Below are 144,179 nucleotides of genomic sequence, written 5' to 3'. Positions count from 1 at the left end.
ATAAAATACCATCAGCAAATGAATTACAAAAGACTGACTATTGTAAATGGCATGACTCTCGGTGACATTCCACTAACAAGTGTATTGTTTTCAAGAACGTAATCCAATACCTTATTGACCATGGCCCACTGAAGTTCCCTGAGAAGGACAAAGAGGCAATGTTGATCGATACAGATCCATTCCCAGCCAACATGGAAGTAAACAAGGTCACAACTGATTTGAGGAGTCATCCAAGGCCGAAGATCGATCTTAATTTAAGTAATTCATGAGAAAAGGCTGGTCGACAGGGGCAGAGATACCACTAGGCTCCTCATCCTCATAATGATCAACCGACCATTGCAAGTGATAGGCAACAAAATTCTCAAAATTGTGACCGATGCCATGAGAAATCATGTCACAATCAGGGAACCCTCTCGATAGGAGAAGGAAATACTATAATGGCAATTGTGATCGCCAATGACTAACGAATTTAGCTTATGATTGCCACTCACGTTGGGGACCACCCTTGATGAGGATGGTCAGGCCTCCTAACACGTGGGAAGGGGTATGGAAATGAATTATTCACCAAAATTTTTCAACAGTAATGAAAACTCAAAAGCATCAATGGCAAAGATAGAAGCTGCGGTAAAGAGAGAAATAGAAAGGGAAGGACCATTCCCCCAGCCAAGTGTTAGACTTCCTCATCCATTTAGGAAAGCTCCCATGATAGATGTACAAGTGGCAATGAATGCAGTCGAGGCCATCATACCAGCTGAACCACAGGACATTGTCGATCCACCAAACGATATGGCATGATTGAAAGATTTTAAAGATGAAGACAATGCCAAAAATCTGTCTGATTATTTGAGCGAAGATTATTTCTCAGTAGAAGAGTGGCTTGTTAACGAACTCTCATCGATTGCGGATGCAGAAAAACATGTGCCAACGATCGAATTCTCGACCGAACCTACAACCGAGGAACCCCCTAGCCAGATTGTTGGAATCAGATCTAAAACACTTAGTGGGCAAGGTTTAATAGTGAAATTGTGTTTGGTTCATTATCTCCCATAATGTTCCACTGTAATATGGTCTTAACGTTGTCGAATAGCTTAAACACAATGCCCGGGAATATAGAAGAACATTCCCTTCCAATAATCATATAGCACGCTTCCTTCCTATTTAAGGAAGGAGAGCGAAGTGAAGCCAGGGTTGAAAAGACACTGTATGTTAATACGTCATTGCAGCAGCCGATGGTGCGTCTATAAAAAGTAATTATTGATAAACTTACTAGCTATATGACGCAACACCTTAAACCATTGTATATATCGGCCCATTTAGATGGGTGCCCTGTGACAAGGATTTTAATAGACAACAGGGCCGCAGTCAATCTGTTACCGAAGAGGATGATGGCTAAATTGGGTAAGACCACGGCCGGCTAAATTGGGTAAGACCACGGCCGATCTAATCCTGCCAGAGGTAACCATTAGAAATTTTACTAGCCACATCACAAATACACACGGTGTCTTATTGGTCGACCTAACTGTGGGCACTAAGACGTTTTTAGTATCGTTCTTTGTGGTGGATACTTCATCGAGTTACAATGCACTATTAAGGAGGGATTGGATCCATTCTTTTGCATGTATCCCATCCTCCCTCCACCAATTCGTTATTTTCTGGAATCAAAAAAAGGTAAAACTAGTTCTGGCCGATAATAAACCATTCCTGGTCACATAAAATGCCAACGAAGTATATTATTGTCATGAAGAGGTAGGAACCATCAATTTTACCGAAAGAAATAAACTTAAGTCTCCCTACTAGAATTATGTTCACAACCCCAAGTGTAGGGTCGCGATGTAGTAATAATCTCGGTGAGACCAAGGTCGAATCCACAGGGACTAATCTCTTGCGTATTCTGAAAGCAACTAGAAGAAGAACTAGAAAATGATGAAAACCTAAATCTAGAAGTATAGAGATTAATTATGAGAGATTTAATGAAAAACTTAAGAAATTCAAAGGTGGAAAACTAGGATTTCCAAGGATCCACTTGTAGAGATCAGGGAGATCTATGCTTGATTCACGAACACAACTAGAATTAGAGTCTCATCTTATCCAATTGGAAGATGTCTTAGTAAAATCAAATCTGAACTTCCTTTGACCTAATTCTCAATGGAAGAGCGGTGTGAGAACTGGAAGTGATTCCATCACAAAACCATGCCCAAAAGAGAAGGAAAACAATAGGATTTACCAATCCCACAACCAATTATAAGAGAATTAAGAAGATTAGGTAGGATTCCATCACCCAACCATGCCCATGGGATGATGGTGAATAACAGAATTGCCTAATTTCACAATCTCAATATATGGAAAGAACATACTAAAAGCTATTGCAGATCTATTGTAATTTGAGTCACAACAAACCATTAAAAGCTAAAAGTATTCCTTAAATATCAAACTAGAATCAAAGATAGTTCAACTTAAACATGAATCAAAGTAATAGAAAACATCTCATCATGCTATAAGCTTCACCTCTTAACCCTAGTTAAGAGGTTTAGCCAACCATAAGCATGATTGAACTAAAATCTCTTAAGAAAAACATAAAAACAACTAAGGAAAAGGAAGAAAAACTCTTGGCGACGGCTTCTCTACACTCTTGCTACACTCTACAAACCCTAGAAGATGCCTAGGAACATCCTAGAGAGTCTTATTTATAGTTCTGGAACTCCAACTTTCACACCTAGTTAGAAAACTCTAAAAATCACCTCAAATTTACGCAGTTTCTCAAAATAAGCTTCACTCTGCACAATTTCATAGAATGCCCCAGCATTTTAGAATATGCTTCTTCAGGACACTTTCAAGAATATATTTATTTTCAAGACAATTTCAGGATTCCTTTTCTTCACATCAAGTCTTCAATGCTCTTCATTCCTCACTTGGTTTTCTTAGATCTTTAGCATGCGAATTCTTCAATCTTGGCCTTCTAAGATCCATCCTTGGCCTTGGTAATTCTTGAGCATCAAATCCATGCTTTTAACACCCTTTTCAATCCAAGCTCTTAAATTCACCTTGTAACACAAACATGATTAAAATAGAACATTAAGTATTATCATGTTCATAAAACTAAGTAATAAATTGGGGATAATATGCAATATTTGACCCTCAACACAATCCCTAACCAGTATTTTGTTAGTCCCGAGCAAAGTATGTAAAAAATATTTCAAGAACCATAAGACAATTTCTATAAGCTCAAGTGGCTTTAAAACAATCCAAATAATAGAGTTTCAAAATACATCAATGTTGAGCATTATTTTCTCCTAAACTGTAGCACTCGATAAATTTCATAGTCAAGTTCAAAGTATTAATCTAGAAATTAGAATAATTCTAAACATTGAGTTCCATGGGTGCATAGTGAAATCTGGACTTATCGCAATTAAGGGTATAATTCTTAATTTTCATGATAATCAAAAGAGCATTGAGGACAACCAAAACTTGCCTTACAGTTCATCTTTTCATTCTTCCAGCTTTTGATTTTTCCATCGATGGCTTTCATGCTATGTCAACCTTTTTAAAGATCTTTAATAGGTAGCCGTTTTCGACAATAACTATTTTTTTACCTGGGTATTTATTTATTATTATTATTATTATTATTCAATTCTTCTCATTGAACATGATGGACAAATTTCCTAGGTTGGTTCCTTCCATGCTTAATAATCACCAAGTTAATAATTCAATATCAAACTGACACCTTAATGTGTAAGCTAGATGTGACATGTGAAATCATGACTCAATCAATGTTTAAAACTTCTAATCATGGATTAATAATTTAAACTTAATTGTGAAATCTAACAAGTAACTGAACCCAAGAGTCATAAATCACCAACATTAAGTATCTTATACTTATAAATTATGGATGAACTTCAAAATTGCTTGAATTTATAAAAAAATTTGAAAAACTTTCACAAATTTTGCTCACAGACTAAGAAAACACTGATTAGCTTGCCTAATCCACACCCCCAACCTAAAATCTACATTGTCCTCAATGTAAAAGATATAAGCATGTAATGCACTTGAGACAACGAAAATAAAGGAGAAGTGATGGAAAGGTAGTACCTGAAGAAGGAATCTAGAGGCTTTTCCAATGGTCTTAGTGTGAAGATGGGTTAGCACAAGAGTTAAACCAACAAAAAGCAAACTATCCTAAACAACATAAAGCCGACTATTCTAGACATAACATGAAACTAATAAACTAATTCTAAACTAGGAAAGCAAGGGAAAAGCTACTTAGTCATGCCGCAAGGTTCCTCCTCCGACCAATATCTTGATAAATTTCTCAATAGTTTTCTCAACAAGATCATCCAAAAGCCCTTTTTGCAATAAGCTTGTATGCCCTGGAGCATGAATTTTTACAGAAATTTATGGACCTCAGCAAAAAATTGTCGTTGAATCGCTTGAGATATCCAAAGTGTATATGATTCACCTGTGACTGAAAAAGTTTCAATGTTAGTATTCTATGGTGAATCAGAGACTATAGGTAGATAAAATTTTTAAAAAAAATCTTAGCAGATGATGTAGTCTCAACTCATTCAGAAGTTTCAGTCTTTAGTTCAATTGTCAGCTCTCCCTCCTATGATAATAAACATTCAGGATCTGTGGAGGGAAAGGTTTCAAAATAAGGGTTCTCTCAATCAGTAACAACTAATGAGGTGTTGTCATGCAAGGTATTCACTATGTCTTGTATCATGGGATCATTTGAATCTACAAAGTGTGCCAAGCAATCGTCCGAAGAGTTGGGAAATTTAGCTGAGAATGACTCATTTTCCTCATTGAAATTTGTGATAATCTGCCTAAGGATTCCATCATCTCTGGAAGTGGATGGAAGCATGATCTCTTGCTCTTCATCACGGTGAGAATAAATCGTCACTGGATGTATCTTGTCTTACCTTTCATAGGTGGATTGAGAATCAACAAGTGAAGAATTGATGTGAAGACTTTGTTTATCAGTACTACTCAGTAAAGGCATTGTATTATAAAAAATGTACAACTCAGATGGTGGCCTCAATTGGGTGGTTTCAACTTCCAGAGTCATATCGACCAACTCGTCCATCTCCTAAATCATATCATCATTCAAATAAGGGGAGTGGTCTAAACATGTCTCACAAGAGTTAGAAGGGTCAGTTGAAAGGGGCTCATCCTCCACATTTAAATCAGTCATGTTAGATGAGTGGAGTAGCTCATTATGACCGATCACTTTGTGTACTTCTTGATCATTAACCTGGACCAAACTTGAGATTGATTCCAGGGGAATTTAGGCTGCACATTCATAATCGTCATCCCAATACTCATCATTTTCTAATTCAGTGCAGTACACACTTGGGATGGGATCGCTTTCCTCACATTCTATTCCTAAATTGGGTTGAGGTTCGAATAAACTAACCTCTCCCTCATCATTGGAAATAAGTGTGTCATGTGAGTGAAGTGTGTCATTATCATTATATTTGAAAGACACCCACGTCTCTTGATCATTCCTTTAGAACGTCATCGAGATCGACTCTTCAGAAAATTGAATCATATGCTCATTAACACAATCCAACTCTTCATTCTCAATTTCATTATTCTCCATAATCGCATCACGTGAACCCCATTGTTATATATCTTTTATAAGTTCTTGAAATCTCTAGAGTGTGTTTTGCTGACTAAGCTTTAGAGTTTGTATGGAATTCTGAAGTGAATTCTCTTGAATTGTTTCTTGTTGGATCTCAGAGGTATAGGACCCAAGAGAATTGTCACTATGTTGCATTGTTGATTCAGCTTCCTAATCTTGATGTTTCCACTGATCATAAGTAGGGAGTTGGGAATGAAGAATTGGGTTGGGTTGAGACTGGGGTGAATTAGCCTCCATTAACTTATTGAGGCACGATTCAAGAGCTTCTGTCGTTCTTTTGATGCCAGCAAAATTGTCTATGTAACCTTGAAGTGACTCCTCTTGGATCGTTTCTGATTGGGTTTTAAAGGTAGAGGACCCAAGAGAATGTTCACTATGATGTCTTGCTAGTTCATCTTCCCAACATTGATTTTTCCACTGATTATAGTCATACAGGTCATAGGTGGGAGAATCTGATGGTTGTTGATACACATTATCACCCATAATATAATCTCTCATTATTTTCTTCTTGTCTGATGGGTGATAATAATTCTCACTCCCATAGTTATGATAACCCCAACACTCACATACTGTTTTCTTAATCCGTGGGGTGTAATTGTTCTCCCGCATATGATATCGTAAGGATTTCTTAACTAGTGGAGCATTGTATTCCATTCGGTTCTCGATGATGATTTCAGAAAAATTTTGAGACATGAGTTGTTTCCTCACATAATCATCTGACAGCCCTTCACAATTTCTCACATTCTCTAAAACTAGCTCAGCATATTGATGTTCCCACTCTTGCATAGTGAAACCCTATCTCTGAATCTAATCTTTTTAAAAAAAAAAAAAAGGAATAAAAGAAAAATCCTACAACAATATGGAAAGTAAGTAGAGGAAAAGTTAGAAGGAAGTTACCAGATTAGAGGAGATCTGTGTTAGGATCCTGTAAAAGAAAAAAGAAAGTGAATTAGTTTCTAAAAAAGAAATAAGAAAGTTTCTAAAAATAAAAATAGAAAGATGAGTTAGTCTCGAAAAAAAAAAAGCCTAGTTTCTAAAAACGAAAAAGAAAAGTTTCTAAACCTAGAAAGCTAAGTTAGTTTCTAAAAACAAATTAGAAATAACCCTTATCTTATTTTATCTTATCTTATCTTATCTTATCTTATCCTATCTTATCTTATCTAATCATATCTTATCTTATCTTATCTTATCCTATCATATCCTATCTTATCTAATCTTATCTTATCTAATCCTATCTTATCTTATTGTATCTTATCCTATCCTATCCTATCCTATCCTATCTTATCTAATCTTATCTTATCTTATCTTATCTTATCCTATCTTATCTTATCATATCCTATAATGAGAAAATAAATTAGTTTCTAAAAACAGAAAAGGAAAGTTTCTATATAAAAAAAAAAAATTGATTAGGAAAGTTCTAAACCTATAATTAAAAAGTTTCTAAAAATAAAAAATAAACCCTAAAAATAGAAAATATAAAAACCATAATCTTAACCTAATTCTAAAACTAGTTAATCTCAAAAAAATGCAATTGTTAATCCTCGGCAATGGCACCAAAAATCGTTAATCCCCGGCAACGACAAGTCTTCAATGCTCTTCATTCCTCACTTAGTTTTCTTGGATCTTTAGCATGTGAATTCTTCAATCTTGGCCTTTTAAGATCCATCCCTTGCCTTGGTGATTCTTGAGCATCAAATCCATGCTTTTAGCACCCTTTTCAATCCAAGCTCTTAAATTCACCTTGTAACACAAACATGATTAAAATAAAACATTAAGAATTATCATGTTCATAAAACCAAGTAATAAATGGGGGATAATATGCAATATTTGACCATCAACAAATTAAGTGAAAAAGAACCCGGAAAGTATCGTGCAAGCCATCTTGGAAGTGACTCGAAATAATATGCCTAACTGAAGGACATTGTCGTTTATCGGCCAGTCTCTCGCTATGTTGTTGAGAAAATCCAATGACTGGAGCACCAAAGAAGGAAACAGTTGGGGCCAAGTTCACGGGAAATATAAAAAGGCTCAAAGAAAGTTTGAAGGAGGCCAATGAAGGTCTATTTGTGAATTTGGCCGAAATAAATGAACCGAGAGAAGACGATGATTTAAAATTTGAAGATCTCCGTAAAGAAAAAGAGGATGGTCGACCAAAAGTCCATGACCCACTTGTCAAAGTTAATTTGGAGATAAATCATGACCCAAAGACAATGTTTATAAGCAACTTATTGCGTCTACTTGAAAAAGAGATGTTAACAAGCTTGCTTTCAGATTTTTCTGATTGCTTCGCATGGGACTATCACGACATGACATGACTTGATAGATCCTTGGTTGAACATAAATTACCCATGAAGGAAGGGTGTAGGCTGTATAAACAACTACCAACACAGATGATGGCCGAGGTCACTATCAAGATTAAAGAAGAGATCTAACAACTCTTAAAAGTTGGTTTCATCCAACCAATTAAATATGCAGAATGGATGTCAAATATAGTCCCCGTAATGAAGAAAAATGGTAAGTTAAAAATATGTATCAACTTGTGAAATTTGAACCTGGCTACACCGAAGGATAAATATCCCATGCCAGTGGCCGATCAGCTTATTGACCAAGCCGTGAGGCACAGGATTGTGTCTTTCCTAGATGGACATTCTATGTATAATTAAATATTCATAGCATTGGATGATGTTCCCATGACGGCGTTTAGATGTCCAGGACCCTTATGAATGTATTATTGGGTTGTGATGCCTTTTGGTTTAAAGAACGTAGGTGCCACATACCAAAGGACAATGAACACCATTTTTCATGAAATGATTGATAGCTTTATGGAGGTCTATAGACGATGTGGTGGTCAAGTCGACCAATGTGAGTGAGCATCTAACGCATTTGCGCAAATCCTTCGAATGGATGAGATGCCACGGGTTAGTGTATTTTTGACGTCTCGGCTAGTAATTTCTTAGGCTTCCTGGTACATCAAAGGCAATCAAAATTGATCAAAACAAGGCCTAAGCCATGATTAAAGCATGGCCTCCAGGAAACAAGGTTGAGCTACAGAGATTCCTGAGTCATGTAAATTTTTTGAGATGATTTATATCTAACTGCACAGGTAAGACTAAAGTCTTTTCTCCTTTACCTAAATTAAAACAGGGGACCGATTTTGTGTGGGAGAAAGAGGACCAACTAGCTTTTGACAAAATTAAAGAATATTTAATGAAGCTGCCTATGTTGATGCCCTTATACAGAATCGTCTGCTTAAGCTATATATCGCAGCCTCAACAGGGTTGGTCGGAGATCTCCTAGCACAAGATGGCAATATACGAAAAGAAAGGGAAATTTATTATTTGAGTCAGACGTTGCTCGATGTGGATAAAAGATATTCAGCCCTAGAAAAGTTATGCTTGTCATTGTACTTCATGGCTACTAAATTGAGGCATTATTCGTTAGCTGAGAGAGTAAATATAATAGCTATGACTGATTTAGTGAAGTATATGTTAAATCAGCTGATTCTTAGCACCCGAATTGGTAAATGGGTGTTGGCTTTATCTGAGTTTGATTTGCATTACGTACTACAGAAAGCAGTAAAAAGTCGAACTATAGAAGATTTTCTGGCCGATCACCCTTTGGACCTTAAGAAATAGATTCCTCAAGATGTACTAGATCTATACTATGTGTAACTCATGCCATGGAAATTAATTTTTGATGGGTCAAAGACACATGAGATATCCGGGGCCGGGATCATATTGATAGCTCCCAATGGGAATTGGCAGGAATTTGTATTTTAGTTGGAATTTGAATATACTAACAATTAGGCTGAATATGAAGCTATGATAATCGGCCTTGAATTATTGTTGGAATTAAGAGCAAGAAATGTGAGGATTATTGGAGAATTACAGCTGGTGATAAATCAGATGGAAGGATCGTTTAAGTGCAGCAGTCCATCTTTCTTACCATATTATGTTGTTGCAATCCAGCTACTCAAACAATTTGAGAAGGTCGAATTAATGAACATCACTGGGGAGCGTAATGCAGACGCCAATAAAATGAAACAGTTAACCACAAGTCTGGAAGATTGGAAAGGATTGGGCAGTCGGTCGATTATAGTCCAGAAAAGGTCTTTACCTTCTGTATTCTAGGGGGAAGGCATAATGGGAATATTCCTAACAACGGTGGAGGAGGATGAGTAGAGAGCTCCTCTTATGGGCTATTTACAAAGTCCACGTACCAAGACCGATAGGAGCATATAGAGGTTGGCCAAAAATTATGTGATGGTAAATAACGAATTATACTGAAAAGGGGCCGATGGAGTCTTACTCTAATGCTTGTCTAAGAAAGAAGCTATGTCAGTCATGAAGGAATTTGTGGGGCCCACAGGCAGGAAGGAAAATGAGGCTTATGCTTCGATGTTATGGGTTTTTCTAGCCAGAAATGATAGCCGATTGCATCTAATACGCGAAAGGCTATGAAGCTTGCCAAAGAAATGGGCCAGTCCAACATGTGCCTGCGACCGAATTACATCCCATTATAAAGCCCTAGCCATTCCAAGGATGGGCAATTAATCTAATCGAGTAGATCCACCCACCCTCGACCCGACTGGACACATTCATCATAGTAACGACCAATTACTATACTAAATGGGTCGAGGTAAAACCCATGAGAAAGGTCCGTCATGAAGAAATTATCGGTTTCATCGAAACCAACATCATCCACATTTTTGGAGTGCAATAATCCATTACCATGGATCGAGGTGTTGCCTTTTCAGCCAAGGAAATGCCTGCCATGGTCAAACGATATGACATAAATATTTTAAGAAATATTATGCCCACGCCAATGGTCAGGCTACAGCTAGCAACAAGGTGATCAAAAATATTTTAAGAAATATGATACGAGGCAATCCACAAGAGTAACATCTCAAGTTATTTGAGGCTTTGTGGGCCTACAGAGTGTCACTTCGCACAAGTATAGGGGTCAGTTCGTTTACATTAACTTATGGGCACGAGGCGGTATTGCCTTTAGAAATCATAGGCCCGTCATTACAAGTCGTGAATCAATACCATCTGACTCCTCCAGAGTTCACAGAAGCAATGTTGGTCGAGCTCCAATAATTGGATGAGGCTCGTATCAGGACTCTAAATTCGATTATGGCCAACAAAGAGGCCGTGACATGAGTATATAACAAAAGGTTTAAAGGAAAGTCCTTCAGAGAAGGGTATACGGTATGCCCATCACCTAGAAAGACTGAGCATTAGGCAAGCCTCAAGACTCAAATATTGCATATTTTCCCCCATTTATATCTTGGTTTTATGAACATGATAAGGCTTAATGGTATATTTTATACATGTTTGTGTTGCAAGGTGATTTTAAGAGCTTGTATTGAAAAGAATGCTAAAAGCATGGATTTAATGCTCAAGAATTGTTAAGGCATGGAATGGACTTTGGAGACTAAGATTGAAGATTTTAAGACCCCAAGATCCAAGAAAACCAAGTGGAGAAGGACAAAAGTCGAAAGAACAAAGTGCTGAAAATCGCTTCATTTTCTGAGTCATTGACCACTATTCGATGACATCGAAGCCAGCGTTCGATGACATCGAACATAGCTTGATGACATCAAAATTTTCATGAAAATCAAGTTAGTCACTGGACATATTAGGTGTCGTTCTTGATTACTCGACGACTCTATCGATGACATCGAGGAGTTGCTCGATAACATTGAGTATAGCTCAATAACGTCGAATTTTCTGAAGAATTATGAAGCAACTCGCTAGACTATTTTGGACACTTTTTTTGATTGCTCGAAGATCTGTTCGATGACTACAATATTCGCTTGATAACATCGAAGGAAGGTTCGATGACACAGAGACTTACACAGTGTGAAAGGAGAAAAGGCGTAACTTAAGGATTCAAAACCCTTCGATGACATTGAAGGCTGTTCGATGACATCGAAGGCGTTACACAGAGTTACATGGACTACATAAATTTGATACGATCTTGTGATTTTGTGAAAACTAGCCTATAAATATGGGTTTTCTAAGTTTTTTTTAAGATATCTAGGGTTTTGAGGAGCAGAGCAAAGGAGTGGAGCCATCATTTAAGAGTTTCTTCTTCCTTTCTTCCTAGTTTTTAATGCTTTCTTCTAGGGTTATAAGTCCAATCATGTTTATGGTTGGCTGAATCCCTTAGCTAAGGCTAAGGGGTGAAACTTGTAGCATGATTGGGATGTTTGCTTTGCTTTAATTCCTGTTTTTATTGAACCTCATGGATTCTAGTTCTTTATTAAGGAATATTTTCAGTTTTTAATGGTTTGTTGTGACAAATTATAATAGATCTGCAATAGCTTTGAGTATCTTCTTTTTCTGAATTGAGATTGTGAAATTAGAAAATCCTGTTATTCACCATCATCCCTTGGACATGGTTAGGTGATAGAATCCCTTCTAATCTTTAGAATTCTCTTATGATTGGTTGTAGGCTTGGTATATCCTGTTGTTTGCCATTGTCTCTTGGACATGGTACTTCCAATCCTCATAACTCTCATCCATTAAGGCTAGGTCCATAAGAAAGTTCAGATATTTGATCATCTCCCCTACTAATTGGATAAGATAGTACTCTGATTCCAATTGTGTTCTTGAATCAAGCAAGGTAGCATCTCAATTGCCACAAGTGGATCCTTAGCACCCTAGTTCCCACCTTTAAATTGATAGTTTTCACAATTATTCACAATTACTCTCTTTAATTATTCAGATTTAGGTTTAAATCTTCTTCTAGTTATTTTTAGAAGACACACGAGTTTAGTCCCTGTGGATTCGACCTCGATCTTATCAAGATTATTACTACATTGCGACCCTACACTTGGGGTTGTGAACAAGCTTTTGGCACCACTGCTGGGGACTAACAGTTGTGTTTTTCTCAATTTAATTAGTATTAGAATTAGGATAAGATTAGGACTAACTTTTGGTTTTGTTTTTAGGATAAGATTTTTTCTAGATTTTTTTTAGGAACTAACATTGTTTTCAACTCTTCAATCCGATAACCTCCTTCTAACTTCTCTTCTACTTACTCTCCATATCGATGTGGGATTTTCTTTTAGAATTAGATTCAGAATTACGGTTTCACCGTGTATATGCAAGATGGGAATGTCAGTATGCTGAGCTAGTTCTAGAGAATGCGAGATATTGTGAAGGGCTGTCAGATAATTATGTTAGGAAACAACCTATGTCTCAAAATTTTTCTGAAACCATCATTGAGAACCGACTGAAATATAACGCTCCGCCGGTTAAGAAGTCCTTCGGTGATTATGGTGGGAGAATAATCACACTCCATCGATTAAGAGAACAGTACACGATTATTAGGGTCTTCGTGCTTATTAGGATGAGTATTATTATCACCCATCAGATAAGAAGAAAACAATGTAAGATTACATTATGGGTAATAATGCATAACAACAAACATCCAACTTTCCCACCTATGACCCGTATGACTATGATCAGTGGAAACAACAATATAGTGAATATTTTCTTGGATCCCCTACCTTTGAAATCCAACTAGAAATGATCCAAGAGGATTCACTTCAGAAACTCATTGATGCATAAGAGCAATTCAATCAATATCTCATGCAATCATTCGTAACCATTAAAAAATCTATCAAATCGATTAAATCAACCAGGCTAGAATGTCAGTCACATCTCAATGAGGAGGAAGTGGCTAGGTTATCCTAGCCTCAACCCAATCCAGAAACACAATGTGAGGAAAGTGATCCTAACTCGCTTGTGGAAGATAATGAAATTGGGAATGAGGAGTTGGATTGTGCTGATGAGTATATGATTCAATTTTTCAAATAGTCAATCTCAATGACTGTCCAAAGTAAAGATCAAGAGACATGAGTATCTTTTAGATATAATGATACTGACACACTTCACTCACATGACACACTTGACTTTAATGATGAGGAAGAGGCTAGTTTATTCGAGCCTCAACCCAACCTAGAAACAGAATGTGAGGCTAGTTTTCATTCAAATAAAGTCTTGGATAAGGGTCAATTAGTTACAATATATGTGCATTCCAATAAAGCCTTGAGAAAAGGGCTATTAATTACAGGATAATTGTAAACAAAGTGAAAGATGGAGGAGAAGAGGGGTGGGAGAAAAGTCTTTGAGAGAACTACAAGTGGGCCTGCTTGAGTTCTTCAAATCTCTTCGTGGCCGTAGCTTTTGCCTCCTTCACCACGTGTCGCCTCTCTATCCATGAGGCGTACTGGCCCATGAATGTTGCATCAGAGTGTTTAACATAGGCAAGACAATGGCCGAGAGCTTCATGCTCCTGCTCGGCCAATCTTTTGCCAACTTCATTGGCTACAAGTGGGCCTACTTGAGTTCTTCAAATCTCTTCGTGGTCGTAGCTTTTGCCTCCCTTACCGCGTGTCGCCTCTCTATCCGTGAGGCGTATTGGCCCATGAATGCTACATCGGAGTGTTCAACATAGGAGAGAAAATACACGAGAGCTTTGTGCTCCTGCTCAGCCGATCTCTTCTCAGCTTCATTGGATTTGATGCAGCCTCGATAGAATGTTATTTGAGACTCGATGAATATGTCCAGTTCCTCGCCCTTGGGCCGACTCCAGTCTGGGTAAAGTCGAGCCAAGTCAGCGGCTAAATTGTTACATGCGAGCTTCATCGTTCGCAATATCTCCTTGTTGAAATTGAGTTTGCAAGTCCAACATAATTTTTTTTTGCCAAGCCGTCTCCTAACGAGCTAGCAGAGCTCTACATCTAGCACTAAGGGATGACAGGCGTGATAAAAAAAAAAGGAGCACAACGATCGAGCTCTAGATTGGCTGTTGCATATTCCTCCACAAGTCGTTGGAGTTCAAAAAGAATTTCTAAAATTTCTTGAGGAGGCTGACAACCTATACGAAGCTCAATATTGTCCTGAAGGAAAGGAGAAAGGTCATGCAAGGGAGAGCGTGAGGAGTCTATCCCTTCTGAAAATATTTCCTCCATGATTTTGATATGTGGAGACAAGGGATCCATTAGAGACTTAAGCGATAGCAACAAAGGTCATGGTTTAAGTTAGTTCGTGGTAGAGTTTGAAACCCAAGTATTATTTTTATAAAAGAGATACAGCAGTTAATGCACGTAAAGAGCGATGTGAAGGTTGGGTTCTCAAGACTAAACAAGCCATTCTTAGGATTTTTGGGAGGCAGTGGAGTAAATGGGATTTTTCCTGAGAAACGAGGCACCGCCATCGCAGCCTGGATGTGACAATTATGGCCAAAATGACTAAAGTACCAAACATGTATACTATAATGTACGGACCAAGCCAGTTGTTGAAATGCTACTTAATTCACGACTGATCTAAAACTCCCCTGGGTTGTTCAAGTTTTATTCATGATTGAAATTTACTCATTGCCTTGCTAGCCATCGACCACACGGCTACAAAAAAAATGAAAATAAAGAGTCTAAGAGCAGTCACGGTCGATTGAACGAATGAAGCTATTAGTTACAAGATGATGCAAATGAAGAAGAAGAAGAACAGGACGAGGAAGAAGAAGAGGGGCAGGATGGGGATTATAAGTGGGCCGACTTGAGGTCTTCAAAGCATTTGATAGCATTAACTTTCACTTCTCTCTCCATGTTGCACCTCTCGGTCAACGAAGCCTGCTGGCTCACAAGCTTGGCTGAAGTGTGCTTAATGTAGGCGAGGCGCTGGTCAATGGCCACTTGCTCCAAGTCGGCAGCTCTCTTCCCAGCCTTGTTAGTGTCATCACAGTCCCGATAGAATACTATCTGGGACTTAATGAACGTGACTAGCTCAGAATTTTTTGGCTGATCATGGCCTGGGTAAATAAATCGATTTAAGCCAAATCTGCATTTAGATGGTTGCGCGCATGTCTGAGCAAACATAACATCATTTTATTGAACTTGTGCTCAAGAGTCCAATGCAACTTGTTCTTCCAAGTTGCTTTAGAGCAGGCTAGCAGAGCCCTGCACTTGGTACTAAGGGCCAACAGGTGATTCAAGGCAGCAGTACAATGTCCAATCTCTCTGTCTACCTCAAAATATTCATCTCCGAGTTGCCAGAGTTCAAAAATAATGTTCAGAATCTCCTGAGGAGGCAATTGATTCTTAGAAAGGTCATCAACATCCCTAAGGAAAGGGAAGGGATCGCCTGTAAAGGGAGAATGTGAGAAGGATTCTATGCCCTCCTCAAAAATCTCCTCCATTATCTTGATGGACAAGCAAAGAAGTCTATGGATGCTGAAGCTTCTACAACATGAATTTTGGTCTGATTTGGTTCGTGGGATATTTTGAAGCCTAAGTACCATTTTTATGTATTAGAATGCAGCAGTTGATGTGTGTAGAGTGTGGAGCGACGGTTAGGCATCCAAGGCTAAATGAACCATTCCCAAGATCGTGGGAATATAGTGGAATAAATGGAGATTTTTTAGGGAAGGAGATGTTGTTTACATGGCTAAGGTACGGTTTTGATAGGAAAATGGCTAACTATTGAATGTACATGCTAAAAGGTAAGGGCTAACTGCTAAGATCACCATTTAAACCAGATAATACGACTGAAACAAAAGTACGTTCGACAGTTCAAATATTATTCATCATTAAAATTTATTCATTGCCTTAATTGCCATTGACTGCATGGCTATGAAGGAAAAAGAGAAATAAAAGCCTAAGTACAGTCGATTGAATTAAATCTTCATCTGCTTGAACTCTTCAAGAAGAGCTTGCATCTCTATTTCGATCTTTTCCTTAGACGGAGCCCAGCTAGTCCCTTCTTCTATAATGTGTAGTAAGAGATGAAGTAGTTGGTCGACATGAGTCTCAGTCGAAGAAACTTCACGTTCAGCTACCTTTCGAACATTATAAGTTGCTCTCGACTGTGTTTGGTGTAGGAGGATCTATTTGTCCAAGAATGATAAATCCTCTAAGTCGGCCACCTCTTTTGTAAAAAAAAAAAAAACACTGCCTTGCTCTTCTTTCTATCAGTCCAATCTTGTAGGATTTCAACATCCGGACCATGGTTCGTTTGAACTGATGTGCTTGGGCATATCGCAACCATTCATACCAGGCCAATTCATGCTTGCCAATCATTTTGACCGAGCCTTCTTTAACCACATATTGTTATTGCAAGTAGCATGAATTTACCTGGTGGGAATAATTCAAGTCGCAGTAATGTGTCCCCATGGCGGTTAAATGTTTCAGCTTTAGGAGTAGCTCTTTAAACCGTTCATTTAGTTCAGTCGAGGGGTTAGCGTCTATTGCAAAGGAAGCATCAGTGACTAACCTATTGGCATCAGATAACAAACTGTAGAAGGGATAATCTTTTAAACGGAATTTGAGAATTTCTTTCTGATAGGATTCAGCACCTGCAATGAGAGATAGGGGATTGGAGGCCATTGGAAAAGATTAAGACCGTGTGAAATGAAAATGAAGTAAGGGACAACAAGCCATTTAAATAGTTGGTTGTTCGCTTGTACCCCAAGTGAAGGGTTGTGATGTAGTAATAATCTCGGTGAGACCAAGGTCGAACCCACAGGTACTAGATATGTGTAGATTTCTGAATTAATTAAGAATTAGAACTAGAAACTAAACTAAATTCTGAAAATTGAAAGTAATTGTTGTAGAGTGAAATTATTAATAAAAGAAACACTAGAGCACCAAGGATCCGCTTGTAGCCATCTTAACGCATCCTTACTTGATTCAGTTAATACTTCAACTGGAATCGAAGTCATAATCTATCCATTTGGATGATAGAGCAGTTAAAACATCATTAAAAATTTCAAAATAGATTACGAACCTTCATAACATTGGTTCCACATATAACCATCTATTGCATTGATTGTAGAGGGTTCAAAGCATCTACCATGCCCGTAGCCAATGTTAGATCAATGAATTCTATAGATCAAACCATCACAGATAGAGAAGAAAGCATTTATGGAGTTCCTAAGCATCTACCGTGCCCGGAGTCGACAATAAATCAAAGTAATAACCAATATAGTTCTTAAATTCAAACCTTAAGCTAAAAATTTTAAAGAAAATTATGAAAAGCTAACTAGAGAAGAAGAAATAACTCCTTGGAAGTTGCTACACCCCTTACTCTACTCTTCTAACCCTATTTCATACTTAGAATGCCTCAAAGAATCCCTTTAAATAGGCTTTGTTCGGCCGATTTGCAAACTGCCTTAAATTTACACACTGTGCAGCTTTGATGTTACCATCGATGGGACTTCAATGTCATCGAAGGTGCGAAGTCCTGTTGGAATTGAATTCAAAAACTGCACTCCCTTTTGCACTATGTAAGTCTTCGATGTCATCAAAGGAGTCTTCAATGTCATCGGAAATTGCCCAAAAGTGTCCAGCAAGTTGAGTATGGAAATCCTAAAAATCTTAATGCCATCGAACTGGCTTAGATGACATTGAACTACTCTTCGATTGAATCGACGGAACTTTCATGAAACTGAGAATTCCTCCTTTATGTCTAGCAACCAAACTTGAATTTCCTCTGAAATTTTGATGTGATCGAGCCTCCTTCAATGACATCGAACACTTACTTTGATGGCATCGAAGTGCATTCAATGTTATCGAACTATCAAGTTCACCGGCTCATGAATTATGCACTTTGTAAACTCGATTTTCTTCCTTCTTCACTTGGTTTTCTTGGATCTTGGACTCTTGAAATCTTCAATCTTAGTCACCAAAGATCCATCCTTGCCTTGGTAATTCTTGAGCATCAATTTCCATACTTTTAACATCTTTTTTACCTTAAGCTCTCAAGATCACCTCGCAAGACAAAACATGTATAAAATAGATCGATTAAGCATTATCATGTTCATAAAACCAATGTATAAATAGGAGAAATATACAATATTTCACACTCAACATAGGCATCTTGTACCCACGATCTAAAGGAGACATGGCGCGGATATCGCTGCATGTTCTTATTCATTAGAAGCGTGAGATGGTTAATTTGGAAATGATACATGATCTACCGAATTCTCAGGCAACAATCCATCATACATAACAAAAGTCAGGAAAATAAGAATGGGTCAACGGCCACATATATTAAAGGGCAATGATATGGTTATGTAACGCCCCATACTTCTCAATACTCCGGTGTTATCGTGTAATCTAACACCTAATTACTTCTTAGGGTTCCTAGGGCTATTAATAACTAAAGATTAGTCAATTCAACTAGGGATCTTCATCTAGACAAACCTTAGACCCTTAGGACCGCTAGAAGAGATCTCCATCCTTAAATCAAATGATTCGTCCGCTAGCTTTAAAGATGGACCATCACACCAACATGAAATCGATGCCAAACCTCAAAAGGCCTAGTTATGGGAATGTGATCGCGATGAAATTTCACTTACTACTCTATTAGAACAATTGAACCATGCATCATTAATTTCGGGACCCAACTCAGTAAATCCACCATTCGTCGGATCCACAAATCTAATTTAATGGTTTATCACCTAAGTGCCACATTTAGGTGATCAGTTCATTAATCCAACCTCTTGATTTCATATAGGTAGACCCTAGGGTCCTTGTAGCCACTGATGATTAGATCGAACATGATATGGCTGTAGGATCATGGCGAGGCTACACATAAAGGATATAAATCTAAATGTACAACCCAATTGGGCTTTCACCCAGCATGATCTATGGTCAGGGGTCCTACATGGACCCATGAAATCTAATGAACGGAGTGCATTTCATCTGGACAACTCTTGTGGACCCCACCTAGTTACTCGTGTGTATACCAGCGTGTGCACCTGATGTGCACCGAGCTAAGAAGCTCAGTTAACTGGCTTTGACCCGACGTTTGCCAAAAATGGGAGATGTTTCCCGGCCGCAGCCATTCAAAAACAGATCGTTTGTGTTTTCTCTCCCTTGTTTAATCCATGTGTTGCCCACCATCTCATCCTAGTTAAAAGATCCAAACCGCCCATTTGATAGAGTGTCCACGCTTGACCAAAACCCCACCTGCTTCACATGATGACAAGCACACGCTTGGGCACAAACTCCGGCGTAAACTGACCATGAGCAGTAGGTTCCTTCCAAAAATGGGAAATTTCTATTTCTCCTTTGGTTTGCTAGGATGGTGATCTGAGTGAGGTGGAATCCCTCAATCCTAGCCATCCGTATGGTGTTATCTCAGCTGTCCATTTACTTAGGGTTTTCCAAACAAAACCATGTCCGATTTCGGTTCCTACCCACCAAAATTTGGAGACGGTTTTGGCCAAAGAAAATTTAGACCATTTATTACTGATCTGACGGGTCTGGGATCATTAGGGTGATGCTATTAGAGGGAGCAGATCAACCCTTAACGCCGCTTCTCTTATCCTTGGGGCCGCACTCGAAAAACGGTATCCATCTTCCTCCCTTTGAGCCCACCACCTAAACCTTCCTTAAGCATTGAAAAAGTTTGTCTGGGAGCTTTCTAGGACCCATACGGACTGTCCAAAAGAAGCAGATTTGAAGGAGTATCATTTTCAATGACATCATTAATGGCTGCCTCCTTCCTCGACCAAACAGCACTGAGTTCGGTTCAAGATGGGACGAATCCAACCGTCCAATGGTTCCGTTGGACTTGCAGCAAATGAAAGAAAGGAAGAAGAGAGAAGCATGGAGGAAAGAAAGGAAAGAAAGAAGAAAGAAGAAGATGATGTGATGTGGCTGTTACACTGCACCACGGTGACCAACCCGACCGAGTAACGGGCTAGGTCGATGGGACCATTTGAACCCAGACTTAGATGGGTCGAGTCGGGCTTGGGACTGGTCTAGGTATGGCTGGGTATTCTAACAAAAAGAAAGAAAGGAGATAGGAAGAAGAATGGAGCATGAAGGAGGGGGGAGAGAGAGAGAGAGAGAGAGAGAGAGAGAGAGAGAGAGAGAGAGAGAGAGAGAATGCATGCCCATGCCATGCTGGTTCACACCGAGTCCGAACCAAGTTTAGTCTCAGCTGGGCGAGCCAGGGCACTTGACTTGTTGATGAGTTTGAGGCCGGTCGTCCAAGGATGCTGCTGGACCTCCAACATATGGAAAGAAAGAGAGAGAAGGAGAAATGAACGTGGGGGGTGAGCTACTCACTGCCATGCACACCAGTTGGACCCAGCTGAGTCACGGTCCAAGTTAGGCCTGGTTTGGTCCAGCAAGCCTGCTGGTGCGTAGGTTTGAGTGAAGAAAAAGGTGAGAGAAAGAAGAGAAAGAAGAAAAGAAAGAAAAGAAGAGAAACTAGTGGGAGAAGGGACAGAGTTAACTCGGTTCGAACTCAAACCGAGTTTGGTTCAAGTCATGAGGTGAAGTTCGCATCTAAGCCACGTTAAAATTTCGTAGAGTGGAGCGGCCAAACTGACTAATGTAAGTCAACTCTTCTCCCTAAAGTATATTGTTTTAAGTCATTGTTATTAATAGTATGTCGATGATAATTGTGATTATTAAGTAGGATTTACCACTAATAGATTATCCATGCTAATAGTAGTTATTGCAAACAAAGTTACCATTATTAAATATTAGTCATTTATTTATCATTCTTAGGCACAATCATTAATAGTAGATCATAGCATTTATTAGCATCATAATGATTATCATTACTAAGTTAGCTAATATTAATTATAACACTAATGTTAATAATTATTTTTTAATTATTAAATTAATATTGTAATTTATCATATGACAACTATAATTCAAATCTTAAAATTTATCGTAAACCTAAACTCAAGGATGAAACCCTAAACCTAGGTAATCCAAACCCTGGGTTAGGACTTTAACCATAAACAGGGTACTAAGCAGGATTAACCATTGGCTGATTCTTCATATTAGCATCAATATTATAAACAAAACTATGATAATTAGTGTAATGTCTCAGAGAAATTCGTACAAAGATCCGAGTACCACCTCTGGCAGAAAGACCTAGGACCGTATTCTGTAGTAATTTAAATGGAAATTAATTAAGTACAAACTAATTTAATCATGGATTTACCTCAAACCACCATCTACGCAATGGTAAGACCTAAAACCATCAATATCGCTAACTCAACACTACTTAAAAACCTAAGAGAAATCCCATGAGCCTGTCGCTCTTGGGAGTACATTGAAACTCCGTATCGGATCTGGACCACACGTCGAGAATCCGATGAACGTGAAACTATAGGGTTATGTCTGCCTTGCTGGGCTTGACAACCATCGTGGGAATTGAGCTCAGACTGTGTCCAGAAATGTACAACTTGAGCCTTGAGTAAAGTGTGTGAGAAACGCGAATATCTTTAGAAAATGTATGGAAACTTAAGTGAATTGGGCCGTTCGCTTACGCGCAAAATTAAGGATTTTGGATCGTCAGTTTCTAACCAAACTTCACCCATGGGAAAAGAAAATTTCCCTACATATATCCGTATACTTGTAGCCCTGATCGAGAAAGTACGACCATTGATCTGACACGGGTCCTCCACGGTTGATCGGCCTATCCAATCGCATTGAAATTACATCCTGGCATAGATCCATTGTCAGGGAACTTGCCCCATAACATGAATAGTGGACCTCCATATGAGCCCCATTTGCCGAAACATGCACCCTTTGGTTATAAATTAAGTATACCATGGCCCTAGGGCCATTTACATCAGTTTTGAGCCTATATAAAGCCCTTAAACCACCCCATCTCTCCCTCATACGAATTTCCTAAAAACTCTAAGGGGGAGAGAGAGAGAGAGAGAGAGAGAGAGAGAAAAGGAGAGAAGAAGAAAGAGAGAAGAAGGTAAGTGTGAGATCGTTGTAGTGGTTCTCTCCCACGACTCCACGCACTAAATTACCTTCCTGTTTCGCTACACAATCATTTTTGGTTGCGATTTGGGTAAGGAATACTAACCTTAATCTTGATATGGAGATCCAAATAGAGTAATCGACGAAATAGCTAACCTATTTCATTGCTTAGGTGTCCGACGTTCCGTTTTCAGGAACGTAGTGTTTGAACCGAGTACAAGTCAAATATTCCAACGAAAGGTGTGGACTATAAACGTTTAGGTTATGGTTTTCAATGCTTTCAATGTCAGCTAATGATTTGTGTCTGACTTGATTGCTACCATATTAACTTAGATACGATGTTTTCGATATATTGACCATGTGTGAACTATGTTGAATACAAGATGCATCCCATGTGTTTGTTGAAATGTTTGAATGAATATGAAATTTTGATTTATGCTTGTCATGACTATTAAATTAGGATTCATGTTTGTCGTATGTATGATGATCCTTTTGTATAAGGAATTGCCATAATATACGTTATAACTAATCTAGTCTAATCTAGTCTATGCATTTGGTAATGTGTAGTCTAAGTGTTTGAAAAATTGTCTGAATGAGAAATTGTTGATGACTTGTATTTAATAAGGGTATTGAGATAGGATTCTCAATTACCTTATCCATACGTATAGTTTCCTTCAAGAAATCTTGATTTCGTCTATGCGATTTATGGAAAAAAATGCAATTGCTAGGTAATGTGATTAATGTGTTTGATGAAATGCTCAAATGAGTAATTTATTTGGATTGGTTGTTGAATGTTGACATGATTATCACATGTGTTTACCCATTGCATCCGAGTAAGATTGGGGCTACAACATAGTCTAGGCAATCGGTAATAATCCCCGCTTGAGTGGCCGAACTAGTCGCACCACATTGGATACGTTCGATGAATCCGGGTCACATGACGACTGTCGACAGTGGTTAGACCACAAGGAATGCTTACACGCTCCATGTCGATTAAGTTAGCGTGTGCTCGTACCAATCGAACTTGTCTAACAAACTGATTAACTTATTATGTGTTTACCATTTATGGACATCATTGCTTGAATCTAAGGTACCACTTACCAATGTAAAAGCCCATTTTAATCATGATACCATGATTCGCTAAGACTCATGAGCCAGACATGGTGATATGGGACACCATGGTCGAGCTATCGGCCTACGCTGGGGTGACAAGCCTCCCCGTAGTGACCAGTGAGCAACCCAAACTCATGAGCCAGGCACGGTGGTATGGGACACCGTGTTTGAGCTGTCGGCCTACGCTGAGGTGACGAGCCTCCTCGTTGTGACCGTGAGTATAAACAATGAATTTGCCTATCGACTGCTTTTCATTAGGGGTGATGCCCTACAAATTACCTATCGTATGTGATTAACTAGGATTGACGACCCTAGATGGATCCTTCGGTTGGGTCAATGATATAAAGGGAGGTACCTTAGCTTCCCAAATTTGCTGTATGAATGAGCCTAATTAATTACTCGGCTAACACGACCATGCACCGCATTACATGTGCATTGGCGAGGAAGATGCACTTTAGGGAGGTTATCATACACGGACTTGGTTGTCGGAGTCACTTGTGAGGGAGCTTCGTGTGAGGGCATGCATCATTATTGCATACCACCCCTGCATTAATAAGAGTAGTTAGGAAATGATTGCTGTATTGCTTTATCATTACTACTTAATTGACTTAATAATATGTTAACCTTTGCCTTATGGTACCATTGAGTTGAGTACTCACTCCCACCCTGGGACAGTATTTTAAAACACCAACCAAACTCTGTTGTAGATGTAGGTGATGAAGAAGCCTATGTAACGGAGTTGGACTTCATAAATGAGGAGGAAGAATTCTCCTACGTTCAGCTCTTAGGCGAGTCTATGTAGACCTCGTGCTGATTCGTCGAGACTACAGGGACATATGGATTAGTTGAACACTTCACATTTTAATATTCTGTCTATTTTAAAACAATACATGTATAATTTTAGCCCGGTTACATGATCATACTCCAGAGGTTGTAAAACAATTACCTGTTCATATACATATGCTTTAGTCTTCCGCTTACTTGATTTAAACGTATCTGGAGTATGATATGTTGTTTTGGTATAATCCTACTCATGTTTAACTCACTAATATGGACGAAATCAGAACATCATTATCCATGTTGTATAAGTGATGTGCTGAATCTCGGGAGTGGAGCTTTGCTCGACCCTTGAAATCCAGGGCGTTGCAATTAAACACTTACATTTTATTTACTATCCTTAAGTATTATCATGAGAAGATAATGGATTTTTAGTTATTATAAGAACATTAGGCATTGTTGGTATATTTAAGTACCTACTTGTGAACCACCATTATTAATATGATGGATTAATACTCCCATTATGAATATTATTTGATCCACTGTACAATAATAATAATAATAATAATAATAATAATAATGATAATTTAGGATTTAAATCCTAGAATCTAAGCATTAAACTAAATCCTAGGATGAAAATACTAATTCTACATTAAAACCCTAAAGATAATTAATTCAAATCCTAGGCTATGATCTTAAACCTAGGTAGTGCGTAGAACTTGGATCTAATTGTACAAGTTCATGATTGTAATAGGATTCAATTCTAAGGGCGCAAGCACTTAACGACACTAGAAGGTGATTCGGTTCATCAGGTGATGATTTCTTCCTCTTAAGCTTTCCAATTTCCCATTAACTTAAGCGATAGTTTGTATTTTAATTTTGATTGATAATTGATATCTTCATTTTATAATCACATGTGTTGATGATAGGAATTGAACTGCTAGATTACATACTCTATATTTATCCTGCATAATATCTCATGTTGTGGTTACTTATGGATTGCATATGGAACTTAAACTAGTACATCAGAGGGAAACCCCCACTTATTAATGAACACCCATACTTGGGATGTAACTCGACGAGTTGTGATTGTAATGGACCTTCGACTTAGTGGTTATTCAGTGGTGGTTTAAATTGATTATTGATGTGGGCCTACCATCCAGGTATTACTGTGTCTAAGTGGCTTTTAAGGATGACCTTTTATTGCATTGTTTTTTATATTCGCCCTATGTGTCTCAGTTTTGATATTCACCCTATATGGCTAAGTTTTGATATTCGCACTATGTGACTTTGTTTTGGTATTTTCCCTATATGGGTTTGATGTTTTATTTGGAGCAACCATACGATGGCAAGCTCCATATACTAAATATGATTGGCCACTAGTTGATGAGTTCCATTAAACATCTTAAGGTGGTAGACTCATGGGCCGAGGATGGTTGTCATGGGACACTATGCTCGAGCCGTCAGCTTACGCTGGGTGACATGCCCCCCGTAGTGACCTTGAGATTTATTAAACCGATTGATTATAATTGGACTAATAATGTCTTGACTAATCATATATACATGGCATATTTACGATGATGGGTGGATATTTTTGAATGTTGTAACACGTGCCTCCAAGTTATTGGGGTATCGTTTCACTAGCTGTCAGACCATCAACTATCGATTTACATATGTGATGTACGATAGACAATCATTATGGGTTACGTGATGTACGCACATGATATGCTTCACTAATAGCCAGCCTTTGCATGGGTGACGAGCCCAACTGCCGAACAGATGAGCATCCTCGGGTCGATGATGCATTCATGCATCCATACATCTAATAAGACTGCATCATGTATTGTTTTGCATGCCTTGTTATGTTTTTATAACTATGCTTACCTAATGCGGTAGTGTGAAATCTTGAGGGAAATTCACACTAAGCTGGCCACTCATTCATCGAATATATAACCGTACAGGTAGCACAGGTGGTCCAGTTGATATTCATGCTCATATTGATGAGGAGCAGGGTGCAATTATCGAAGATGCATGATTGTATTGCTAAGAGTTGCTACGTGATTTTACAGTTCAAGATTTGTTGTGATGTATTTGTTTCACATGCGATGTTATCTCATTTGTAATTGTAAGTATTAGGACATTGGTTTGTATAAGTCATTATGGGAAGCCTTTTGTATATCCTAAATATAAATGCAAAATTTTCCTTTATGTCGATTTATCCATTCTACACTAAACTGCTAACTCTGAAAGATAAAGAAAAGAATATATATATATATATATATATATATATATATATATATATATATATATATATATATATAGAATTTGGCTCTCCATAGGTTAACACTCGGGTTTTTGGGAAACAAGTCATATACTTGGGTCCTGAAAACACGGGGCGTTACAGGTTACAAGTTCGAATTTAGAAGATAGAAGATGTTATAGTGTTGCTTTTATGACACTCAGCTGACCCCTTCATGTTTGTAACATGGACTCCTTCCTGGCTACCGATCGAGAAAGTTAGCTGATATTTGATGTTTGAGAATGAATAGCAGGTGTCAACCAAATGACTTTCTCCTTACACTGAAGATGTTCTTTGTCATCATTTACAAATTTCTTCCTTAATGCTGTTAATTCTGTCTTCAGAGATATGATTCAAAGCTCAAGACTATCCAGTTTTTCCTGAGACGCCATCAGCTTGGCATGTTCAGTCTCAAGCTCTTGAGCAATGGCATCTGTAGAGTCTCTTGGACTCGGCCGCAACTCGTTCTGTGCCAAAACAGTTGATGACATTACTAATTTGGAAGCAAGTTTTGAGTAACCCTATAAGTTCTTACACAATGGGTACGTTGTAATTAGCGAGGGTTGGGTCTGACCAATAGAAAATGTAGTAAGCCTTAACCAAGTGGTCGAGTCTTTCGATCACCTCAGCATCAAGAGACTCCTCTATACCCCTCTGTAGTAGAACTTGGAGCCCGAACCTTACATCTTGAAGTGTGTTGTAAGAAGATGGAGACTTGGCTATTATGCTCTCTCCAGCTAAAGCCCTTTGGAAGGGAGAGATAATATGCACCACTGGAGGAAGATCTCCGCTAATAGAGGCAGAAGTAGTCTTGGTTAAAACAAGTCTAGCGGAAACTAGTGTGTAAGTCTCGACTACAGTGGATTCTTCAATGATGGCAGGAGTACTCTCAGTCATCTCTACCCTGTTAGCAATCTCGACCAAAGTTGCCTCGATGGTCGCGATCAAAATGGTAGTAGGTTCCTCAATTTCGACCACATTTGACTCACCGACTTCAGTCAGGTTTGGCTCAACGTCTTCAATTGGACCAGCTTCAATTCTCTCTTCATTGTCCATCGTCCATGCCATCTCAATCATCTCCTTGACCATCTCGACTGCAACCATGGTTTCAGACTTGATTGGAATCGAAATCTTCATGACCACATCCTCTGTAGCTTCAGGCTTAGCTGGAGTCAGAATCTTCTCAACTGTTGCAAGTGGTTAGAGGAGCAACAAGGGAGGAGAAAATTTTACAACGAAGGGTTGAGGAGAAGAAACCTCAATCGCACTTTAAATAGTTTGTGCAAGGCTAGGGGGAACTTGTATCATATACTATGAATCTTCAGGAAGATTGCTGCTGAAGGAAACATCCTCGTCACCGACTGTTGTTTCTGAATCAATGGTCATGGCCTTAGTAATCACAAGGTCTGGCACCTTGGGGATTGTTGAAGTTACTACTGTTGTTGGTGTAGCTGATACTTTTGAAATCACCACTTTTGCTGAAGGAACAACAGATATTAGGACCACTGTTATTGCAGTGGTTGGTTGTTGTTACGTCTGCACTATGGTCGTCTACTTCTTGGCCACTGTCAATTCTCGACTAACTATAAGAAAAATAAGAAAAGAGTTAATAAATGCAAAGGAGAAAGAATCAAAGTAAAAGACATATGGTCTAGCGATCTCCACATAAGTCAGATCGAACTTCTTACACAACTGGTTGATTCTGAATAGCTTGAGGATTTTTTATTATCGTTGCCAACGACCCAGTGGAAGTGGGGAATGATGGTAGATTAGGGCAACAAGGTGTGAGATATTTATTGAATGGGAGATCAAGATTATTCAATCTTTCTCTATCCCCCAACTATTTATTCCAGCATTTATTGAAGTGAGCTTCCTTGTGGCATTTTAAACCCTCATCGATTTCTTACGAATAATCCGGGACAGTAAGGTTAGGCCAGTACTTCATCTTGAAGTATTTTTCGATAGCAGATATAACTTTTGCAAGGAAATATTCAATGATCGACTGGATCTGGATAACGGGTGATCTCCTACTATTAGATGAGGTTTAAGGGGATCCGTGCATTGAAAAGAAAGGATAGGAATTTATGAAGGATGGCTGAGAATACCTCCCAGGTCTGAAATCTTCTTCGAAGCCATTCGTTGTAGTGGAGCGAGTGAAAGAACCTTTAACTATTCCTTTGAAAGCTCCTAGCTTGATGGGAGAGGATCTTCAGCTATCAAGGATGGGGTAGAAGAAACAGTGACCGATCTCATCCTCGACCAACTTATCAATCTCCTAGCAGCAAGAGTAGGTGGTAATGTGGCAGTCATCTTTTTGCCCTTTACTGTACCTAGTTGGGAACAGAATCGGGAAGCGAGCTCTGTTGCATCCCTACCACCTAAGAATTTGCTATGATGATGATGCCACCATATTGTGAAACTATTTATCGCCAGAGAAGAGTCAGGATGGCTTGGAATCTTCAAAATAAGTGCTTCGTTGCGATACGAATTATTAAGAGATACGTAGAGGTTGGAACTGGTTATTTTCAAGTGGTCGTAGGGAGGTTGATTGTAAGTTTTGTGAGTGAGGGGGCATGGGATGCATTAGACTAGGCCGAGTTGTCAAGCAAACAACGCTGGATTGTATTGCTTGAGGCCAGCCTTGGCATTTTTTCATGTTTCAATCCTCCCACCATAAGGAAGGTTGCGGCCATGACGTAGTTGGCCCCGACTTGGTGCAAGCGACCAGCCGAGTATTCATCATTGGGCTCGAATCGTCCCATAAGCCAATTCGGACCATAAACTTCTCCCTCTAAAAAGGGCATGAAGGATTGTTCTTCCTTGAATTTGTCAAGGGAAAATAATCCTCTGAGATCATCTTCGACCATGGCCTTCTCTAGATGGATGTGGAGAAGTCGGTTGCCAATGGAAGAATATATTTTATTGACTTGCGTTTCATTGAAGAAAGAAGGTTGAAAGTATGAGAACAACCACATTTGTAGGAGCCAAAGTGGTCCTCCTACGGAGTGTAGGACTATGTGAATGACCTTGTTTAGACCCTAGTATAAGTGACTGAGGACATATGGTGTCAAGGCTATTTGATGGTTTTGCGTAAGGTATTCAACCAAGACAACATATTTGGAGGTGACTTGTTGGGCACTGACACATAGCAAATGACGGCAAATGCAGAGAAGAATGAAGGTGACATGCTCATCTTCTTTGACCAGACCCTCAAATCTACACTGGGCCCTCATGAAGTTGGTGTAACCCTTATGTGCCTTGCTCAGGTAGTCTTTGAGCCACTTCATGACAGCACCCGCATAATATGTCATCTTGAAGGGCAACAACTCGATCAGATGGCATATGTCTTTGATGGTGATACTCATTAGACCACAACAAAAAAAAGAAAGTGTTAGTGAAGGTGCTAAAGAATGTCAAAAGTGTAAGCATAAGAGATGTAATGGCTTCATAATCAAAGAGAGAGAGAGAGAGAGCTTTACACACTCAAAGATTCCCATATTTCTCCATGATTCTTCACATTGAGATGATACTTGGGTGAACCGGGCTTCCCATTCTGGGAGAGGTTTCGACTACGTCCTTCGCATTTTTAACGCATTTTCTATATTTGGGATGGATCTAAATTGGATCAATATCTCTTCTCCAGGACAAATTGGGAAGAATGGATCCAAAGGTTGAACTTCATTGACCGAAACATCCGGAAAGAAAACTGGACCAATGCAAAGAAAATTGTAACACCCGGCACAATCAGATCAGTGTCCTAAGGCATCCACGTGTGAATTGCCACATGACCACATGATTGGATCTCACTGCGTGGCTTACCACTGATAAATTGACCCGGGTTAAGCCACTAATGCGATCGAGCCTGATTATGTTCGGGATAATCAGGCTCATTGCGGGCCGTAAAGCAGGTCTGCCCACTTGAATTTGGCAACCGTCTGTATGAGCCGTACAATGCCCAAGGAAAGGCGGAAAGCTCCGAAACTTTGAGAGGCCAAGGGACTCACTGGGCTTGTAGTCCTTCGCAGACAACGGACTCAGATGACGCCTAGAAGCAGACCATCCGTGCCATCCAGTCGGCACTTGTAAATGCAGCTCACCCTAACCATGGCCTAAAATTTGAAATTTTAAAGCAAATGATCCTCTCGCTTAGGATAGTAAATTGGGCATTTCAACCATCAAATCTCACCCAACTTTTCACCAAGGGTTGAGGGCATTTACTTGCCCTCATCTGCCAAATCTGATCCCTAATCGAGTAACAGTAACTGTTGATTGCAAATCGGACCCTTACAATAAAACCCTTCATCTGTTTGCCGTCAAACTTTGCATAGCCCTTCATCAGGCCATAAGGCACCTATCCCATAAATTAGATGGGCCAGGGGGCCATTAGGACAGCCCCAACGGCCAGAAATGGGTCCCGCAAGGCCATTCGAAGAGATTAATAGAACCCAGGGCCAACTATCCTAAAACCAGGGTATAAAACCCTTAAACTCTCTCTCTCTCTCTCACTCACTCCCATAGCAAATCCCAGCAGTAGGAGAGAGAAAGAGAGAAAGAGAGTGTAGAAGGAGGAGGGGCCCAAGGGAGTTGAAACCTTGAGGAATCTCCTTCCCTTTCTCACAACCACTCGCTTGGGACCACGCCTCCACAGCCATAGAAGCGGTTTGTCACTGATTGAAAGGTAATCACCCAAATTCCCACCAAATTTTGGTAAGCTAGGCCCATGCATGTATCCTAATATGCAGATTCAATTGACTCAGGACCTCGCCGCATCAACCCATGAGTTTAGCACCCCTAGGACAACTCCGCCAGTCCTCAACGACCCTTAGGTGCGGACCATTATCTTTAGGTGGCCAATTATCAAACCTAGGCTAAAGTTAAGGATTGTGGTTGTTGAAATTGCTGCGCATGAGTGATTTGTAGGAAATTCGTTATTGAATTCTCCTTGCTTAAACATGCATAGGGAAATTAATGCTTAACCCCAAGTCAAATAGACTAGGCTGAACTAAACATTGCCTTCCTCCCCTAATTTTTCCTTCTTATCACGAAGGATTGAAGTGGAATATTCCCAAATTTGAATGAACTTGGAAATTATGTTGCATGTTTATTCATACATCTAATTTTACTCAAATGTCTATCATTTATTACATGCATGACTGAATTTCCTGCAACTAAGAGTAACATGTAATCCTTTCTTCATTATTAGGAAATCTAACCTTGTATGCATGAATGTCTAGTTACTACCATTAGGAATTGTTCACAACTTCTGTTATGTACCTTGCAGCCTAAGCCATGACTATATGCAATGCTTTAAATTCTTCTTTAAATGAGAATAATTTATAATTTGTCTTTAAATGTTAAGAAATATAGCCCCTTTCTCTAGGTTGGCCAATGAAACCACAAGACCATGTGGGTGGCCCTGCCGGTTGGGACATCCCTTAGCCAAGCTAAACAATTTGGGGTGAACACCAATGGACGACAGTAGTAGGACTACGCAGGATGCTCGCACCCAATGTCGTGCGTTTCGTGCTCGCCTGAATTGGATGGATTGGTCCATTAATTAACCAACCATGTTTGTTAACCATGATTGATCACGCCTGTTTGGAACTTGAATCACCCCACGCCCATGGACGCCCACTGGCAATAATTAGAAATGATCTACAAGCCTCGTGAGCTAGGCATGGTGGAATGAGACACTATGCCTGAGTTGTCGGCCTACGCTGGGGTGACGAGCCTCCTCATAGTGACTGCGAGTGAACCCACCTTCCTTGCACTCATGAGCATTCGTTGGGAGTGAGGAACCCGATGGGATCAAGGACTGCAGGGCCTAGACCTCACAAATGGATAAAGGCATTGACTTCGTCGGGGTGTTCTAGTTTCCTCAATTTGTTGGATGAATGAACATAACTAAACAGTCGGCTAACACGTACATGATCGCTTCACATTAGCTAGGTTAGTGACTCGATGGTTGAGGTCGCAATGAGGGAGTGTTTTTCATATGCGAACGTTAAACGAAGTCGCTCAAGGGAGTGTTTTGGTGAAAGCATGCATCATTCCATAATACATGCATACGCATTAACAACAGTAGATAGGAATTTGTGTTTATATATTTTTCATTAATCTCGCCTATGGAATCGATATCTTGTGTAACTCATAGCTAATGTCGCCCACTGAGTTGATCACACACTCCCACTCTGGGACGGTATTTTATAACACCAACCAGACACTTCTTTAGATGCAGGTGTCACAGAGCTCGACGTGTTGAATGGGGTGAGCATAGACAAGGAAGAGGAGCTTTCCTACTTCCACCTTTCAGGTGGATCTCCCTAGACCGCTTAGGATAGGCAATGGGCCGTTGGACGAGTGGACAGTTGCACACCATTTTTGGACTTATATTTTGTATATTTTGTTGGGACGATGCCTCATGCATCCCGTATGATATTCCCTTTGTTGGGTCTACACCGACTTAGCCATGTTTTATTTCAGTAGCATAGCTGTGGTTTGTGTTTCATGATTCATTTGATCCCTCTATTGCTCATTTCGTTTGATTATACCCGAAATTTCTAATCCTTAAGATATAAGTGACACCCAGGAACTTCGGAGTCGAGTATTGCTTGACACCCAAATTTCATGGCATTACAAGTTGGTATCAAAGCAATGATTTGGAATTAAATTGGGTCATGGACCGTAAATTCGCTATAACGCATCCATTGACGTAGGAGAGAGCGCACAAACTCAGTGACGATGAAATATTAGCACCCACCCTCAGTCATTCCAAACAATCAAGTCTTAGATAAAAAATCAAACTTCTGAGAGGCTTAGACTAAGGAGAGGAGAATTATGATGATATTAGAAATTAGATCTGGGAGCCTTTGTAACACCCCGTACTTTCTAGTACTCAGGTGTTATCGTATATCAAAATTTAAAAATAAATGCGAGTCTAGCCTAAGCAAACGGCCACGTGCATTTCAGTCTAAATCCAACCATTGAAAGCAATCCCTACCCACACATTAAACTATCCATTTGAATGATTCTCAAAATGGTCCATCAAAACCTCAGGGGCACCTACTCTGATGCTTCAATCACTCGGATAGACCAATCGAACCGTCCATCATGCCCATAACGTCCCATAAAGCAATCTGCCACTTGATTGATGATCTAAGTGGTAAATCAAGCATCAAATCCCCTTTTCAATGGCTTGTAGGACTACCAGGACCGTTGATCAGTGGTTTTGGATCAATCCACCCATTAGATTATAGAATAAACACCGCAGAAGATACGTGTTTGTCTAAAATAGCTTAATTGAATAGGTTGATCAGATAATTGTGAACTGAGCGACTTAAGAATCATGTGGGGTCATTCAGATTAACACCTGAACTAGTTTAGGATCTTTTGGATAAGGGTGAACCCACAAATTATAGAGGAATGGAAGAAATGACATAAATTATTAATAATAATAAAAGTGATAAATCATAATAAGGTTAGTAGGGTATACTAGGATATCCAATCCCTAAATAACCGTAAATTTCTCCTAGGATCAACTAAGGACCACTAGGAACCATGAAGGTCAGATCTGAAGATGATCTAACCGTCAGATCTTCATAAACTGTAAAATAACCTATGTACTTAGAAGGTATGACTCAATTAAAATTTAAAATAATCTAATTAAGCCCTACAAGCGACTAATTGAGTAATGAATGACATGGATCGAGATGCAAACCACGATAAACAACTTAGAATAATAATAATACTAATAATAATAATAATAATAACAACGATAATAATATTAATGATATTAAAAGCATTGAAAATAAATAGCTCCTACTATAAGCGTGTATTAGGCCATATGATTCATAGACCAGCCACTAAATTCTAGCTTAAATGGTCCCTAAGACTCTTTTGGCCATTAACGTCCAAATTCAAGATAATCCAACTAGCAGATCAACAAGGATCCATACTTAAGGCCAAGAATCACTTAGTATGGCCCACCTAGGCTTTAGATCCACCTCATCTTTAGCCAAGGGTCCTAATTGGACCCGTGAAACCAAATGAACAAAAAGGATTTTATCAAATCATCATGATGGGTCCCACACTTATTGTGTGTGTGCACCAAGAGTGGTGCACCACAGGTGCACCAGACCAAGGATCTGGTCAAATCAGGTCTAACTGGATACCAGCTCGAAAAAGGGAGTTTCTCTCTCCCTTCCTATCCCTGCTTCTTTTCAAAACAGACGAATGACGTCCGTTTGCACCGATGGGCGCCCACCATCTGGTCCCATCCTCACAATCTAGACCATCAATCTTGGAGAATAGGAGATCTAGACCAAAACCTTAGATTTTCACCCATTGGCACGCACGTACGGCTGCACAAGCATGGGTGCAAGTGGGCCGAGTACAACCACCCCCTTTCCAAAAACAGAAAGATTTTGGTTTTCTTGCCTTTCTAGCTGGCACGATCCATGTACGCTCCTCACCCTCAATCTTAGGCGTTCAATCCCGAGCAATCCCAGCCCTTGATACTACGTCATTAGGGCTTTGTAAGCAAAATATTGAAAGAGCTAGCCGTCTCTCCCTCCCATCGAACCCACCAACTTACCTACTTAAAGCTTCAATAAAGCTCGTTTACAAGCTTCCTAAGGTCCATACAGACCATCTGCAAGAGGCAGATCGAAAGAGGAAACCTTTGCTCGATATTCGCCATTAATGGCAGATCATCTTCCTCGGCCAAGCGCACCAGGTCTGTCCGAATTTGACGCCACTACTGGACGTTTTTAGCAACAGGAAGAGGAAAGAAGAAGAAAGAAAGAAGAAAAATGAAGAGAAGACAGAGAGAGAGAGGGTCTACCCTATTCGGCAACGGCTTAACCGAGTCGAGTTGGGCTGAGTTGCTGCCCAGCAAACCGGACCAGGCCACGTTTGAGTCAAACTCAAATGTCACAGGCCATGTTCTGCTATAGCTGTGGTCAAGTCTAGACTTCATGGAAGTTTAGAGAGAGAAGCAGAGAAGTGAGAAGTGGAAGAAGAAAAATAGAGAGAGAGTGAGTGAGCGTGCTGCACCAAACTCGGCCCAACCGAGTCACTGGTGCAACTGTCCGAGTTGCTGGGTATGATCAGCCATGTTGGGTTTTGTAACGCCCTAAAATTCGAGGGTCGAGCATAACTCAGCTCCCGAGTTTCAAAACATCACTTATGCAACATAATTAATGATGGATGTATGTTGTCTGTATGAGTGCATAAAACATGAAATAGATTATGCCAAACTGCAACATAATTCAGGGATAAGTGAAAGATGCAAGCGGAAGACTTAAAGAAATATATGTGTACATGTGCAAGTCCCTGTGATATGTATGCCCCGCCAGGTCATAATTACAAGTGTTTAGCTTCAAAATACAAGTATCAAAATGAAATTATCTATTCCAAAAGAAAATTCAGAATCCCCATCAATTAGGACACGGCTCATATGAACCCGCCTGAGAACTGCATAAAAGAAAACGCGTCCTAAGTACTCTTGTTAATGCAAGGATATATGAAGAAATTATGCATGCCCTCACCTGCACTCCCTCAGCGTCTTCATCTTACGGTACGCATGACAACCTCCTGCAGTGCCAACGACTCTTACGCACATGCAATGCGGTGCTTGAACATGATTACCAAGTTGTTATTATTCCTTTTCATACAGCAAGATTGGAAAGCTAAGGTACCTTACTCATATCAATTTCCACACAGTGATCCATTCTAGGGTCTTCAGTCCTAGACAATCTCATACGATCATATGGTTCTAGGTCGCTGCAATGGACTCGTCACCAATCAATGCACGCCTATCATACCTTAGTTACTACTCTAAGGCTCGTCGCCTTAATGCAGTATCAAGGTATGCTCGAGGTCACTGCAAAGGGCTCGTCACCAATCAATGTAGGCCGATAGCGCGAATATAGTGTCCCATACCACCATAATCGACTCACGAGTCTGGTGTGCTCACTGGTCATTACGGGGAGGCTCGTCACCCCAACGTAGGCCGACAGCTCGACCACGGTGTCCCATACCACCATGCCCGGCTCATGAGTCTTAGCGGATCAAGGTACAATGGTTAACGGAATTTCATCGGTAAGTTTGGTACCCTAGATTCAAACAATAGCGTCCATACATGGTGAACATACATCGGGACAATCGTGTTACTTGACGAACTCGAGTAGCACGAGAGCACGTTGAGTTGAACGACATAGAGTGCGCAAACACTCCGTGCGGCCAAACCACTGCTGACAACCCTAATACGACTCGGGTTCGTCAAACACGTCCTACGTGACGAAAATAACCTCGGCCACAAACTCAAGGTTTGTTACTGATTTCCTGGACTATTCATAGTCCCAAACATATTCAATTATAACAAATATTCATATCAACAATTTAGAACAATAATGGAACAACAATTCAAATCATACAGTATGTGAGCATTTGAAGAATATCAACTTAACATGGATTTCAGCATAAGTAGTGCTTGAACTTAAATAACAAAGAATGTAAATTGAATGTAGGAAATCATACACACCAATAGGAGAGTTGAGGATCTCTTCTCAACACCCGTAAATAGGATAATATATTACACATTAGATCATTCAGACATTTCTACAAACACTTAGACTACATATTCCAACATACATAACATATGTTGGTGATACACACATTTGGACAATTCCTTTTGCCAAGGAGTTGACACACATACAACTAGCACAAGTACACGGCAATTAATCATGGCAAACACATGTTCATATTTCGTACGTATACGATTCTTTCTACATACTTAAGGAATACACAAATCTCAATATAACTCAATTATATCAGGAACACAATATAAACATCGCATTTGACATGTGAAATTACACCCACAACAATAATAAACCATTATCTGACATTGAAAGCCTTGAAAACCATAACCTATACGAATATAGTCTGTACCTTAAACCAGAAAAAGTGCACCGATCTGATTCAGACGATAAGTCTTCGTCAACGGCAACTAGATAACCTAAGGCATGAATAGAAATGAGCTCCATCAACACATAGACTATTCTAAGCTCTAAAACAGATTAGGGTTTGATTGACTTACCCAAGAATGAACTTAGAATCGCCGGAATAACGATTCAGAAGTGACGGTTTAAGGATGCAGAGTAACAAGGAAGGATATCACGATAATTCACCAACTTCACTCTCACTTTCTCTCTCTTTTCTTCTCTCTCTCTTAGCTAGGGATTAGGAAATTCGTATGGAATAGAGAGTGAGGGTTTTAAGGTCTTTATATAGGCCTAACATTGATGAAAATAGCCCCAGGGCCAAGGTATACTTAGGTTATAACCAAATCAGGCCTCTCTCGATCCAACGGAGCGCTTTCGATGGTCTTTTTTCCACGTGCGGTCGGACTTAAGCTCGCTGACCATGGATCTAGGTCAAATTGAGTTTTTGTACCGATCGAATTTACAGATCAGCCGTGGTGGACCAAACTCAATTCAACGGTCACCGAAACTCGATCAGGTCCACAAGCACTACAACATGCCTAGGCCATCTTCCCTGATCCGAGGGTGAAATTGGGTCAAAATCCAACGGTCAGATTGCTTAAAATTGTCGCACAAGCGACACGACTCAGATTTCATAAATCATATTTAATTTCTCACTGTTCTCACACTCTTTACTCTGGACTCAAATAAATCGACCCAGGACATCATCTGGACTTGATTTTTGAGGTGATAGTCAAGCCCAACAAGATGACCATAACTACCTAAGATCATCGCTATCGAACTTTCGATGCACGGTCCAGGTCCGATCCAAAGATTCTAAGTACTCCCGAGAGCAACTGGATATAGCGTTGAATCCCAGATTTCAGAGTAACATAGCGCTAACGATTCTACAGGTTTTGAGTCCTGCAGATCAAATTTAAAGTGATTGATGCTAATTTCACAAGTAATCAAGTTTAGCGCTAATTAACCCACAATTAACTTCTAAGAAATTTGAGGTAGTACTCGGGTCTTAGCATGAAATTTTCTGGGTCATTACAATCTACCCCCCTTAAAGAAAAATTTTTTCCTCGAAATTCATACCTTCTCATACTCCTCAAGGATCTGAGGGTTGCTCTTTCTGACCTCAGCTTCAGTCTCCCAAGTAGCCTCTTCTTCACTATGATGCGTCTACAAAACTTTCACAAGAGGGATGACCTTACTACGCAATACCTCCTCCTTCCTGTCTAGGATACGCATCGGTCGCAGTACATATGTGGCATCCTCGCTCAACTGCACCTGCTCCTAACTGATAATATGCAAAGGATCAAGAATGTACTTCTTCAGCATAGAAACATGAAATACGTTATGCACGCCCGCAAGAGGTGTGGGCAAAGCAAGGCGGTATGCTACCACTCCCACTCAATCCAGTATTTGAAATGGACCAATAAATCTCGGCGTGAGCTTTCCCTTCTTACCGAACTACAGAACTCCCTTCATAGGGGAAACCTTAAGAAACACATGGTCTCCAACCTCAAACTCAAGCAGTCGCCGCCTCGTATCAGCGTAACTCTTCTGCCTGCTCTGGGCTGTCAACAGTCGACGTCGAATAATGTTAACTTTCTTTGAAGTCGCTTGCACCAACTCTGGGCCAATCAAACTACGCTCACCAACTTCTGCCCAGCAATGAGATGCTCTACACGGACGACCATACAACGGCTCATAGGGAGCCATGCCGATACTCTTCTGGAAACTGTTGTTATATGCGAACTCTGCATAAGGGAGACAATCATCCCAACTGTCCTTGAAATCCAAAACACAAGCTCGCAACATGTCTTCCAGAACCTGATTCACACGTTCCATCTGCCCATCTGTCTGTGGATGAAACGCGGTGCTGAACTTCAATTTCACACCCATCACTTCCTGGATACGAGTCCAGAAGATAGATGTGAATCGCGTGTCTCTGTCAGACACAATCTCCAAGGGAACTCCGTGCAGACGTACAATCTCCTTGATGTATAACCTAGCCAACTCGTCTGCAGAGTTTGTGACTCTGATCGGTAAGAAATGAGTCGACTTCGTCAATCGGTCGACGATCACCCACATAGAATCATGTCCCTTCTTTATTCTCAGCAGCCCTGAAATAAAATCCATAGAGATGAAGTCTCACTTCCATTCTACTATGGGCATGGGCTGAAGCAGTCTAGGAGGTCGGCGATGCTCTGCCTTGACCTGCTGGCACGTGAGACAACGAGATACAAACTCAGCAATGTGAACCTTTATGTTGTCCCACTAATAAGATCTTCTCATATCTTGATACATCTTCGTGCTACCTGGATGCATCGCAAGCTTAGAATTATGGGCTGACTCGAAAACCTCCCATCTCAAGTCAGGAATGTCTGGGACATATAACCGGCCACGATATCATAGGACCCCATCTAAACAAATACTCCACTTAGAGTCCTTATCTGTACCAACTTGCTCTCTCATCTTCGCCAAAAGCTCATCATCTGCCTGAGCTGCAACGATCCGCTGGTCAATGAGGGGCTATACACGAATGTGTACGATAACCTCATATGGCTCTTCCACCGTAAGTTTCTTCTTAAAGTCTCGCACAAATTCCATCATGTCCCATTCTGCTATCATTAGCAGAGCCGCAGACTCTATAGCCTTCTTACGACTCAACGCGTCTGCCACAAGGTTTACCCTGCCAGGATGGTAAGGGATATCGAACTTAAAGTCTTTCAATGTTTCCATCCATCAGCGTTGCCTCATATTCAAGTCACGTTGTGTGAAAATATACTTAAGGCTCTTGTGGTCATAAAAGAGCTTGAACTCATCTCCATAGAGGTAATGTCTCCAGAGCTTTAGTGCGAATATGACAGCTGCTAACTCCAGGTCGTGCGTAGGGTAATTCTCTTCATGTTTCCTCAACTATCTCGAGGCATATGCAATCACCCTGTCCTTCTGCATAAGGACACAACCCAGACCAACGCGAGAGGCATCAGTATATATCGTATACTTAACCCCTTGCTCTGGCAATACTAGCATAGGGGTAGTGTCACGCCCCAAACCCGGAAATCGGATTCACAGGAATCCCGATCACCAAATCCGGTGCCGACAGCCTCCGTAGTATCCCATTCTCGGCTCCTAGTGTCCAAACGCTAGATTTCCGATCCTGGGATCCTAAAAGGAGGATTTTTTATTTTTTATTTTTTTAAAGTACATTTAACTCATAATAAGCATAACCATAAAATTACCCAAATCACAAAGGCAACATTATCATCACATATCCACTAATATAATCATTTCAGTACATTGCTAAAAGGAAATACATAAATCGAAAATCAAGCTCCAGAAGGTCGCTGCACGCTTCCAAGCTCAACACTGCGGCAACCTAACATCACCTGCACGCATCTATCGTGCATAAGCTTATAGAAAGCTTAGAGGGTGGTGTAAGTGTGTGCATAAGGTAAATGCTAAGTAAGCAATATCAAAGTAATCAGAGTAAGTGAAAATACTGATAAACCCATAATCATACTATATCAGAAACACTAGCAAGATCATAAATCATACAAAATCAGAGGAATGCGAAAACATGCTGATAGGCCCATGAATACCATCAGTCTTATCCAGGCTATACGACGCAGAAATATAATAAAAATAATATCATATACTGATGAAGCAATGTAGATCAACTATGTAATGCGGAGACAACAAGCCAAATATCAGATGTCGCTGATGCAATGCAATATACAAATCCTGATTAGTCCACGAATACCGTCAGTTGTATCTAGGTCATATAATGTATAAACATAGTAACCCGAAATGCCATATGCGTCGGATGTAATGCGATATGTGGTGCGAATGGAATGACCATGCTGGAGTGTGAAGTCGGGATGATAGTACGTAGTATCGCAGGTCACGGGATCCATCACAAGGGACTTCTATCCAAACCAGTCCCATACCTAAATTTGGATAGTCAGACTCAATGTGATAAACTCCTGATCTCAGGTTAGTCGCGCGCCCAACCGAAATCCTGGTCATGCGAATGTACACGTAACAAATGGTTGCGCACCATCCGTCCGAGTGGATAGTGAATGAATGAATGAATGAGTATGCAATGCCTGCTCAATAAGTCCACATATCAGTACGGTTCCTCTCTGGAAAATCACCGGGGTCTATTACACTCCAAACCAGATTGCCGCCCCATCGCGCGCAACAAGGTGAGTGGAAGAGACCTCACTATCCGCCTGCCAATATCGGGCCCGGCTCGTCGATAGCGGACCCATTCCTCGAGCTGGTCAGACTCAGCCTAGCATTGCCCCCTCCTCTCGGGCAGGTAAGGCCGTACCCCATTCCAACCGACCACGACACAGTGGGAGACGCAGCCTAACGGTATACGGCCCTCATGCGCTCATGCATCCACTCGGTATAGACGTTGGAGCAACCTCTGGAACCAAGAGGGTTTAGGGACTTTCACCCAGGGATATCTATAGCACCCCATGTAGAACAGATTTCCGGTGTCCCGTCTAGCCATCCACGATATGCCTGTGCAGGCTACAACCCTGATGTCGCTAGGGCTCACAATGCAAGATGCATGAGTCATACAATCCAGTCATGCATCAACTCTGCGCATACCGTGCACTCATGTGAGATAACCTCTGCCTATCAGGGAGTCTCATAACAATCTGCCTAATGAAATATGCAATGGTCAACCACATCTCATAACAAACATGCAGATGATGCGTATGGGCATGTATCATGATGCTATGCAGTCACATATTCATAATCGGTATCAATGACCGGCATTGACAATCGACCTCGATAATGTGGACATTTAACCAACATTGCCCCTGAGGAATGGCCCTCATAGATCCTAACACATAATGGACCCATGACCTCTCATAAGGGTTAAATATACAACACCATGGGCCTCACTTAAGAGCCATATATACACAACAGGTGGGCCCTGCTCATGGGTTTCAAATACATGACCTCTGGGCCCTACACATGGGTCACGAATACATCAAATGCGTCATACATTCTGGGCCTAATACATATCCCAATGGCCTTGCCCATAGGCCACGAATACACCACAACGGGCCTTGCCCATGGGCCATGAATATATCACATTAGACCTCAACTACGATTCACATATATATCATAAAGGTCTCGACAATCGGAATCGGCTTTGATACTCGATCTCAACAATCGGGATCGATCGATAATCAGAATCGGTAAATCAGTCACGATAATCGGCCTCGATCGCTAATCAGAATCGGCAAATCGGTCACAACAATCGGATAGATCGATATTCAGGATCGGTAAATCGGTCACGACAATCGGATCAATCGATAATCAAAATCGGCAAATCGGTCACAACAATTAGATAGATCGATAATCAGAATCGGTAAATCGGTCACGATAACTGAGATCGATCGATAATCAAAGTCAGTAAATCGGTCACAATAATCAGCCTCGATCGCCAATCAGAATCGGTAAATCGGTTACGACAATCGGATCGATCGATAATCAAAATCGGCAAATCGGTCACGACAACCGGATCAATCGATAATCAGAATCGGTAAATCGGTCACAACAATTAGATATATCGGTAATCAGAATCGGTAAATCGGTCACAATAACTAGGATCGATCGATAATCAAAGTCAGTAAATCGGTCACGATAATCAGCCTCGATCGCTAATCAGAATCGGTAAATCGGTCACAACAATCGGATAGATCGATAATCAGAAACGGTAAATCGGTCACGATAACTAGGATCGATCGATAATCAAAGTCAGTAAATCGGTCACGATAATCAGCCTCGATTGCTAATCAGAATCGGTAAATCGGTCACAACAATCGGATAGATCGATAATCAGGATCGGTAAATCGGTCACAACAATCAGATCAATCGATAATCAGAATCGGCAAATCGGTCACAACAATCAGATAGATCGATAATCAGAATCGGTAAATCGGTCACGATAACTAGGATCGATCGATAATCAAAGTCAGTAAATCGGTCACGATAATCAGCCTCGATCGCTAATCAGAATCGGTAAATCGGTCACGATAACTAGGATCGATCGGTAATCAGAATCGGTAAACAAGACCTAAGGGAAGGTCACAATGTGGACATCCAACCATCATTGCCCATTAATGTGGTCATTTAACCAACATTGCTCCCAAGGAGTGGCCCACATAGAGCCATACGCATAGTGGGCCCATGACCTTACATAAGGGCCTAATATACATCGCCATGGGCCTCACTCATGGGCCACAAGTGTATCACAATGGGCCACGCCCATGGGCCTCAAGTACATCACAATGGGCTGGAAAATACATGTCATTGGGCCTTACTAAATGGGCCGAAAATACATTAAAATAGGTCACGACTTATAGCTTAAATACATCTCTATGGGCCATGACCCATGGGCCTTAGTACATCGTGATGGGTCGCAACCCATGGGCCTCAAATACATCAAGTGGGCCGCATTGACGGACCGCACCAACGGGCCTCATATACACAAAGGTGGGCCCTGCACATGGGCCTTAAATATATAACATGTGGACCTCCACATGGGCCTTATATACATCAAGTGGGCTGCAACAACGGACCATAAATAAATCAAAGGTGGGTCTCACAGATGGGCCACAAACATATCAAAGGTGGGCCTCACAGATGGGCCACAAACATATCAAAGGTGGGCCTCACAGATGGGCCATAACTACATCAAGATGGGCCTCATACACATACTAAGGTGGGCCTCAATGGACGGCCATAAATAAATCAAAATGGACCCCATACATATACCAAGGTGGGCCTCAACAACGGGCCTGATACACATCAAGGTGGGCCTCAATAACGAGCCTTGAATACATCACAATGGGTCTCAACCCAAGGGCCCTAAATACATCACAATGGGCCTCAACCCATGGGCCCTAATACATCACAATGGGCCACATCACATGGGCTTTATATATCTCAAATGGACCACACCAATTGGGCCCCATGCATACCAAATGGGCCACACCCAAATATAAGTGGAGATAGTGATTTTTTTTCCACCATTAAGGTTCCCAGAGCCCACACTAACATTTATTTTTTTTATCCAATCCGGTCATAAGGTCACGCAAACTTGGATTAAGAGGAAAACACATTTCCTACTAATCCAAACTTTTGTGAGAACAAAGGATTTCAATGGCAGGGACTCAATCCCCACTATTATTTGCAATGTGGTCCACTTGGTCCTAAATCTGCCTCATTCTTCAGCTCATGCCCAAAAATGAGCTTTCCAAATGGTTGGAAGGCTTGGATGCAACACATGCATCATGATGGATCCCATATATGGATGGATCTGGCTCATTCTCTAGCTCATACCCAATAATGAGCTTGTAAAATGGATTGATGGTTTGGATGCAACACATGCATCATGGTGGGGTCCAATACCCATCCAGCAGCAGCAAAATGGCCGGACGGTTTGAATAAAATGCATACGTTACTGTGGGATCAACCGTCTGCCTGGACGGTGGCAGTAAACTACATGTATCATTGTGGTTCCCACTTGGGGCCCACCATAATGTTCAATTGCAATCCAACCCATTGGTAAGGTCAGGCGGACCTGGATGAAAACGAAAGACAAATTTCATCTTGATCCAAGACTTCTGTGGACCCAAAAATAGGTTTCAATGGCAAACAATTCAACCCACTGTTTCTTCTGATGTGGGTCACCTGAGTCTTGAGTGTTGCTGAAATTTGGAGGGGGCCCACTGATGGGGGTGGCCCACCATATGAACGGGTTGGATGGAAAATATACATCAGGGTGGGGCCCACGGCTGGGACCGTGGGTCCCTGCCGAGCGACCACCCGCCCGCTGGCGCAGGCGCTGTCAGCGCGTCTGACAGCAGCATGCTGCTGCTGTATATTTTGATTAATATATTTTTTTGAAATCACGATAAACCGTGGTTTTACATGTGTGGGACCCGCATCAGTGGAATCTGACCCTGCTGTTGGGTCCCATGGCTTAATACAAGGCAAACGAGCCCAATATTGAATATATTTTGGTGAATAGACATAGCAGTTGATTTTTCAACGGTAACCACTACAGTTTCTCATGCTATGGCCCACCAGGTACTCAGATCAGCTTCATTTTTCGGCTCAATGCCTAAAATGAACTCGAGAATAGAATGGACGGTTTGGATTAGGTCCATACATCAACGTGGGGCCTGCATAAGCTGCCCACCCCAAAGCTTGAACCAAGCTGATATCTTTGTGCTGTCTTGACAGCAGCCACTCCATTCCATGCTTCACTGACGTCCAGCGTCCCGGACGGTTTTGGATGCAACACATGTTCAGGTGGGCCCCACCTTCACAGGTACGGTTTAGGTGGGCCACCATATGCATGGATGGTGTGGATAAAATATTCATCAAGGTGGGGTCCATCCAAGTGGGCCACACTTCACATAAAAAATGAAAAGAGAGAGAGAGAGAGATGGGCCATACATCCCATAAAAATGAAAAGAGAGAGAGAGAGAAGCACCCACCTCTAGATCGACTCATTCTTTAATCCTTCAGGTCTTCAAGCCTTCTAGGATCCTTTTCAACGGTGGAGATGGGCTTCTAATGGCAGGATTGAAGGGGATCTAAGGTGTAAGAGGGCTAGCCATGGAGATGGGTTGGGACGTCCATGGCTCTAGCAAAGGTTGGAGAATAAGGAAGAAAGAGGGAGGGAGAGAGAGATAAGAGAGAGAGAGGTTATTATGGCTTGTCATAATGGCATAAGGCCATCATTAATGCCTAGGTAAGGGTAGATGTTGACTTTTGGGAAAAGGTGAGGGAATGATTACCTAACACATCACCCCATAAAGGCATAGAAAATTATGTCATTGCAATAGGTGGGTCCCGCAACGTGCAGTCAACAGTCATTACAATGCGTGGGCCATCACTAGTCATCCGAGCGTTGCATTGACGCATGAGACGCGGCATTGAAACCGTGGCGATAATGCGGTCATGACGGTACAAGTTTCAACTCGAGCCGACTCAGATATACTCGACACAACTCAAGATCGCGCGCATATGCCAATAACAGATCGCAGGTAGCTGGAATTCGACCGGAAGGACCGCGGAAGCCTACGGAACGATACAGTCTAGGACACGGGCCTTACAGGTGGACGTCAACTTGTCCTTCAGCTCCTGAAAAGCTATTTTTGCCTTCTCATTCCAAGTAAACTTCAAGTCTTTCTGTGTCAACTGAGACAACGGTCTGGCAATCTTCAAGAAGTCGCGTATGAAACGCCGATAATAGCCTGTTAGACCCAAAAAGCTTCTCACTCAGTAACCGAACCAGGCTGCTTCCAGTCCTGAACTGCAACTACCTTAGCAAGATCGACAGCTATCCCTTCCTTGGACACCACATGTCCTAGGAACTTGACTTCCTCCTTCCAGAAATCACATTTCTTGAGCTGCGTAAAAAGTTGATTCTTCCTGTGAGTATCCAAAACTTCTCTTAAGTGCTCCTCGTGCTCTTCCTGACTCCCAGAGTATATCAAAATGTCATCAATAAAGACAATGACGAATCGGAATAAGAATGGCCGAAACACCCTATTCATCAGATCCATGAACACGGCCGGTGCGTTCGTAAGACTGAACAACATCACAAGGAACTCATAATGGCCAAAACTGAAAGCGATCTTCTGCACGTCCTCATTCTTGACGCGCAACTGATGATACCCTGACTGCAGATCAACCTTCGAAAAGTACCGTGCCCCCTTCAATTGATCAAATAGATCATCGATCCTGGGCAAAGGATACTTATTCTTCACAGTCACCTGATTCAACCTGCGATAATCTATACATAATCGCAAGGAACCATTCTTCTTCTTAACAAATAGAACAGGTGCTCCCCAAGGAGACACACTAGGTCGAATAAAACCCAAATTCAACAAGCTATCTATCTGCTTCCTCAATTCCTCCATTTCACTCGGAGGCATTCGTAGGTGGGCAAAGAAATGGCTGTCGCACCAGGCACGAGATCGATAGTAAAATCAATCTCGCGCTGAGGGGGTAATCCAGGAATCGACTCAAACACATCTTCAAAATCCCGAACTACAGGCGTGCTTTCAAACGCCGAACCAGTAATACTCTCCAACAGAGAAGTATAATAACTAAGACGAAAAGGGTAACTGACCTGAACTGGGAAAGTAACTGTCTCGACCTCAGGTCCATGGATTGTCACCAACCTAGCTTCACAATCAATCTCTGCTCGCATCTTCGTGAGCCAATCCATACCCAAAATGACATCGTAATGGCATAGAGGTGTGACAAAAAGGTCAACCAGAATCGATCTACTCCCAAGATCAATCAAACAACCCATACAACGCTTGGTAATATCAGAGGAGGTCCCTGTAGTGGTAGTGAGCGTCACTCCCTTCATATAAACAATGCCCAAACTCAGGCGCTTAACTGCCGCATACAATATAAGAGAGGTAGTGGACCCTGTATCCACCAACAAAGAAATGGGAATACCTTGGATGTGAGTTGTAACCTCAAAGGATCTCGGTGCCAAGTCAGTCCCAGGCACTTCAACTGTAAGCGCGTGAACTCGAGCCTGCTGTGGACGATTCGGCGGAGGAACCATGGGCCACTAAGGTGGCCTGAAATGAGGTACAGAAGATCTGAAGGATGGGTGAGCTGGCACTGACCAAAGAGGTGGAGGTGATATAACCTGAGGCATCGGACAGCTGATCCTCTACGGTGGAGTAAATCCACTGTCCCGCATTTGCGAAAAGAAATTACGATCTTCCCACAGTACGAACAGTGAAAGTCAGATCGCACCTGCTGAGTGGGCGGCGCTGGACGCCTCGGAGGAGAATCTGCCCGTGGCCTCTTGTCGAGAAATGGTGCACTCAAAAAGTCAGGTCGCAGTCTGGGAATCGTAGGTGCTCGCATATGGGATGACCTGTCCCCATCCTGCTCAGCTTGCAGGGACATGCTCACCAACTCCGCATAAGAAGATATGCTAGCACAGCACATCTTCGATCGGATCTCAGGCCTCAACCCCTCAGAAAAATGCTGCATCTGCATCGGCTAATCACTCAGAAGCAAAGGAGCATAACGACCTAGCTCAGTAAACTGGTTCTCATACTCAGTCACCGACATCCCTCCCTGACGAAGGCGAAGGAACTCACTCTCTTTCTCGTGTCGGTAAGTGACCGGGAAATACTTCTCATGGAAGCGTGCCTCAAACGCCTGCCACGTCCAGTCAAACCCCTCCGCAACTGTGCGGATAACATTGTCCCACCATAAACTGGCCTCCTTCTCAAACATGAAGGAGGCAAGCTCTACCTGCTCAGCCTCAAAACAATGAAGCGACCTCAGTATCTTAGAGATGCGGTCAATCCAGTACTCGACCTCCTCGGGTCTATGAGAACCAGTAAATGTGGGAGGTCGTAAGCATTGGAATCGCTTGAATGTGCTGTTAGCACTAGCATTCCCAGATGGGTGCATAGGTGAAGCAGGTGGAGTCGCCCCCATCGACTGAGTAAAGATGCCAGCCATGGATGACAGAAACTGCTGCTGCTGCTACTACTACTACTAGTGGTACTGCTGCTGCTGCTGCATCAACAACATCATCTGCTCAAACCTATCAGGAGGCGGAGCGGATGAAGATGCATAAGGCATCGACGCATATGCACGGTTCGGCTTAAGAACTGAAGGCGTGACTGGAGGAGCCATAGGTGGAATCATAGGAGTCGGCCCAGCAGCGGGGCCAGTAGCTGGCTGAGAGTCTGGCCCAACACCAAAATGAGATGGGCCCAACTGTGGATCTGTCTGGCTATCGCCTAGGGGAGAAACCCCGACAAGCGACTCGCACAAAGAGAGATGGGCCGAAGTCTTCGATCCCTTAGGAGGCATACCCTACATTCAACAGAGGATGCAACCTGTGAGATCCAACATTCACATAATCCACCCACGCAGCATTAACATCACAACTCAAAGATAAACATGTATTTCATTTAATAAAATTATCGCAATACAAGAAGTGCAGCATTACATGAATTGCGACAGAGAAAGCATGTGAGCTAAAACATCTAAAGCTTCAAACAACAAACAACTTTCAAACTACTACGCCAACAACGGCTACACATAAAAACAAACAACAAAACAGAGCAAAGGATGACTATAACTGCAACTACTCATCAGAATCAAGAGATGAAGGCGGGGCACCCTTATCCTGCAGACAACACAGGATAGACTTTAGAGTTCGAGACATCTTCTTAAACTTATGCTTCACGAGGCCTCTAAGATCCATAATATCCTGGCGTAGGACAGCTTGACCCTCCTCAAGCTGAGCTATACGAGCATCCCTGGCGGTCTGATCTGCACCCTGCTCTGGTGTCACAGGAGGAGAACTCTCACTCGTGTCCTGGGCCTCCACTTCTTCCTCGTCCTGCTCTTCTTCTTCTTCTATCTCTGCTCCACCTTTGCCATAACTCTCTTCCTCATCGCTCTCGGTCTCATCCTCACTTTCTTCAAGTGAGGCTTGTCATCGACGAGGCCCAATGTCCATCTGATTAAGGGTCGTCTCATTAATGTAACGAACAGGTACCGACTTTTTCACCCCAAGCCTGTAGCCAAACTCATATGCAAGCTTACAAATGAGTCAGCCAAATGGGAGCGATTCGGTCCTCCTATTCGAACGAGTGATAAGGACAATTTGACGCAAGATGTACATTGGTACACAAAGCTTCTCTCCTTGCCCCACCTGATACAGGAAATCTACCATCAAGCGCGTACACTCACTGCGGTTACTCCACCTTGGATAAACATTGAATGTGCACATGTGGTGAAGCAAGTGGAAGTCGTCCGTCAGGTTGTTAGCTAGAAGGCTTCTATTAGGCTGCCATTCGACTGGACAACCACATAGGAACCACATGTGGCGATCCCTCTTACGCGCACTACTCAGATTCTTCTCACTAGCATGCACCTCACCAAGCGGCACATTCAGGAGTCGGGATATCAAAGCGACGTTGATCGTGGCCTCCCGATCTCTTCCGCAAGGGATCTTGAACTGCAAAGGCTCCAGCGAGGGATCTCGAATGTGAGCATAAAAAGCTCAGACAGTACTCACATTGGCGCGATATTCACCCTCAAACAGGGGACACCAACCGGCCCCTTCTAGGTTCTCCAACAAGAGAAATTTGTCAAATAGCTGCGGATCTACATGAGCTTCAAAAAGAACCCTGCGGCCTTCATAAACTCCATGAGATAGCTCCGCCAACAAGGTTCTTCCAACAGGAGCTTGAGGATTGAGGTCCCGCTTGGTCTGAAACTCTCGAGTGGTGGCCGTGGTACGACGGTACCTCTCGGCCTCCGTGCACGGGTTGGGCGGCTAGGCCCGGCTTCATCAGCAGGCGCTATCTTCTTCCCCATCAAAGAGAGAATGGAGGAGATGGAAAATATGGCCGTAACAAACTCAAATAGGGCCATGGAAAATGAGAGAAAAGAGAAAAATGGGAAGAATGGTGAGGCTTCAATAAATTTGAAACTCAAAGGAAGGATTTAAGTGCTCAAATAAAGAGGAAAGAGAGGGAAAATAGCAATGAAGATGGGGTTTTGAGATGGTAGGACGGGGATGCACGAAAATGGAAGAGAGAAAGGTTTGAAAAGAAGTTTTTGTGGAGTTTTGAGAGAGATTTCAAGAAAAGGAAAGCTCGGAGGGTGAGTTTGTGAAGGAATAAAGGTTTAGGAGGTGATAAAAATGAGTAACCCTGGATAAGTGGGCCACACTAGACCCCACATGCGTCTGCCCGAGCTGGCCCGCCCGGCTTGACCCGCTGGGCGGCGAGGTCATCACTGGTCTCTGGACCTTTCGGTGATGACTTGCCATTTGGGCAAGGTCCTCCTAGCCCCTACACTAGAAAATGATGTGGGTCCCCCCCGGGTCCCCCTGGAATTGCGACAATTGGGACCTTAGTTCGATTCGATGCATATCGGGCCACTAGGAGAAGAAACTGATACAGATGCAGGTTTACAGACATTTTAATGGTTGGGATGGGATGATACACCATCTAAACTCGTCAATGGATGGTCTAGAAGAGATTTAGGGTCGCCGTGTGTGATCAGGAGTGTATACACACTCGATCTTGGCGACCGTTTTCAATAAACTTTCGCCGATAAAAGCAACGGGCAAACGATACAAATTCTAGATTAATCTCGCACCATCCTACACTAAGGTGGTTACAGCGTGCGGTGTGTGACCATAACACATGTCCGGTTTAATCCAAATCATGCTCTGATACCAACTTGTAACGCCTTAAAATTTGGGGGTCGAGCATAACTCAGCTCCCAAGTTTCAAAACATCACTTATGCAACATAATTAATGATGGATGTATGTTGTCTGTATGAGTGCATAAAACATGAAATAGATTAAGCCAAACTGCAACATAATTCAGGGATAAGTGAAAGATGCAAGCGGAAGACTTAAAGAAATATATGTGTACATGTGCATGTAACGCCCTGAAATTCGGGGGTCGAGCATAACTCAGCTCCCGAGTTCCAAAACATCACTTATGCAACATATTTAATGATGGATGTATGTTGTCTGTATTAGTGCATAAAACATAAAATAGATTAAGTCAAAACACAGATATGATTCAGGGATAAGTGAAGAAAGCAAGCGGAAGACTTAAAGAAAAATATGTGTATACATGTGCGAATCCCTGAAATACATACACATACCAGGTCGTAATGTAAGTGTTACTATCAAAATTTACAAGTATCAAATTACATCATTTAATTCCCAAAAGAAATCCCAGCATCCCGCGCATCAGAACAAGGCTCACTAGAACCCGTCTGAAAACTGCATAAAGGAGAAAGTATCCTCATCATCATCCATCTCCCGCTCTGCCTCAGAAGTCGCATCAACATCTGCAACATCAGCAACTAAGACAGAGTCTAGTGGGTGTTTAACACCGCCCCAGAACGTGGGAGTGAGTGATCAACTCAGTGGAACAATAAAGCACAGGTTAACATGTTATCAATTCAATCAAGCAGTAATGATAAAGCAGAACAATCAAACATGTCCTAAGTACTCTTGTTAATGCAAGGATGTATGAAGAATGATGCGTGCCCTCGTGCGTACATGTAATGACCTTGGAAATTTTTGTGCTAATCTTTCCTTAAGTAGTTGTTTTTGGGGTAATTAGCGCTATACTCGATTGCTTGTGAAATTCGCATCAATCACTTTAAATTGTATCTGCATGGCTTAAAACTTATAGATTAGTTAGCGCTATGTTACTCTGAAATATGGGATCCATCGCTAAATTCAGTTGTTCTGGGGAAGTTTTGGAAGATCTGAATCGGACCTGGACCGCGCGTCGAAAGTCCGATGGCGATGATCTTAGGCTGTTGCGGTCACTGAGTTGGGCTTGACCATCACCTCGAAAATCAAGTCCATCTGATGTTCTGGGTCGATTTTCTTGAGCTCGGAGTGAAGAGTGTGAGAACGGTTGGAATTTATTAAGCTTTTTATGAAATCTGAGTCGTGTCGCTTGCGCGATGATTTTAAGCTATCTGACCGTTGGATTCTGACCCAATTTCACCCTCTGATCAGGATAGTTGGCCAAGGCATATCCAAGTGCTTGTGGACCTGATCGAGTTTCCGTGACCGTTGAATTGAGTGTGGTCCGCCACGGCTGATCTGAAGAGCCGGTCGGTATGAAAACTCAGCTTGACCTAGATCCATGGTCAAGGAGCTTAAGTCCGACCCTTCGTGGTTATAGGCCCACCAGAAGTGCTTCGTTGGATCGAGAAAGGCTTACTTTGGTTATAACCTAAGTATACCTTGACCCTGGGGTTATTTTCATCAAGAATAGGCCTATTTATAGTCCTTAAACCCTAGCTCTCTTTTCCATACGATTTTCTCTAACCCTAGCTTGGAAAGAGAGTGGAAAAGAGAGAGGAAGTGAGAGAGATAAGTTGGTGAATCATCTTGGTTTCTTCCTTGTTCTTCTTCATCTTTGAACCTTCACCTTCAATCGTTCTTCTGACGGTTCTGAGTCTTTTGGGCTAAGTTAACCTAACCCTAACCTATGTTAGAGCTTAGATTAGTTTTGGAGTTGTTGTATCTCATTTCTGTCCTTGTTTTAGGGTATTCTAACGCCGTTGACGAAGACAACTCGTCTAAATCAGTTCGGTGGTTCTTTCTTTGCTTAAGGTGCGGACTTTGAGTGTATAGGTTATGGTTTTCAAGGCTTTCAATCCCAGTTAGTGATTTATTCTTGTTATGGATGAGATTTCACATGCCAAATGTTGTATTTACGTTGCTTTCCTGATATGCATGTGCTATATTGAGATTTGTATATTCTATGTGTATTTATAAAATACCGTATACGTATAAAATATGCACTTGTGTTTGCCATGATTATTTGTCATGTATGTATGCTAGATGCATGTATGACGACTCCTTGGTAAAAGGAATTGTCTAAATGCATGTATTTCAACATACGTCATGAATGTTGTTCCATGTATGCTAAGTGTTTGTAGAAATGCATGAATGATCTAAGTGTAACTTATTACACTAATTGTGGGCATTGAGAAGTGATTCTCAATACTCCTATTGATGCGCATGATTTCCTTTATGCAGTTACATTCCAAGTTATTTAAATTCAAGCATCTCCTATGCTTACATTTATGTTAAGTTGACATTCTTCAGATGTGTATGTACCATGATTTGAGTTGTTGTTCCATTACTGTTTTACATTCCATATGAATATCTGTAGTAGTGCAAGATGTTTGGGACTATGCCTTAGTCCAAGAAATCGGTAATTGACCCTATGTTCGTGGTTGAGGTTGCTTTCGCCACGTAGGACGTATTAGACGAACCCGAGCCATATTAGAGTTGTCGGCAGTGGTTTGGCCACGCGGAGTGTTTGTGCACTCTATGTCGTTCAATTCAACGTGCGCTCGTGCTAGTCGAGTTCGTCAAGTAACCCAATTGTCCGATGTATGTTTACCATGTATGGACGCTACTGCTTGAATCTAGGGTACCGAACTTACCAGTGAAATTCTATTAACTATGGTACTTGATCCGCTAAGACTCATGAGCCGGACATGGTGGTATGGGACACCGTGGTCGAGCTGTCGGCCTACGCTGGGGTGACGAGCCTCCCTGTAGTTACCAGTGAGCAATTAAACTCGTGAGCCGATTATGGTGGTATGGGACACTATATTCGTGCTGTCGGCCTACATTGATTGGTGACGAGCCCTTTGTAGTGACCTTGAGCATACCTGGATACCGCAAGGAGGTGACGAGCCGAATTGTGGTAGTAAAGGCATGAAAGGCGTGCATTGATTGGTGACGAGCCCTTTGTTACGACCTCAAACATATGATCGTATGAGATGTCCAGGATTGACGACCCTAGTATGGATCTCTGTTTGGATGGTGACATGAGGAAGGTATCTTAGCTTTCCAATCCTGCTATGTGAAATGGACTAATAACAACTTGGTAATCATATCCATGCACCGCATTTGCATGTGCTTTGTAGATGTGGCGCACTTTGAGGCGATGTCATGCGTAACGTAAGATGAAGACGTCGAGGGTGTACGCGTGAGGGCACGCATCATATTGCATACATCCTTGCATTAACAAGAGTACTTAGGATTTATTTAATTGTTCTGCTTTATCATTACTGTTTGATTGAACTGATAACATGTTAACCAATGCCTTATTGTTCCACTGAGTTAATCACTCACTCCCACATTTCTGGGGCAGTGTTAAACACCCACCAGACTCTGTCTTAGGCTCTGATGTTGCAGATGTGGATGAGACTTCTGAGGCAGAGCGGGGGCTGGATGATGACGAGGCTGCCTTCTCCTATATGCAGTTTTCAGACGAGTTCTAGAGAGCCTCGGTCTGATGTGCGGGATTATGGGATATCTTTTGAGAATTTAAATGATGTAATTTGATACTTATAATTTTGTTAAATAACACTTTCATACGATCTGGCTTGTATATGTAATTCAGGGGTTTACGCTTGTACACATATTTTACTATAAGTCTTCCGCTTGCTTTATTCACTTATCCCTGAATCATATCTGTGTTTTGGCTTAATCTATTCCATGTTTTATGCACTAATACAGTCAACATACATCCTTCATTAAATATGTTGCATAAGTGATGTTTTGGAACTCGGGAGCTGAGTTATGCTCGACCCCCGAATTTCAGGGCGTTACAGTACACCCTCAGTGTCTTCATCTTACGTTACGCATGACACCACCTCAAAGTGCGCCACGTCTACAAAGAACATGCAAATGTGGTGCATGAACATGATTACCAAGTTGTTATTAGTCCTTTTCATACAGCAGGATTGGGAAGCTAAAGTACTTTCCTCATATCACCATCCAAACAGTGATCCATACTAGGGTCGTCAGTCCTAGATCATCTCATACGATCATATAGTTTTAGGTCGTTGCAAAGGGCTCGTCACCAATCAATGCACGCCTATCATACCGTCGTTACCACAACAAGGCTCGTCACCTTAATGCGGTATCCAGGCATGCTCGAGGTCACTACAAAGGGCTCGTCACCAATCAATGCAGGCCGACAGCACGAATATAGTGTCCCATACCACCATAATCGGCTCACGAGTTTGGTTGCTCACTGGTCACTACAGGGAGGCTCGTCACCCCAGCGTAGGCCGACAGCTCAACCACGGTGTCCCATACCACCATGTCCGGCTCATGAGTCTTAGCGGATCAAGGTACCAAGGTTAATAGGGTTTCACTGGTAAGTTCGATATCCTAGATTCAAACAGTAGCGTCCATACATGGTGAACATACATCGGACAATTGGGTTACTTGACGAACTCGACTAGCACGAGCGCACGTTGGGTTGAACGACATAGAGTGCGCAAACACTCCGCGTGGCCAAACCACTGCCGACAAGTCTAATACGACTCGGGTTCGTCTAATCACGTCCTACGTGGCGAAAGCAACCTCAACCACGAACTTAAGGCCGATTACCGATTTCCTGGACTATTCATAGTCCCAAACACATTCCATTATAACAGGTATTGATATCAACAATTTAGAATAGTAATGGAACAACAACTCAAATCATATGGTATGTAAGCATCTGAAGAATATCAACTTAACATGGATTTAAGCATAAGTAAGACTTGAAATTTAAACAACAAGGAATGTAACTTACATGAAGGAAATTATACACACTAGTGGGAGAGTTGAGAATCGCTTCTCAACGCCCATAAATAGTATAATATATTGCACTTTAAATCATTCAGGCATTTCTACATCTAACATTTGGACAATTCCTTTTACTGAGGAGTTGTCGCACATACATCTAACATAAGTACACGACAAATAATCATGGCAACCACATGTTCATATTTTATACGCATACGGTACTTTATACATACACATAGAATACACAAATCTCAATATAACACATGCATATCAGGAACGCAAAGTAAACATGACATTTGGCATGTGAAATCTCATCCATAGTAAGAATAAACCATTCACTGGCATTGAAAGCCTTGAAAACCATAACCTATACACTTAAAGTCCGCACCTTAAGCCAGAAAAGAACACCGAATTGATTTCAGACGATATGTCTTCGTCAACGGCGACAGAACAACCTAAGGCAAGAAAAGAAATGAGATACAACATCACAAAGACTATTCTAAGCTACAACACAGATTAGGGTTAGGTTAACTTACCCAAAGATGAACTTAGAATCGCCGGAATAACGATTCCAAAGAGAAGGTTTAAGGATGAAGAAGAACAGGAAAGAATCTAAGATGATTCACCAACTTCTCTCTCACTTTCTCTCTCTTTTCCTCTCTCTCACTTAGCTAGGGTTAGGAAATTCATATGGAAAAAGAGAGCTAGGGTTTTAAGGTCTATAAATAGGCCTAATATTGATGAAAATAACCCTAGGGCCAAGGTATACTTAGGGTATAACCAAAACCGGCCTCTTACGATCCAACAAAGCACTTCCGGTGGACCTATTACCACGAAAGGTTGGACTTAAGCTCACTGACCATGGATCTTGGTCAGGCTGAGTTTTCGTACCGACTGGATCTTCAGATCAGCCGTGGCGGACCACACATAATTCAACGGTCACTAAATCTCGATCAGGTCCACAACCACAAGGACATGCCTGGGCCACCTTCCCTGATCAGAGGATGAAATTGGGTCAGATTCCAACGGTCAGATTGCTTAAAATCATCGCGCAAGTGACACGACTCAGATTTCATAAAATCTTACTTAATTTCCAACCGTTCTCACACTCTTCACTCCGAACTCAATCAAATCGACCCAAAACATCATCTGGACTTAATTTTTGAGGTGATGGTCAAGTCCAACATGGTGACCGCAACAGCCTAAGTTCATCGCTATCGGACTTTCGACGCGCAGTCCAGGTCCGATCCAGAACTTCCAAAAATTCCACAGAACAACTGGATTTAGCGATGGATCCCAGATTTCAGAGTAACATAGCGCTAGCTAATCTACAAGTTTTAAGTCATGCAGATACAATTTAAAGTGATTGATGCGAATTTCACAAGCAATCAAGATTAGCACTAATTACCCCAAAAACAACTACTAGGGAAAGAATAGCACAAAATTTTCAGGGTCATTACAATCTACCCCCATTAAAGAAAATTTCATCCTCGAAATTCATACCTTCTCATATTCCTCAAGGATCTGAGGGTAGCTCTTCCTGACCTCAGCTTCAGTTTCCCAAGTAGCCTCTTTTTCACTATAATGTGTCCATAGCACCTTCACAAGAGGGATAACCTTGCTACGCAATACCTGCTCCTTCCTGTCGAGAATACGCGTCGGTCGTAGTACATAAGTGGCATCCTCACTCAACTGCACTTGCTCCCAATTGATAATATGCAAAGGATCAGGAACGTACTTCTTCAGCATAGAAACATGAAATACATTATACACGCCCGCAAGAAGGGTGGGCAAAGCAAGGCGGTATGCTACCGCTCCCACTCGATCCAGAACTTGAAATGGACCAATAAATCTCAGCGTCAGCTTCCCCTTCTTACCGAACCACAGAACTCCCTTCATAGGAGAGACCTTCAGAAAAACATGGTCTCCAACCTCAAACTCAAGCGGTCGACGCCTCGTATCAGTGTAACTCTTCTACCTACTCTGGGCTGTCAGAAGTCGACGTCGAATGATGTCAACTTTCCTTGAAGTCACCTGCACCAACTCAGGGCCAAGCAAACTACGCTCGCCAATTTCTGCCCAGCAATGCGGTGCTCTGCATGGGTGACCATACAACGCCTCATAGGGAGCCATGCCGATACTCGCCTGGAAACTGTTATTATACACCAACTCTACATATTGAAGACAATCATCCCAACTGTCCTTGAAATCCAAAACACAAGCTCGCAACATGTCTTCCAAGACCTGATTCACACGTTCCGTCTGCACATCTGTTTGCGGATGAAACGCGGTGCTGAACTTTAGTTTCACACCCATCGCTTCTTGAATATGAGTCCAGAAGATAGAAGTGAAACGCGTGTCTCTGTCAAACACAATCTCTAGGGGAACTCCATGCAAACGCACTATCTCCTTGATATATAGCCTAGCCAACTCGTCTACAGAGTTAGTGACTTTGATCGGTAAGAAATGCACCGACTTCGTCAATCGGTCGATGATCACCCAAATAGAGTCATATCCCTTCCTCGTTCTCGGCAACCCAGAAATAAAATCCATAGAGATGAAGTCTCACTTCCATTCTGCTATGGGCATGGGCTGCAGCAACCCAGGAGGTCGGCGATGCTTTACCTTAACCTGCTGGCACGTGAGACAATGAGATACAAACTCAGCAATATGGACCTTCATATTGTCCTACCAATAAGATTTCCTCATATCCTGATACATCTTCGTGCTACCTGGATGCATCGCAAGCTTAGAACTATGGGCTAACTCAAGAACCTCCCGTCTCAAGTCAGGGATGTCAGGAACACATAACCGGCCACGAAATCATAGGCCCCCATCAGAACTAATACTCCAGTCAGAGTTCTCATCTGTACCAACCCACTTTCTCATCTTCACCAAAAGCTCATCATCTGCCTGAGCTGCAACAATCATCTCGTCGATAAGGGGCTGTACACGAATGTGTGCGATAACCTCATACGGCTCAAGCACCGTAAGCTTCTGCTCAAAATCTCACACAAACTCCAACATATCCCACTCTACTATCATAAGCGGAGCCGTAAACTCAATAGCCTTCTTGCGACTCAACGCATCTGTCATAAGGTTCACTTTTCCCGGATGGTAGGAAACGTCGAACTTAAAGTCCTTTAATGTTTCCATCCATCTGCGCTGCCTCATATTCAAATCACGCTGCGTGAAAATATACTTAAGGCTCTTGTGGTCGCAAAAGAGCTCGAACTCCTCACCATAGAGCTAATGTCTCCAAAGCTTTAATGCGAAAATGACAGCTGCTAACTCCAGGTCATGCGTAGGGTAATTCTCTTCATGTTTCCTCAACTGACGCGAAGCATAAGCAATCACCTTGTCCTTCTGCATAAGGACATAACCCAGGCCAACGCGAGAGGCGTCAGTATATGTAATATACTTAACCCCCTTGCTCTAGCAATACTAACACTGGGGCGGACATCAACTTGTCCTTCAACTCCTGAAAAGCTAACTCTGCCTTCTCATTCCAAGCAAACTTTAAATCTTTCCGTGTCAGCTGCGACAACGGTCTGACAATCTTCGAGAAGTCTTGAATGAAGCGTCGATAGAAGCCCGCAAGACCTAGAAAGCTCCTTACCTCAGTAACTGAATCAAGCTGCTTCCAGTCCTGCACTGCAGCTACCTTGGCAAGATCGACAGCTATCCCTTCCTTGAACACCACATGTCCCAGGAACTTGACTTCCTCTTTTCAGAAATCATACTTCTTGAACTGCGCAAAGAGATGATTCTTCCTAAGAGTATCCAAAATCACTCTTAAGTTCTCCTTGTGTTCTTCCCGACTCGCAGAATATATCAAGATGTCATCGATAAAGACAGTGATGAATCGGAACAGGAATGACCGAAACACCCTGTTTATCAGATCCATGAATACAGCCGGTGCGTTCGTAAGACCGAACGACATCACAAGGAACTCATAGTGACCGAAGCTAGTCCTGAAAGCGGTCTTCTGCACGTCCCCATCCTTGACGCACAACTGATGATACCCTGACTGCAGATCAATCTTCAAAAAGTACCGTGCCCCCTTTAATTGATCAAACAGATCATCAATCCTAGGCAAATGGTACTTATTCTTCACAGTTACCAAATTCAGCCTGCGATAATCAATACACAATCACAAGGAACCATCCTTCTTCTTCACAAACAAGACAGGTGCTCCCCAAGGAGACACACTAGGTCGAATAAAACCCAAATTCAGCAAATCATCTATCTGCTTCCTCAACTCCTCCATTTCACTCGGAGGCATACGATAGGTGGGCAATGAAATGGGCGCCGCACCAGGCATGAGGTCGATAGCAAAATCAATCTCATGCTGAGGAGGTAATCCAGGAATCGACTCAAACACATCTTCAAACTCCCGAACTACCAGCGTGCTAACTAACGCCGATTCAACCATACTCTCCAACAGAGAAGTATAATAATCAAAATGAAAAGGGTAGCTGACCTGAACTGGGAAAGTAACTGTCTCGCCCTCAGGTCCATGGATAGTCACTGACCTTGCTTCACAATCAATCTCAGCTCGCATCCTCGTGAGCCAATCCATACCCATAATAACATCGTAATGATAAAGAGGTGCGACAAAGAAATCAACACGGATCGATCCACTTCCCAAATCGACCAAACAATCCATACAACGCTTGTTCATAGTAAAGAAAATCCCCGTTGCGGTAGTAAGTGTCACTCCTTGCATAGAAGCAGTGCTCAAACCCAAACGCCTAACTGCCACATAAGATATAAGAGAAGTAGTGGACCCTATATCCACCAACATAGAAACGGGAATACCTTCAATGTGCGCTGTCACCTCGAAGGACCTCGGCACCAAATCAGACATGGGCGCTTCAGCTGAGAGCACATGAACACGAGCCTGCTGCTGAAGATTCGGCGGAGGAACGATGGGCCGCTGAGGTGGCCTGAAGCTAGGTACTGCAGGTCTGAAGGATGGATGAGCTGGCGTTGAACGAAGAGGTGGAGGAGAGATAACCTGAGGCATCGGACGACTAATCCTCTACGGTGGAGTAAAACCACTGGCCCACATACGCGAAAAGCAAAAACGATCCAAATGCCCCGTCTTCCCACAATACGAACAGCGAAGATCAGCTCTCATCTGCTGAGCGGGCGGCGCTGAACACCTAGGAGGAGAATCTGCCCGCGGCCTGTTGCGGAGAAAAGGTACACCCTGAAAGTCTGGTCGCGGCCTAGGAACCATCGGTGCTCGCATGCGGGACGACCTGTCCCCGTCCTACTTTGCTCGCAAGGACATGCTCACCAATTCCGCATAAGAAGAAATGCTAGCACAACAAATCTTCGATCGGATCTCAGGCCTCAATCCCTCAGAGAAACGCCGCATTCTCATCGGCTGATCGCCCAGAATCAAAGGCACATACCGACCCAGCTCAGTGAACCGGTTCTCATACTCCGTCACCGACAGCCCTCCATGGCGGTGGCGAAGGAACTCACTCTCCTTCTTATGTCGGTACGTAACCGGGAAATACTTCTCGTGGAAGCGTGCCTCAAACGCCTGCCACGACCACTCAAAACCTTCCTCGATAGTGCGAAGCACACTGTCCCACCATAGACTGGCCTCCTTCTCAAACATGAAGGAGGCAAGCTCAACCTGCTCAACCTCAGAACAATGCAGCGGTCTCAGCATCTTAGAGATGCGATCGATCCAATACTCGGCCTCCTCGGGTCTATGAGAACCCGCAAATGTGGGAGGTCGTAAGCGCTGGAATTGCTCAAAAGTGCCGCTCGCACTGGCGCTTCCAGATGGAGGCATAGGTGAAACAGGTGGAATCGCCCCTACTGACTGAGCAAAGATGCCAGCCATGGAAGATAGGAACTCCTGCTGCTGGTGGTGCTGCTGCTGGTGAATCTGCTGCTGCTGCATCAACAGCATCATCTGCTCAAACTTATCAGATGGTGGAGCAGACGAAGATGCACGGCTCGGCTCAGGAACCGAAGGCGTGACTGGAGGAGCCATAGGTGTCGGCCCAACACCGGCATGAGACGGGCCTGTCTGAGGATCCGTCTGGCTATCACTCAAGGGAGGAACCCCCTCAAGCGACTCAACCAAAGAGAGACGGGCCGAAGACTTCGAACCCTTAGGAGGCATTCCCTACATTCAACAGAGGATGCAACCTGTAAGATTCTACGTCCACATAATCCATCCACACAGCATTCACAGCACAACTCCAAAGATAAACAACATGCATTCCATTAAATAAAATTATCGCAATATAAGTAGTGCAGCATTACATGAATCACGACTAGGAAAGCATGTGAACTACAACATCTAAAACTTCAAATAACCACAAACAACTACAAATAATTCCAATTACAAAGCCAACAACGGCTACACACAGAAAGAAATAACAAACAAAGCAAAGGACGACTACAACGACAACTACTCGTCGAAATCAGGAGATGGAGGTGGGGCACCCTTATCCTACAAACAACACAGGATAGACTTCAGAGTTCGAGTCACCTTCTTAAACTTATGCTTCACAAGGGCTCGAAGATCCACAATATCCTGGCGTAAAACAGCCTGCCCTTCTTCAAGCCGTGTGAGACGGACATCCCTGGCAGCCTGATCTGAGCTCTGCTCTAGTGCCACAGGAGGAGAGCTCTCGCTCGTATCCTATGCCTCAACCTCTTCCTCGTCCTGCTCTGTTTCTTCCTCAATCTCAGCACCACCTTCAGCATAACTCTCTTCATCATCGCTCTCTGACTCATCCTCACTCTCTGAGGCGTGTCGACCAGAACCAATCTCCATCTGCTTAAGAGTCGTCAGATTAATATGACGAACAGGAACCGGCTTCTCTGCTCCCAGCCTATAGCCAAACTCATGTGCAAGCTTGCAAATGAGGTGGCCAAATGGAAGCGACTCGGTTCTCCTAGTCGAACGAGCGATGAGAATAATCTGACGCAAGATGTACGTCGGCACACACAACTTCGCTTCTTGCCCTACCTGATACAGGAAATCTACCATCAAGCGCGTACACTCGCTGTGGTTGCTCCACCTTGGATATACATTGAACGTACACATGTGGTGAAGCAAGCGGAAGTCATCCGTCATATTGGTAACCAGAAGACTCCTATTAGGCTGCCATTCGACCAGACGACCATACAAGGATCGGGTGCGACGATCCCTCTCGCGCATACTGTTCAAATTCTTCGCGCTGGCATGCACCTCACTAAGTGGCACATTCAGGAGTCGGGATATCAAAGCGACATTGACTATAGCCTCCCGACCGCTACCACAAGGAATCTTGAACTGCAGAGGCTCCAGCGAAGGATCACGAATATTGGCATAAAAGGCTCGAACAGTACTTGCATTCGCACGATACTCGCCTTCAAACAAGGGACACCAACCAGCCCCTTCCAGGCGCTCTAACAATAAAAACTCACCATACAGCTGCGGATCAACATGAGCCTCAAAAAGGACTCCACGGCCTTCATAGACTCCATGCGACAACTCCGCCAACAAGGTTCTACCAATGGGAGCTCGAGGATCGAGGTCCCACTTGGTCTGAAATTCATGAGTGGTGGACGTGCTCGTGGAGGCACCTCTCGGCCTCCGTGCACGGGTTGGGCGGCTAGGCCCGGCTTCATCCACGGGCGCTCTCTTCTTCCCCATTAAAGAAAGAAGGGAGGAAATGGAAAAGATGGCCGTGATAAACTCAAAGAGGGCCATGAGAAATGAGAGAAAGAGAGAAATAGGAAGGATGAAAAGTTTTCGCACACTTAAGATCCTAAAAGAGGACTTGAGAGCCCAAATGAGAAGAAAAGGAAAGGGAAACAGCAAAGGGAGGTGAAGTTTTGAGATGGGTGGATAGGGTTTGCACGAAAATGGAACAAGAAGAAGATTTGGAAGGGATTTGGAGAAGTTTAGAGAGAAACTTGAAAGAAAAGAGAGCTTGAGAGGGAAGTTTAAGAAGGAAGTAGGGTATAGAAGGAGTTTAAATCAACGACCCGTGGAGGGGTGGGCCACACTAGGCCAAATACTCGTCGGCCCGAGCTGGCCAGCCGGGCCTGGCCCTCTGATCGGCGAGGCCTCGCCGAGCCAGCGATGCCTCGCCGTTTGGGCGAGGTCCTCCTGGTCCCCCATTCTCAAATTGATGTGGGTCCCCCCTGGGCCCCACTGGAAATGCCCCGATCGGCCCCTTTGCATGATTCGACGCCTATCGGGCCATTCGGGCAGAAATCTGATTCAAATAGAGATTTCTTGAAGATTAAAGGGTTAAAAAGGGAAGATAGGCCACCTAAACTCATTACTAGATGGTCTAGGAAAGGTTTCGGGTAGCTGTGTGCGATCAGGAGAGTGCACAGACTCGATCTCAGCGATCGTTTTCAGTAAACTTTTGCCGATAGAAGCTATGGAACACAAATACACAATCTATGATAGACTCGCACCCAAATACACTAAAGTGGCAATAGCGTGTGGTGTGTAACCATAACCCAGGTCCGGTTTAATCCAAAACATGCTCTGATACCAACTTATAACGCCCTGAAATTCGGGGGTCGAGCATAACTCAGCTCCCGAGTTCCAAAAGATCACTTATGCAACATATTTAATGATGGATGTATGTTGTCTATATTAGTGCATAAAACATGGAATAGATTAAACCAAAACACAGATATGATTCAGGGATAAGTGAAGAAATCAAGCGGAAGACTTGAAGAAAAATATGTGTATACATGTGCGAATCCCTGAAATACATACACATACCAGGTCGTAATGTAAGTGTTACTATCAAAATTTACAAGTATCAAATTACATCATTTAATTCCCAAAAGAAATCCCAGCATCCCGCGCATCAGAACAAGGCTCACTAGAACCCGTCTAAAAACTGCATAAAAGAGAAAGCAGCCTCATCATCATCCATCTCCCGCTCTGCCTCAGAAGTCGCATCAACATCTACAACATCAGCAACTAAGACAGAGTCTGGTGGGTGTTTAACACCGCCCCAGAACGTGGGAGTGAGTGATCAACTCAGTGGAACAATAAAGCACAGGTTAACATGTTATCAATTCAATCAAGCAGTAATGATAAAGCAGAACAATCAAACATGTCCTAAGCACTCTTGTTAATGCAAGGATATATGAAGAATGATGCGTGCCCTCGTGCGTACACCCTCAGCGTCTTCATCTTACGTTACGCATGACACCACCTCAAAGTGCGCCACGTCTACAAAGCACATGCAAATGCGGTGTATGAACATGATTACCAAGTTGTTATTAGTCATTTTCATACAGCAGGATTGTGAAGCTAAAGTACCTTCCTCATATCACCATCCAAACAGTGATCCATACTAGGGTCGTCAGTCCTAGATCATCTCATACGATCATATAGTTTTAGGTCGTTGCAAAGGGCTCGTCACCAATCAATGCACGCCTATCATACCATCGTTACCACAACAAGGCTCGTCACCTCAATGCGGTATCCAGGCATGCTCGAGGTCACTACAAAGGGCTCGTCACCAATCAATGCAGGTCGACAGCACGAATATAGTGTCCTATACCACCATAATCGGCTCACGAGTTTGGTTGCTCACTGGTTACAACGGGGAGGCTTATCACCCCAGCGTAGACCGACAGCTCGACCACGTGTCTCATACCACCATGTCCGGCTCATGAGTCTTAGCGGATCAAGGTACCAAGGTTAATAAGATTTCACTGGTAAGTTCGGTACCCTAGATTCAAACAGTAACGTCCATACATGGTGAACATACATCGGACAATCGGGTTACTTGATGAACTCGACTAGTACGAGCGCACGTTGGGTTGAACGACATAGAGTGCACAAATACTCCGCGTGGCCAAACCACTGTTGACAAGTCTAATACGACTCGGGTTCGTCATCGATATGAGGTTGCTTTCGCCACGTACAATCCAATGATTCAATAACTATCTTTGCAGCTTCAAAATGTTTCAGCATTCAGACAATCTTTCATGTATACCTTTAATATTTTTATGACTCAATAAAATACAACAAAATTATGTACAATCATTGTACAAATCAGAATTATAAACATTAAGATGTTTATACAAAAAAAATGAGGAGAGAGTCCTCAGATGTATCATTAGAAGCTTATTAAAAGATGCATCATTTCATCAAATATCCAAATCTTTATGCATGATCTGGACTTATTCTCTCTATGCTCAGTATTTCTAGGCATAGGAATCATCTTTTTCTATTCCTTTGATGACATAGAAGTGGTTATTTGTGCAATAACCCTTCATTACTGATTTTCCTGAGAGGTTCAGGATTTCGCATTTCTCCTTGTAGAATGCAACCATATGCTTATCGTCACAAATTTGAGAAATGCTGAAAAGATTGTGCGCTAATCCTTTTATGCAAAAGGCATTCTCATTTTTGAACAACTAGATTCCCTTAATGATTCCCTGTCCAATTACCTTAGCGGTGCTTCTGTCTCCATAGGTGACTATCTCATGATTAAGATTTGAATAGTTTGTAAGGAGGGATTTGTCACCCGTGACGTGTCTTGAACACCCGCTATCCAGATACCACTTGGTTTCATTACCTGACATATGGTTTGAATGAGTAACTAGACAATTCTTTTCTTTTGGAACCCATTTTGTGACAAGATTTTTAATAGTGGTAGATATTGTTTTCTTGTTTACCACTTGATTTAGTTGCTCTTTGTTAGTCATTTTAGGTGGTGGTGGGTGTGAATCTCTTTTAATCATATTTCTAGGCTGTCTTAAGACATTTCGCACTTCTTTGGTAGGTTTGAATTTTCCAATATAATTCTGACCAGAGCTATGTTGAGTCTTCCCAGGAGACAAGCATCTTATCTTATAATGACCCGAATCACCACATAAATGACACACTAGAGTAATTCTTTTATTACTACCTAAAGCAGCAGTTCTTCCAGTTGTTAGAGCTATAGTTCTAGTCTTTGTTTCATATCCTAAGTCGTTCTTATCCTTCCCAGATTTTCCCATACCTAATAGTTTTTCTAACTTCTCACCACTCTGGGAAAACTTATAGTGTAGCTTAACGGTTTTTCTGGATTCCTCTAAATCAAATAGAAGTGTATGATTTTCATTTTGTAGGAGCATATTTTTGTCTTTTAATTACTCAACCTGTTTGCTTAGTTTTTCAGATTCTGATTTAAGGAAGGTGTTAATTCTTTCAAGTCTATCATTATAAGAGTGATGTTGCTATAAATCATTGATTAGGCGTGTATTAATTTCAAGAGTTTTATCCAAATCTTTTTGCAGCAATTCCTTTTTATTCTCAGATATTCCAAGTCTTTTAACAACTTTGATGCTATGAATGTATAGTTGATTGTAAGCATCTTGTAGTTTATCCTGTTTCTCTTCTTCCTTCTCTGTTTCCTCATTATCAGATGGAAATGATTCAGTGGCTTGCTGTTTTTCCTTGCTTTCAGATTCCGTGGGAATGATTGGAGCAGTGGAGACCATAAGAATTTTCAATGATTTCTGATCTCCATCACTCTCTGAGTCACTAGATTCTGAATTTGACTCTTCTGTATCATCCCATGTGGCGGCCATTGCCTTACCCTTCATTTTTCTGTTTGGGCATTCGGTAGATAGGTGTCCATATTTCTGACAGGCATAGTATTGTAGTTCTTTGGTCCTTTTACCAAATTTGCCTGCAGAAGGTTTATTGTCCACTTTTCTACCTCTGGAAGGACGGTCATGATTCTTCTGAAAGAATTTTCTGAATCTTTGTGCCAGCAAAGCCACTTCCTCATCTTCATCTTCCTTTTCACTTCCACTGTCCTCATTTGTTACTTTCTTTGAAATTTTTAGGACAGTTGTTTTGGATTTTTGGGTTTGTTTGAAGTGTAGTTCAAAAGTTTGTAGGGAACCTACCAGTTCTTCTACTTTCATTTCATCAATATTCCTACACTCTTCAATAGTTGTTACTTTAGGATTAAACCGTTCCGACAGTGATCTTAGTATTTTCCTACAGATTTTAGGAACTGAAACTTTTTCTCCCAAACCACCCATGGAGTTGCAAATGATATTCAACTTTGTGAAAAACTCCATAAAGGTCTCATGCTCTTCCATTCTGAGACTTTCGAACTGCAAAGTCAGGAATTGTAGTTTGGATCTCTTCACAGTACTTGTGCCTTCATGGGTTGTTTCCAATAGATCCCATGCTTCTTTAGATGTCCCACACATGCTTATTTGATTGAAAATATCTTGAGACACAGCATAGTAGATGGCGTTCATAGCTTTAGCTTCAGCAGTTTGTCTTTCTTTATCGAATGTCATCCACTTCTCTTTGGGTTTGGATTTTGTAATAGTTGTGCCACTGTCAAGTACAACTTGTTCAGATGGTGACACATATCCACTTTCAACTATATCCCAAACATCATGATCCAAAGATCTCAGAAAGTAGTGCATCCTAGCCTTCCAGTATGTATAATTTGAGCCATCAAATACTGGAGGCTTAGTGATTGATGAGCCCTCTCCTTTGGCCATATTCCTAACTTCAGTCAAGATCACTCTCTAGGCGGTGAAGCCCTTAAAGAGAAACCCGCTCTGATACCAATTGAAATTACGGTGAAGACCGCTTTAGTTGAAGTAGGAATATGTCAATATGTCCTAGAGGGGGGTGAGTAGGACTTTTTAAAGCTTTATGGTTTATTTAAAATACTATTACACTAATCCTAATAATAAACACATATTAAGATTACTCAAAAGTAACTCTACTGGCTTCCAAGCCCGGTAGAGGATCCAATCACAAACTATTTAAGAAGTAAACAATATTCAAACTAGTTTATAATGGATATGACTGTGTAAGTGTGTGAGGTGTGATCACAGATATTCAGATATAAAAATATTAAAATAAATCACATAAACAAAAGAATAGCATCTCAAACACAGTCATTTTTATAGTGGTTCAACTACTTGTCTACTCCACTCCTGGTAACCGCACTTAACCCTTGAGTATACTAGATTTCACTAAGGAGGTTTCACAGCGGTTCACCTTAAACCTAAGGTTTTAAATCAGGTTCACCTTCAACCTTTACAACCTACACTAAGGTTGACTGTTTATGCTCTCACAAGCAAGGGTCAATACGACGCACCCACTTTTAGGCACACTGGCCAAGGATCTTCCACAAGACCCTGAGGTTTCCCTCAGTTCACCTCTAACCTAAGGTTTTAGATAGGTTAACCTTCAACCAGATGTTTATGCTCTCCACAGAGCAAGGGTCCACACAACGCACCCACCACGTACACTCCCACCGGAGGCCTCCTAGAGGACTTGTAATGGTGAGAAACACCTTAGACCCAATCCTACAAAGGAATGATCACAAGTGTCCTCTGGACTCTAGTTACTTACAAATAAGTGGATGAGTCTCATTCAACGCATCGACGAAGATCCCCTCCTTGTTGATGAAGAATCTTCGACTTCCTTGATCCGCAACATAAATGATGTACCAATACGAGGCTTCGGGTTGGGTCAAGGTTGAGATGAAATCCTACTCTATAAAATGTTTTGCTATAAGGAAGATAAAGTTATTCCAGTTATGCATTCAAGGCATCCCAGCTTAATGATTTGCCATTAAGGTAGTAGATGGAGGATCCTTGAATGTAGAAGTTCATTCCCCGATCCACTCTATTGAATATCAATGATGAGGGTGGATTGGAGGATGAACTTCCTTGAGAGAAAGGGCTTTGGGTATATGATATGAGGTAAAACACTCAAAAGCACTCTCTTCTTTCTCTCCCCCAGCATCAATAAACAAGCTCTCTTTATATAGGCAAAAGGTTCGAACGGATATAAAACGATCACATTTATGACAGAGTTCGATATCATTGAGCAGGGTCGATATCATCGAGCGTATACTCTCGATAGCATCGACTGGCCGCTCGATGACACAAACTCAAATGTTATACGCTTTTGAAACCAATTGCCAGCTGAGTGAGGGAATCGGGACTCGTATCGATATCGTCGGATTTTGAACTCCGACCCCATCAATGCAAGGATTGATTCCTCGACATTTGAAAAATGAGAAAGACTTGCTTTGAAATATTTCAGGTTTACAAGAATGATCGAGGGAACATCGAGATCATCGAAATTTGAATGTCAATGATATCGATAGAGTGTCAATGCATCGATAAATCCAGAGGATTTTCATTTAATCTTGTAGGACAATTTTTGTCCCTGTTCGATGCCATCGAAACTGTACCTAGATCAACGACATTTGAATATTGATTCTATCAAGGGACCCCCGATTATAGATAAACATCCTAAAATATTTTACTGGAAGACTAGGCGCCCATGACCAATAATATCGAGAGCCCTCCGATATCATCAAGATTTGAACTTCGATGGTATCGAGAACGGCTTCAATTATATCGATACACATGTGATTTTCTCAAGCAAAAACCACGGCGCCGGAGATCTATCTATTGATATTATCTAGTCACTTTCGATAGACTCGAGATTTAAATATCGATGATATCAATGGGTAGATCGATATATCGATAAATCAGTCCAGAGATATATGTGGTTGCTGGACACTTTTGTCCTCATTTCGATGATATCGTTTAGGCATCAAGGACATCAACAGAGCAGGTCAATTCTATCGAGATGTGTATCGATAAAATCGATAAAGCAAGAAAAACTTAGAGATTTTCTATTTTCAAAAAAGTTTTCTCACTTATAAACCATATAAAGTTCTAACTTGTTTTAAGGGTTTTATTTACCTGGTGTTTTAAGATATGGGATGTGAGGCTTATATTTACCTGTGGCGAGCTTACACACATCCGGTTGAGGTAGACGCTTTGAATTGATCTTCCTATGTGGCTCTACAGTCCGACTGACTCAACACTCACGCTAATTGACAAACTAAGGCACTTTCAAATACATGCATACGCACTAACAATAGTAGCTAGGAATTTGTGTTTATATGTTTTTAATTAATCTCACCTATGGAATTGATTTCTTGTGTAACTCATAGCTAATGGTGCCCACTGTGTTGATCACTCACTCCCAATCTGGGATGGTGTCACGCCCTAAGCTCGGAAACCAGGTTCACGTAATTCCCGATTGCCGAATCCGGCGCTAACAGCCTCCGTAGTACCCCATTCTCGGTTCCAGACACTCATACATCAGTTTCCGATCCTGGAATCCCACAAGGAGGATTTTCAACATGAATTTGATTCGTAGTAAGCATAACCATAAGCATAACCCACAAACAAAAACCAACAACATCATCACAAATTCACTATGATCAAAAACTTTAAGTACAATGCACATAAAGGGAAATACAGTGATAATAAAGCCAAAACTCTAGAAGCTCTGCAGCATACTCCTGCTCCTGAACAGCTACTACCTAGTGTCACCTGCACGCAATGGTCATGCATAAGCTTATAGAAAGCTTAAAGGGTGGTGTAAGTGTGTGTACGTAATATGAACGTGCTCAGAATGCAATATCAGAGTAATACGGAATCATGCTGATGAGTGCATGAATGCAATCAGCCGTATCAAGGCTATGTGATGCAAGGCAAGAATACTATCAGCCACATCAAGGTCATACGATGCAAGATGCAACTCAAGCATGCCAATCGTCATCCAAATCCACATATGAATGTAGCTCATCACTAGAGCATCAAATATCAGTACATTTCTCTCCCAGGATGATCACGGGGCTTTAGCACACTCCAAATGACATTGTTCCTTTCTCAGGAGCCCAGTCCAAGTGAGCATGAGAAACCTCACTATCCGCCTGGCCAATAGTCTGCCAATACCTATCCGACACGTCGATAGTGGACCCATTCATGAGCTGGTCATACTCAGCCTAACAATGCCCCCTAGCCTAGGGTGGCTAAGGCCACACCCACTTCTAACTGACCATGACACAGAGGGAGACATGGCCTCCTAGTATTCGTCCCTCGTGCACTCATGTATCCACTCGGTCTTGACGTTGGAATATCCTCTGGTACCATCAAGTTTAGAGATTTTCACCCAGGGACATCTATGGCACCCCGATGCTAGTAACAGTATTTTCGGTGTCCGATCCTACCATCCACGATGTGCCTGTAGAGGCCACAACCCTGATATCGTAAAGGCGTACAGTAATCATGTCATACAAATGTGAAGTGCATGAATCACACTATCAGTCATGCAGCAATCCTACGCGTACCGTGAGCTCATGTGGGGCAACTCCGCCTATCAGGGAGCCCATAAACAATCTATCCGAAGGCATATGCTATGATCAGTCAATCCTTATATCAAGCATACATATGATGCATATGAGCATGAATCATGGAACTATACTAAACATGTTATATGGTGATGGATTCTGTTCATAACGAAGATGGGCTTAGACGGCCTACACACTCCAAGTATGGGTATGGGCCTAATAATGGGCCCTAGGGAGAGTTACAATGTGGACGTCAAACCATCATTGCTCTCAAGGCATTACCGCCATAAACATCGTTACATACATCATGGTGGAATCTCACATCGCAATAGGCCTCTTATACATCACATTTGGCCCACACAAAGGCCTCACATACGCCGTATTGGGCCTCACTCATGGTCCTTATATACATTACATTGGGCCTCAACCTATGGGCCTTAAATACATCAAGTGCGCTGCATCACATGGGCCACACCAATGGGCCTTATATACATCAAGTGGGCTACACCAATGGGCCTCATATACATCAAATGGGTCGTATCAACAGGCCGCACCAATGGGCCTCATATACATCAAATGGGCCGCATCAACGGGCCACACTAATGGGCCACAAATACATCAAATCGGGCTGCAATACATCACATCATCAAGGTAGGGCCCACCACAACGTTATTTTCCATCCAATTTGTTCATAATGTGATATGGACCTAACCTAAGAGGAAAAACAAATTTCATATTGATCCAAACTTTTATGACCCCAAAAAAGGTTTCAATGGTGGACGTTCACTCAAAACTATTTTTCTGCGTTGTGGTCCACTTGATCATCAGATCTGCTTCATTTTTAGTCTCAAGCCTTAGAACGAGCTCACCAAATGAATGGACGGTTTAGATATAACACATACATCTGGGAGGTGGGTCCCACGAAACTAACAGACATCAAACCAGCTATACAGCTGCTATGAGCTGGTGTGACGTACTCCAGCCAATCTGCCTCACGGTGGGGCCCACAGACGTCACTACAACAGCTATATCTGCTGGTGTGACCAGTAGATGGTAAACACACATCAAGGTGGGCCACTGCACGGACGGTGCAGGTACAACACATAACATGGTGGGGCCGTACATGGCACCGTCCAGATGGACGGTGAAATGAAATACATATAATTATGGTGGGTCCCACCAGATAGACGGACGATGTGGATTTCTCCAGATCACAACAGCTGCATAGCTACTATGCAGGAGGTCAGCCAAGATGGGTGGGTCCCACGTGGTGCTCACCTCCAGATCACCGATATTACATATATGTGTGTGTGTGTGTATATACATATATATATATATATATATATATATATATATATATGCATGTATGTATGTATGTACGTATATAAACAACCACTGCATCCAGTGTCCCTGTCCATGCCTGGACGAATGGCTGGATGTACACATACATCATGGTGGGCTTTCCACCGTCCAGACAGTGGACAGCATGGGATCAGCTACATCAGATCAGGGCCCCATCGTCCTGGACGGTTGGATGGTATATACATCAAGGTGGGTCCACGTGTGGCCCACCAAGGTTGGATCAGCCGATGTTTATATTTTCCTTCATCCAAGCCTGTTCGAATTGGACAACAAGGTGGGCTCCACCAAGTGGATGGTGGATGTCCCATAAATGCATCATCAGGTGGGCCATCAAAAAAAAGAGAGGGAGAGAGAGAGAGGGAGAGAGAAAGAGAGGGAGGGAGATCGGTGTATTGGAGGGACCCCACCACTATGGGCACCTCTAGATTACATTACATACATCAAAATGGGTCTCACATACAAGTGATCCCTCAAATGGAAATCAACGGTAGATCACCCACCAATTGATAATCTTCTTGGTCCCTTGGCTTCCTTGGCTCTAAGGCTTCTTATTTAAGGGTAGATGATGAGGGTTGGATGGTGGAGATGAGGGGTTTTGGGGTAGGGAAGTGGGCCACACCTAGCTTCGACTTGGGAGGCTTCAACGTTGGATCTCTTGGTTGCTTGGAAAATTGTTTGAGAAATGAGGGAGAGAGCAAAGTGATGGGATGATAAGGGATGGGTGGAATGGATGTTGTAAGGAAGGGATGGTTAGGGTATGGGCTTGGTTAAAATTTGGGTGAAAGGGGGATGGGTGGAGAGAGAGAGAGAGTTGATTTGTGAGGGGTGAGGTGGCATAGGGTATGGGTGGTGTAATTGACTTATGATTGATGTATACTTGATTGATTGATGGGATAGGTTGTAGAGATTCTCTCGAAATTCGCATGCATGGCGTTTTCCTCGAAATGAACCCGGGCCCACATCTTTTGGCATGGGTATCGGATCGGTGTGTGAGTCGCGGCGTTGGAACCGCAGCGATGGCACGGTCGCTAGGATACAATTTTCAAGTCAAGATGACTTATATCTATGGGTTGCAACTTAGGATTGCGTGCAAGTACCAATTTTAGGTTGAGGGTCACCGAAATTTGACCGAGAGGACCGCGGAAGCTTACGGAACGGTACAAACTATGATACAGGTCTTATAACTCTCCCCTCCTAATAAAAATTATCCTCAAAATTTACATAATCATCACTATTAAACATAACTCATAAAAGAAGAGGAAACAAAGCATCATCATATAAAATTGCAGACTTCATACAAGATATAGTATATAATCAATCATCAAAGTAATAGGGATAGCGCTCTCGAATCTCGGCCTCACACTCCCAAGATGCCTCATCAATAGAATGGTGACCCCACCGAACCTTCACTAAGGGAATGACCTTGGTCCGGAGGACTTACTCCTTCTGATTAAGGATACGAACTGGCTGCTCAATGAAAGAAGCATCCTCACAAACCTCTAGCGGTTGCCAATCAATAACATGAGTTATGTCTGACCCACACTTCCTCAGCATAGAGACATGGAACACGTTGTGGATGCTAGACAACTGAGATGGCAAGACAAGCCGATAGGTCACGGCGCCAACGCGCTTAGTGATCTCGAAAGGTCCAATGAATCTCAAGGCAAGCTTGCCCTTCGCTCCAAATTGAACTACACCCTTCATGGGTGAGACCTTGAGATACACTATCCCCAATAGCGAACTCCGAGGGACAGTGCCAACGATCAGCAAAACTCTTCTGCTGGCTCTAAACTGTGTGCATCCTCTGCCTGATGATATCGATAGCCTCTAATGTCTACTACACAAGCTTGGGACCTATGAGGCGCCACTCTCCGACCTCGGTCCAACAACTCGGAGATCTGCATGGTCTGCCATATAATGACTCAAAAGGAGTCATGCTAATAGTCGCCTAATAGCTATTGTTGTATGCAAACTCAGCCAATCACAGATGCTCATCTCAGCTACCCACGTAGTCAATCACGCAAGCCCGAAGTATATCCTCAAGGATCTGGTTGACCCTCTCAGTCTAGTCATCAGTTTGCGGATGATAGCGGTGCTGAGCTACAAAATAGACCTCATCGCTCTCTAAAAGCTCCCCCAAAACTAAGATGAGAACCTCGGGTCTTGGTCAGAAATGATCGAGACTGAATGTCATGCAGTCTCACAATCTCCTCGATGAATAACGTCGCAAGTCGGTCCATAGACCAAATCACACGAATCGCAAGAAAATGTGTCGACTTCGTCAGACGATCCATAACAACCCAGATGGCATCATGACCGCACTGAGTCCTCGGTAAGCCCATAATGAAATCTGTCAACACGTGCTCCCACTTCCATATCGGGACACTCAACGACTGCAATGGACTAAGGAGTCTCCGATGATCAGCCTTGACACGCTGGCATATGTCACACTCGACCACAAAACTGGCTATCTGGTGCTTTATCCTCACCCAAAAATACTGTCACCTCATGTCACAGTACATCTTCGTCGAGTAGGATGGATAGAAAATCGTGATCGATGTGCCTCGGCCATAAGATCTCTGCGCAGCTCAGGAATATCTGTGATACATAATCGACCTTTGAAGTGAAGTCCACCATCAGAACCAATCTGCTAATCTGACTGACCCTCAGATGCTGCCTTAGCTCTATAACTCTACAATGACTCATCAGCCTACTGAGCCTCGATCACCCTTGTGACAAGAGAGGGTTGAATCGATAGGCTCGGTAATTGTACGATTGAAGACTGTAAACTGAACTTAAAATCATATGCTGCCACATCCTCAAGCATCCTCCACTCCTGAATCATCAAGTGTGCCACCAAGCCTCGTGGCTGATGGCTGAGGGCATCCGCCACCATGTTTGCCTTGCCTGGGTGGTCCTGAAGATCAAAATCATAATCCTTCAGGAGCTCCATCCAACGCCTCCGCCTCGTGTTCAGCTCAGACTAAGAGAATAGGTACATCAATCTCTTGTGGTCAGAGAAGAGCTCGAACTTGACCCCATAGAGATAGTGCCTCCACACCTTTAGTGTGAAGATGACTACTATTAACTCCAAATCATGCGTGAGGTAGTTCAGCTCATAGACCTTGAGTTAGCGAGATGCATAAGCCATTGGTCTCCCATGCTACATCAAGACAGCACTCAAGCCAATACACGAAGTATCGGAAAATACAAAGAATCCATCACTCCCAGAGGGAAGAGTAAGGATAGGAGCAGACGTGAGGTGATCCTTCAGCTCCATAAATGCTTGCTTACAGGCATCGCTCCAAACAAATTCTGCGCCCTTCTGAGTTAACTTGGTCAACGGGGCTGTGATACTGGAGAAGCCCTTAATGAAACGCTGGTAGTAGCCTGCCAAACCAAGAAAAATGCAGATCTTAGATGTGCTCGTGGGCTAGTCCCATTGACGCACTGTCTTCACCTTCGATGGGTCCACAATGACACCCTCCCTCGTCCCCACGTGACCGAGGAACTTCACCTCCTCCTTCCAAAACTCGCACTTCTCCATCTTTTCATACAGTTGGTGGGCACAGAGGGCCTTCAATGCAATCTCCAGATGTTGCACATGCTCCTCACGGGTCCTCGAATACATCAAAATGTCATTGATGAATACCACAACAAACTGATCGAGATACGGATGGAAGACCTCGTTCATCAACTGCATGAATTCTGCAGGGGCATTGGTCAGTCCGAAGGACATGACTTGAAACTCAAAATGATCATAACGCGTCCTAAAAGCGGTCTTCGAGATATCCTCCTCTCGGACCCGAATCTGATGATAACCAGAATGCAGGTCAATCTTTGAAAAGAACTGTGCACCCTGCAACTAATCAAATAAGTCGTCAATCCTTGGAAGTGAATACTTGTTCTTGATCGTGACCCAGTTAAGCTCGCGGTAATCCACATAGAGCCTCAACGAGTCATCTTTCTTCCTAACGAAGAGTACCGGCACTCCCCAAGGTGAATTACTCGAATGAATGAATCCCAACTCACGCAACTCGTCCAACTGAGGCTGTAACTCCCTCAACTCCATCGGTGTCATACAATACGGGGCCTTCAAAATAGGCATGGTACCGGGCACGAGATCAATCTAGAACTCAATATGACGGCGTGACAACAGTTCTGAAATCTCTTGAAACACGTCAAAAAAATCACAAACAACCAGCAACTGGTCGATACACAAGGCAACGGGCTCCTAAACTGCGTAGGACATGAGATAAGACAACAACTCTCCTCAGGGCTTGGCAACGAATTGAAACTGAGGCAAGCCGGGTATACAGAACATGATTGTCCTCGTGGAACAGTTCAAGATAGCATGATACTCGACAAGCCAATCCATACCTAGGATAATGTCAAAATCTGACATCGGCACCACAAACAAGTCAGCAGGCAAGAAAATCTCTCCCACCAACATGGGGCAAGACGAACAGTAACAGCCCAACACTGTAGTCTTCTCCAAGGGTGTTCATACAGTCAATCCCTCACAGCAGACTTTATCGATAATCCAGGCGATCGATAAAAATCCTTAGACAAGAATAAGTGTGAAGCACCGAAATTAAATAATACTCAGGTAATGCATGTAGAGACTAAGAGTATACCCTCAATGACTCCTTCGAAGGACTGCAGATCCTGCTGAGCTATGTAGAACTGAGCTTGAGCTGGCTAGGGAGGTGCCTATCCCCTTTGAGGTCTCTACTATTATTGTTACCTCCACGGCGGCCTGTACTACTGTCTTTACTGTTGTTGGGGCCTCGGCGACTGAGGTGGCTGCGGTGGCTACTGATGAGGTCGCTGTTGTGGTGGAGGCTGTTGTGGTCCTCTCGGCTACTACTGCTGAGGGCGGGGGCACTCATATATGCAATGCCCTGTCCCACCACATCCATAACAAGTCCCTGTAAACAGCTGCTGGAGTGGCACTGGTGCTGCCGGTGCTCTGGCAAATGGGTCGCTCCTATGCCTCTGTGGCCGTCGATGTTGTTAGGAGCTACCGGAGGGGGCCTGCCTCTTTCGATCACTCCTCTAATCTCGATTGCTCTGTGTGTCAGCCCACTTAGTCTCATAAATCTGAGCCCTCCATACTACCATCTGAAAAGTCGGGAGCTCAAGCCTAATAACACAGCCTTGAAGACCGTAATGCAAGCTGTTCTCGAAACGGCAGGCCTTCTGCCCCTCATCATCAACCAAATACAGCGCGAACCTCGATACACCACAAAACGAGCTATGTACTGTGCCACAGACATGTCTCCCTGCATTAAGGTCTCGAACTCTAACGCGCATTACCGACGAATGTGGTTGGGGAAGTACTGCTACTCGAATCGCTCTACAAAATCCTCCCATGTCTAGACGAAATCAGGCCCTACACATAAGTAACGGAGGTCCACCAGTGCTCGACCTTACCCTGGAGAAGGAATATAGCTAACCGGACCCACTGTTGGGTCATATATGTTATCATGTCAAAAATCTTCTCCACATCAGAGTGCCACCTCTCGGCTACTGTCGGATCTAGCTCACCTTGGAAACATGGGAGATCAAGCTGTCGAAATACTCGAAGAAGGGCACTCGTGCACTCCTGCTCTTCCTGGGCTATCGAAACAACGGGGTGCCTGCCCTATCCCTGAAGGGCGGTCGTCACAACCTGTAACATCTGCTATAACTGGGAGGCACTCATGGGTACGATTGGATCCACACCAGTCTCAGGTAGAGGGACGACATCTCAGGTAGGGGAGCAGGGATCTCTAGTGGTGGAGTGGGGGTCATAGGTGGTAAAGCGGGAGCCCCAAGTCATGGAACGGGAGTCACTCGAGTCACTCTCCTGGGCAGCATGTCCTATAGTAAAGAACAAGAACACTAATCAACCTTGAGAATCCCTCGAATGCACGCATGTTAGGGGACTAAATCGAGACATTACGCACTTGGGACCTGATTGTCCTAAACTCATAGCAAACATGTGATGTTGTTCTCTATTATTCCCAAGTTATGCTCTGATACCAACTTTTGTCATGATCTAAACTCAGAAACTAGGCTCACATAATTTTCGATCACCAGATCCAGCGCTGACAGCCTCCATAGTAACCCATTCTCGGCTCCTGGTGCCCATACACCAGTTTCTGATCTTGGGATCCCACAAGGAGGATTTTCAACGTGAATTTGATTCGTAGTAAGCGTAACCATAAGCATAACCCACAAACAACAACCAACAACATCATTATAAATCCACTATGATAAAAAAACTTTGAGTACAATATGCATAAAGGAAAATACAGTGATAATAAAGCTAAAACTCTAGAAGCTCTATAGCATGCTCATGCTCCTGAACAGCTACTGCTTAGCGTCACCTATGCACAACGGTCGTGCATAAGCTTATAGAAAGCTTAGAGGGTGGTGTAAGTGTGTGTGCATAATATGAACATGCTTAGAATGCAATATCAGAGTAATATGGAATCATGCTGATGAGTGCATGAATGCAATCAGTTGTACCAAGGCTATGCGATGCAAGGCATGAATACTATCGGCCACATCAAGGCCATACAATGTAAGATGTAACTCAAGCATGCCAATCCTCATCCAAATCCACATATGAATACAACTCATTACTAGAGCATCAAATATCAGTAAATTCTCACTTAGGATGATCACCGGGGTTTAGTAGACTCCAAATGACACTGCCCCTTTCTCAGGCACATAGTTCAAGTGAGCGTAAGAAACCTCACTATCACCTAGTCAATAGTATGCCAATACCTATCTGGTACGTCGATAGTGGACCCATTCACAAGTTGGTCATACTTAGCCTAGCAATGTCCCTTACCCTCGAGTGGGTAAGGCCACACCCCCTTCCAATAAACCACGACACAGTGGGAGACATGACCTCTTGGTATTCGGCCCTCATGCACTCATGTATCCACTTGGTCTCGATGTTAGAGTCATCCTCTGGTACCATCGAGTTTAGAGCTTTTCACCCAAGGAGATCTATAGCACTCCGATCCTGCCATCCACGATATGCCTGTGGAGGCCACAACCCTGATATCACTAGGGCATACAGTAATCATGTCATAGAAATGCGAAGTGCATGAATCACACTACCAGTCATGCAGCAATCATGTGCGTACCGTGCGCTCATGTGGGGCAACTCCGCCTATCAGGGAGCCCATAAATAATTTGCCTGAAGGCATATGCTATGATCAGTCACTCCTTATATCAAGCATACATATGATGCGTATGAACATGAATCATGGAACTATACTAAACATATTATATGGTGATGGATTCTGTTCATAACGAAGATGGGCATAGATGCCCTACACACTATGAGTATGGGCCTAACAATGGGCCCTAAGGAGACTTACAATGCAGACATTTAACCATTATTGCTCTTACAATGTGGACGTCAAACCATCATTGCTCCCAAGGCATGGCCGCCATAAACATCATTACATACATCATGGTGGAATCTCACATGCAATGGGCCTCATATACATCACATTTGGCCCACACAAAGGCCTTACATACGTCTCATTGGGCCTCACTCATGGTCCTTATATACATTACATTGGGCCTCAACCCATGGGCCTCAAATACATCAAGTGGGCCGCATCACATGGGCTGCACCAATGGGCTTTATATACATCAAGTGGGTTATATCATGGGTCGCACCAATGGGCCTCATATACATCAAATGATTCATATCAACGGGCTGCACCAATGGGCCTCATATACATCAAATGGGCCGCATCAACATGCCACACCAATGGGCCTCATATACATTAAATGGGCCGCATCAACGGGCCGCACCAATGGGCCACAAATACGTTAAATCGGGCCACAATACAACACATCATCAAGGTAGGGCCCACCACAATGTTATTTTTCATCTAATCTGTTCATAAGGTCACATGGACCTGACCTAAGAGGAAAAATAAATTTTATATTAATCCAAACTTTTGTGACCCCAAAAAGGGTTTCAATGGTGGACGTTCACTCAACACTATTTTTTTGCGGTGTGCTCCACTTGATCATCAAATCTGCTTCATTTTTAGTCTCAAGCCTTTGAACGAGCTCACCAAATTAATGGACAGTTTGGATATAACACCTACATCTGGGAGGTGGGTCCCAAGGAACTGACTGACGTCAAACCAGCTATATAGCTGGTGTGAGCTGGTGTGACGTACTCCAACCAATCTGCCTCATGGTGGGGCCCACAAATGTCACTACAGCAGCTATATCTGCTGGTGTGACCAGCAGATGGACGGTGTAGCAAACACACATCAAGGTGGGCCACTGCACGGATGGTGTAGGTACAACACATACCATGGTGGGGCCATACATAACACGGTCCAAATGGACGGTGCAAATGAAACACATACAATTATGGTGGGTCCCACCAGATAGATGGACAATGTGGATTTCTCTAGGTCACAGCAGCTGCATAGTTGTTGTGCAGGAGGTCAGCCAAGATGGGTGGGTCCCATGTGGTGCCCACCTCCAGATCACCTATATTGCATATATGTATATATATATATATAAACAACCACCACATCCAGCGTCCCTGTCCATGCCTGGACGGACGGCTGGATGTACACATACATCAGGGTGGGCTTTCCACCGTCCAAACAGTGGATGGTGTGGGACGGTGTGGGATCAGCTACATTAGATCAGGGCCCCACCGTCCTGGACGGTTGGATGGGATATACATCAAGGTGGGTCAACGTGGTGGCCCACCAAGTTTGGATCAGTCGATGTTTGTATTTTCCTTCATCCAAGCCTGTCCGAATTGGACAGCAAGGTGGGCTCCACCAAATGGATGGTGGATGTCCCATAAATGCATCATCAGGTGGGCCATCAAAAAAAAAGAGAGAGGGAGAGAGAGAGAGAGAGAAGGGGAGATCGGCGTAGTGGAGGGACCCCGCCACTATGGGCCCCTCTAGATTATATTACATACATCAAAATGGGTCCCACATATAAGTGAGCCCTCAAATAGAAATCAACGGTAGATCACCCACCGATTGCTAATCTTCTTGGTCCCTTGGCTTCCTTGGCTCCAAGGCTACTTCTTTAAGGGTGGATGATGAAGGTTAGATGGTGGAGATGAGGGGTTTTGGGGTAGGGAGGTGGGCGACACCTAGCTTCTCCTGGGGAGGCTTGGCCGTTAGATCTCTTGGTTGCTTGGGAAATTGTTTGACAAATGAGGAAGAGAGAGAGGGAGCGATGGGATGATAAGGGATGGGTGGAATGGATGTTGTAAGGAAGGGATGGTTAGGGTGTGGGTTTGGTTGAAATTTAGGTGAAAGAGGGATGGGTGAAGAGAGAGAGAGTTGACTTGTGAGGGGTGAGGTGCATGGGGTATGGGTGGTGTACTTGACTTGTGATTAAAGTGTACTTAATTTATTTGATGGGATAGGTTGTAGAGATTCTCTCAAAATTCACATGCACAGCGTTTCCTCGAAATGAACGCGGGCCCACATCTTCTGGCTTGGGTATCGGATCGGTGCGTGAGTCACAGCGCTGGAACCGTGACGACGGCGCGGTCGCTAGGATACAAATTTTGAGTTGAGCTGACTTAAATCTATGGGCTGCAACTTAAGATTGCACGCAAGTGCCTATTTCAGTCGAGGGTCGTCGAAATTTGACCGGGAGGACCGAGGAAGCCTAAGGAATGGTAAGGACTATGATACAGGTCTTACAGACGGTGTTTTAAAATATTAACCAGAACCTTCTTTAGATGCAAGTGTCACAGAGCTCGACACGCTGGATGGGGCGAGCATAGATGAGGAAGAGGAGCTTTCCTACTTCTTGCTTTTAGGCGGATCTCCCTAGACCGCATAAGATCGGCGATGGGCCATTAGGCGAGGGGACAGTTGCACACCATTTTTTAACTTATATTTTGTATATTTTGTTGGGACGATGCCTCATGCGTCCCATATGATATTCCCTTTATTGGGTTTTTGTAACAACCTTGGAAATTTTGTGCTAATTTTTCCTTAAGTAGTTGTTTTTAGGGTAATTAGCGCTATGCTCGATTGCTTGTGAAATTCGCATCAATCACTTTAAATTGTATCTGCATGGCTCAAAACTTGTAGATTAGTTAGCGCTATGTTACTCTGAAATCTGGGATCCATCGCTAAATCCAGTTGTTCTGGAGAATTTTTTGAAGTTCTGGATCGGACCTGGACCACGCGTCGAAAGTCCGCTGGCGATGATCTTAGGCTGTTGCGGTCACCGAGTTGGGCTTGACCATCACCTCAAAAATCAAGTCCATGTGATGTTCTGGGTCGATTTGATTGAGTTCAGAGTGAAGAGTGTGAGAACGGTTGGATATTTAATAAGTTTTTATGAAATCTGAGTCGTGTCGCTTGCGCGACGATTTTAAGCTATCTGACCGTTGGATTCTGACCCAATTTTACCCTCTGATCAGGAAAGGTGGCCCAGGCATATCCTTGTGCTTGTGGACCTGATCGAGATTCCGTGACCGTTGAATTGAGTGTGGTCCGCCATGGCTGATCTGAAGAGCCGGTCGGTACGAAAACTCATCCTGACCTAGATCCATGGTCAGTGAGCTTAAGTCCGACCTTTCGTGGTTATAAGCCCACCAGAAGTGCTTCGTTGGATCGAGAAGGCATGCTTTGGTTATAACCTAAGTATACCTTAACCCTGGGGTTATTTTCATCAATAATAGGCCTATTTATAGTCCTTAAACCCTAGCCCTCTTTTCCATACGAATTTTCTCTAACCCTAGCTTGGAAAGAGAGTGGAAAAGAGAGAGAAAGTGAGAGAGATAAGTTGGTGAATCATCTTGGATTCTTCCTTGTTCTTCTTCATCTTTGAACCTTCACTTTGAATCGTTCTTTTGACGATTCTGAGTTCATCTTGGGGTAAGTTAACCTAACCCTAATCTGTGTTAGAGCTTAGATTAGTCTTGGTGTTGTTGTATCTCATTTCTATCCTTGTTTTAGGGTATTCTATCGCCGTTGACGAAGACAACTCATCTAAATCAGTTCGGTGTTCTTTCCTTGCTTAAGGTGCGGACTTTAAGTGTATAGGTTATAGTTTTCAAGGCTTTCAATGCCAGCTAAAGGTTTATTCTTGTTATGGATGAGATTTCGCATGCCAAATGTTGTGTTTACGTTGCTTTCCTGATATGCATGTGCTATATTGAGATTTGTGTATTCTGTGTATTTATAAGGTACCGTATATGTATAAAATATGCACTTATGTTTGCCATGATTATTTGTCATGTATGTATGCTAGATGCATGTATGACAACTCCTCGGTAAAAGGAATTGTCTAAATGCATGTTCTTCAACATACGTCATGTATGTTGTTCCATGTATGCTAAGTGTTTGTAGAAATGCATGAATGATCTAAAGTGTAATTTATTACACTAATTGTGGGCGTTGAGAAGTGATTCTCAACACTCCTATTGATGTGCATGATTTCCTTTATACAAGTTACATTCCATGTTATTTAAATTCAAGCATTACCTATGCTTACATTTATGTTAAGTTGAGATTCTTCAGATGCGTATGTACCATGATTTAAGTTGTTGTTCCATTACTGTTTTACATTCCATATGAATATCTGTTGTAGTGTAAGGTGTGTGGGACTATGCATTAGTCCAGGAAATCGGTAATCAACTCTATGTTCATGGTTGGGATTGCTTTCGCCACGTAAGACGTATTAGACGAACCCGAGCCGTATTAGAGTTGTCGGTAGTGGTTTGGCCACGCGGAGTGTTTGCGCACTCTATGCCGTTCAATTCAACGTGCGCTCGTACTAGTCGAGTTCATCAAATAACCCGATTGTCCGTTGTATGTTCACCATGTATGGACGCTACTGCTTGAATCTAGGATACCGAACTTACAGTGAAATCCTAATAACCATGGTACCTTGATCCGTTAAGACTCATGAGCCGGACATGGTGGTATGGGACACCATGGTCGAGCTGTCGGCCTACGCTGGGGTGACGAGCCTCCCCATAGTGACTAGTGAGCAACTAAACTCGTGAGCCGATTATGGTGGTATGGGACACTATATTCGTGCTGTCGGCCTACAATGATTGGTGACGAGCCCTTTGTAGTGACCTCGAGCATACCTGGATACCGCAAGGAGGTGACGAGCCGAACTGTGGTAGTAAAGGCATGAAAGGCGTGCATTGATTAGTGACGAGCCCTTTGCTACGACCTCAAACATATGATCATATGAGATGTCAAGGATTAACGACCCTAGTATGGATTATTGTTTGGATAGTGATATGAGGAAGGTATCTTAGCTTCCCAATCCTGCTATGTGAAATGGACTAATAACAACTTGGTAATCATATCCATGCACCGCATTTGCATGTGCTTTGTAGATGTGGTGCACTTTGAGGCGATGTCATGCGTAACGTAAGATGAAGACACTAAGGGTGTACGCGTGAGGGCACGCATCATATTGCATACATCATTGCATTAACAAGAGTACTTAGAATTTATTTAATTGTCCTGCTTTATCATTACTGTTTGATTGAACTGATAACATGTTAACCAGTGCCTTATTGTTCCACTAAGTTGATCACTCACTCCCACATTTCTGGGGCGGTGTTAAACACCCACCAGACTCTATCTTAGGTTCTGATGTTGCAGATGTGGATGCGACTTCTGAGGCAGAGCGGGAGATGGATGATGATGAGGCTGCCTTCTCTTATATGCAGTTTTCAGATGGGTTCTAACGAGCCTTGGTCTGATGAGCAGGATTATGGGATTATTTTTGGAAATTTAAATGATGTAACTTGATACTTATAATTTTGTTAAATAACACCTTCATACGACCTGGCTTGTATATGTACTTCAGGGATTTCCACTTGTACACATAATTTTCTATAAGTCTTCCGCTTGCTTTATTCACTTATCCCTGAATCATATCTATGTTTTGGCTTAATCTATTCCATGTTTAATGCACTAATACAGTCAACATACATCCATCATTAAATATGTTGCATAAGTGATGTTTTGGAACTCGGGAGCTGAGTTATGCTCGACCCTCGAATTTCAGGGCATTATAAGTTGGTATCAGAGCATGATCTGGATTAAACCGGACCTGGGTTATGGTCACACACTGCACGTTGTCACCACTTTAGTGTATTTGGGTGCGGGTCTATCATCGATTTGGTGTTTGTGCTCCGAAGCTTCAATCGGCGAAAGTTTCTTGAAAACCTTCGCCGAGATCGAGTCTGTACTCTTACCTGATCACACACAGCGACCAGAAACCTTTCCCAGACCATCTATTAATGAGTGTAGATGGTTTATCATCTTGTTTTAACCCTTAAACCTTCAAGAAATCTCTCTTTCAATCAGATTTCTGCCAGAATGACCCGATTGGCGTCAAACTATGCAAGGGGCCGATCGGGGCATTTTTTGTGGGACCCAGGGGGGGACCACGTGTTTTAGACCATGGGGGACTAGGAGGGCCTCGCCAAAATGGCGAGGCATCGTCGGGATGTCCAGAGACCGGTGATGCCATCGCCGGTTCGGCGAGGGATCGCTGGTCAGCGGGCAGGGTCGACGCGGGCCGATCACTCCTAGGCCTAATGTGGCCCATCCCTCCACGGTTTTCCCTTTCTTCAAAACCCTCTCCAAATCCTCTCAAATCTCTCCTAAATCTTCTTCTTCTTCCATTTTTCGTGCAAACCCATCACCCCATCTCCAAATCCTCCCTCCCATTGCTGATTTCTCTTTCTTTCCTTCTCATTTGAGCTCTTGCATCCCCTTTTTGGCTACTAGTTGTGTGGAAGCTTCACCATCTTCCTATTTCTCTCTTTCTCTCATTTCTCATGGCCCTCTTTGAGATTGTAACGGCCATCTTTTCCATTTCTTCCCTTCTTTCCTTGATGGGTAAGAAGAGAGCGCCCGTGGATGAAGCCGGGCCGAGCCGCCCAACCCGTGCACGGAGGCCGAGAGGAGCCGCCGCGAGCACGTCCGCCACGCGTGAATTCCAGACGAAGCGGGACCTTGATCCTTGAGCTCCCGTTAGTAGGACTTTGTTGGCGGAGTTGTCGCATGGAGTCTATGAAGGCCATAGAGTCCTTTTTGAGGCTCATGTTGATCCGTGGCTCTTTGGTGAGTTTTTCTTGTTGGAGCGCCTAGAAGGGTCTGGTTGGGGTCCCTTGTTCGAAGGTGAGTATCACGCGAATGCTAGCACTGTTCAGGCCTTTTATGCCAACATTTTGGAGCCTTTGCTGGAGCCTCTGCAGTTCAAGATTCCTTGTAGTAGCAGTCGAGTGGGTATTGTCAATGTTGCTTTGATATCCCGACTCCTGAGAGTGCCACTTAGTGAAGTGCATACCAGCAAGAAGAATGTGGACAGTGTGCGCGAGAGGGATCGTCGCACCCGATCCTTGTGTGGTCGTCTGGTCGAATGGCAGCCGAATAGGAGTCTTCTGGCTTCCTTCATGACGGACGACTTCCGTTTGCTTCACCACATATTTACATTCAATGTATACCTAAGATGGAGCAACCGCAGTGAGTGTACGCGCCTGATGGTGGATTTCTTATATCAGGTGGGGCAGGAAGCGAAGTTGTGTGTGCCGACGTACGTCCTGCTCCAGATTATTCTCATCGCTCGTTCGAGTAGAAGGACAGAGTCGCTTCCTTTTGGCCGCCTCATTTACAAGATTGCACATGAGTTTGGCTATAGGCTTGGAGCTGAGAAGCCGATTCCTGTTCGTCATATCAATCTGAGGACTCTTAAGCTGATGGAGGTTGGTTCTGGTCGGCTAGCCTCAGAGGGTGAGGCTGAGTCTGAGAGCGGTGATGAAGAGAGTTATGCTGAAGGTGGTACGGAGTCTGAGGAAGAAGCAGAGCAAGACGAGGAAGAGATTGAGGCATAGGATTTGAGTGATAGCTCTCCTCCTATGGCGTCAGAGCGAGGCGCAGAGCAGACTGCTAGAGATGCCCGTCTTACACGGCTTGAAGAAGGGCAGGCTGTTTTACGCCAGGATATGGTTGATCTTCGAGGCCTTGTTAAACATAAGTTTAAGAAGGTGACTCAGACTCTGAAGTCTATCCTGTGTTGCTTGCAGGATAAGGGTGCTCCACCTCCATCTCCTGATTCCGACGAGTAGTTGTCGTCATGGCCGTCTTTGCTTTGTTTGGTGTTTTCTTTCTGTGTGTAACCGCTGTTGGCTTGTAGTTGGAGTGTTGTAGTGTTGTAGTTGTGGTAGTTGTTTGTGGTTGTTGTAGTTATTGTGGTTGTTTGAAGTGTTAGATGCTATTGTTTTCATGCTTTCCTAGTCGTGATTCATGTATTGCTGCATTACCTATATTGCGTTGATTTTGATTAATGGAATGCATGTTGTTTGCCTTTGGAGTTGTGTTGTGTTGTTGTGTGGATGGATTATGTGACTTAGAATCTGACAGGTTGCATCCTCTGTTGAATGTAGGGATGCCTCCTAAGGATTCGAAGACTTCGGCCCGTCTCTCTTTGATTGAGTCGCTTGCTGGGGTTCCTCCCTTGAGCAATAGCCAGTCAGATCCACAGGCGGGTCCATCTCGAGCCGGTGTTGGGTCGACACCTATGGCTCCTCTTGTCACACCCTCGGTTCCTGAGTCGAGCCGTGCACCTTCGTCTGCTTCACCTGTTGATAGGTTTGAGCAGATGATGCTGTTGATGCAGCAGCAGCAGATTCAGCAGTAGCAGCACCAGCAGCAGTAGGAGTTCCTCTCTTCCATGGCTGGCATCTTTGCTCAGTCAGTGGGGGCGACTCCACCTATTTCACCTATGCCTCCATCTGGGAGCGCCAGTGCCAGCGGCACTTTTGAGCGATTCCAGTGCTTGCGACCTCCTACTTTTATGGGTTCTCATAGACCCGAGGAGGCCGAGTATTGGATAGACCGCATCTCTAAGATGCTGAGACCGCTGCACTGCTCTGAGGTCGAGCAGGTTGAGCTTGCCACCTTCATGTTTGAGAAGGAGGCCAGTCTGTGGTGGGACAGTGTTCTTCGCACTGTCGAGGAAAGCTTTGAGTGTTCGTGGCAGGCGTTTGAGGCGCGCTTCCACGAGAAGTATTTCCCGGTTACGTACCGACATGAGAAGGAGAGTGAGTTCCTTCGCCTCCGTCGGGGAGGGTTGTCGATTACGGAGTATTAGAACCGGTTTACTGAGTTGGGGCGGTATGTTCCTTTGATCCTGGGTGATCAGCCGATGAGGATGCGGCGTTTCTCTGAGGGACTGAGACCTGAGATCCAATCGAAGATTTGCTGTGCTAGCATTTCTTCTTATGTGGAGCTGGTGAGCATGTCCTTGCGAGCAGAGCAGGACGGAGATAGAGCGTCCCGCATGCGAGCACCGATGGTTCCTAGGCCGCGACCGGATTTCCAGGGTGCACCTTTCCTCGGTAAGAGGCCACGAGCAGATTCTCCTCCTAGGCGTTCAGCGCCACCTGCTCAGCAGATGAGAGTTGATCTTCGATGTTCCTATTGTGGGAAGGTGGGGCACTTAGACCGTTTTTGCTTCTCCCGTATGCGAGCTAGTGGTTTTACTTCACCGCAGGGGGTTAGCCGTCCGATGCCTCAGGTTATTTCTCCTCCTCCTCTTCAATCAGCGCCAGCTCATCCATCCTTCAGACCTGCAGTTCCTAGTTTCAGGCCACCTTAGCAGCCCATGGTTCCTCCGCCGAATCGTCAGCAGCAGGCTCGCGTTCATGCGCTTTCAGCTGAAGTGCCTATGTCTGACTTAGTGCCGAGGTCCTTTGAGGTGACAGCACACATTGAAGGTATTTTCGTTTCTATGTTAGTGGATACAGGGTCCACTACTTCTCTTATATCTTATGCGGCAGTTAGGCGTTTGGGTTTGAGATCTGTTCCTATACAAGGAGTGACGCTTACTACCGCTACGGGGATTTCCTTTGCTTTGGGCAAGCATTGTTTGGATTATTCGGTCGATCTTGGAAGTGGATCGATCCGTGTTGATTTCTTAGTCACATCGCTTTATCACTATGATGTTATTATGGGTATGGATTGGCTCACGAGGATGCAAGCTGAGATTGATTGTTAAGCTAGATCAGTGACGATCCATGGACCTGAGGGCGAGACTATTACTTTCCCAGTTCAGGTCAGTTACCCTCTTCGTATTGATTATTATTCTTCTCTGTTGGAGAGTTTGGCTGAATCGGCGTTGGTTAGTATGCCAATAGTTCAGGAGTTTGAAGATATATTTGAGTCGATTCCTGGATTACCTCCTCAGCGTGAGATTGATTTTGCTATCGATCTTATGCCTGGTGCAGTGCCCATTTCTTTACCCACCTATCGTATGCCTCCGAGTGAAATGGAGGAGTTGAGGAAGTAGATAGATGGTTTGCTGGAATTGGGTTTTATTCGGCCCAGTGTGTCTCCTTGGGGAGCACCTGTTTTGTTTGTGAAGAAGAAGGATGGTTCCTTGCGATTGTGTATTGATTATCGCAGGTTGAATTTGGTAACTGTGAAGAATAAGTACCCTTTGCCCAGGATTGATGATCTGTTTGATTAGTTGAAGGGGGCACGGTACTTTTCGAAGGTTGATCTGCAGTCAGGGTATCATCAGTTGCGCGTCAAGGATGGGGACGTGCAGAAGACCGCTTTTAGGACCAGCTTCGGTCATTATGAGTTCCTTGTGATGTCGTTCGGTCTGACGAACGCACCGGCCGTGTTCATGGATCTGATGAACAGGGTGTTTCGGCCATTCCTGTTTCGATTCCTCATTGTCTTTATCGATGACGCCTTGATTTATTCGGTGAGCCGGGCAGAGCACGAGGAGCACTTAAGAGCGGTTTTGGATACTCTTAGGGAGCATCAGCTTTTCACACAGTTCAAGAAGTGTGATTTCTGGAAAGAGGAAGTCAAGTTCCTGGGACATGTGGTGTCCAAGGAAGGAATAGTCGTCGACCTTACCAAGGTAGCTGCAGTGCAGGACTGGAAGCAGCCTGGTTCAGTTACTGAGGTAAGGAGTTTTCTGGGTCTTGCAGGCTATTATCAACACTTTATTCAGGACTTCTCAAAGATTGCCAGACCGTTGTCGCAGTTGACACGGAAAGATTTGAAGTTTGCTTGGAATGAGCAGGCGGAGTTAGCTTTTCAGGAGCTGAAGGACAAGTTGACGTCCGCCCCTGTGCTAGTATTGCCAGAGCAAGGGGTTAAGTATATTATATATACTGACGCCTCTCGCATTGGTCTGGGTTGTGTCCTTATACAGAAGGACAGGGTGATTGCTTATGCTTCGCGTCAGTTGAGGAAACACGAAGAGAATTACCCTACGCACGACCTGAAATTAGCAGTTGTCATCTTCGCATTAAAGCTTTGGAGACATTACCTCTATGGTGAGGAGTTCGAGCTCTTTTGCGACCACAAGAGCCCTAAGTATATTTTCACGCAGCGTGATTTGAATATGAGGCAGCGCAGATGGATGGAAACATTGAAGGACTTCAAGTTCGATGTTTCTTACCATCCGGGCAAGGCGAACCTTGTGGCAGATGCGTTGAGTCGCAAGAAGGCTATTGAGTTTGCGGCTCCGCTGATGATAGCAGAGTGGGATATGTTGGAGTTCGTGCATAATTTTGAGCAGAAGCTTATGGTGGTTGAGCCGTATGAGGTTATCGCACACATTCATGTACAGCCCCTTATCGACGAGAGGATCGTTGCAACTCAGGTAGATGATGAGCTTTTGGTGAAGATGAGGCAGCGGGTTGGTACAGATGAGAACTCCGACTGGAGTGTTAGTTCTGATGGGGCCCTACGTTTTCGTAGCCGGTTATGTGTTCCTGACATCCCTGACTTGAGACGTGAGGTTCTCGAGTTAGCCTATAGTTCTAAACTTGCGATGCATCCAGGTAGCACGAAGATGTATCAGGATATGAAGAGGTCTTATTGGTGGGACAATATGAAGGTCTAGATTGCTGAATTTGTTTCTCGTTGTCTCACGTGCCAGCAGGTCAAGGCAGAGCATCGCCGACCTCCTGGGTTGTTCCAACCCATGCCCATAACTAAATGGAAGTGGGATTTCATCTCTATGGATTTTATTTCTGGGTTGCCGAGGACGAGGAAGGGATTTGACTCTATTTGGGTGATCGTCGATCAATTAACGAAGTCGGTGCATTTCTTTCCAATCAGAGTCACTTACTCTGCAGACGAGTTGGCTAGGTTGTATATCAAGGAGATAGTGCGTCTGTATGGAGTTCCCCTGGAGATTGTGTCTGATAGAGACACGCGTTTTACATCTATCTTCTGAACTCGTATCCAGGAAGCAATGGGTGTGAAACTGAAGTTCAGCACCGCGTTTCATCCACAAACAGATGGGCAGACGGAGCGCGTGAATCAAGTCCTGGAGGATATGTTGCGAGCTTGTGTTTTGGATTTCAAAGACAGTTAGGATGATTGTCTTCAGTATGCAAAGTTCGCGTATAATAATAGTTTCCAGGCGAGTATCAGCATGGCTCCCTATGAGGCATTGTATGGTAGCCCGTGCAGAGCACCACATTGCTGGGCAGCAATTGGTGAGCGTAGTTTGCTTGGCCCAGAGTTGGTGCAGGTGACTTCAGAGAAGGTTGACATCATTCGACGTCGACTTCTGACAGCGTAGAGCAAGCAGAAGAGTTATGCTGATACGAGGCGTCGACCGCTTGAGTTTGAGGTTGGAGACCATGTTTTTCTGAAGGTCTCTCCTATGAAGGGAGTTCTGCGGTTCGGTAAGAAGGGGAAGCTGACGCTGAGATTTATTGGTCCATTTCAAGTTCTGGATCGAGTGGGAGCAGTAGCATACCGCCTTGCTTTGCCCACACCTCTTGCAGGCATGCATAACGCATTTCATGTTTCTATGCTGAAGAAGTACATTCCTGATCCTTCGCATATTATTAGTTGGGAGCAAGTGCAGTTGAGTGAGGATGCCACTTATGTACTGCGACCGACGCGTATTCTTTACAGGAAGGAGCAGGTATTGCATAGCAAGGTTATCCCTCTTGTGAAGGTGCTTTGGACGCATCATGGTGTGGAAGTGGCTACTTGGGAATCTGAAGCTGAGGTCAGAAAGACCTACCCTCTGATCCTTGCGGAATTTATGAAAGTATGAATTTCGAGGACAAAATTTTTTTTTAGGGGGGGAGATTGTAACGACCTTGGAAATTTTGTGCTAATTTTTCCTTAAGTAGTTGTTTTTAAGATAATTAGCGTTATGCTTGATTGCTTGTGAAATTCGCATCAATCACTTTAAATTGTATCTGCATGGCTCAAAACTTGTAGATTAGTTAGCGCTATGTTACTCTGAAATTTGGGATCCATCGCTAAATCCAGTTGTTCTGGAGAATTTTTAGAAGTTCTGGATCGGACCTGGACCACGCGTCGAAAGTCCGCTGGTGATGATCTTAGGCTGTTGCGGTCACCCAGTTGAGCTTGACCATCACCTCGAAAATCAAGTCCATGTGATGTTCTGGGTCGATTTGATTGAGTTCGGAGTGAAGAGTGTGAGAACGGTTGGATATTTAATAAGTTTTTATGAAATCTGAGTCGTGTCGCTTGCGCGACGATTTTAAGCTATCTGACCATTGGATTCTGACCCAATTTCACCCTCTGATCAGGGAAGGTGGCCCAGGCATATCCTTGTGCTTGTGGACCTGATCGAGATTCCGTGACCGTTGAATTGAGTGTGGTCTGCCACGGCTGATCTGAAGAGCCGATCGGTACGAAAACTCATCCTGACCTAGATCCATGGTCAGTGAGCTTAAGTCCGACCTTTCGTGGTTATAAGCCCACCAGAAGTGCTTCGTTGGATCGAGAAGGCATGCTTTGGTTATAACCTAAGTATACCTTGACCCTGGGGTTATTTTCATCAATAATAGGCCTATTTATAGTCCTTAAACCCTAGCCCTCTTTTCCATACGAATTTTCTCTAACCCTAGCTTGGAAAGAGAGTGGAAAAGAGAGAGAAAGTGAGAGAGATAAGTTGGTGAATCATCTTGGATTCTTCCTTGTTCTTCTTCATCTTTGAACCTTCACTTTGATCGTTCTTCTGACGATTCTGAGTTCATCTTGGGGTAAGTTAATCTAACCCTAACCTGTGTTAGAGCTTAGATTAGTCTTGGTGTTGTTGTATCTCATTTCTATCCTTGTTTTAGGGTATCCTATCGCCGTTGACGAAGACAACTCGTCTAAATCAGTTCGGTGTTTCTTTTCTGGCTTAAGGTGCGAACTTTAAGTATATAGGTTATGGTTTTCAAGGCTTTCAATCCCAGTGAATGATTTATTCTTGTTATGGATGAGATTTCGCATGCCAAATGTTGTGTTTACGTTGCTTTCCTGATATGCATGCGTTATATTGAGATTTGTGTATTCTATGTGTATTTATAAAGTACCGTATACGTATAAAATATGCACTTATGTTTGCCATGATTATTTGTCATGTATGTATGCTAGATGCATGTATGATAACTCCTTGGTAAAAGGAATTGTCAAAATGTATGTATTTCAACATACGTCATGTATGTTGTTCCATGTATGCTAAGTGTTTGTAGAAATGCATGAATGATCTAAAGTGTAATTTATTACACTAATTGCGGGCGTTGAGAAGTGATTCTCAACACTCCTATTGATGTGCATGATTTCCTTTATGCAAGTTACATTCTATGTTATTTAAATTCAAGCACTACTTGTGCTTACATTTATTTTAAGTTGATATCCTTCAGATGCGTATGTACCATGATTTAAGTTGTTGTTCCATTGCTGTTTTACATTCCATATGAATATCTGTTGTAGTGTAAGGTGTGTGGGACTATGCATTAGTCCAGGAAATCAGTAATCGACTCTATGTTCGTGGTTGGGATTGCTTTCGCCACGTAAGACGTATTAGACGAACTCGAGCCGTATTAGAGTTGTCGGTAGTGGTTTGGCCACGCGGAGTGTTTGTGCACTCTATGCCGTTCAATTCAACGTGTGCTCGTGCTAGTCGAGTTCGTCAAATAACCCAATTGTCCGTTGTATGTTCACCATGAATGGACACTACTGCTTGAATCTAGGATACCAAACTTACCAGTGAAATCCTAATAACCATGGTACCTTGATTCGTTAAGACTCATGAGCCGGACATGGTGGTATGGACACCATGGTCGAGCTGTTGGCCTACACTGGGGTGACGAGCCTCCCCGTAGTGACCAGTGAGCAACTAAACTCGTGAGCTGATTATGGTGGTATGGGACACTATATTCGTGCTGTCGGCTTACATTGATTGGTGACGAGCCCTTTGTAGTGACCTCGAGCATACCTGGATACCGCAATGAGGTGACGAGCCGAACTGTGGTAGGAAGGGCATGAAAGGCGTGCATTGATTGGTGACGAGCCCTTTGCTACGACCTCAAACATATGATCGTATGAGATGTCTAGGATTGACGACCCTAGTATGGATTACTGTTTGGATGGTGATATGAGGAAGGTATCTTAGCTTCCCAATCCTGCTGTGTGAAATGGACTAATAACAACTCGGTAATCATATCCATGCACCGCATTTGCATGTGCTTTGTAGATGTGGCGCACTTTGAGGCGATGTCATGCATAACGTAAGATGAAGACGCTGAGGGTGTACGCGTGAGGGCACGCATCATATTGCATACATCCTTGCATTAACAAGAGTACTTAGGATTTATTTAATTGTTCTGCTTTATCATTACTATTTGATTGAACTGATAACATGTTAACCAGTGCCTTATTGTTCCACTGAGTTGATCACTCACCCCCACGTTTCTGGGGCGTGTTAAACACCCACCAGACTCTGTCTTAGGCTCTGATGTTGCAGATGTGGATGCGACGTCTGAGGCAGAGCGGGAGCTGGATGACGACAAGGCTGCCTTCTCCTATATGCAGTTTTCAGATGGGTTCTAGCGAGCCTTGGTCTGATGAGCGGGATTATGGGATTATTTTTGGGAATTTAAATGATGTAACTTGATACTTATAATTTTGTTAAATAACACTTTCATACGACCTGGCTTGTATATGTACTTCAAGGATTTACACTTGTACACATAATTTTCTATAAGTCTTCCGCTTGCTTTATTCACTTATCCCTGGATCATATTTGTGTTTTGGCTTAATCTATTCCATGTTTTATGCACTAATACAGTCAACATACATCCATCATTAAATATGTTGCATAAGTGATGTTTTGGAACTCGGGAGCTGAGTTGTGCTCAACCCCCGAATTTCAGGGCGTTACAGTTTTCCTCCACTTAGCTGCGTTTTATTTCAGTAGCATAGTTGTGGTTTGTGTTTCATAATTCATTTGATCCCTCTATTGCTCATTTTGTTTGATTATACCCGAAATTTCTAATCCTTAAGATATAAGTGACACCCAGGAACTTGGGAGTCGAGTATTGCTCGACCCCCGAATTTTAGGGCGTTACAAAAATATTCACCTAAAGGAGATTTGAAGATAGTCTCTTCTATACACTTCTTCAAAAACAAATCCATCACCCTATTACGCCTTTCTAGTCAAACAAAGGTGCAGATGATGAAGAAGCAACCATTGCAAGAGAAATGAGAATGAGAAGCAGAGGTTTTGAAAAGAAAATTGCAGAGAGAAGAAATCTGGAAGTGTGGTAGAATTGGATTTAAAGTGTTGAATATATAGACGCGCATGGAAGAACCATTTATTGTGAAATCATATCATTTTGGCAGAATGGCTAGAAGAGATTTTCGTAAACATGGGATTCATTCGACGCCTCGATTTGACATGATCGATACTGACGATAACAGTCGAAGGCAGTTCGCATTTGGGTAACACGTGTGGGCATTTATGATAGCATTAATGAAGCGTCAAACGTTGCTGTCACTTTCTCCGAAAGAACAGCGACGAGGGGGGCAATGTTTGTACCCAATCCGACCGAGTCCTATTTTCAGCTAATCAGGGTCATTTATGTGTGATATGTATGGACGTGCATCCTATAGCTGTAGAATCTTATGCAAATATGTACGGTCGTGTCTAGGAAAGGAGAGCGACAACGTATCAACCACAACTGAACATAATCCAAGCAGTTGAAAAGGGTGCGATCGAATTCAAATGATCAAATGACAAGTGTCCAAAGGTTGAATTCGCATGATCACTGGACAGGTGGCTGAAAGAGAGGTCAAGGAAGCAAGAATGTCGGAAGCGTCTAGAATCCCAGTAATGGAGAATAGTTACAACAACCATTGGAACATGAGAATGATCCAGATCTGTTGGATCAAAGTTTATAAATAGTGAGGCAAAGCAAGCAGAAAACTCGTCTCATACCAAGCCAAACAAACAAAAATATATCTTTCAATTATGTTTGCAATTATCTTATCAATTTACATTCCTTAGTGTAATTATTTACTTTCCCTATTGAGTAAATTACTTTTCTTAGCATAATTGTTTACTTTTCGAACTTGCTATTTATATTCCGTAGTGTAATCCGTAGCACTAATCCAGTAATTGATAACTTTAATTGTAATTGGAGTTTACGCTCGCACGCTGAACTTCATTTGATTATCTAAGAAGTATCCTTCAACAAGTAAAAGCGGCCAACTATAAGGATTTCTTTATCATTTCGTTTAATTTGTACTAAAAAGTCCTTTCGAATGGAAGGCAAATGAGTAACCCACCATCAGAGGACGAACCCCACCTTCTAACTATTGCCTCATCCATTTACACATTAAGTGAGCGATTGAATAGGCGACCAATGGGAAACCCAATAAAAGTTATAGCTGCGAAGGATCATGGAACAATAAGGAAACCCATCAAGGGTTTTACACCTTTAGAAGCTATAAAAGGAGAATACGATGAAGAGCTCGGAGCTGAATAGGTGACCGATCTTCTCAAAGCTCGGTCATACTCTGTGTCTGCTAACTTTGGCGCTCTGGGTCATTGTTGTTCGGATTGAATTGGAGCCGCAATTCCAATTCTGGCACGCCGCAACCACCCGTGTTGGGTAAGAAATGGACAAACAAAACCTAGATAGGGAAATCAACCTGCCCACACTCTCTCCTCTTCGACTCCCTCTTTCCCTCCTCTTCACTCTCACTCTCTCCCTCCCTCTACCTTTTTGGTTGGTATATCTACCTACCCACAGCAACTCCGATCCGACATGAAGACCCAATCCCGAGCTCGGGCATTTGCCCGAGTTGGTGTGGAGTGGAGCAATGAGGCAGATGGTGGAAATAGCTAAGAAGAGAGGGGCGGGTGTAACACCCCGTACTTTTCAGTACTCGGGTGTTGCCACGTAACCTAACTTAGTATAAACACCAGTCTAATTAAATTGAATGTCCACACGTCCTAGCCTAAACCTAAATGTAAAGACCGCTACATCATTAAATAAATCTGGTATTAGAATTTCAATCACTTGATAAATGAATCAAACCATCCAGAAGTCATTTAATATTTAACAAGTATATTATTTTACACAAACATAGATCAAAAAAATTTAGATAAATATCTATTTGAAAATGTATCGTAATAGAGTGATTTGTATATATTTAATAGATATGAAATATTATGAAAATAATTTTATATTAAATAAACATAACGAATGAAAATTTTACAATGTATAATTGAACTATAATATTAATGTAGTATTAAATATCTTTTAAGAAATATGTATACAAAAGATTATTTGATATTTTAATAAAATTGTACATTATCTAACAATATTACCGAATACAAATATGATTTTAATTAAATATGATATTTTCAATTCATGTATACGTATGTTCATTTATAATGTAATATTATGAATTATGTATTAATAAATATGTGATTAATAGCATGTATGTAGGAGTATGTTAATATTAGGAACTATATTTATATGTATGTATGAGATTTTGATTATTACAAGTAATATAAAAAAGTAATGAAATCTATATTAATATTAGTATTGACTAATAATAAATGATGAAAGCCTTACGGATGGCCCCTTGGACCTTTTCAACCGTTGACGTTCAATCCTGGGACGATCCGACCACTAGATCAATGGAAAGCCACCGTTAGAGTTAGAAATCAACCCGTATGGCCCACCTAAACCTCAGAGTTGTCTGACCCTTGGCCAAAGGTCCTAATTAGACCTATGAAACCAAATGAACAGAGTGGATTTCATCCAAACTCCACTGTGGACCCCATTCCAAGTAAATGTGCATAGAGTGCACATGCACACACGGTGTACCAGACTAAGGGATTTCCAAAGAGAAATTTAGGACTGTGGACCCCACCTTTTAGCCAGCTATTTTTATGAAAGAAGACAAACCTTCTTTTGCAACTTAGACCTACACGTGCGGATTACGAATTTCAGGATGAAAATACCCCTCCTCTTTAAATACTCCTTTCACTGCATTGCTTTCAGCGTTGCTTTCACTCCACTTAACGTAAAAACAGGTGCTTCCAGTCCTACACTCTTGTGGAGCTAAGAACTGAAGTACGAAGGGTTTTCTTCTCATTTTTTCGACTGAAATATCTGTGAATCATCTACATTTCATCATTCTACATTTACCATTTTTCATCTTGGCTAGGGTTACGTGAAATCCCACAAGCTGGTTGCATCTCCTTGAAAAGGTTCAAAATATTCTCTTACTCTAAAGAACCTCTCTTCAACCTGCATTTGACCGATACTGCAGCAGTCGGAGGTGCAGATCTTGAAAAAAAATGCTACACTTGTACAATGGCATTGTATGCGAAGTTCGGTCAATTCCATGCGTTAGGCTTAGTCAATTTCATGCATTAGGCTTAGTCAATTTTATGCGTTAATTGATCAAATCCATGTCAAACTTGCTCAATTCAATTTAAAGCTCACTCAATTCCATTATAAGGCTCACTTGATCTCATGTTAGGCTCACTGAATTCCATGTTTACCCTACTCAATTTCATGCTAGGATCGCTCAATTTAATGTTTACCCACCTTAATTTCATGGTAGATAAGGTCAATTTAATGTTTGTCTCGATAAATATCATGCTACGATCGCTCAATTTAATGTTTGCCCGGCTTAATTTCATGGTAGATAAGGTCAATTTAATGTTTGCCTCGATAAATTTCATGGTAAGATTGCTCAATTTAATGTTTGCCCAGCTTAATTTCATGGTAGATAAGGTTAATTTAATGTTAGTCTTGATAAATTTCATGCAAGGATCGCTCAATTTAATATTTTCCTAGCTCAATATTATCCTATGCTCGCTCAATTTACAGTTTTCCCATTCAATATCCATGCAATGCTTGCTCAATTTAATGTTTGCCCCGCTCAATATCATGTTATGCTCGCTTGAAGAAATGTTTGCCCAACTCAATATCATGCTTTGCTTGCTCGAAATATCGTTTGCCCACATCAATATCATGATATGCTCGCTTGATTTATCGTTTGCCCAACTCAATATCATGCTATACTCTCTCGATTTAATGTTTGCTTACATAGTTGAATTTATAGTTTGTCCCGCTTAATTTTCAGTTTGCACCATTCAATTTCATGTTTGCCGCACTAATGTTTCATATTTTTCCGCTGAATTTTCCAGTTTGCCCCGCTCAGTTTCATGCTTGCCCCGCTCAATTTCATGTTTGCCTCGCTTAATTTCATATTTGGCCCGCTCAATTTCCAGTTTGCCTTGCTGAATTTTATGCTTGCCCCACTCAATTTCCAATTTGCCCTGCTCAATTTCCAGTTTGGCCCACTCAATTTCATGCTTGCCCCGTTGAATTTCATGTTTGCCCCGCTCAATTTCCAGTTTGCCCCGCTCAATTTCATGCGTGCCCCGCTTAATTTCCAGTTTGCCCCGCTCAATTTCATGTTTGCCCCACTCCTTTATGTTAGCCGAGATATTGTCTTAATTCTTGTGAAAATCCTTCCAAAGAAAAAAGATTCCTAAATAATACACTCGAGAAAAGAATAATTGGGCATTTTTTATCTAAGACATACGAGGAAACTTAATTTTTTACTAATATAGTGAGGAACTCATGTACTTGTTAATGGAATAACATGTTCATGTCCACCAATTAATTGACATGAAAAAATCAAGTGCCAAAATGAAAGATATTGAGAAAGACTTGTGCTAACATATGTTACTTAATAAACTAATAGGGAATGGTTACGAACCTCTAGATTTCTTAATACATAGTACATGTCCCCCATCAAAATCACTATTTGCCATCACATCTACCAATGATCGCGGCCCTTTGGTTGGAAAGAAAATAGCATATTTAGAATTTCCAACAACATTTATCAAATTCTCGATATAAGTCGCAGTGAAAACATGAATATCTCCAAAGTGTAGTCCAAGAGCCTTGTATGCTATTATATTTTTTGAGATTTGCCCATTCTCTCGGTATTTTAGTGAGAAATAAAGCATGGAAATGTTAATTAGGTAACAAATGCAAACATATCACATTAGTCTAAAACAATCAGAGGAATCACATAAACAGAGTAATATAGCAATAAAATTTGAAACAGATTAACACAAACTTCAATAGCTTTTAGCATTCCAGTCGGATCTGCAGTTCCCATAAAATAGTAACACTCACTGGCATGAAGCCTTCCTCTCTTGAGACTTTTCAATTCTTCTATCATTAGCACTGACAAGTGCGCTTTCAAATACAGTTCATCAAGAGGAATTCCACAGAGAATCATTCTCAATGTAAGAAAATCATCCATGTCTCCGTGATTCAATGTAGCTGCAATTGTGAGGACTAGTAATTAGTGGAATTTATCATAGAGGGTGTCAAAAATATTTTCTTAAAGAACAAATTGCCTAAAGAACACTTTTTACTTTTTAGGTAATTCAGCTAGAACAAGTGGATGACAACATGTTCAATTTCCTGTTTGGCCCGCTCAAACAAGTGGATGACAACATGTTGAAGCAAAATGGAAAATGTGCAATGATTAGTAAATCAGTTGTTTTTGTCATTCCTTTGAATTTTAGATGTTCCAATTATGCAACTATACAGTTCCTTGTTTGATATTTATTTGTCAACACATCAACAAATAATATCTTCAATAGGATGTATCAATGATACAAGTAGGCACTATTTTTTAGTAGGGAGGTAGACCTAAATTTACAAATGTCATGTGAGACTCAACCATGGATAGATTTTCAATTGGCATCAAGTTTAGATTGCCCCGCTAAATTTCATGTTTGCCCTGCTCAATTTCCAGTTTGCCCCGCTGAATTTCATGTTTGCCCTGCTGAATTTCATGTTTGGCCCGCTAAATTTTCAGTTTGCCTAACTTAATTTCATACTTACCCCACTGAATTTCATGTTTGCCCCGCTCAATTTCCAGTTTGCCCCGCTTAATTTCATGCTTGCCCTACTGAATTTCATGTTTGCCCCGCTCATTTTCATGCTTGCCCCGCTAAATTCATGCTTGCCCCACTCAATTTCATGCTTGCCCCGCTGAATTTCATGCTTGCCCTGCTTAATTTCATGGTAGATAATATCATTTTAATGTTTGCCTCGATAAATTTCATGCTAGGATTGCTCAATTAATGTTTGCCTAGCTCAATATTATCCTATGCTTGCTCAATTTACGGTTTGCCCATTCAATATCCACACAATGCTCGCTCAATTTAATGTTTGCCCCGCTCAATATCATGCTATGCTCGCTCGAAGAAATGTTTGCCCAACTCAAAATCATGTTATGCTCGCTTGAAATATCATTTGCCCACATTAATATCATGATATGCTCGCTCAATTTATCGTTTGCCCAACTCAATACCACTTGAAACCATTCATTAACAACGAAGGCCTAATCTGTATAAGATCTGGTTTTTTTTTTTTTTGAAATATAAACGCGTAGCTTACATTTCATTTCCTTAAGCTCTTTATCATCCTCATCTATAATAGAAACTGAGCTATCGGTCCTTCATTATTTAATTGAGTTTTGTCATATGGCAAGGTTCCATTGATTTACGATTCACTGATAATGTGTCATTGTATTGGTTTTCAGATAATAGCTGCAAGAATCATGTGCTCTTTTGGCGGGGAGTTAGAATTTGAAAACAAGCGATACTCGTACACAAGTGGAACATCAAAACAAATGACGCTATATCTGGAGACTACGTACGAGGAGCTTCGATCTAGAATTTACAAGATTATTAAGAGTAGACCAGAAGATTGTGATATTAGGATGAAAGTATTGAATCCTTGCACTAACAAATCAATGCCTCCAATCGAAATCGAAGAGGACGATGACGTCAAAGAGTTCTTGTCTTACCAGTTTGAGCATTCGGATAAATTCATCCCGTTAGTCATCGAAACAATCCAACACATCAATACCACAACATACGTGGACAGTGTGGCTGATGAGTATGGTGTGGAATTCAAATACAATCCCTCTCCATTACAAGTGGTAGTAAGCAATGATCAATTACCCGAGCCGCCGCAAACATTAAACATCGTGACTATGCAAGTCAGTGGTGTAATTGACATTAAAAGTAATTATGAATACAAGACACCACTGTTAGCATCAACAGCGGATCTGCCATCATCATCCACCATCCCATCTGTGCGTGTAAGCGACATTCTGCTTCGAGACCTTCCCGATACATCAAACCTCATGACTCGTCAAGTTCTCGTGTCATTTGATGATGATGCATTCACCAATGCAAAAATGTTAGAATATACTGATTTGTTATGTGAACCAACTGATATAGCTGTTGGGCAAACGTTTAAGGATAAGAGTCGGTGCCGGTATGTTTTGAGTCAATTTGTAATTCGGAATAATTCTAGTATAGAGTAATATACCCAAATTTCAGGAGATTTACCATGGTATGCTTCGAAGATGCATGCGAATGGAGGGTTCATGCATCTCGGGAGAATGATACGGGTATATTCAAAATATGGACTTATGAATCAAAACACACGTGCGGCATGGCATGGATGAAGAGCGATCACCGGCAAGCCAGCAGTAAGCTAGCGTGTGATCTGGTTATTAGCCGCATTGAAAAACGCCTAAGGTTGAGGCCAGCTGACATTATCTTCACCATACAAGAGAAATATAATATTCGTATCAGCTATTGGAAGGCATGGAAAGCTAGGGAGCTTGCAATTAATCATGTGAAGGGGTCTTATGAAGACTCCTACAATCAACTCCCTTTGTATTTGCATGAGTTGAGGAGGGCCAACCCAGGGACAATTATTGTCGTTTTTGTAAACCAACAGACTTGGAGGTTCGAGAGATGTGTTCTAGCTCTTGGACAATGCATACAAAGTTTTCAGAAATCATTGCGGAGGGTATTGGCTTTTGACGGGACACACTTAAAGGGCAAATACAAAGGTGTGTTATTCATCGCCACTGCCTTAGATGGGGACAATCATATATTTCCACTTGCATTTGACATCAGGGAATCAGAGAACAGCAGTAGTTGGAATTGGTTCCTTACCCACCTTAACAGTGTGTTAGGGTCTGTGGAGGGTCTTGTCATTATATCCGACCGACATAAAGGTCTAATGAAAGAGGTTCCCCAAGTCTTCCCGCATGCAATCCATGGGTATTGTGCGTACCACATCTACAGAAACTTAGTGGACACTTTTAAGGATAAGTCGTTGAAGATGTATTACTGGATGGCTGTGAAGACTTGCAGGAGGGCTGAATTTGAAAAAATAATGCATGATATCGAAATGGCCAATCCCCCAGTACATGCATGGCTGACAGAAATTGGGTACGAGATATGGGCATCTTCGCACTTTCCAGGAAGAAGATTCAACTTGGTCATGACGAACATTTCTGAGTGTGTTAATGCCCTTTTCAAAGAAACACGTGAATACCCTGTTACAAAATTGATAGAGGCTATAATACTGAAGATACAGGAATTGTTTTATAAGAGACGAGAATATGCGGCATCATTTGTGGGATATCATGCAGAAGGCGCGAGATGTTTGCTGCCATGCTATTTCTCAAGATGAGTACTATGTCATTGGAGATTATAACGATACGGTGAAGCTCAATGACTTTTCATGTACATGTCATGAGTTTGGCGTGAAGGGGTACCCTTGCATGCATGTCCTGTCAGCCTGCATATACTACAATCTGGATCACTACTTATACTGCTCCCCATTTTACACGGCGCATAATTACCTGGCCATGTATAGTGAATCGGTGTATCCAGTACGCGACAATAGCGAGTGGGAAATTTCAGCAGGGATGAAGGAGTATTATGCACAGATTAAACTGCCAAGACAGAGGAGGTCAACTGGAAGACCCAAAAAGCTTAGAATTCAATCGCGTGGAGAGGAATTGAAAACAATAAAGTGTAGGCGATGCAAACAAACCGGGCATAATCGCCAGTCGTGCAAGTTTTCGATACCCGGTGTGTAGCATATCGTGTAATTTATGTAATTTATGTACTTTGTATGGTACATACAATTAAAAGTTATATATTGCTCCTAGTTGATCTTCATGTATAGCATATCATGTAAAAATGCACCAATTGTCAGCCCTATCTATACATGCATTCCATAATGTCCCCTTGTATTGTAAAAAGAAATTATCCACTATATTACCTTCTGGATAATCAACACCGCGTGCAAATACATCAGAAGTCATGAGAATAAGACCTTTTGACTTGCGGAACTCATCTTCAACCCTGGTTCTATAGCTCTGCAGCTTTCTATAATGGATCTCTCGCACATTCAGGTTCAACTCGGAAAGAAGGTTAGCAACCAGTCTTTTGACCATTGCAGTAGTACAAAAGACAAGAAACTACAATTAACTTCAACTGGTATAACCTAGAGGCTGCAGACTGAAGAATCTTGGCAAGAGAAGTTAAATTGATTTCGGTAACTGCTACGAAGTAATGATAGAGAGATTCAAATTAGGTCCCGAGTGCCCCATCAGTAAGGCATCTGACCGGATTAATGGTCCCAATCAGCATACATGTTTGTGATGGGTGTGGTGGTGGAGCAACACTTAATAAAACTTCACGAAGCACAACATAATAGCATCTCTCTATGCCACATTGCATCATTTAGTATAGAATCATTATGCTTATTATTGCATCAGAATGCACGATTAACATAAAGATTATCTGAAATCATTTGCTAATGTGGAGTATAAATAATCAAGAAGGAACATATGACATGGCTTTAAAGAAAATGCCTCTGATATATAGTAGGATACCAAATTACTACTTTAATGAATCGCTTATAACAGATAGAAGGATCAATTCCATGTTGAAGTTATAGTTCGGGTTTAGGCTAATTTTGCCTTAGATCCAGCTTTCCTGCATGATTTCTTTTGATCATGGTCATCCATGAAGTTATGTCACTTATTCTACATGAATCATCAATTAGTCTAATTTTTCAAGGAAGCCTTGGAGAGTTCACTAGCCCTGATGAACAGTTTGGATGGGTGATGGAAATGCCAATGAGGTGATTGCAACTATAACCCATCCTCCAGTGGGTCACCCCACCATTATAACATGACACCTTTAAATACCTGGCCAGTACAACTATTGAATGCCTCACATGAATTTGAAGGCTTTTGGGCAGTTGTCCATTGTTCTCTATGGTGTGGTTGATTGGATTGGTTTGTCTTTTAAGGCATCCTATTTCACAGTGGGGATGTGACCCTACAGGACAGTTTTCATGCCACACACATGTCAGATTTCCACATCCACGACAAAATAACAGAACCCAAAAGGCCAAAACATTGCTGCTACTCCTAATGGAGAATAAAATGCTATAATCGACATTACTAGACCACGAAAGCAAGCAAACCTGTAACTGATTCAGTAGTAGGGTTCCTGGATGGGTAATTTGTCTACTGTTGAGAAGAGATTGAGAGCATGAATAGGAGATATAGCATGTATCAAGTAATCTTGTTGTGATCAGATCCAAATTTGAAATTTCTCATTGTACAATAAAAATATAAAATATGTAAGGGAAACGAACAAGTTGAATCTTTACCAAATTCAGGGAAAGAAATCATATATGCACTTCATTATGCACATTGATAACTATCCGAAATCTGATTGGAATTAATCAGAGCTAGAAGATAATAAGCATCCAAATGGCATCAAATGCAGCAAGTTCACATATCATGAGAAAACATATAAAATTCCCAAGCTGACAACAAATTCATAGCACCACGTACCGTAATAAAAAAAGTTATGAGGTGAAGATGCAAGGCCAGCGAGGAAGTTCATTTATAATCACACTTGGTTGTTGTCAGAGATAAATAGTTTGAAGGGGACATGGTGAGGATGGGCAACATGGTTCACCAAAAAAGAATTTAGATGGCGGGCTGTAGTAAACTTAAGGCTGGGCTGAGTTCTTTTTTCAGTTTTTCCTAATGGGCAGATAAATATAAGAGTGGTAGTCGGGTGTGGCAGAGGATTGGGGGGATAGTTTATGAACAATGAATTCTTTGATAAAGGTGAATGGCATGGTTGAGATTCTTGAGTCCATCTACAGTCTAGAGGAAGTGCATAAATAAATTTCATCATAACACCAAATACTATAATCAAAATAAGTACCCCAAGTATAGGCATTAAAATTATAGTCCCCTGCATCAGTCAAAGTAAAATTAACGTCACTATTTAAAGAAACAGTTCGACAATAATATCTGATAGGCTTGGCATCCCAAAAAGATACTTGATGCACAAGCCAACAGACATGACTAAATGCAGTCTAGCTAGATGGACCGCCATCCGATGGAGCGACATCATCACGTCGGCAGGTGATTGTGGCAATAAGGGTGTCAATCTTATGCTCGACCTGTTCCATACCCTTCTGGATGGCCTCAGAAAGCCGCTCCAGTCACATGAGTCATCTGTCCTGCTCATCCATGTACCTGACAATGTATGCCTTGTGGTTACGGTATGACATCCTTCGACTAGTATGACCATACGAGGATCATGGCTGCTCTCCCTCTGTAGGATAGTCGGTGTCGGCTGCCTCTGTCTCAGCTGCGTCCGTCTCTGCAGCCTCTGTCTCCGCTGCCTCTACTTCTGTCTCTCCCATAAAATCTTCACTGCGCCTTACTGATGTCGAAGCCCCTTTCAACCCCAGTTTCATGCGCTTGATGTTATTTTCTGTAAACATTTTCACGGGTCTGGGTCGGTCAGTGGTGGGCATTAGGCCAACATGATGGGAGAGTAAACATAATAGGTGTGGGAATGGAATGGCATCCCTTCTCGTGGTTACTATGTTGTCGGTAATTATTTGAGTAATGATGGTGGGCAGACATAAACAAATACTATGACAGATGCTGTATAAAATATCTAACATATACGAAGTAATCTCAGACTTGCTCGAGTCCCTTGGATAAACATTCCAGGTGAAGATACTGTGTAGCACCTTGTACTTGTCTTCCAGGTGTGTTGCTCTCAGTGCATTACCCTTATGCCAAGGAACATTTTGTCCTTTACAAAAATACTTCGTCATTTCTAGCCGCACAGCTGGGTCATCAATGTCGTGATTCGTTAAGCCTCGCCCTATGGCTAGAATTCCTAAAAGCTGTGTAACCACCCCAGTATCAATGGTGGTGGTTGTCTCTCCAATGGTCACCTGAAATGAAGCAGGGTGCATTACCGGCGAGTGACAGTATGATAGAAATATGATCACTTACTCATTTCTAACTGTCCCTCCAAAATCTAACAGGTTACTCCACCCAACATTCTCCAAAATCTGTGGAATCCCAAATTGCTGGATGCACGCTCGATCGACTTTTTTCTCATATACTATTTTTCGGACGTAATATTTGTCGTACATATTCGCAGGGGGAGGAGGAACCTGTGGGATCAATTGTTCTAGTTGTATTGGTGGAGGGGGATCCTGAATTGGAGTACTCCTTTGAGTACGAGCTCGCCTGGCCAGTGATTCGGTCGGGGAAGTCCGTTCCTCTGCCCGTTCCGATCTACGTCGTGAACGGAGTTTGGTACGATCTCCCTTGGATGACTCTCCAACTATGACCTTTTTTCCTTTATCCTTAGGCATTATGACGGTTGAGATGATAGTCCCTGTTACAAACAAAGGAAATGATAAAATAAGGCAATTAAGGTAATTAAGGTAATAAAACCATCTGAAGGAAATCTATCGATATTATGTGTGAGAATGTTCCCTTTGTTCAATACTTACTCAAAATCAGTAGGTGGTTCATATGCATGAAATTTGATTGCAACCATATTCTTAAAAAAGAAACATTTAAAGATTTCTATATTCAATTAAGAAATTTCTCATTAAAGAAAGGAAAACACATCACAATGGAGGGAAAGAATTCTCAATGACAAGGAAGGTATGGCTAATCCCCTGTCCATGAGATTGGCCATTTGATGAGCATCTCTACAAAACACGATCGTCATTGCTTCACATGGATCCTTGCAATGGTCAAATACTACTTTCCATCACACCCTTCAACCAAATTAGTCCCTTCGAAAGCAACAGATCAAACAACACTTGGTGAATCAAAATATAACAAACCAATGATGGATCACCAGGAGTTCAAAAAAAATAAGATTTGGATCACCAAAGTTTAAAAGAGAAATGGATTGGTTCCAACAGCCCTAATTATATTTCTATTAATTTTGGAACTTTTGGCCAGTGGCAAGCTCAATCAATGAATCAATGATGTTTATGGTGCACCTGCTCCTACAGCTAGTGATCGACAGTACTAATGGGTCACTCACCACCCATATTACTTGAGACATGAAAAGGCAGAAACAATTCAATTAAACAATATCATTCAAAACATTCAAATTGTAACAAAAGAACACAACGGTTGGAAAATAATTCTCAATTTTTTAGATAAACTAATTCACCTCTGAAATGCTATGAATAAGTATATTAATGAAAATGTAGTCTCTACATATGCATGCAGATTGACATAACATATACGAGAAAAATAGATTATTAGAATAAAAGAATGGTACATATTCAACATTGACATCCTATCAGCCCAATGAAGATCTATGCCCCTACTGTTGTCAAACTGTTCATTTGCTGGCTAAGGTAATTAAGGTAATTCCCCAACTCATAGTCAATTCATTGCTCCCCAAGTCGTATGGTTAGTGTTTGCAATCTTGATAGCGTCGGTATCATAGTTCACACGAATTTCAGATATTTGGTCCAACTAAACACACCCAACAACAACAATGATTTTTTTATCCTTTATTTCCAGATTTTTTTCACATAACTTATAATGGCAAAGGCAGGTTAGACCACATTCCTCTGTTCTTAAACCAAAGACCATCATCATAGGCTCATAGATTTATAACCGGGGCATCTCTTTATAGGAATGATGAATGAGATAGACTCCAATGAAACTTCACCACCATTTCAAAAATGGTGAGGACACGACCATCATATATATTGTATGGCACGTTTCCCAAACCATAACCATGACAAGAAGACCAAGAACTTATCCACCATCAGCGCTTCAAGAACCTGTAGAACACAAACACAATATTTCATATCGATTGCAATGAAGACAAACATACCAAGATCGTTAAAGAAGAAATCCCTCGAAGAGCCCCGTTGCTAATGTGGAGAAATCTGGTTGAGATGAAGTGGAGGGAAGGTTTTGGAAGAAGGATTCTAAAAATGGAATATGAGAGAAATAAATGATAGTTGGTGAAAGCAGTTAATGCTGTTTTTTTCTCAAAAATGATAATCGTCGATATATCGACATGATGTCGATATATCGACACTATTGGGATTTCAACGGTCAGAGCACTGGAGAGTTCAGTTCTTTAATCGATATTATTGACCACTAGTCGATATATTGACAATATGCGGTCAATAGTATCTAGAACATGTCGATATATCGATTAAAAATGGAATTCTTGGTCTTTTGTTACTGGATACATTTAGACGTAATTCGATATTATCGACAATCTGTCGATATATCGATAAGAGACGAAAAATCTACAATAGATATATCAACAAGCTATCTATATATCGACATAATATGAAAATGGATCAAAAATTCTCTGCACATTTACACTCCAAATTCGATATTATCGATAACTCGTCTATATTATCGACAACTTACGTCGATTATATCTGTTATGTGTCGATCATATCTACAACTTACATGCATCATATCGACGATATATCGATAATATCGACTGTACACTCCTGGTTGACAAATGAGGACATAATTCGATATTATCCACAAGATGTCGATATATCTACATGTCATCTGCTATCGATATATCCACATGTTGTCGATATATCGATAAAATATGGAATTTTTGGATTTGCTCGCTGGATAAATGAGGACATAATTCGATATTATCCACAATATATCGATATATCTACATGTCATCTGCTATCGATATATCCACATGTTGTCTATATATCGATTAAATATGGAGTTTTTGGGTTTGGTCGCTGGACAAATGAGGACATAATTCGATATTATCCACAAGATGTCGATATATCGACCTGTAGATATATCGACATTGTGTTGATATATTGATAAATAGTGTCGATATTATCTACGACTTACGTCGATAAAATCGATGATATGTAGATTATATCGACTTATGCAAATTTTGGTATTTTTTTTGGTGCATTTTTTTGTGTATTTTTTTGGGAATTTAATCATGTACCTTTTTGTTGGTGAATATTGAAATGGCCAAGCTATATGTCCTAGAGGGAGGGTGAATAGGACTATGCCAAATTTTAAGATAAATACAGTGGAATATGAAACAAAGAATGGATAGCACTATACACCAATCACAGAATAGGAATGGAAAGCAACCTAAAATAGAGAAATAGAAACACAAATTGTTCTAAGGACAACCTTACACCCAAAACCAAAGTTTATGGTAAGACAACCTTATTTCTAGAACAAATACAGAAACAGAAGCACAACATAATAAAGAGATAGCAAAAATATAATGCTGAAATGTAAATTTAAATTATTACAACATTCCCCACTGTGCTTGAAATGTAAAATTTACAACATTCACATCCACACATACATTCCACAATTCAGAATGAGAAAAGATAGGAAATATAAATCACACATCCACAACACAAAGAATTATAGTGGTTCACCTGTGTGTTCACCAATTGTTAAACAACAGCCACACAGAATGCTACTCCACTCCTAATATCCTCACACAAGGGATATTAATGTTCACTATCAAATAGGTTTTCACAGGGTCACCCAAAACCTTCACAATTGTGTCTTTTTCAAAGGGCTTACACAATTCAAAAACCCTCACTTCTGAGTTTTCTGGCTCTCCTCAGATAACCAACAACTTTGAGATTTTTCTGGCTTAACCTCAAATAAAACCAAACAATGTAAATTACACAAATTGTAAAATACCTGATTTTCTCCTTCGTTGTAGCAGCCCAGAAGAACCAAGTCAGAGTAGAGATTTGACTGTCAAAGTTCAATGTCCAATACTCACTTTATAATGGTTCTAGGTTCTAATAGATTTTAAATTAAAACAAAAGGGCTAGCTCTAATTGATTTTGATTCCAGAAAAAGGAAAACAACAATTCCTCTTTTCAAATTAAATTGGAATACAAGAAACAAAATCAATTAAGAAAGCTAAAGAAAGAGAATATTAAATATGCACACTTAGCTTAAATGGAGCACCGACTTATCTCTTAGAAGACCGAATTAATTTAGCTTGAAGTTCTTATTTTATTCCGAGATTCGTGCTCTATTTATAGGTAAGCAAATCACACCTTCGACTAGTCTAAGGACCTCTACGACTGGTCATAGAACCAACAGATATTTGAAAAATTCAGACGCGATAAGATTTGGCAGTTTTATGACTGGTCGTAGGTGGTCTACGACTGATCGTGGTCTCCTACGACTGGTCGTAAGTTTCACACAACTAGTCGAAGCAAGTCAAATTTCAGCGCTGTACATTGAGTCATAGCTCTACGACAGGTCGAAGATGCAGTCGACACTGTACCTACGACTGGTCAAACAATCCCCAGGACTAGTCGAAGCCTAACAGAAAATTTTCAATTTTTGTAACAAACTTACGACTGATCCATGAATTTCTTAGACAAGTCGAAGCAATGCTAGGACTAGTCGAACAAAGTCCAGGACTAGTCTTAGAACAGACCAAACTCACTTATAGAAAACATATGAATTATATATCCAAAATGACCTACTCTAAAGGTTAACCCAAGGTCAGTCATACCTCAGGAGTGAAGTAAGGACATTGAAGATAGGAGACAAGTGACCTTTGAAAGTAGTGAAGCTTGAAATCTTGATGGAGCTCAAACTTGAAAGCTTCTTGAGATCTTGAGGTAGAACTTAAAAGCATCTTTGAGATTCTTGACTTGTGAACAGTGCTTATCAACCTAAGTTGATCTTGAGTAGAGCATTGTTCTTCACAGATGCAAGCTTCATAACAGTGTCTTTGACACCACAAATTTGACAACACAAAGAGCTATAAACTATGGCACTTACAATCTCCCCCTTTGTCAAATTAGTGACAAAACATACTTTCAAGATATGTTACATAATACAGAATATCTGATTAAAGAATCATGCACCAGTTATTATCAACCAGCATCTTGCAGACTTGTAAATCAATATTCAGTCCACCTCTGCACACTTCTGCTCACACCTCTGCACATACTCCCCCTAAGTAACATACTCATAAAACAATATACAATACAATGCTACTACCTCCTCATGACAACATCCATATTGATATACATATCCATAACATATCCATATTCCCCCTTTTTGTCACAATATGACAAAGGAAGCACAAAATAGATGGCTGAGGAGAAATAATCAATGAGAAATATGAGAGATAACTTAGTCAAGATATGAGAACATAGCATAAGCAACACACATAATTCATAGACTGAGCTAAGTTAAAGAGAGTGACAAACTCAAAACAAGTTAGGAGTAATAAAGTTATTACAAACCAGCAAACTTAAGAATACTAATCTAACCTAGTTGAAGGAGCAGGAATGGAAGGATCAAGTTAATGCATGCCTTTATTCAAGCGCTTAAGATATGTGCGCATATATTTGAACTGTAAATCATGGGCAATAGACATGCTTTCCATTTTAACATTTAGACCCTCAACTTTATCTTCCAATGCACTCAGACGTGCATCAAATGAAGAAGGCTCATAATCTGGATCATTTGTAGAATCGGACTCAAGCTCTTCAAAAATATCATCCATGTTAATATCATCAAGAGGAAGATCACCAGCTTCTTCCTCATGTTCAGCTTCAGAACCGCCAAAACCATCACCTTGGCCAAGAAGGTAATCCAGTTTCATCTTATTGATATTGGAATTGTTAAATATCAGATGATGGATAGGGGCCTCTCCAATCGGCATGTCGATTGACATATGTGTAGCCAATACAGTCATCAAATATCCAAAAGGAATGTCACTATGACCAGGATGGAGACAAAACTCAATGATGAAGTGACAAATCAAGGATGATAAACAAATGTTAACACCTCTAACAACAGAATGAAGAATACGAACCATGAAGGATGTCAATTCAGATTTGTTACCCGACCGAGGATACAAATTAGACACAAAGATTTTGTGAAGAATTCTGTATTTGGGTAACAAATACCTTGAGGGAAGTGCATTCCCTTTATGCGTCCATTGTACATCCAAATTGCATAAGTCATTAGTCAGCATACGTTTCTCAGTGACAAAGGGTTTATCATATAAAATATGGATAGGGATACCCTCATCATTCACTGGAATATCCATAAGGGCTGAAATCAAATGACGATCAACTTCAAATGGCCCTTCTCTTGTGGAGATAGAAAAAGTTAAATTTTCCAGTGAGAAAGCACATATACATGCAAACATGGATTGGGCAATGGACCGGTATGCTGGCCCACCCCAAAGCAATAAGTTATTCTAACCTACAGTTAAAGCATAGGAAAAATATCAAAAGGAGCAACATGATTAATATCAACTGGATGCTCAACAATAACATTACGCAATCGGATGTCCTGAACATAAGATGGATCATCCTCAGGAGCCCTAAGATGACGCTTAGTGATAGGGGCTGATCTGGAAGAAGAAGACGGACCACGGGACATTGATTTTCTTCCTCTAAAAGCCATATGCAACAATGATTTCAAGAATATGAAGACTTGCAATGGATTGAGAAATGGGTTTTCTCAAATCAGATTTTTCAAAAGAAAATCCTCAAATCTCAACTAAATTTGAAATAGACAACTCCAAGAGAGAAATAGAAGCAATCTAGACACAAATCTACAAGAAAAATGCAAATGGAGCACTAACCTTAAAGATTTTGAAAGATGGGTTCGACTAGTCGTGTGTCGGCTCATTGGAGAGAGAAGTTGAAATGAAGAAGAAGATGTTTTCTCCAAATTTTAAGTGAATCCACGCGATTCACGACTGGTCGTGGATATACACGACCGATCGTAGTACAACTGGTCGTGGATACTCACGACTAGTCGAGTACAAGCCAAAAAATCTGATTTTTGCATATTTTTTAAGATTTGAAAACTAAACTAGCAAATATATACAATATGATACAAATAGGCATAATTAATCATTTTAAAATGCACATGCCGAGATCAAATTTCATTTTGTTAAACCTACTTTTGTCAAGCAGTTTAGTGAAAATATCAGCACGTTGATTCTCGGTAGGGATATATTCCAAAGATATAACTTTTTCTTCTACTAATTCCTGAATATAATGAAATCTAATGTCAATGTGCTTAGTACGAGAATGCTGAATTAGTTTTTTCAAAATATTTATGGCACTGAAATTATCACAATATAATAACATAGAATCCTGTTTAATTTCATAATCACTTAGCATACGTTTCACCCAAACAAGCTGTGTACACGCATTACCAGCTGCGATATATTCAGCTTTAGCTGTTGAAAGTGATATAGAACTTTGTTCCTTGCTAAACCAAGAAACTAAATAGTTTCCGATATAAAAACAACCACCACTGGTTGATTTTCGATCATCAAGATTACCAGCCCAGTCAGCATTCGAGTACCCAGCTAATTGAACACTAGTCTCATGTGGATACCAAAGACCGAGATTAACAATACTTGCGACATATCATATAATCCGCTTGACAGCAGTCAAGTACGATTCTTTAGGTTCAGACTGATATCTAACGCAAATACCAACACTCAGAGTGATATCTGGTATACTAGCAGTTAAATACAATAGACTACCAATCATACTCCGATATAATTTCGGATCCACATTTTTACCTGCAAAATCTTTTGAGAGTTTCAAGGTTGTACTCATAGGAGTATCAAAGTTCTTACCATTATTAGATCCAAATCTCTTAATCAAGTTCATAACATATTTAAATTGAGAAATGAACATTCCATCAGGTTTTTGTTTTACTTGCAACCCGAGGAAATAATTCAATTCCCCAACCAAGCTCATTTCAAACTGAGATTTCATCAAATCTGCAAACTCAATAGTCATGTCAGTACAGGTAGATCCATAAATGATATCATCAACATAGATTTGCACTAATAAGATGTGATCCTTATGTTTTTTAATAAATAGAGTTTTATCAAGACATCCGATTTGAAAATTATGGTTTAATAGAAACTTTGTTAGTTTCTCGTACCATGCCCTAGGAGCTTGTTTTAAACTGTACAGTGCCTTTTTAAGACAATACACATGATCAACATTTTTGGAGTCTTCAAAACCCATTGGTTGTTCAACATAAACTTTCTCATGCAGATCGTCATTTAAAAATGCACTTTTCACATCCATTTGGTAAATCTTAAACTTTCTAAAACACGCAATGGATATAAAGAGTCTGATTGATTCAAGACGTGCTACTGGTGCAAAGGTTTCATCATAGTCAATACCTTCAATTTGAGTGTAACCTTGTACCACTAGCCTAGCCTTGTTTCTCATTATATTGCCAAGTTCGTCAGACTTATTTTTGAAAATTCATTTGGTTCCAATGATGTGTTTATCTTTAAGTCTAGGTACGAGATACCAAACATCATTTCTCATAAATTGGTTAAGTTCTTCTTGCATCGCAACGATCCAGTTTTCATCAGCAACAGCTTCTTTTACGTTAGATGGTTCTATCTGGGATGTAAAACATACATAATTATATATATCCTCAAGTTGTCTACAGGTACGAACACCAGTGAGAGGGTTTCCAAGAATCTATGTGGTTGGATGATCTTTAACAATCCTTTGTTCAGAATCAGTCTAATTAGATGAAGTATCGGGTTTATCAATTACAAGAACTTCATCATTATCTAAACTTGAGACAGGTGTGCTTAAGTGATCATCAATGACCACATTGATGGATTCTTGAATCACACCGGTCCTTTTGTTCAGAACCCTATAAGCTCGACTATTTAAAGAATATCTTAGAAAGATCCCTTCATCACTCTTCGTATCAAACTTTCCCAGATTTTCACGATCTTATAAAATATAGCACTCGCTGCCAAAAACTCGAAATTATTTGACAGTAGGCTTTTTATCGAACCACATTTCGTAAGTCGTTTTATTATTACCTTTACTAGTGTAAACCCGGTTAATAATATAACAAGCTGTATTGACTGCTTCAGCCCAAAGGTTCTTAGAGAGCTTCATACTATTCAACATGACATTAGCCATTTCTTAAAGCACTCTATTTTTCCTTTCAACTATTCCATTTTGTTATGGAGTTTTGGGCGCTGAAAATTGATGTAATATTCCCTGGTCGCTATAGAACTTCTCAAAACCGTTATTCTCAAATTCAGATCCATGATCACTACAAATCTTATTGACTTAAGAACCTTTTTCAGTTTGAATCCTTTTAAGAACCTTTTCTACTTCTTCAAAGGTTTCTGATTTATCCCTTAAGAAGACTACCCATGTATATCTGGTAAAGTCATCTACAATTACCAAGATATATCTTTTGCCACTTCGACTTTCCGTCCTGGTAGGTCCTACTAGGTCCATATGGAGAAGCTCGAGTGGTCTTGATGTGGTATTGGAATTCACCCTTTTGTGTGAGTTCCTTGTTTATTTGCCAATCTGGCATTCACCACATATTTTATCTAATTTTTGTAGTTTGGGTAAACCTCTTATAAGTTCCCGTTTGCTCAATCTATATAGATTTCGGTAGTGTACATGTCCAAGACGTTTGTGCGCCATAAGTCAGTCTCGTCTGTATGGACCATGTAACATGATTGATTAGATGAGCTAGATTCACTAACAATATAGCAATTTTCAGACGTTCTAAATCCGGTTAGTATTACTGAACCCTTGTTGTTTAGTATCTCACAGCTTTGATTAGAAAACCGTACACTATGGTTATTGTCGCATATTTGAGATATGCTAAGCAAGTTATGTTTTAGACCTTCAACATATAAAACATTTTTAAACAAAGGAAGGTTATAGAGTTGAATAGTACCTTGGCCCATAATCTTGCAGTTGCTACCAACTCCAAAAGTGATTGAACCGTCAATCATGTCTTTGAGATCGGTGAATAAAGCCTTGTCGCCTGTCATATGCCTGGAACATCCACTATCTAGGTACCACTTAGAATGGCTTGTTGCTTTGAAAGCGGTGTGGGCAACCAAGAAAGTGACCTTTGGAATCCATTTCATAACCATTTTGGGTTTAGGAGGATAGCAGGTCTTCTTTCGATTGTAAGAGTTATAAGTATGACCTGGTGAGTTAGACTTTAGAAGCTCCTTAAGTAGATCAACTATCTTTTCTGCCAAAGGACTTTGGTTTTGCTTTTTATATTTGATCTGTCTTTTAGGTTTTTGAAAAGACTTAAAGTTTTTAGAAAACATTTGATCTTTCCCTTTTGAGTTTAAGATCTCTCCCTTTACAAACGTGGGAGAAGTATTCTTCAATTTAGGAGGAACACTCTTGTCATAGCCCAAACCGGATCGATCACCACATTTTCTCGATCCAGATAAGAGTTTTTTCTAATTTAGGATCACCTTGGGCATATTTCCAGGTTTCCTTTAAACTTAAGAGAGAAGAGACTTCATCTTTTAGTTGTTCATTTTCAGATTTAAGATTTCAAACTAGGAGGTTTTAAAATCGAAATTGCATTTTGTCTTTTCAAAACAGTTTGAAATATGGGACTTTTCTAAAACAAGAGATTCATAAATTTCTTTGAGTTTAGAAAATTTTTCTTTTTGAAGTTTTAATTTCACAGCAATTTTACAACTTTCCTTGTATAGGGCATTGTAAGCATCTTGAAGATCATCTTCATTTTCATATTCACTATTCAGATTTTCTTCATTAGTCGAGTCATCATTATCTAAAAAAGTGAATTTGGCTAGAGTCATAAGGGCCTGAACATCACACCCTGACTCAATTTCAGAATCTTCTGATTCAGATGAGACTTCAGAATCAGAGGACTCATCCCAAGTAGCCATCATACTTTTCTTTTTTGACTTGCCCTTATTAGGACATTTGTTAGTCAAATGCCCATACTCATGGCAGTTGTAACATTGACTGTCTTTTAAAGATTTTCTAGTTTTAGATTTAGGTTTCTTTTTATCAAATGCTTTTTGAAAATCAACCCTCTTTTTACTTTTAAAGATTTTATAAAATCTGCCAAAAGAGCCATATCATCCTCAGAGTTTTCAAAATCATAGTTTAAATCATTTTCAGAAGTTTTTAAAGCAATAGATTTACCTTTTGGAGCTTTAAAGGTTAACTCATAAGTTTGTAATGAGACAACTAATTCCTCAACCTTCATATTATCCGTATCACGAAGTTCCTAGATTGCGGTTACTTTAGAATTGAACCGTTCAGGAAGTGAGCGTAGTATTTTAGCACATATCTTGCTTTCAGGAATTTTATCGCCTAGACCCCACATAGAGTTTACAATGTCATTTAATCTGGTATAGAAGTCCATGAACATTTCATTTTCTTCGATACGTATTTCCTTAAATATAGTTGTGAGGATTTGTATCTTACATTTCTTGACAATTGAAGTACCCTCGTGTGTCATTTCCAATATATCCCAAGCATGTTTTGCAGAATCACAGAATATAATTCTTTTGAATTCATCCGGTGATAGTGCACAAGTAATTGCATTTAGTGCTTTAGCATTTGCACTACTCTCAGTTTTCTGAAGTGTGGTCCAAGAGAAATACAGTGTAATTTTCATAGATTTTGAACCATCAATCCCGGTTACTTCAGTGGTAGGAAGGGTTCATTCATTCACTGTGGATAGCCACACACTTTCATCCATGGATTTGAGGAAGATCCTCATCTTGGCTTTCCAATAGGCATAGTTCGAGCCATCAAAGGGTGGAGGCCTAGTGACTGATAGGCTATCAAAATTTGACATCTTTTATATATAGCTAAGATCGCTAGCTCAGGAATTAAATCCAAATAAAAAGCAATAAGAGTGAGCTATTAGGCTTTGATACCACTTGAAATGGCCAAGCTATATGTCCTAGAGGGGGGGTGAATAGGACTATGCCAAATTTTAAGATAAATACAGCGGAATATGAAACAAAAAATAGATAGCACTATACACCAATCACAGAATAGGAATGGAAAGCAACCTAAAATAGAGAAATAGAAACACAAATTGTTCTAAGGACAACCTTACACCAAAAACCAAAGTTTATGGTAGGACAACCTTATTTCTAGAACAAATAGAGAAACAAAAGCACAACGTAATATAGAGATAGCAAAATAATGCTAAAATGTAAATCTAAATTACTACAACATTCCCCACTGTGCTTGAAATGTAAAATTTACAACATTAACATCCACATATACATTCCACAATTCAGAATGATAAAAGATAGGAAATATAAATCACACATCCACAACACAAAGAATTATCGTGGTTCACCTGTGTGTTCACCAATTGTTAAACAACAGCCACACAGAATGTTACTCCACTCCTAATATCCTCACACAAAGGATATTAGTGTTCACTATCAAATAGGTTTTCCTAGGTTCACCCAAAACCTTCACAATTGTGTCCTTTTCAAAGGGCTTATATAATTCAAAAACCCTCACTTCTGAGTTTTCTGGCTCTCCTCAGATAACCAACAACTTTGAGATTTTTCTGGCTTAACCTCAAATAAAACCAAACAATGTAAATTACACAAATTGTAAAATACCTGATTTTCTCCTTCGTTGTAGCAGACTAGAAGAAACAAGTCAGAGTAGAGATTTGAATGTCAAAGTTCAATGTCCAATACTCACTTTATAATGGTTCTAGGTTCTAATAGATTTTAAATTAAAACAAAAGGGCTGGCTCTAATTGATTTTGAATCTAGAAAAAGGAAAATAACAATTCCTCTTTTCAAATTAGATTGGAATATAAGAAACAAAATCAATTAAGAAAGCTAAAGAAAGAGAATATTAAATATGCACACTTAGCTTAAATGGAGCACCGACTTATCTCTCAGAAGACCGAATTAATTTAGCTTGAAGTTTTTATTTTATTCTGAGATTCATGCTCTATTTATATGTGAGCAAATCACACCTTTGACTGGTCTAAGGACCTCTACGACTGGTCGTAGAACCAATAGATATTTGAAAAATTCAGACGCGATAAGATTTGGCAGTTTTATGACTGGTCGTAGATGGTCTACGACTGATCGTGGGTCTCCTACGACTGGTCGTAGGTTTCACACAACTAGTCGAAGCAAGTCAATTTCAGCGCTGTACATTGAGTCGTAGCTCTACGACAGGTCGAAGATGCAGTCGACACTGTACCTACGACTGGTCGAACAGTCCCCAGGACTAGTCGAAGCCTAACAGAAAATTTTCAATTTTTGTAACAAACTTACGACTGATCCATGAATTTCTTAGACAGGTCGAAGCAGTGCTAGGACTAGTCGAACAAAGTCCAGGACTAGTCTTAGAACAGACCAAACTCACTTATAGAAAACATATGAATTATGTATCCAAAATGACCTACTCTAAAGGTCAACCCAAGGTCAGTCATACCTCAGGAGTGAAGTAAGGACATTGAAGATAGGAGACAAGTGACCTTTGAAAGTAGTGAAGCTTGAAATCTTGATGGAGCTCAAACTTGAAAGCTTCTTGAGATCTTGAGGTAGAACTTGAAAGCATCTTTCAGATTCTTGACTTGTGAACAGTGCTTGTCAACCTAAGTTGATCTTGAGTAGAGCATTGTTTCTTCACAGATGCAAGCTTCATAACAGTGTCTTTGGCACCACAAATTTGACAACACAAAGGGCTATAAACTATGGCACTTACATATATATTTTTGTTTATGTTTGGGTTAATTTGTTGAAGATACCCTCCGTGTTAACCACCCCCACTAGGGATCGATACGAACATGAGTAAATTCCATCATTGTTTATGTTTGGGTTAGTTTTTTTACTTTTACTGCTTGTATTTTTTAGCAACCAGCTAAGAAAAACGCACCTAAATATCACTTTAATTTCACTACTAAATTATGGAGGTGTCCCAAAAGAAAATTTTGATGGATCTTCTAAGTAATGCTTTGAATGATGCTTGAAATATTCGTTCCAATAAGCACATTGCATTGAAAGGTATGTTTTGTACTTAAGACCTATTAGATGTGTTGTTGAAAGTAATGGGGACATGTACTGGGTGTCAAGAAATCTAGGGGTTCGTATACAATTGCCAAATTATAGGAATGCATGCTTGTGATTGTTCAAATTGGAAATGTTTCTTTACAGGAATGACAAGCATAGTTGCATGAGATGTGTGGGTCTTCTGCAGCAACAACATGCTGCACACTCACCAAAGCCCGTTTTCTTCATTCTTGTGAACACATCATACAGCCCTAGCCACCAGCTTTACATGGGCGAATGGTTGATAGTCGGCGGCAAATTTTCTTTCTACGATTAGCTTTGAAGGCCATTTATCAGATTAGGTAGGATTAGTCCATCGAATAAGAAGGAATCGATGATGCATGATGCTGCAGCCTAGGAGTTGGTTCCTTCGAATAAGATAAGGAATCAAAGCATGCCAATTCCTGAGCAGATAACTATAAAACATAAGCAACTTCAGAAATGTGTAATAGGAAATCTCCATTTTGATTTTGAACTCGATGACACGTGATGCTGCAGCCTAGGAGTTGGTTCCACGAAAGCCCAGGAGTGGGCCCCACAAGCTGTTTGATCAGAGATTAGGTCTCACCTGAACTTGATCATGCAAAACACAAAAGAAAAACATACGTCGAAGTGACAGATCTCAGTTTGTATTAGTTTGTATTTTGTAATGGTATGAACCAAGTAACAAATCTCAGTTTGCATAAGCCTCATCCCAACTAATTGGGCTGGCAACATGAATCCTGTTCCACCATTCCACTCTATCAAGGACCATATCAGTTTTTTTTTAAATAAAAAAATAAAAAAATCTAAAACAAAATAATGCCCAAGGCAGAAATGTGAAATCCATCGATTTTTATGAATATCTGGCAAGGATCATATTACCGAGGATACCTCTAGGGAGAGCATCATTTGCACAGGTCCTGATAAAGGTCTTGATAGGCTAGTTCCAAGGGGTTACTCAAAGAACTGATATAGCCTATAGCCTAAGGCCTAATCCCCTACACCCTTGTCATGTGTCTATGGGATTGAATGACAAGCCCTTGTCCCATCTCAAAAGTGAAATAAAGCATCCAACTAGGAGTAAATGGATACAAGGATCACACAATTCCACTTGGGTGCATTGGAAGAATGAGCACAATGATCATACAGGTTTCAATTTTAATATTCCCCACATAATACTCACCCAGTTTCCCCTGCTGTAGTTTGGCATGAACCCATAGTTTCCAAAGATGCAGTTTGGCATGAACCCATATTATCGACATAATGTCGATATTATCTATGACTAACTTCGATAATATCGATGATATGTAGATCATATCGACAACTTCTCAGGCACTCCAATGAATCTGCAGTAGGCCTGAATCAAAACCGCACATTTGATAAGTAAGGATGGCCCAAAAAATGTTGTTGTGATCATGTGATCGATGTTAACTGTATAATGTCAGTGGATTGGTGAGTTGCCTATTGGGTATATGGGGTCTCTAACTCAAAGCCTGATAGACAAGACTAATAACATATGCAGGATAGTATAATAGCATCAAGACCCGGATATTGCTCCGAATGTGAAGGCAGAGGAAGTGGTTTAAATCCAGTCAGTTGTTGATATGGCTGCCTACTTAAGTACATGGACTGAAAAAGAAGACCCGAATTTTACAAACAATGCATCATGGAAACAAAATGCAATGCATCCAATTGGCATGTTTAGTGGCTGATCATGTGTGGTATTTAAAACCACATATTTAGGAGGTGTTTGCCGTATGGAATTAGATGGTATTAAGTGAGATGGAAATTTAAATCCCTTGGTTTGAAATATCATCCATGTTTGGCCTATTTTCCATTTCAAACATTGGATCCTTTGTATGGAGTATGGAGGGATAGAGAGGGCTTTCCCTAATTCAACAAGGATTTGCAAAATCCATGAGATCTTCTCCTAACACATGAGCTAGGAACTTCTTACGTTGATTAAAGAACATCTTCCAAACAAACTCAGAAGATCAAATAATGTGGAGTGGATGGAGCCGCTGACACAACTGTTTGTGGAGTTGAGTAATTTTCGAGAACATCATGTGACACTTCTCACCCCTGTCTCACAACCTCTTCTTTCCGCTGCTAGTAAGGTATTGGAGAGACTTGACAATGTGTGTCTTCATACACTGAATGCAATGCGCAGAATGCTCACAGGTGCCCCAGCTATGCCTCAATTGCAATATATCCGCTCTGGCTAGTGTAAAGATCGTTTGCTTGCACAAGTTCGAAAGACCTGCAATAGGATGTTGTCTAGGCTTGAAGAAAGAGATGAACTGCCAAAACCATTGGCTAAACCATATTTGTTCCCTGCATTATTTCTCACTAAAATACAGAGAGAATGAGCAAATCTCAGGGGATATTCATGTTGTCACTGCAACTTACGTCAGCGATTTGGAGAATGTTGTTAGAAATTATAAATATGCTATTTTCTTTTCAAATCGATCTAGTTCTTATTGTAGTGCACTACTTATTGTTGCTAGTGGCTGCAAGGGAAGTGCTTCTCAAGCACTCCATTGAATCTGCAGTAGGCCTGAATCAAGACTGCACATTTTCACCATTCACAAATCCATGTCGACACCTAAGCAGAATATGAAAAAAGTAAAGAAAATCTTCAAAGTATCTAAGGTATAGATTCAGTGGGGCAAGCATGAAATGTATACAACACAATGTATATTCAACAATGTATATAACACAATGTACATTTCCTTATTCATATTATTTAACTGGTTTGCGTAATCCTTCATAGTTGACATATGTTGCATAAGGTATAGATTTTTTTATTGGTAATGCCATATACATTTTTTTATTGAGTTGTGTTGTGTTGACTGATATATTAGTATACAAGGCTTCGGGACTACACTTTGGAGATATCCATGTTGTCACTGCGACTTACATCAGGGATTTGGAGAATGTCATTGGGAATTCTTAATATGTTATTTTCTTTCCAACCAAAGGGACATATACTAGGTGTCAAGAAATCGAGGGGTTCGTTATTAAGTAGAGAAAAGTCGAAAGAAAAGCGGAGAATGCATTGGCTCATTACCCTTAGCTCGAACATCAACCTCTAAAGCGGTATCGGTGAATAGCTCCTGCAACATCAACCGCTCAATAGGAATTGAGCGGGGCAAACATGAAATTCAGCAGGACAAGATGAAATTGAGTGGGGCAAACATGAAATTCAGTGGGGCAAACTAAAAATTCAGCGGGGCAAGCATGAAAATCAACGAGGCAAACTTGAAATTCAGCGGGGCAAGCATGAAATTGAGTGGGGCAAACATGAAATTCAGCAGGGCAAGCATGAAATTCAGCAGGGGAAAGTAGAAATTGAGCGGGGCAAGCATGAAATTCAGCGGGGCAAACTACGAATTGAGCGGGGCAAACATGAAATTCAGTATGGCAAGCATGAAATGTATGCAACAAAATGTATATTCAACAATGTATATAACACAATGTATACAACAGGAAATGGTACATGAGTGGGACAACAATGTACAATGTATATTCAATGATGTATAAAATATAATGTATATAGTATAACATTTCAACAAAATTACTCCCATGCCCTTGACAACTATCATTTACAGACTAGAGACAAGCAGTCATATGCTATTGACTTCCTCTAACCAGCAGTGAATTTTTGCATGTCTATTCCTGCTAATGTGAGACTGTTACACAAAATGTTGATGTATTTCATTACGAATATGCCGCAGTCATAACCATTGTCCTGCTTCGGCGCTGATTCATCGACTCTGACGGTCCATTTCTTCCCTTCAAGCGCAGTGCTGTCTCCAGTGACATGGAAGAGAATGGGGACTGCATCGGTCATCTTCTTCGTCGTATGCTTATACTTTTTTAATGGATTTGTGCTTAAGCTATACACAATAACCATTTCCCTCTCTCTTGGATACATGACCAACAAAAATTAATGTGAATTTTCATGGTTTATGGGCGCATACACCTGTCCATGATTGAACAAATAATATATTAGTAAAAAATGAATAGAACACATAACACTCACAGAAGAAGTTATAGGACGAGTGCAATACCCGTTCATAACACCAAATCACTTTGGTGTATGGTTTATCTCGCTGCTTCGCAATTGCGTAGACCGAGTTCAGCTCGGCTATTAGCTCGGCCCATTCTGACGCTGAGTCTGATGCCCGGTATGCGATCAAAACCGGCAAACACCTATCAATCATTGGCTGTTACAGACAGACATGACCAAAGATCAATACATGTAAGAAGTTGAAAAAGTGAAACATATTAAGTATTGTCCGAATTAAACAGTCACCATAAAAAACATTGGACAGAACTTGCAATCCTGAGGATAGACTATTGCCAGGTCGGTCCGCCTCTTCTCAAGGAAGTCGATGTATTTGTCGATAGCCTAATCAATAGGATAGTACAATTTAGCCATATATTAATATAACAAATAATTACATGTCAATCAATGCATATAGAGAATAAATTAGTGATGCCTACCACGCTATCAACCCACGCATCCTTCACCCATATCGTACCAAACCAGGAGTAGGCTGCCGTGGCCTTGTTCGCTTCATACCAGTCCTCTACCTCTTTCAATTGCTGCGCGGATAGTATCCTGAATGGATCCATCTGTAGAGGAAATGATATCAAAGTAGTGGCAAAACTTGTTGCAGCCTTGGGTTCGGGAACCAAACCAGGGGTTGTATCAAATGCAAACAGGGACAAGTATGGAGAAACCTTATAAATTGATGGCTTCAGTACCCTTTTGGGTCTCCTCTAATAAACAGGATGAGAAGTGGATGCATCAAATACATTACCCTTGGCAAAACCAAACGTGTGCACATCGAATTCCCCATGCATGAAGCGTTCTTTCTCTTTAATATCATTTTCTTCCCCTCTCTTCGACTCCTCACCCTCCTCCTCCATCGTACAATCTTCCTTCTTCTTATTAAACTCCTTTCTATCCTTTACTAACTTTTCTTTCTCTTCAAAAAACAAATCCTTCTCCCTTTTCAATGCTTCTTTCTCTTTCAGTAACGCCTCCCTCTCATCAACCCTCGCTTCTTTCCTTCTCAAGTCTTCCTTCTCTTTCCTCAATTCTTCCCTCTCCTTCTTCAGTTCCTCTCTCTCCTTCTTCAACTCTTCCTTCTCAACCCGGAATTCCTCCATAAGAATAATACCCCCCCTCGGTCCCTCTCCCTCCACGCCTTTCTCAGTATTTTTGCCCTCTTCGTCTGATTCATCTTCCTCCTCATGATCACTCTCATTACCCTCTTCCTCTTCTTCCTGGGTCTCAGTGAGCTACACAGCATAACAATGAGTATGTAAGAGGAATGATACCTTTACAAAAGCAGAAAAAATATAGTTTATTTTTTCATAACATCTTACCTGGAAACTTTCACGAACCGATCTCACCGCATCTGTTTCCCATTCTCAAAGGGTCGGTTCTAATTTCATTATTACTGATGTCTGCAAAAGAATGAAGAGTATTGTTAAATATAAAAATGTATACCTGTTAAATTAAGCAAAGTAAATGCCAGAAAAATATATTAACTTACAGCTTTATTTTCAAGAATAGCATTATTTTGTTGTACCTCCAACCCTTCCAGCGTCGATATTGATTAAAGCGTGGAATTTGATGGGGAACATACGAAACAACACACTCTTGCAGGGCAGGTAGTATCTCTACTACCCATACTGTTAGAATGAAATTGCACTAGCTTAAAAATTCATAATTGTAAATAGAGGATAAACGTATAAAAAATAAAAGGTGTTCTTACTTGTAGAGGAAGGAGGCAACCACATACAGTGTACCAAGGGGCACTTGATATGACAACGCCAGATTCTATTCCTTGCGACATTGGATGGTACCCCAAACTAGCCTAAGGATAGCTACAGAAATCATCTAACGAGTCCACCGAGTGAATATAATCCATGTTACACATGGTTTTCGGTTCGGTTCCCCTGAGAAAGAACTCTACAACCTGGAGTAGGGCAACCTTTACGACATCCTCATGCTTATTACTGTCAACTAATTTATTAAAAACGTCCATTAGGTCCTTCTTTAATACTGGATATTGCTTGAAGTATTTGTCTCTTAATGTACTCGTAGTGCCATAAATTTTCGGTACAGTAAGATCTCCAGTTTTAAGGCCCGTAATGAGGGTGAAGTCCATCTCGGTAAACTGCACTCGTCTCCCTTTGATCTCAAATACTAGATCACCTTTATATCGTTGAAAAAGAAGGTGAAATAGAGCCCCTAAAAATCTAAAGGATGTAGCATGTAATAGAAATAAAAAAGGGGATTAGCTAAACAAATTTAGCCGACTATTGTGATTTTCCAATCCACCCTTCACCTTCTCAAACCACCATTTCAGTGTACACCTAGACGTTGGGTTGGGGATTACAGCAGAATATTGGTCACCTGCAAAGATGAAAATGAAAAACATATCAAACATAAAATTACAAACATAAACATACTGTACAAAATCAAAAATAAATGAAAACAATGTAGCATTTCATGAATTTGAACAAGGTTCATATGAAATATAGATAGAAATTGAGCGAGGAAATACCAGGAATTTTGCAATACAAACTATCAAAATAAGCGAGGCAAACATGAAATTGAGTAGGGCAAACTAGATATTCAGCGGGGGACACTAGATAAACAGCAGGGTAAACTGAAAATTCAGTAGGCCAAACTGCAAAATTGAGTGGCAATTACATGAAATTAAGCGGGGTAAACATTAAATTGAAGGGGGCAAACGAGAAATTCAGCGGGTCAAACTTGAATTTCAGCAAGGGAAACTTGAATTTGAGCGGGGTCAAACTTGAATTTCAACGAGGGAAACTTGAAGTTGAGCGAGGCAAACTTGAAATTCAGCGGGGTAGACTTAAAATTGAGTGGGGCAAACATGAAAATGAGCGAGGCAAACATGAAATTCAGCGGGGGAAACTAGAAATTCAATGGGGCAAACAAAAAAATCAGCGGGGCAACTTGGAAAATCAGCGGGGGAAACATGAAATTCAGCAGGGCAAACTAGAAATTCAGCGGGGAAAACATTAAATTGAGCAGGGCAAACTAGAAATTCAGCGGGGGAAACATGAAATTGAGCGGGGCAAACTAGAAATTCGGTAGGGGAAACATTAAATTGAGCAAGGCAAACTAGAAATTGAGCGGGGCAAACTATAAATTCAATGGGGCAAACTTGAATTTCAGTGAGGGAAACTTGAATTTAAGCAGGGCAAACTTAAATTTGAGTAAGGCAAACTAGAAATTCAGCAGGGCAAATAAGAAATTGAGCGGGGGAAACTTGAATTTGAGCGGGGCAAACTACAAAATCAGCAAGGCAAACTAGGAAATCAGCGAGGCAAACATGAAATTGAGCGGGGGAAACGTGAAATTCAGCAGGGCAAACTAGAAAATCAGCGATGCGAACTTAACAGATAATTTCATGTATGGATTCCAAAAAACTAAACGTATCCATGTTCAAATGGACCACACCACATGAAAATTTTGAATTGAACTTCTCATATTGATCATTTCTTAGGGGCCACATAAGTTTTGGATCAAGCTTATAATTGTATTTTCTATTAATCCATGTCTATATGATCTTATGAATAGGTTTGATAACAATCAAACATCACTGTTAGGCCCACTATGGTTTCAATGGTGGAAATCATTATGCCCACTATTTCCCGTGGTATGATCCACTTGATCTTTTGATATGCTTCAGTTTGGGGCTAAACCGCTAAGATTAGATGGAAGAATAGATGGACGCCGTGGATATACTACATTCATTCAATGTGGACCCATATGACTTTACTTAGTACAATAGGAGCAGACTGACTAACTCAATACGTAATCCGATTACGCTTGTTATGATGTTTTATTTGTAATACATCATGTTCATTGGATTATGTATACACCAAAACCCCATATGTGGGAGGGAACCTAGACATTGAGGGAAGGAACCTAGATATTGAACAGGGCAAACATGAAATTCAACGGGTGAAACAAAAAATTCAACGGGAAAAACTGAACAATGAGCGGGGCAAACATGAAATTCAGCAGGCCAAACATGAAATTCAGGGGGGCAAACTATGAAATTAAGTGGACCAAACTAAAAAATCAGCAGGGCAACCTGAAAAATCAGCAGGGGAAACATGAAATTGAGCGGGGCAAACTAGAAATTGAGTGGAGCTAACTAGAATTTCAGTGGGGGAAACATTAAATTGAGCGGGGCAAACTAGAAAATTAGCGAGGCAAACTTGAATTTCAGCGATGGAAACTTGAATTTAAGAGGGGCAAACTTCAAATTCAGCAGGGCAAACTTGAATTTGAGCCGGGCAAGCTAGAAATTCAGCGGGGCAAACAAGACATTGAGCGGGGGAAACTTGAATTTTAAGCGGGCCAAATTACAAAATCAGCGAGGCAAACTAGGAAATCAGCGAGGCAAACATCAAATTGAGCGGAAGAAACATGAAATTCAGCGGGGGAAACTTAAATTCGAGCGGGCCAAACTACAAAATCAGCGGGGTAAACTAGGAAATCAGTGAGGCAAAATGAAATTGAGCAGGGAAAACATGAAATTCAATGAGGTAAACTAGAAAATCATTATGCCCACTGTGTTCGGTGTTCTGTGGGCCCCATGATGATGTATGTGTTTCATCCATGGTGTCCATCTATTTTTATAAATCATTTTCTAATATTATACAAAAAATGAGGTATGTCCTAATCTCAATTGGACCACATTACACGAAACAGTGTTTCATGAACATCGGCCATTATAAACTTTTTGGGGGTCATAAAAGTATTGGATCAAGATGATCTTTGCTTTTAGACTTCATCTGGGTCTTTTTAACCTAATAAACAGATTGGATTTCAGATAAACACTACAGTGGGCCTCAAGAGGATTTAAATGATGGATATCCAATCACTATTATTTTCCTGTAGTGTCGTTTATCTATGATTTATATCCCTCTTATTTTTAGGATGAAGCCCTGAAATGATCTTTACAAATGGATGAACAGAATGGATGAAACACATACATCATGGTGGGGCCCACAGAGCACCGACCACCAGCCACGGGGCTGGTGTCAGGAGGAGTAGCCAATCCATTTCCTATACTACATACATTCAATGTGGCCCCAACTGAGTTTAAAATGTACCTGTGGTGCGTGATTTCTTCCCTGGACAGACCATTTTCGGAAGAAGACAAAATGTTGATAAGGGGGCCCACAAAATGAGTTTTTCCATCTTTCTCGTGGAACTGGAGCATGGAAGGGGGGGTAAAAGCAACGTGAAAGCACAACGGAAAGGGAGATAAAAATCAGACAGTGAAAAGGGAGAGGAAAAGTGGACAACAATGAAAAGGAGGGGTATTTTCGTCCTGAAATTCGTAATCCGCACGCGCAGGTGTAATGACCTTGGAAATTTCATGCTTATCTTTCCTTAAGTAGTTGTTTTTGGGGTAATTAGCGCTATGCTCGATTGCTTGTGAAATCTTCATCAATGACTTTAAATTCGATCTGCATGACTCTAAACTTGTAAATTAGTTAGCGCTATGTTACTCTGAAATCTGGGATCCATCGCTAAATCCAGTTGTTCTGGAGAATTTTTAGAAGTTCTGGATCGGACCTGGACCGCGCGTCGGAAGTTCGATAGTGATGATCTTAGGCTGTTGCGATCACTATGTTGGGCTTGACATCACCTCAAAAATCAAGTCCATGTGATGTTCTGGGTCGATTTGATTGAGTTCGAAGTGAAGAGTGTGAGAACGGTTAGATATTTATTAAGCTTTTATGAAATCTGAGTCATGTCACTTGCGCGATGACTTTAAGCAATCTGACCGTTGGATTCTGACCCAATTTCACTCTCTGATCAGGGAAGGTGGCCCAAGCATATCCTTGTGCTTGTGGAACTGATCGAGATTCTGTGACCGTTGAATTGCGTGTGGTCCGCCACGGCTGATCTGAAGAGCCGGTCGGTACGAAAACTCAGCCTGACCTAGATCCATGGTCAGTGAGCTTAAGTCCAACCTTTCATGGTATTTGGCCCACCAGAAGTGCTTCGTTGGATCGAGAGAGGCTTACTTTGGTTATAACCTAAGTATACCTTGTCCCTGGGGTTATTTCCATCAATTTGAGGCCTATTTATAGTCCTTAAACCCTAGCTCTCTTTTCCATACGAATTTTTTCTCTAACCCTAGCTTGGAAAGAGAGTGGAAAAGAGAGAGAAAGTGAGAGAGAAGTTTGGTGAATCATCTTAGATTCTTTTCGGTTCTTCTTCATCCTTGAACCTTCACTTTGAATCGTTATTCTGACGATTCTGAGTTCATCTTGGGGTAAGTTAACCTAACCCTAATCTGTGTTAGAGCTTAAATTAGTCTTGGTATTGTTATATCTCATTTCTATCCTTGTTTTAGGGTATTCTATCGCCGTTGACGAAGACAACTCGTCTAAATCAGTTCGGTGTTTCTTTTCTGGCTTAAGGTGCAGACTTTAAGTATATAGGTTATGGTTTTCAAGGCTTTCAATGTCAGTTAATGATTTATTCTTGTTACGGATGAGATTTCACATGCCAAATGTTGTGTTTACGTTGCGTTCCTGATATGCATGTATTATGTTGAGATTTGTGTATTCTATGTGTATGTATAAAGTACCGTATACGTATAAAATATGCACTTGTGTTTGCCATGATTATTTGTCGTGTATGTATGCTAGATGTATGTGCGACAACTCCTTGGTAAAAGGAATTGTCCAAATGCTTGTATTTCAATATACGTCATGTATGTTGTTTTATGTATTCTAAGTGTTTGAAGAAATGCCTGAATGATCTAAAGTGTGATGTTTCAACCTAGTATGGGCGTTGAGAAGCGATTCTTAACTCTCCCACTAGTGTGCATGATTTCCTTCTTGCTAGTTACATTCCTTGTTATTTAATTTCAAGCATTTCTTATGCTTACATTTATGTTAAGTTGATATTCTTCAAATGCTTGAGTACCACATGATTTGAGTTGTTGCTCCATTACTGTTCTACATTTAATATGATTATCTGTTGTAGTGTACTGTGTTTGGAACTATGAATAGTCCAGGAAATCGGAAATCTACCTTAAGGTTGTGGCTGAGATTGCTTTCGCCACAGCAGATGTAATTAGACGAACCTGAGCCGTATTAGAGTTGGCGGCAGTGGTTTGGCCACGCGGAGTGTTTGTGCACTCTATGTCGTTCAACCCAACATGCACTTGTACTAGTCGAGTTCGTCAAGTAACCTGAATATCCGATGTATGTTCACCATGTATGGACGCTACTGCTTGAATCTAGGGTACCGAACTTACCAGTGAAATCCTATTAACCATGGTACCTTGATCCGCTAAGACTCATGAGCCGGACATGGTGGTATGGGACACCGTGGTCGAGCTGTCGGCCTACGCTGGGGTGACAAGCCTCCCCGTAGTGACCAGTGAGCAACTAAACTCGTGAGCCGATTATGGTGGTATGGGACACTATATTCGTGCTGTCGGCCTACATTGATTGGTGACGAGGCCTTTGTAGTGACCTCGAGCATACCTGGATACCGCAATGAGGTGACGAGCCGAACTGTGGTAATAAATGTATGAAAGGCGTGCATTGATTGGTGACGAGCCCTTTACTACGACCTACAACCATATGATCGTATGAGATGTCTAGGACTGACGACCCTAGAATGGATCACTGTTTGGATGGCGATATGAGGAAGGTATCTTAGCTTCCCAATCCTACTGTATGAAAAAGGACTAATAACAACTTGGTAATCATATCCATGCACCGCATTTGCATGTGCTTTGTAGATGTGGCGCACTTTGAGGTGGTGTCATGCGTAACATAAGATGAAGACGCTGAGGGTGTACGCGTGAGGGCATGCATCATTCTGCATACATCCTTGCATTAACAATAGTACTTAGGACTTGTTTACTTATTCTGCTTTATCATTACTGCTTGATTGAACTGATAACATGTTAACCAGTGCCTTATTATTCCACTGAGTTGATCACTCACTCCCATGTTCTGGGGCGGTGTTAAACACCCACTAGACTCTATCATAGGTTTTGATGTTGCAGATGTGGATGCGACTTCTGAGGCAGAGCGGGAGATGGATGATGATGAGGTTGCTTTCTCTTATATGTAGTTTTCAGACGGGTTCTAGTGAGCTTGTTCTGATGCACGAGACTCTGGGATTATTTTTGAGATTTAAATGATGTAATTTTGACACTTGTAATTTTGATAATAACACTTTCATTACGACCTGGTTTGTATATGTACTTCAGGGATTCACACTTGTACGCACATATTTCTATAAGTCTTCCGCTTGCTTTCTTCACTTATCCCTAAATTATATCTATGTTTTGGCTTAATCTATTCCATGTTTTATGCACTAATACAGACAACATACATCCATCATTAAATATGTTGCATAAGTGATGTTTTGGAACTCGGGAGCTGAGTCATGCTCGACCCCCGAATTTCAGGGCGTTACAAGTTGGTATGAAAGCATGATCTGGATTAAACCGGACCTGGGTTATGGTCACACACCGCATGTTGTCACCACTTTAGTGTATTTGGGTGCGGGTCTATCGTAGATTTTGTGTTTGTGCTCCGTAGCTTCTATCGGCGAAAGTTTCCTGAAAACGTTCGCCGAGATCGAGTCTGTACTCTTACCTGATCACACACAGCGACCCGAAACCTTTTCTAGATCATCTATTAATGAGTTTAGATGGTTTATCATCTTGTTTTAACCCTTAAACCTTTAAGAAATCTTTATTTTAATCAGATTTCTGCCAGAATTGCCCGATAGGCGTCAAATCATGCAAGGGGCCGATCGGGGCATTTCCTGTGGGGCCCAAGGGGGGAACCACATATTTCTGACCATGGGGGACCAGAAGGACCTCGCCCAAATGGCGAGGCATCGCCGGTCAGTCCAGAGACCGGCGATGCCATCGCCGGTTCGGCGAGGGCTCGCCGATCAGCGGGCCGGGCCGGCGCGGGCTGATGATTTCTAGGCCTAGTGTGGCCCACCCCTCCACGGTTTTGTGTTTAAAACCTCTCCTCTAACCTATTTCCTTCACAATCTTCCCTCCAAAGCTCTCCTTTTCTTGAAAACCCTCTCCAATCTTCTCCAAATCTCTTCCAAATCTTCTTCTTCTTCCATTTTCGTGCAAACCCATCACTCCATCTCAAAATCCTCACTCCCATTGCTGATTTTCCTTTCTTTCCTTCTCATTTGAGCTCTCACATTCTCTTTTGAGATCCCTAGTGTGTGGAAGCTTCACCATCTTTCTATTTCTCTCTTTCTCTCATTTCTCATGGCCCTCTTTGAGTTCATCATGGCCATATTTTCCATTTCTACTCTTCTTTCTTTGATGAGGAAGAAGAGAGCGCCCGTGGATGAAGCCGGGCCTAGCAATCCAACCCGTGCACGGAGGCCAAGAGGTGCCGCTGCTAGCACGTCCCCCACTCGTGAATTTCAGACCAAGCGGGACCTCGATCCTCGAGCTCCCATTGGTAGAACTTTGTTGGCGGAGCTGTCACATGGAGTCTATGAAGGTCGTAGAGTCCTTTTTGAGGCTCATGTTGATCCGCGGCTGTATGGTGAGTTTTTGTTGTTGGAGCACCTAGAAGGGGCTGGTTGGTGTCCCTTGTTTGAAGGTGAGTATCGCGCGAATGCTAGCACTGTTCGAGCCTTTTATGCCAATATTCTTGATCCTTCGCTGGAGCCTCTGCAGTTTAAGATCCCATGTGGTAGCGGTCGAGTGGGTATTGTCAATGTTACTTTGATATCCCGACTCCTAAATGTGCCACTTGGTGAAGTGCATGCTAGCGAGAAGAATGTGAATAGTGTGCGCGAGAGGGATCGTTGCACCCAATCCTTGTATGGTCGTCTAGTCGAATGGCAGCCTAATAGGAGTCTTCTGGCTACCTACATGACAGACGACTTCCATTTGCTTCATCAATGTGTACGTTCAATGCATACCCAAGGTGGAGCAATCGCAGTGAGTGTACGCGCCTGATGGTGGATTTTCTGTATCAGGTGGGGCAGGAAGCGAAGTTGTGTGTGCCGACGTACGTCCTGCGCCAGATTATTCTCATCGCTCGTTCGAGTAGGAGGACCGAGTCGCTTCCATTTGGCCGCCTCATTTGCAAGCTTGCACATGAGTTTGGCTATAGGCTTGGAGCAGAGAAGTCGGTTCCTGTTCGTCACATCAATCTGAGGACTCTTAAGCAGATGGAGATCGGTTCTGATCGGCATGCCTCAGAGAGTGAGGCTGAGTCTGAGAGAGATGGTGAAGAGAGTTATGCTGAAGGTGGGGCTGAGATTGAGGAAGAAACAGAGCAGGACGAGGAAGAGGATGAGGCACAGGATACGAGTGATAGCTCTCCTCCTGTGGCGCCAGAGCAGGGCGCAGAGCAGACTGCCAGAGATACCCGTCTTGCACGGCTTGAAGAAGGGCAGGCTGTTTTACGCCAGGATATTGTTGATCTTCGAGGCCTTGTTAAACATAAGTTTAAGAAGGTGACTCGAACTCTGAAGTCTATCCTTTGTTGCTTGTAGGATAAGGGTGCCCCGCCTCCATCTCCTGATTCCGACGAGTAACAGTCGTCGTGGCCATCCTTTGCTTTGTTTGTTGTTTTCTTTCTGTGTGTAGTCGTTGTTGGCTTTGTAGTTGGAGTTGTTGTGGTTGTTTGAAGTGTTAGATGTTGTTGTTTTCATGCTTTCCTAGTAGTGATTCATGTATTGCTGCACTACTTATATTGCGACGATTTTGATTAATGGAATGCATGTTGTTTGTCTTTGGAGTTGTGTTGTGTTGCTGTGTGGATGGATTATGTGATGTAGAATCTGACAGGTTACATCCTCTGTTGAATGTAGGGATGCCTCCTAAGTGTTCGAAGTCTTCGGCCCGTCTCTCTTTGATCGAGTCGCTTGCTGGGGTTCCTCCCTTGATCGATAGCCAGTCAGATCCACAGGCGGGTCCATCTCATGCCGGTGTTAGGCCAACACCTATGGCTCCTCCAGTCACGCCCTCTGTTCCTGAACCGAGCCGTGTACCTTTGTCTGCTTCGCCTACTGATAGGTTTGAGCAGATGATGTTGTTGATGCAGTAACAGCAGTTTCAGCAGCAGCACCACCAGCAGCAGCAGGAGTTCCTCTCTTCCATGGCTGGCATCTTTGCTCAGTCAGTGGGGGCGACTCCACCTGTTTCACCTATGCCTCCATCTGGGAGCGCCAGTGCCAGCGGCACTTTCGAGCGATTCCAGCGCTTGCGACCTCCTACTTTTACGGGTTCTCATAGACCCGAGGAGGCTGAGTATTGGATCGACCGCATCTCTAAGATGCTGAGACCGCTGCATTGTTCAGAGGTTGAGCAGGTTGAGCTTGCCTCCTTCATATTTGAGAAGGAGGCCAGTCTGTGGTGGGACAGTGTTCTTTGCACTGTCGAGGAAGGTTTTGAGTGGTCGTGGCAGGCGTTTGAGGAGCTCTTTCACGAGAAGTATTTCCCAGTTACGTACCGACATGAGAAGGAGAGTGAGTTCCTTCGCCTCTGCCAGGGAGGGTTGTCGGTGACGGAGTATGAGAACCAGTTTACTGAGCTGGGTCGGTATGTTCCTTTGATCCTGGGCGATCAGCCGATGAGGATGCGTCGTTTCTCTGAGGGATTGAGACCTGAGATCCGATCGAAGATTTGCTGTGCTGGCATTTCTTCTTATGCGGAGCTGATGAGCATGTCTTTGCGAGTAGAGCAAGACGGGGATAGGTCATCCCGCATGCGAGCACCGATGGTTCCTAGGCCGCGACTGGATTTCCAGGGTGCACCTTTCCTCGGCAAGAGGCCGCGAGCAGATTCACCTCCGAGGCGTTCAGCGCCACCCGCTCAGCAGATGAGAGCTGATCTTCGATGTTCATATTATGGGAAGACAGGGCATTTGGACCATTTTTGCTTCTCCCGTATGCCAGCCAGTGGTTTTACTCCACCGCAGAGGATTAGCCGTCCGATGCCTCGGGTTATTTCTCCTCCACCTCTTCGATCAGCGCCAGCTCATCCATCCTTCAGACCTGCAGTTCCTAGCTTCAGGCCACCTCAGCGGCCCATGGTTCCTCCTCCGAATCGTCAGCAGCAGGCTTGTGTTCATGCGCTTTCAGCTGAAGCGCCTATGTCTGACTTAGTGCCGAGGTCCTTTGAGGTGACAGTACACATTGAAGGTATTCCCGTTTCTATGTTAGTGGATACAGGGTCCACTACTTCTCTTATATCTTATGCGGCAGTTAGGCGTTTGGGTTTGAGATCTGTTCCTATGCAAGGAGTGACGCTTTCTACCACCACGGGGATTTCCTCTACTTTAGGCAAGCGTTGTATGGACTGTTTGGTCGATCTTGGAAGTGGATCGATCCGTGTTGATTTCTTAGTCGCACCGCTTTATCATTACGATATTATTATGGGTATGGATTGGCTCATGAGGATGCGAGCTGAGATTGATTGTGAAGCTAGATCAGTGACGATCCATGGACCTGAGGGCGAGACTGTTACTTTTCCAGTTCAGGTCAGTTACCCTCTTCGTATTGATTATTATTCTTCTCTGTTGGAGAGTATGGCTAAATCGGCGTTACTTAGCACGTCGGTAGTTCGGGAGTTTGAAGATGTGTTTGAGTCGATTCCTTGATTACCTCCTCAGCGTGAGATTGATTTTGCTATCGATCTTATGCCTGGTGCAGCGCCCATTTCTTTACCCACCAATCGTATGCCTCCGAGAGAAATGGAGGAGTTGAGGAAGCAGATAGATGGTTTGCTGGATTTAGGTTTTATTCGGCCTAGTGTGCCTCCTTGGGGAGCACCTGTTTTATTTGTGAAGAAGAAGGATGGTTCCTTGCGATTGTGTATTGATTATCGCAGGCTAAATCTGGTAACTGTGAAGAATAAGTACCATTTGCCCAGGATTGATGATCTGTTTGATCAATTGAAGAGGACACGGTACTTTTCAAAGGTTGATCTGCAGTCAGGGTATCATCAGTTGCGCGTCAAGGATGGGGACGTGTAGAAGACCGCTTTCAGGACTAGCTTCGGTCATTATGAGTTCCTTGTGATGTCGTTCGGTCTAACGAACGCCCCGGCCGTGTTCATGGATCTGATGAACAGGGTGTTTCGGCCATTCTTGTTCCGATTCGTCATTGTTTTTATCGATGACATCTTGATTTATTCGGCGAGTCAGGTGGAACACGAGGAGCACTTAAGAGCGGTTTTGGATACTCTGAGGAAGAATCAACTTTTTATGCAGTTCAAGAAGTGTGATTTCTGGAAAGAGGAAGTCAAGTTCCTGGGACATGTGGTGTCCAAGGAAGGAATATCTGTCGATCTTGCCAAGGTAGCTGCAGTGTAGGACTGGAAGCAGCCTGGTTCAGTTACTGAGGTAAGGAGTTTTCTGGGTCTTGCAGGCTATTATCGACGCTTCATTCAAGACTTCTCGAAGATTGCCAGACCGTTGTCGCAGCTGACATGGAAGGATTTGAAGTTTGCTTGGAATGAGCAGGCAGAGTTAGCTTTTCAGGAGCTGAAGGACAAGTTGACGTCCGCCCCTGTGCTAGTATTTCCAGAGCAAGGGGTTAAGTATATTATATATACTGACGCCTCTCGCGTTAGCCTGGGTTGTGTCCTTATGCAGAAGGACAGGGTGATTGCTTATGCTTCGCGTCAGTTGAGGAAACACGAAAAGAATTACCTTACACACGACCTGGAATTAGCAGCTGTCATATTCGCATTAAAGCTTTGGAGACATTACCTCTATGGTGAGGAGTTCGAGCTCTTTTGTGACCACAAGAGCCTTAAGTATATTTTCATGCAGCGTGATTTGAATATGAGGAAGCGCCGATGGATGGAAACATTAAAGGACTTTAAGTTCGATGTTTCTTACCATCCGGGCAAGGCGAACCTTGTGGCAGATGCGTTGAGTCGCAAGAAGGCTATTGAGTTTGCGGCTTCGCTGATGATAGCAGAGTGGGATATGTTGGAGTTCGTGCGTGATTTTGAGCAGAAGCTTACGGTGGTTGAGCCGTATGAGGTTATCACGCACATTTGTGTACAGCCCCTTATCGACGAGAGGATCGTTGCAGCTCAGGCAGATGATGAGCTTTTGGTGAAGATGAGGAAGCGGGTTGGTACAGATGAGAACTCCGACTGGAGTGTTAGTTCTGATGGGGGCCTACGTTTTCGTGGCCGGTTATGTGTTCCTGACATCCCTGACTTGAGACGGGAGGTTCTCGAGTTAGCCCATAGTTCTAAGCTTGCGATGCATCCAAGTAGCACGAAGATGTATCAGGATATGAAGAGGTCTTATTGGTGGGACAATATGAAGGTCCAGATTGCTGAATTTGTTTCTTGTTGTCTCACGTGCCAGTAGGTTAAGGCAGAGCATTGCCGACCTCCTGGGTTGCTGCAGCCCATGCCCATAGCTGAATGGAAGTGGGACTTCATCTCTATGGACTTTATCTCTGGGTTGCCGAGAACGAGGAAGAGATATGACTCTATTTGGGTGATCGTCGACCGATTAATGAAGTCGGCACATTTCTTACCAATCAGAGTCATTAACTCTGCAGACGAGTTGGCTAGGTTGTATATCAAGGAGATAGTGCGTCTGCATGGAGTTCCCTTAGAGATTGTGTCTGATAGAGACACTTGTTTTACATCTATCTTCTGGACTCGTATCCAGGAAGCGATGGGTGTGAAACTGAAGTTCAGCACCGCGTTTCATCCGCAAATAGATGGGCAGACGGAGCGCGTGAATCAAGTCCTGGAGGATATGTTGCAAGCTTGTGTTTTGGATTTCAAGGACAGTTGGGATGATTGTCTTCAGTATGCAGAGTTTACGTATAATAATAGTTTCCAGGCGAGTATCGGCATGGCTCCCTATGAGGCGTTGTATGGTCGCCCGTGCAGAGCACCACATTGTTGGGCAGAGATTGGTGAGTGTAGTTTGCTTGGCCCAGAGTTGGTGCAGGTGACTTCAGAGAAGGTTGACAACATTCAACGTCGACTTCTGACAGCGCAGAGTAGGCAGAAGAGTTATGCTGATACGAGGCGTCGACCGCTTGATTTGAGGTTGGAGACCATGTGTTTCTGAAGGTCTCTCCTATGAAGGGAGTTCTGCTGTTCGGTAAGAAGGGGAAGATGACGCCGAGATTTATTGGTCCATTTCAAGTTCTGGATCGAGTGGGAGCGATAGCATACCGCCTTGCTTTGCCCACACCTCTTGTGGGTGTGCATAACGTATTTCATGTTTCTATGCTGAAGAAGTACGTTCCTGATCCTTCGCATATTATCAGTTGGGAGCAAGTGCAGTTGAGTGAGGATGCCACTTATGTACTGCGACCGACGCGTATTCTCGACAGGAAGGAGTAGGCATTGCGTAGCAAGGTTATCCCTCTTGTGAAGGTGTTATGGACGCATCATGGTGTGGAAGAAGCTACTTGGAAATCTGAAGCTGAGGTCAGGAAGACCTACCCTCTGATCCTTGAGGAATTTATGAAGGTATGAATTTCGAGGACGAAATTTTCTTTAAGGGGGGTAGATTGTAATGACCTTGGAAATTTTGTGCTTATCTTTCCTTAAGTAGTTGTTTTTGGGGTAATTAGCGCTATGCTCGATTGCTTGTGAAATCTGCATCAATCACTTTAAATTCGATCTGCATGACTCAAAACTTGTAGATTAGTTAGCGCTATGTTACTCTGAAATCTGGGATCCATCGCTAAATCCAGTTGTTCTGGAGAATTTTTGGAAGTTCTGGATCGGACCTGGACCGCGCGTCGGAAGTCCGATAGTGATGATCTTAGGCTGTTGCGGTCATTATGTTGGGCTTGACCATCACCTCGAAAATCAACTCCATGTGATGTTCTGGGTCGATTTGATTGAGTTCGGAGTGAAGAGTGTGAGAACGGTTGGATATTTATTAAGCTTTTATGAAATCTGAGTCGTGTCGCTTGCGCGATGACTTTAAGCAATCTGACCGTTGGATTCTGACCCAATTTCACCCTCTAATCAGGGAAGGTGGGCCAGGCATATCCTTGTGCTTGTGGACCTGATCGAGATTCTGTGACCGTTGAATTGCGTGTGGTCCGCCACGGCTGATCTGAAGAGCCGATCGGTACAAAAACTCAGCCTGTCCTAGATCCATGGTCAGTGAGCTTAAGTCCGACCTTTCGTGGTATTTGGCCCACCAGAAGTGCTTCGTTGGATCGAGAGAGGCTTACTTTGGTTATAACCTAAGTATACCTTGTCCCTGGGGTTATTTCCATCAATTTGAGGCCTATTTATAGTCCTTAAACCCTAGCTCTCTTTTCCATA

This window comes from Magnolia sinica, chromosome 5 (genome assembly GCF_029962835.1).
Source record: "Magnolia sinica isolate HGM2019 chromosome 5, MsV1, whole genome shotgun sequence".
Lineage (NCBI taxonomy): Eukaryota > Viridiplantae > Streptophyta > Magnoliopsida > Magnoliales > Magnoliaceae > Magnolia > Magnolia sinica.
This window is presented reverse-complemented; position numbering follows the sequence as displayed.